Below are 120,663 nucleotides of genomic sequence, written 5' to 3'. Positions count from 1 at the left end.
TCTGTGAATAGTGAACAACGAGGTTAAAACGAATTTCGCTGATATTACAGTATTATATTAGAGTTCGATTACGATATTGAATTCGGCGTTAATCAAGTGTCGGGGAAAACTTATTTTACCGATTGCAAAAAAATGATTCTAGCGTTATTAATTTAATTAAATTGTTAGTAATATCGCTAGTTATTAATTTAAAGTAAATCAGTAAAACTTGACAAGCTCGAAGTATAGAAAGTAATAAAAAAATTTCATAACAATTGAAATGAATTAGATTCCATTCGACAAGTAGATTGCGGCGCAATATTAAATAAATTGTACAGAAATGATTGTATGGGATTTTGTAGAGAAACAAGGTGTTTTAATTAGAGAAAATGATTGTTTTGCTACTGGCGCGAATAAACCATTAGCTGGATTATATTTAGTGTTATTAATTACGGTTCGACTTGAACGATTAAATCGAATCTAATGTTTGACATGAAAGTTCGTTAAATTAAAGTGTATCGATAGATCAATAGGGAAACTAATATTTCTTCTGTGAAATTGTGCAATCGCTATTATAATTAATGGTTTTTGTTAAAATTCTTTTCGTCTATCTTCCGAAAACCCGTTGAATGTCGTCACGAATCTGGAAAATAAGACGGGAATTTATTCTTTGTACGTTAATGTCAGATAAATTAGAGGAAAGAACGCGGACAATTATTATTATAAGACTCGGCTGATAGTGGCATATAAGTCAGGTAAACGTAAATGATCATAGTTCAACGCTCGAGACTGACCGGGGTCGCCAAAGCATTTTCCTTTAGCTCCGCTTGACAGCGATTGGCATCTATAATTCTCGACGGTGCGGTGTGGCAAAAAAGTCGCGGAATGCGTTTGATTTGAACCCGTTTAAACGCGTTTCAGGAAACGTGAGCCAGCCCTTTCCACTCGTCACGATCATATCGAACCGATCGTTTTCCTTTAAGCGATTATAACCGAAGCACGAAAGGTGTATAAATATTAGGAAAGAGAAAAAGGAAATAAATTAATCTAGGCAGGGTTGCGAAAGTATTTGAAGAGTATTTGAAATTTTATAGATTTACGAGAGCGGATTTTTCAGACTTTCAGCAATTCTTTATAAAATATGTATAGATGAAAGTTCAACATTTACCTTGAACTACGTATCTTTTCGTATATGTACAATTTTGTTGGTTTTGTTTATGTAAACAATCGTTGTGCAATCGGTGAAATTGACGATTAGAAATCATTTTATAAAAATACGAGAATCGAGAAGAAACTGGTGCTAAATCGAAAAAATAAAATTATCGAAGAGAACATTTTCTTACATGCGAATATTCAACTGATCGTAATAGACACAATAGAAAACAGAAAATTGATTGTAATAGAAAAATGTCGAGTTTTACAGCATATGAAAAAAATACATTGAGATCGGAGAGAACGGAAAGATTCGACAAATTCATCGACGAATTTACTAAGAGAAAAGTTTCGTGAGAATAACATTTTCAGATTATTTTCAGTGGTTTTCGCGAAGAAGATTATTTATACGTATATGGAAAAAAACTAACGATACAGAATACAATGTAATATAGTTTTTTGAAGGAGTTAATCGTCTGAGCAAATGTAAAAAAATTCACCTGTACATTTTTTAAGCGGAGATGGACGATGAAATACGCGAGTGCGTGGATTTGAATAAATTTTCAATATGCGTTGTGATGTATCGGCGTCAGCTGGTCGGTGGTCGGTGGTCGGTGGTCGATACGAGACAGACTGGAGCAAAAGGACGTTTTCCGTTGCGACAAGATTCCGCGCACACTGTCAGAAACAGGCGTCCAGTTAGCAAGTTTAGAAGCGCTGTAGACGAAAGGTAGAAAATAGGCGTATACGATAAGATGATTACAGACAGCTTTCCGTGGCTAGAACGCGTGTTTGATAGCAACGATCAACTGCTTCCGAGCGATGATCGTCCGTTAACGAGGGTAGACGAAGGCTGTCCTCGCCGTCGAAGAAACTCCCTCCGCTGGAGTACGGTCCGAGAAAGATTCCTCGAGGCCTGTAGCAGTTTTACGATGCGCCCGGCATCGCGCTCAGCAATACGAGTACCACTTGTAACGCGGCAATAATAATAAAACCAGGTCCTTTCCACGGATCGGTGCGATGCGTAACCAAACACTGTTAATGTACCAATTGTGCGTGTATATATCTATATCTATATTGGAATATTACATTTGAAAACATTCGAAACATTAAAAGATTAAACATTAAAACATTAAAATTGCTCTATAATCAAATCCAATTACGTCACAAGGATGAAAAAGAAGAGTGTCATAAAAAAAAAAAAGAGAGGATGTTAAGATACGTCTCCGAGGAAATGAATTTTAACTGTGTTAAAACGCGTTAAACACGATACAATGTACGTGTACATATAATACTACGATTATAAGGGCTCGGCCTTACTTCGTCCTCCTCTGACTCTGACGTATTACGTTAGCGACAGAGAAATATGAGTAAAGTAGTAAAAAGCTTGGATCAAATTCATCGAATACATTTTTATGTTACGACAGATTATGTACATTTGACGCACATAGGCCAACCTAGCTTAATCTTAAACTTATCAACGCGATAATCATTTTTAATATCGTATAAATAAATAAACATAGCGTAGGCTGAACCAGATAAATATGCAGTCGGCAATACGGTTTGCAATAATAATAATTCGACGAGTCCATCTTCGATTCGACAGTCGGTCGACTGTACGACAAATATACATATACCGTCCGAATGAAAAATTACTTACAGAAGAAAAGTTGTTCGATCGGATCGCATAATTAGCAAATTCCTGTTTAAATATGAACGTTTAATAGGTTATCATCTTCCTTTTATTTGCGGTAAATACATACATATAGAAATCGCTAGGCGATTTAACGGCGTACATTTTCTTTAATTATCCTTTTACGTATTAACCGTGGCTCCTATCGTACCTGTTGTAATTATCGGCAGAGGTAATTCGTCACGACAACCATCGAACGAGACCATCGACGTATAAGTTATCTACGAATTGCGTAAAAGTAATCGTAAAACTTGGTACAACTCGCGCGTAGACCTTGGAAAACCTTTGAAAGCGACGAGAATCCTTTGCTCTTTATCGTTCGTTCGCTCGAGTTAATAAGTCGGTAAAATAATTCTCGTAAAGCGGCTAAATTAGATCGCGTATATCATTTTGATTTTTCCAGTTCTCCGTAAAGAGTTCAGCTTTTAAATAACCCTTGATCGAAATTTAAAGCCGAGTAAATACGAATAAGACGAGAAAGGAATAAAAGTAACACGTGGACTGCGGATATTTATGCAGACTCTTCGACTTTGTCGTTAAGATAACGCTTTAACGTTCTAACATTAACAGAATAATCAAACTTGTTGTATGTTACGAGATATAATACCCGTCAAAATACACTGTACGTACTATTTATCATATATACCGATTTACACGAGTCCTTTACACGTACTTTTTACGATCAGATCCAACTATACGTAAAATTTCGTATCATTCTCTTTTCAGTTTCTACTTTTATTTATTATTTATTAGTTATTATTTATTATTTATTACCATCGTGCTAGTACTATCGGGGCATCTTTTTATCCGGTGCCTTGTCTCGTACTAAACATTCTTCTACCTATTATTATCATTGCTATTGTTATTGTTATTATTATTAGTATTATTATTATTATTATATAGGTATAGAGTGATTTTTCGTATTTGCGACAAGAACTTATCAAGATCAACGCTTCTTTCACGAGCAGCGAACGAAATCGCGTCGTAGACGTAATTTCGTAGAAACTGAAACAGCCGATAAGCTTTGTGCTTCTATAGTTTGACGAATAACGACAAATATAGCTATAGTCTGCGAAACTTGAAACGGGACACTCTGTGTAATTATTTCCTCGGATACTACGTCGTTAAAACAAATACGTTCGTATAGGTTTATTTAAAAAACATATTTTTTCGTTGTTTACGTTTATGATATAGAAACCAGTTTGTAGAGTAATTCCTACACTTACGTACGTTTCGTTCTCCGTACGTTGAATCGAATCGATGGACGCTTGTGTGTGCTTGTACGTATCTCGCGAAGCGTGAATTTTGTAGGAACGTGGCTAAATTACAACAAGCGTCGTATCGCTCTCTCCTTGATCGAAACAAGCTATCCGGCATTTTTTCATTTCTCAAGATACGTCGCAATCATATCGTATAGACTGTTTGGAAATTATACTGTATATACGTCTATAATTATAATATATACGACTAGATATTTTAGGCGAAACGAGGAAAAACAAAGATGGCACGTTCTAACTTGCATTTACTTTTGGCATTTGTAATATTTCTGCCTGTCGCTCACTCCTACCCATGCTGCGTATCTCCGCGATTCTAAATCTCTCACAAATGCATAAATATCCGCCGTCCGATACTTTTCCAACTCTTTCTCTAACATTTTTCCAACGCGATAGAAACATAAATTTGATCTGGGTTCGATCAACGTTCGAATAAACGCTAACGCGGACAAAGTCAGGTTCGCATAAAAATTGTAAAACTGTTAATTAAACGGTCTAATTGTAAAAGAAGAGAAAGAAACGGCGCGCGTACGTGTATTTTATCTCGATTGCTCTTTGCAACGGCAGTAAATTCTAGCTACAGATGAAACGCACCGAATCGTGCACGATCCGTCGTCGCTTTTACAATTGGATCGAGGCACGAGCTTCAGGTGATCGCAGTTGCGATCTGTCGGAAGGAAGGTCGTTTATACGTTGTGCGCGAAGCTCGAGTTTAAAGGAAATTTTGTTTCACCCGTCGGCGCTCATGCACTCGCAACCAATCAACGACCATTATTACCAACGACGTTATTAATAAATAGCAGGCACGCTCGATCAACCATGTAACTTTTTGTACTAATAGAAATCACATTTTCGTATTTACGAAGACACGTGCTTTTCCTATCTTGCGTTTTACGCTTTATCGTAACTTAAACGTAAGTTACTAAACGCAGCAAGAACGTAAGACGTAGAGTATTGGAAAAACATCTATCGTTATACAGCTAAGAAACGATTAAGAAACGCGTTAAAAAGAAAATGGCGCATTTTTCATCGGTTAGATATGGAAAAGGTTACGGGATTAACTTAATAAGGAGCGAGTGTCGCTAGCGATCGCTAGCGATCCAGCCTATTTTCTGAGTCGAGGCGGAAGCACGTTGGTCGGCGATGGCGTTGGACTGCTGCTACACGATCTGCTCAACGCTCTGTGAGGCTCAACGCTGAGGAAACTCTTGTCGCTGGTCGGCGGCGCCGAGATGATTTCTGGCTCGGCAGGGCTGGCACAGCGTCGTTGCGAGCACGTTGACAAGCTACTTCTCGATAACGTTTGCAACGGTATTTGGTAGATTCTTATCGGCTTCCAGTCGCCCTGACTGTCTATGGAAAGCAAAAGATAATTATTCTCGATTATATCGATTTCCTACTCGTATCAACGTTAGCTACTATACTATACTATAACGCCAGATATAGTACGTCATGGTTTTCTAGACTTTTCGATTTAGCAAGTTGTTGGCATTGCAATGGCACAGTGTTGGCGCGTAAACGTGTTTATCGCTGCAAGCGTATTTTATATATATATATACCGTATACATATCGTTCTAAATAAATAAATAGATAAATAAATAAATAAATAAATAAAATAAATTATCCTATTAGGATAAATGTAGAATAAGTAGAATAAGTAGAAAATGACGATCGGTTTGGAGAAGACGGACACGTACTTTGCTGATTGGATCGAGACGTAGAAGATTGGGGGAAAGGAGGCGGACTGGAAACCGGTTCTTCCTTGTCCATGGGTTTCGAGTCCAGGCGAATTCTTTCGCATTTTCCAGGCAGAAATTCCGGAGCCGTTGTGGCGAAGAAGATGTCTTGCTTCGAAGTGATTAGATTCAGGTTTGGCATGGCGATCGTGTGCACCAAATTTCCATTGATTATCAATCGTATCTCCATGGTGTCGTTGGTAAAGGCGATCACGTAGGGAAAGGCACAGGCTGAAAGTTTGTATCGGGACACGAAGGATTATCGAAAAATAAAGAACGACGAAACGTAAAGATGCAAAGATACGTTACCTATTGCCGCAGGAACGGAATTCCAGTTGAAATCGAATTCCGTTGCTACGGTATTCTCTTCTAAGAGTTTTTGAAAGTGACACGTATCTGCGGTAAGAAAGGCAGGTAAGCGAGTATCGATCGACCACGTCGTTGTTGCATCGCTGCCACCAATTCTTCCTCCGTTTAACCATAATTCTACCGTTTATTATATTTATTAAATTCTTCGGTTTCCCATTTCGCTTCTTATTCGACTTTTAGCTAGATCGATATACGTAGGCACGACGTATCGTTGAAATCGAACGACGACCTTCTATCTTTAAATTTTGTCTACCTTTAAATTTACATTTTTCACCTTTATTCGGCTGTTTACAATTTTCAACTGTACTTTCGTATTACGTCGCTCTTTCGTCCAGTATACTACAGTAAGTACAACAGGCCAAAGAACCTTTACGTTTTTTACTTTACTTTACGACTTTGATACGTTCGATCGGTTTAACGTATAGCGGTGCGTTTGCTCCAACCTCTATACTATATACATATATAAATACGTACTGTTGTAGCAGAGTAACAATTCGGGTTCTTCGTCTTCGCAGAGATCCAAAGCAGCCACCACGTGTGGTTTCGGTGTTCCCTCGATGTGAAGAATTCTCGTGCTTCCAGAAGCTGAGATCAATTCAAAATGATGTCGGACACCGCAGCAAAGCGTCCATTCGTTGTTCGAATCTGTATTTTCTACTATCGTTACCAACGTCGGAGATTCGCTGGCGTTCAACTTCTTCAAATGCAAAAATCCTTCCACGGTGTCTGTGTCCGTAGCGGAACACCATGCGGTCCACGCGGCGCTATGTTTCCATTGGAAAACTATCAAACGTCGGCCGACCGCTACGCACTAAATAAAATAAAAAACGATATCCGAATTACCAAGGTAATCTGAATTTCTCTATTATCGTCCTATATTTATTCCTATATTTCCTATATTTATAATTCCTATATTTATAATTTACTCGAACAAAACTACTACTAACAAAAATATACATAACTATCGTACGAGTAGTTCAAGTAATTATTAGACAAATGGAAGATTAGATAAATTTGTTTTTTACTCGGTCCGGTAGATTCTAGGGTCTCGATGCCATCGCCATTGATACATCGTACACGCACCTATACTATACTATACTATGTTTAGCGACGCGATCCGAAAATCTTGGAATCCTGATAGAATATATATATATATGTCGGGTTAACATTAGAATTTAAGGCGTGTAACGATTCTTCGTTTGAATTAGCCATCGTTTTATGAAACAGAGATTATATTTACGCGAATATACAAGATTTTACAAAATATTATGAGTATTGAGTTTAATGAATGATAAGATTAACAAATGATAAGTTTAACTAATGATTCCAAACGAATCCACGGTCAACGGGATAACTCTATACTATGCGTAGAATAATTTAAACACAAAAAAAATACGATTGCTGAGGCACTCGGTAAATTGCTCGATGTATCACTTTCCAAGGCGATCACACGAATGAATATCTGATGAAAATCTTTTTCGCTGTACCACTGCATTTTGTTCGTTATATGCTCGCTGGAGGCATCGAGAAGCTTCCAATCGCCGCTGCTAGGCAGACTCTGCCAAGAATTTGTTGTATAGTCTTTGGAAGCATCGAGAAAGATCCAAACGCCGTTGCTAGGCAGTTTCTGTCTGGAGATTGATTCCTCATACAACGTGTGTCCCATTATATCGACATCTCTAAAGTACAATTCTATGTGATTTCTAGGGAGAACAATACAACCGATCCACACCTTCGTCAGGCAAAACGTTTATCCCGTGACCGTGGCTACGTTCAGCGACCAGTTGTCACCTCGAACCCACTTTCGCTTTTCACAAATGTCAAACAATTACAGATGACAATTACTTAATTACAGTTATGATAAGATCTGGGCTAAAGCATTAAAAGGCTTCCTCAAAATTGCATAGGGAAGGCTCCGGTTTTCATTTCATCTCCGACATATATATATATATATATATATCAGATAAATTGGCAGACGATTCGAATTCGATCGGAGTCTGGAATCTTTTAGTATTTTTACGACAATTCCGAGTCCGATGATACGCTGTTTCGACAAAAGCAATGGAAAACACTCGCCTACGAAACACATTTAAACTTTCGCGACTTACTACTCGCCATACGATCCAGATATTTTCAGCTTCGAATCGTGTTCCAAGCGATTTTCAAGCGTTTGCGATCCCAATACGCGTATTACGTTAAAAAACAAAGAAAAACTCATCTTTATACGAACAGCCAAAGCTTCGACAGCAAGATCGTAAATTATCGAGCTTTTAATCAATATATATCGGATATATTTATCGGATATAAATATACGCAGCAGTGTAGCGGATGTAGCTTCCATGTGCAAACAAAGCTTAAATAAGCAAAATTACATAAGAAGAATCGATTCAAGTATAAGCGCTAATTCGAAAATAATTTCTTTAAATATTTCAGCAACGCGAAGCAACGATCGTTTTTCGCGTCTGTTTACACGTTACAAACACGATTGCTTTGCGTCAGCCGATCCACGCGAGTTACATCTGTACAGCGGTTTTTACTCGAGAAATTACGTAAATTGTCAACAACTCGAAAAATTAAGCCGCCACTGACCTTTCCTTGACAGCAACGTTTTTCGTCATCTCGAGTCGATTGTCCAAATACAGTCTATTTTATAAACATACGCGCTACGTACTGCGTACGTTCGGTTAAAACGATAAATCGAAATAAGAGGAAAAATGTATATAAAAGTTGCTCGTACGAAACGATCAACTCTCTCCACTCGACAATTTCAATTCTTGGGAAAAATTGGAAAAGCCACTGTCGTCTATTCTTTTTCTCTCTCCTTTTTCCTTTTCTCTTGTTCGGTACATACCATGCGCAAATGAGAGCCACCAGGCATAGTAACGGTGTATAAATGGCAGCCCCGAGTTCTAGGTAGTCTTCTTTCCTTTATATGCGCTCGTCCTCTAACAGCCAAGGGACGAACACGAACACGAGTACGACGAATCAAGGGCTTAAATTTTGTAGTGGCTCGCGTGAAATTGTCGCAATCGTTTTCTTCGCTTTCGTCGCCGTCGTCGTCCGCATCGTCCTCGTCGCCATTGTCTTCGCACTCTTGATCGTCTTCACGATCGTTTGCAATTTCGGCAGACCTACTCGTCGTGCTATTCTCGAATTCTCTTAGACGAAAAACGTACACGTTGCTATCTTTGCCTTTATCACCGGCTCGAAACAACAATATTCCGTGTTGCTCGACCACGTCTAGCTGTTTAATTTGCACGGACTCGTCGAAGATCAGTCTGTGCGATAAACTGTCTGAAACAGAAAATGCATTGGAAGGTTCTTGCGTTTTGTAATTTCGTAGTTAGGAACAGAGAGAGAGAGAGAGAGAGCATCGGTTTTCTCTGTCCTCGACGAAGGAAAGCGTGCTCTCCTTTTATATATTTTATTATTTCATATATTTCATATTGTTATTTCATACACGCGTCATCTTCTTTCTTTCTTTCCTTTCTTCCTTTATGCTAACGAGGTTTTCGCTTAATAAATAAATCAATTTTCTGATTGTACAGTTTCGCACAATTTGTAAGAGAAGACGTATTTTCGAAAATATTCCCTGTAATGGTAAAATAAGGTTTTGATAATGCTCGATTCACCTTCGATCAGAAAAGTTCCATTCTCGGTAGCCAAGATCAGCTTGTTATCCAGCCAAACGTCGCCGCATACGACTTCGTGCGGGAAATCCGGATAGATACACCTCGGCTCCCACGGTCTAGGCTTCAAAGGACCAGCAGTGGCCAAGGAAGTTGGCGCCAAACCTCTGACGATCGCTTCGAGTTTCAGGGCCTGTCCGACGCGCACCATCTCCACGGCACGGGTCTCCTCGCGACGTCGACCTGGAGCCTCCACGACATCCGACAATGCTCGTCGGTTTAACATACTCTGCGAAAATTTCATCGATTTTCCTTTCTACGGGGAGAGTGTGCCGCCAACAGTTAATACATACAGCTAGTACAGTTTTCGTTGCTCGCCAGGCGACGCGGGCGGTTCGGAAATTCGTGCAAAGGCGGAGAAAAGTGGCAATTTACCGTTTTCACGATCATTTTATCGCTTGTCCGTGCTCCGATCGCGTTCTCCGATAGCGCGTTGTTCGAGACGTCGTCGACGAAATGTCGCAACGCAAAAAACGGCAACGCGCTATTAAAAGAGACGCTTGAAGCCAGAATTCACGTTGTATCATCTTTTACGTACTCGTTATCGTGCGATAGCTTTGGTCGAATAACGCCTACGTACAAGAAAACGCGTCGAAGCTTGTGTAAATATTGTATTTCGAGTAGTTTTATCCGCGTAGACGAACGAATTCGCAATAAATACTCCTGATAAATACTCGCGATTGCAATTACAAACAGCGTACTAATTAAAGGCAGCTGGACCGAATCTTTCAGCATTTTATCCAAAGTATTCTAGTATTTCTTACATGCCTTCTAATTCGGATTTCCCTAATTTGGCTTTCTAGCTACAGGTCGTCTGACGAATTTTCAACACGAAGAATATTATAGATGCGATAACGAACGAATCGAAACGCATTACTCGAACAAATAACAGAAAAACCGTGTTTTATTAATAACAACGAATAATACCGCAAGCACGTATAAATACAGAGATGTTCGATACTGGATAACAACGAGTACACAGGTGCCGATAATACTGTCGGAACTAAGAGCAACTTTATCAAAGAAGGATCTAAAAGCGAGAGGAAATGCATATAAATATGATTGATCGATTAGACTTACGTTGCTCTTGCTCTCCTGCGAGTGTTCTTGATACATATCCCGAAGAAGAGCGTCCAGGGTCCTTTCCCTTTTTTGAGCGAACGTTGGCGTATTGAACGTGGCTTTCTCGCCGTTTATTAACTTGACGAGAAGAAATTCTCGCAGGGTGTACGGGTCCTCGAACACAGGCGGGCATGGAAGGCTCGGGCCAAACAGAGGAACGTTTTCGTCGCAGTAAATGGCCACGCGCCATCCTTTGCCGTTTTCTTCGGCCGATACCACGGCAAACACGTCTGTATTTGTAAATGTATCGCGTGAACGTCGAATTAACGATCTTGTTTATCCTTAGGAAAATATACAAGAAGATGGTGAAAGAAGACGTTGGAAGAAAGAGTTTTCTCCGCAAAAGTGGCGTGTATTTGCGAGAATGGGCCGACACATTGTTCGCAAAGGTGCGAACTCGTCGACCACCAGCTGCAAATTTGCGCCGCGCATCGCCCGTTGTAGCAGAACCGACAAACAGGTCTGCGACTTTGCAGCCGGCCGGTCGGTGGGTCAGGTTATTTACGGTAAAAATGGTATCGTCTACGGTATATCGTTATGTAACCGTCGTTATATTACGGGATTCTTAGGAGCTGCGACCAGGCATTAGCTCGTCAAAATGACAATTACGTCGACTAACGTCTCCCTCGACCTCGAAACCAATCGTTTCGCTCTCGTTCGAAACATTTCTCCACACGATTCGGTTATATCGCGGTTATATCGGTTATATCCGAAAAGATCGCAGCTCTTGCCTACACGGATAGACGTATTTATATTTTTATCTTACTTTGTTCTTTCCTCCTTATCTTACCGATCGATTAAAAATGATATTAGAAACTCAGCCTAGATCGAAAAAATGTAGATAAATGGCGTATCGACTTACGGGTAAATTGACTTTTGATGCAGTTTGGGTTGAAAGTGTCTATGGCGTTCGAGTCATCCGTGTAAATGATGTTAACGATATCGTTACCGATGTGTCGCTTTCTCTCCAATTGTTGCGGGTTGTCCTTCGAATAGGGAAGCATCGTACTCACATGGTACATCACTTCGTGTCCCGCGTACACCGTATAATAACTCTCGTTGCGAGTCATGTCGCCTGCAAACGTTCAGAGAGAGTTCGCACTTTGAAGAAGAAACTCGAAAAAAATACAACACGAAGAAAAAATAACAACGACGACAAACGAACATGAAAAACTAGCGTTTACCTTACCGTCGACCATATGTTCAAACCATAGCTACCACCTACTAACTACATAGAAACGGAAATAAGAACGGTACCTTTTACGTCTAAACCATCTCGATACTTGTCCCAATTCTTCAGTTCTATCCTCTCGCCCACAATTTCCAGGAACTTGTCAAAATCTGGACTACCCTTCTCTGTAAACCGAGCGAACAGATCGCGTATCGAGACGAATTACGAATCAACGTTGGAATTGTATTTTTCTAAAACTTGAAACTCGCTATGAAACGGATACAAGGCGGTGAAAAATTGCTCGCGTAACAGTGCTATAGACTCGCGAGAAGCTACTTTTTCGTACGACGGTTAAAATGCTTGAAACGATCGAAACGGTTAAAACGGTCGTAATAGGTGGAACGTACGCTTTAAGCGAAAGCGACCGCCGTTCTTCCGCATAGTCGTCCAAGTTTCAAGGGTTGGTCGATTCGTCTTGGTTAAATTTCAATCGAAACTTTTCCTCCGCTTACCGTTGGATAGCATTTCGTCGTCGGTCGTTTGCCCTTTCTTCGCGTATATCACGCCAAACTTGAAGTTGACGGAACCCTCTTGCTCTTCCAGCAACAGCAGATCCTGCGATGCAAAAATTTCCAAAAGTTCAACTCCACCGTCTCCTTCTTACGATTTCCTACAGTTTCTCGCAATTTCGTACGGTTTCTGCCGTTTTCCCACACACACACACACACTTGTAGAAATAAAGACGGAAAAGCTGTTTCTTATTAAGTTAATCGCAGGATTGGCCACTTACCTTTTGAAAACCTCGCGCGGAGCCTTATCGAGTTTCTCAAGACCAAAGAAATTGCTGAAATTTTACCAATTAGTTACTTCAACTTGACTTAATTTTAATTTAACCGAAGAAAATTAGCAATCAACGAGCAGTAAGCAAGTCCGTACCTCAAGATCTGCCTGATCGTCATCGTTTTGTTCGCAGAGTATGGCAGCGATATCTTCTGTGCGCCCTAAATTCGTTACTCTTTCATTCATCGATCGCTGTAAACTTTTTTTTGCCTCGCCTTTCTCTTACATAGTGTCTTTTAATACGTAATAACATCCGAAGAAAAAGTGTGGCTATAAAAAGTCACAGTATCGACACTGTTTAGTGATAAAACGGTTCGTTCTACCGTTCACCTACTAATCAATCGATTCTCGAGAGATTCGCAAGAACGTTCGATTCTCTAGCATTTAGCGGTAGACTTTCGTGCGTTTCGTTCTATGAAAATGAAACGCGGAGAACGCGATAAGTAGATAACGGTATCCTTCGTTGCGAGATAAGGCTATGTGCCGATACTTCTTCTATATATAACTATACATGGGTATAGCGTGCAAGTGCGTTGGCATTTTTCACGTAGAAATCTGCTTTTAGAAATTCATTCGTAGCAAGCGTACCGACGCCTAACTTTTTATCGCTTTCGATTTCTGTCCAAGATAATTGCACAAAGGGATCGTCAATTTATTCCGCGATTCGTTCGTTACTCGTCCATCGAATAATCTTTAAAACGACGAAACGCCATCAGCTGTACGCGAAACCCGGTACACGAAAAACATATGGTTCGTCAAAGTACGATGTTGGAAACGGTCAGCTCCGCGGTAAATTTAGTCTTTCTTATTTTCTATAATTTACTTTTATCGTCTTATCGCCGATATTTACGTTTACGTTTTATTTTTTCATTAGTTTCGATCAAATCATCGTTCATTTCGAATAGAAAAGTATCTGACAAGTTGCAGTAGTTGTCGTAGAGGTACGTAGAGGTACAGGCGGATACTCACAGTTTTTCTCCATAAAATAACTCTGTAATGCGGCACGCTTTGATCGCTGACTTCGCTCGTCACCACCGATAGAAACAAGGGATTCCTTTCTTGGTCCGCGGCAACGTAATTTTGATGCACTGTAAACCAATTTTTCATCGAGTGACAAATATTTTCGATATACGTATAAGTAAGTAAGTAAGTAAGTAAAGTAAGAAATTATACGGATAACGAATTTTTTACGATAATAAACGTAAAAGACTGTCGGACGAGAACGGATCGAGCTAAATCCAAAATAAAAGAATAGGATATTGCTTGAAAAACGCTTGAATAGGATATTGTTCATCCGTCGTTCCTCTTATCCTGTACATGTATATCGAATATACGTACACTGATACTCTAAAAGACTCGTATAACATAACAGCATGTTCTTTACTCATGTTTTCCGAGAAAGTATTTGAAGTACCAGCGCGTTTGGTACTCTGGATTTTCCAATATCGGCGTATTCGGTGATCCGAACATCTGCACACGTGCAAAATCAGTTTCGCCACGGACGTAATCAAATTTTCTGTTAAACGAGGGGAAAGAAGCGGCGCAAGTGGAAAGCGGAAAGCAGGAATATCGCGTGTTTCATGCCTAATTTCTACCTTACTAATTAATTATCTAACTGTACAGAATTACATCGCATTACATCGAACGAATTAGGATCGCTAATAAACAAGTGCCTTTTAGAAACCATTTACATAGTCAGTTACAGCGACGAATACCTTTGTCGCGCATCGTCCACGAATAATCAAAGTAAACGCATTCCAGCATCGTTTTATCGAATTATCTGCGAAGCCGGTACTCCCACCGATCTTATCTCAATTCGTTAACGATAACTTATATATGGTTCGTTGAAAAGCACCACGACGATCAGTCGTCCATGGTACGCGGATGGATGGATGGTACTCGCTTCTCGATAAAAAATGAAAATTAAACAATATCCGGTTTCAATATGGCATATCCGGTTTCTGGATATTTACGAGTTTGCTCGTTCTTCGAATATTTCCAACGCGTTAACGAGTATTTTGTACGTCGTTGAAACTAACATGCCGCCGTAACAAAGAAGAAGGAATTTTATCAAGTTGAGAGAACCAGTTAAAAAGCAAACGGATTCGTATAATTACCGATCTCTTACTTCTTCTTTCTCGCCCGGCGAATCACCGTTCTCCACTCGAAATCTTCTTCCATTGTCGGACCCGTCTTGCTCCATTTGTGGCAGCTGAAACGCACCATATCGAGAGACTAAGGTTAGCGAGACCGTGCGAATCTCCTCCGACGACACACGGAAAAAGGAAAAGGAGACGAGAAACAGATAGACCGTCCCCTTTCTCGGCGCTATCGTTGCGCGCGCCTTTCTTCCTTTCGGAACGCGTGCACGAAAAACTATTTTAAAAATAGTCTCGCGTACCATGTCTCGCGTATTACGCGTTACTGCCAAATTCTCTCGGCGCGCACATCTATATCAAGTCGATTTTCAATCGCCCACTCTCCATACAAATGACCACCGCGCTGCTTTCCAAACTCACCATTTCCACGCTGCCGTAATATCGCCTGGAGAGGACACCCCGCCTCGAAATGGCATCCGTGCTGCATCTGAAAATATCATACTGTAATATCGAAAAATAAGGATAGAAAATTTTTTTTCCGATTACTTACAATTTATTAATATTAAATTGAATATACAAATATAAATTGGACAGAGAACGATATTTATTTAACGGAAACTAAATGCAATACTCGTATCTATATCAAATAACTTTACAGTTATTTGATCACTCTCGTCACAACGAATCTAACACACACACTCTCTCTCTCTAACAACTCTATCAATTCTCACGACTCTACTCTTCGACGACTCGAAACCTCTAACGACTCTACTCTTCGACGACTCAATTAGCTCTGATCTTCGCCAATACACTCCTGCCCGGTCGTGCTCGCTCTTGCTCTCGTCCTCTCACACACATACACACTTTTCGGCTCACATACTCTGGCCTCTCGATTGCCACTCCTTGAAATATGAAACCGTACCACTGTTTTGACGCTGCTTATCCTTTCTCGTGTCGCTGTTACTAGGCGCTCTTGGATGTAAACAAACCACGAAAGACGACGTACACGGTGTTTTCTAATTTCAGCCGATCTCCAATCAAAGCTATTCTACGATATTACAATACGCGTTTAACGTTCTACGCGGCCACGACGAAACGAAGAAACGGTCGCGGTCTCTTTTGCCCAGCTTCCTGCCCGTGTTTATTGCTTCTTTCCCAGCAAAAAATCTGGGTTAACGAGGCCCCTAAGAAACGAACCACACGTTTCCCGATGAAATTCTTTCTTTACGGCAGACACTCGGTCGCAATTATTTTTCACCCGAGTTATCCAAATAATTCTGCTGTACGATTTGCCGGTGCTCGTTAAAACTTTCCACGATATCCGAACCATCGAATAATAGTTTCTCTAATAGTGTCGTTGCTCTTGTTTCTAGTCGAATTCAGAGTGGCGAGTGAATCTCTATAGCAAGGTTCATCGATTACCAAAGCGTATAACCGCGATCGGTTGACGATCGTCGAACCAGTAGCAAACTACAACCAGCCCCTAAACACTGCTCTATCCAATACATCCGTCCAATTTTGCGTATCCGTCCGACTTTGTCGCGTTTACGCGTCGATACGATCGTCGTTGACGCGTATCTCTAAAAGAACAAACGATTAAAAATATGGAAACAGGTAACTCGGAGAAATTATTAGGTCCGAAAAGGTAAGGAAAATTCAAAGGATAAACTATAGTATCCGGAGTGGACAATTTTTCAGCCTTTTGCCGTTTGTCCTCGTATCTTCTCGCGGGTATTTTAGGAGTTTTAGACCTAAACTCTGTGTACGATCTTAGCCATAGCGTACGATATGGTATATATATACCTCGATTCTAGCAATGACCTTCGACACAGCGCGAATTACGTTCGTACTCGTATAGCGATACGAGCGATACGCGTCGCCGTCTCATTCGATGCAATAGCGATGCGTAGAATCGCAAGCGATGATAAACGGTTAGCAGAGCAGCGAAGGAAGTTTCCAACGAGAATTTATCCGCAACGAGATTTTCGCCTCGCGTTTTTCCGCTTTCCAATCGTTCTTCGTGTTTTCATGCGTGTTTTCATGCGTGTTTTCATCGAACCGGTTACTTCGAACGCCTCGTAGCGGCAAACCCAATATATCGAATATATAAAATAGCGCGCGTTACTATACGACACGCGTTATAACTGCTATATCGTATCGCAAACTCGCATATCGCTCAGCCGTTTTCCGACACAACGATAATAGACCATGTTTAAAGAAACGTACGCATGATGGCTGGATCGTCGGTGAAGATGCGCGCAACGAGCAGCAGACGACAAGGCAGGCACGCAAACCGATCTCGACCTGTTCCTCTGGATCGTCCGAGAAGCAGGCAACGTCTCTTCGTCGCCGTCGCTTTCCGTCACCGAATTCCCATTTCCAGCGCAACTCTCCCTTCCCCCTTTGCTTCGCTTGCTCGAGAAATTCTTCTTCTCTATGCCGACGGTCGTCGACGAGGTCGAGCTCACCGGCAACGAGACTGCCGACACGTTCGTCGACGAGCCGCTCGTCAACGAGACTCCTCGCAAACGAGACACCAGCTTTATGTCCAAGCACAACATCTTTCCACTCTCTCTTCTCTTTCCTCTTTAATTTCCCCCTTTAAATAGTTTTCCCGCCATCTTTACCGATGCACAGTTTCCGTTTCCGTTTCCACGATCTCGTAATTGCTCGAAACAGCACCTTTCTTCTACTCGAAATGTTCACCTTTAATCCGATCCGGTAAAAAACGTCCGTCTTATTATACGCGAGATATTAACGTGTACAGCGTCATTTTCCTACCAAAGCCACAGTAACGACAGAAAATCGTAGAAAGCACGTCGTACACTTTCGTCGTGTGCGAAAACTTTGCACACTGCAACCTTCCGATAATACGTCGATACCGTAGCTTCCCCCGTAGCTCTGTTACGTTCTTTGCCTCTTTCAAATCGATCGCTGTATTAGATACGTTACAAACGATTACTATGTTCAACGACGAACAATACCAACTTAACCACCGATTTACGCTAAGAAGATCGTAGATTTACCATTTGCAAAGGAAAAAGAACGTTTGTTAATTTCTGAATTCTAGTTTCTTCTTTGCTTCGTCTCGTTTACTAAAATCAGCCAGTCAAGATATTATCTTCGTATCGATGTCGTAGAATGTAAATACTTTTTGTAAGAGCGTACAAAATACCGAGCAGAGGGCAAACGGATAAACGAATACATTGTTCAGAGATGTCGAATCGATCCGATTCGAGGATCGTTTCCGAAATTTCATTATTTAATTAGAAAGAAAGAGAAGGTCGACCGATAACCAGATTCGAATTCCCGCGCCTCGAATCCGTATTTCCAGAAACAGAGTCGGAATTACTCTGTCAACACCTTACCACGGCCAGTATTCCGTTCGCATAATTATAATAATTTCTCGGTTCATCCTCATTAAGAGCTACAACGAATTCCAATACTTGGCCAGCGTAACTGTAGCCACCAACTGTTGCAACGGCTACGAAAAGTATTTGTACGTCCTTCTAAGTATTACAGCATTTACTATTTTATTACTATTTAATTGCGCTCGAATATACAAAGTTTCGTATCTTTACTCGTTTAGTCGTATGTATTTTCATACGACAGCGAGAAATTTATTTTCCAAAAACGAATTCGAACGCTACAAAGCGAGCGTTAGCGAGTTTTACATTTCATTCCGATTTATACGTAGATGCTGAATTTTGTATATACGTAGCTCGAAAATCGCTCGAGGGCGAAAGATGCGACAATTCCGAACAAAAGTAGCAAAGTAGTAGCAAAAGTAGCAAATGTAACAAGAAATCTGGATAACAGTCTAAACGACAGCCTTAAACAGAGATCTCCGAGTATATAACGAACTTGATACCATCGCTAGTTATCCGTTGAAAGCTTCGAGGTTCGTAGCATTGGTGCCAAGTTGCGTGATTTATTACCATCGATAAACCACCTTTTTTAAACATGCTGGCTGTCGGACGCGCGCGGACATCGATATCATTGACCGAGTTTCCCTGTTCCGCAGGTCTCTAACCCTTTTGAAGATCGTGGCTACATAATGGAAAAGAGTACCGACGACACTGACCGAGTCCCTTTGCCTTTGCTTTCCTCTCACTTTTTGCTTAACCAGATCTTTCACGTTGAACGAAGCGGCAGTCGATAGGTTGATTTTAATAATCAGACTTCTCTTCCTCTCTCTCTCTCTCTCCCTTTCACTCAGCTTTGGCACGTTGAAGCTCGGTTATCGCGCCTGGATTGTAAGCGCCCTCCTCCTCCTCCTCCACCTCCACAAAAAAATGCGTCCGATTATTCGATGTAGGAAAGTAAGAGAGATAAAAAAAATGTACTTCTATTATCGATAATTGACAAGAGAGATCTTCTTCTCACAGTCTAAAAGAAATTCGATGCTGAATCGGTTAATATAATTTCTGCCTTTCCACTTCCTCAACCCGATCGAGCGTTCGCTTGACTGTAAAAAATTTCATTTTCAATTCGATTAATTTTATTTATCGATCGTTATCAACGATAGAGTCGTACGCGTGTTTTAAGAACGAACGAAGAAAGAACGTTTTAAGGAACGATATTACTTCGATATTCACGATATCGATATCAATAATTTTCACTTTTCGTTATTAATTTCCCAACTATTTCAAATGACACCGTATAATTCGCAAAAATATCGATCGTCTTGCAACAACAAAGCGTCGATCCCTTCGTTTTTTCTCCCCTTTCTCGTAAAAAAAATCTTCAAAGTATCAAACGGGCATATACTCGTTGGTTAAATACACAAAAATTCAAATCTTTCGTTTACGAATTTCGTAACGTTCTATGCAGTTTCGTTCACACTGCGAAGAGTGCCAAGATCTTCGGGCAATCGTTTTCATTACCTATTTTACGATGCCCTTTTCGTCCCATTGCGACCACCGTCACCATTATTTGATCGTCGAACAACTCTAAAACGAATCGATCTCACATTATCTTCCAATGGAAAGGCTTTCTTACAGCCTCATACCCGTCACATAGCCACCAAACAGTTTCTTTATCGATGATTCTCACGGTCGATCATCGACGATCAACGGTTCGTTCGAGCGTAATAGCTGCACATAGCCACTGTCGTCGAGTTCGTGTCCGGACGACCTTGATCTCGGCCGTCGTCGATTCAGCCTACGTATCGTATCGATGGGAAAAAGAAAAACGAAAAGGCGCGGAGAGAAAACGCGAGTGAAACGATAACACACGGTAGCAGTGACGTTACCGCGTCGGTAAGCACGAAATCGATAAATTGTGACGAATCGATCGAGTATCGGATGGATGAAAAATCGAAGAATTTGCCACGGGTCTCCAACCCCTATTGACAGAGTCAGGACACGACCCTTTCCGAACGAGGATGCAGCGAGTCACGATCAGAGAGCAAGTACTCTTACTAACACGGCGACTCGACGACTGGCGCCACGTCGTCGAGCTCATTGGCTCTCTTTCGTGACCCTCCTCTGACGCCCTCCGCCCCTCTCAACCGAGATCTATCTCGTATGCTTTCAGTCTTATCGCGGTGGCTTCGTTCCTTTCCTGTTCGCGACCTGTACGTGCGTGCTCTCTCTATACATTCGCCTGTCTCCTTCTACCCTACCAACCGACCTACGTGACGCCGAACCGCAACGCGCTCTCTCCCTCGCGTATTATATCAGCCAAACTTTTTATCCTCCTCGAATTCTGCGCTTTGCACATTTTTCCAGCATTACATATAGATTGAATTAAAAAAGTTGCTTAAAAATTATACCGCTACTACTATACAATACTATACTATACTATACTATACTATACTATACTATACTATACTATGCTATGCTATGCTATGCTATGCTATGCTATGCTATGCTATGCTACGCTACGCTACGCTACGCTACGCTACGCTACGCTACGCTACGCTACGCTACGCTACGCTACGCTACGCTACGCTATGCTATGCTATGCTATGCTATGCTATGCTATGCTATGCTATGCTATGCTATGCTATGCTATGCTATGCTATGTGGAAATAACATTTTTAAAAACATCTATTTACTTTGTCAATAATATAATTCGCATAGTATAATTCTTAAGGCATTGTAGCGCGAGATTCTTCTGCACTTACGACAGATCTAAAAGCGAAGCGATCCATAGAACGTATATAATATGCAAAAATATCGAAATTATCCAAAGTATACAAATTATTAGATGAAATAATTTTCTATCTAGATTACATCTTTTTAATTATATTCGGCAAAATATACAATGTTATAAATATTCGATATTGCTTATTTTATTATTAATAAGCCCAATAAGCCGAACGAGCTTGAAACCAACATTTTAACTGTTTTATTATGTTTATTTTTAAAATAACATAGAAACAAACTAACTTTAAGTTATAAGATCAAATAAATTATTTTCGAACAATTTTCCACTTTAGTCGACTGCTTCAAACGAGTTATGATAACGAATAATACGGATATTTTCTTCTGCCCATTTCTTTCATTTTTTCCCTTACTCTAGTTAATTGATACTGTACTTGTTACTGTAATAGCAGGTATTATGGTGTTGTTTTTGCGAATATAGTTCTATGTATTAATTAGCCAATTAATATCGGAGAATAATTGGAGATAACATCGAAATAAGATTGCGCTTCAGGGTATAATTTGTTTAATCTGGAATATAAAAATGTTAGATATATGTATGCATACTTGATTTGCAAGTTGCTATTTTGTTAAACATTTTCGTTGCCAATAACAATACGTATATATTAATAATCAGATACTATGTATATTATTATTACTTACTACTTTAGATGCATGATGAACGATAGTTTGGTTTATTCATTGAGTAAGCTCGGTGGTTTAGTTCATATTCTTTACCTTCGGCGTACACAGTTATTGTTTGCACCGAAGGGTTGCGTTAAATACTCCGTCCTAATCAATCGATCCAAGCGTTCAATGACGGCCATTTGATAAAACAATTCTCTCTGCGGTTAAGATATTTTTGCAAAAGCATTCTAGTTTCCTTTATACCAATCGTAAGATATCGAAAATCATTTATCTCTCCTAATTATTTCCTTACCTACAGTTAAACTAATAATTTATGATAATTACTCTATTCATTTATATCAATTTATTCATAGAATGTATTCATGGAATCAAGGGAGCAAGTGCAATTTAGATCAAAGCCAACCAGTTTTCATCATCCATTGATGCGTGCTACCATTGGTAAGTCGCATGGTTTCGTTTCTTCGACGATAAGTTCAATGTTCAGGTATAATTATTTGGAACAACATGCTGTACCTATTCTAATTGATAAATTTCAATACATACGCCGTGAGACACCGTGGAATGCGTGCGTTTTAGCCTTAATTATTCGTAAGATAGGTTAGTCTATGTTAAGAGCATTGTGAGCTCATCGTGTACAATGATACTTATCCACCTTGCAAGGAAAATTAAAATTCTATTCTCTTTTTCTGCCGAAACACGCGTCCATTGATTCTTCCGAAAGATCGCAAACTCGTTCGTTCGTGCCGTGATTTTTATTTGATTTTCCGATTGATTGCAGTTTCTCTTTGGCTTCTGCCTACTTTTAGGGGCACATACAGCGTCAGTAGCTTCATTTTCTTTCTCTCGTCCCAGGTTAGACAAATGTGTCTTTGATGCCGAATGCAAACCAGTGGGGCTACGAATTATCGTACTGTAATATCGTAGAATAGATTTGAATTAGAGATCGGTTGAAATTAGAAAACACCGTGTACGTCGTCTTTCGTGGTTTGTTTACATCCAAGAGCGCCTAGTAACAGCGACGCGAGAAAGGATAAGCAGTGTCAAAACAGAGGTACGGTTTCATATTTCAAGGAATCGAGAGGCCAAAGTATGTGAGCCGAAAAGTGTGTGTGTGTGAGAGGACGAAAACAAGAGCGAGCACGACCGGGCAGGATTGTATTGGCGAAGAGCAGAGCTAATTGAGTCGTTGAAGAGTAGAGTCGTTAGAGCTTTCGAGTCGTTGAAGAGTAGAGTCGTTAGAGGTTTCGAGTCGTCGAAGAGTAGAGTCGTGAGAATTGATAGAGTTGTAGAGAGAGAGAGTGTGTGTGTTAGATTCGTTGTGACGAGAGTGATCAAATAACTGTAAAGTTATTTGATATAGATACGAGTATTGCATTTAGTTCCGTTAAATAAATATCGTTCTCTGTCCAATTTATATCTGTATATTCAGTTTAATATTAATAAATTGTAAGTAAGCGAAAAAAAATTTCTATCCTTATTTTTCGATCTTACAGTACGATGTTTATAAAGATGGATGTAATCATTGTGTGAGATATAGATATTGCGCGATGTATCCTTTGTTTGAAATTTGGAAAGATTCGTGTAAGATCGTTTTGTGTAGATCGTTTGACTTTCCGTATCTGCTTGTATCTCCGTCATCCTTCCCACTACGCCACTTTGGAAGCTGCTCAGCGAAACTAAGGTGCGACGAGTCCATTCAGTCGTCTTCTTTTCTATCGATAACATGGATCACGTTGCGTCAGGTTTGTAACCTATTCTAACCTATTAGCGGCGTCACTTCTTCATTACTGTCATTACTATATTTTTTACTATCGTTTATATCTCGTTATTAATATCGTTTAATCAATCCACGTTTATTTAACGATTTGTCGAACATTCAGATAATGAAATTAGGTGGTTTTCTGAAATTTTTTGTTTGTATCTCTCTTTAATCGTCTAGTTACAAAATGATACTGTTACCGGTAGCTTGTATCGTAAGCTTTCGTAATAAAATCGTTATTGATCGTTTGATCGTATTTTCATGTAATTATTTTATACATTTCTAGTTTGTTTTTGTGCAGGTTATCGATCGATGGCGGGGATAATATAGAAGTAACAGGAATATTAATATATGGACGCAACGACGATCAACGATCAGTCTGATGAATTTTCATGGAAATCTGGTAACGTTTAATTTATTTTAACTAAGACAGCTGTGTATGAACGGTTCTATTGCCTTTTTATTCGAGCATGGGTAACATTTGATATACAATTTATGTCTACTTTAAAATATACTTGATACATATTTCATAATAGATCGTTTCGTAATTATTTGGAATATTAAAATGAAAGTAAATACGATTAAACAAATCACTTTTTTTCATTCAAATATATGAAATCATTCTCTTATTTCAAACGAACTTGTAACAAATTATTTTATTGTTTCAATGTAATTCATAATGTAGAATCTTTGATAATTTAACGATAGCTTCGTGTAGACAGTTTGAAACATAGAAATCTTAACAATAACAGCTTTAACTATTTCTATAGGTATTGTAACACACTAGGTATTGGTATATCGAATTCAAATTATTTTTCTATATTACGTGAATTTGCTATAGTTTCCGTCATATATTGCAACTTTGTAACTTGTGTCTTTTTCATAGAGGTGGCGCGCAAATAGACTGAAATACTTCAAAGCAAGGCTTCGCGCGCGTTTCTCTAGCATTCTTTAAGCATTCTTTTAGTTGTGAACTTTTGAATTCTTGGAAATATTTTCGGATATTTATAACACGCGACCGTTGTGTGTTAACTATGTTTCGTGTTCTAATAACGAACATTCGTGGTATGATTCTCGCAAATGAAATGATCGATTCCCTATTTCGGTTAGGACAATAGAGGTGGTTATATGAAGTATTACACTGAGATAACGGTTTACAATTCGCACTTTATTCCAACAATTTTGTAGAGAAGATAGTTGAGCTGGTGCGTATAGATAAGTGAAGTAGGTGACTGATCTAAGGGTGGAAACCCGGTCAAGAGATGTCGACTGTTCTAAAGATGGAAAATCAGTAAAGTTCGGTGACGATGCTATTGTCACGTAAAATAACAAAATAAAAAAGGAATTTGAGGTAAAAAAATAAAAAAAGAAAACTTTATTTTTTTTCTAACATCAATACACTTTACAATCTACTTCCGAACTCTAGACGTGACTTTCTAAGACTGACTCTTACGATTTTACTTTCAATCGGATTCGATTACTTTCTTTTGTCATCCCTCAACATCCCTACCGTCCATGCATTTGCTAGGCGTCCGCGATCGTTGCCACGTGCTCTTTCTTCTAGAACCTTCGGTGGAAGGACCGTTGGGATGTTGATGGTTCATTAGGCACTTCAGCGATATACATTGTCGCCGAGTGCCGCCACATCTTTATCTCTATCTCTATCGTCAGTCCGTCGGATTTGAAGTATGCCGGTCGTGACACTATGGCGGAGGAAGGCTAGCGATGGGTGTGTCTAGCGCACGGGACCATCGGATTTGTAGATGACAGTTTTGACTAGGAAAGTGAGGGCAATAGTCATTGCTTCTGATTGGATGAGAAAAAGGTTGGTGGGCAAGGAAATGTTCTAACCGCCCCGGAGAGAAAGTTGCTAGCCGGAGACACCGAACGTGAGAAAAACCAACTTTCCCGTATCATTCCGTAGTAGACAATAAATTTAAGGAACACTTGAAATAAAAGAACTATGAAAATGCCAAGATTTATGGTGGGTCCTGAAGACTATTGAGGGTACGCAGTAACGATGCGTAGACAACTGGCTGTCATGTTGCCCGCGGATTGGGGCCTGGTTTGTGTACAGAGTCACCGGACGTAACATTATGTATTAACGATATAAACGATATCTTATGTTTTGTTGTAGACATATCACAGCTTCAACTTTTCCGTCTTCTTTGGGAATGTTCTAACAGTGGCTCAGAAGCCAAGAACGTAAGTATCTTTACATATCGTACTTTAATTATGTCTATTCTGTATATTTTGTATATTTTGTATATTTTGTATATTTTGTATATTTTGTATATTTTGCTTTGAACGCTATTAATTAGGGAATACAATTTGATTAAAAACTTGGGAGGTTAGGATCTTCTCGGGTTATTCTTCTATTAAAATAAAAAGAGTGTTAGTTAAAGTCTTAATATCGAAGTGTAAAACAAATAACTAACATATTTCAGGAATTATTCTAGATTTTAAACTTTCATATCAGAGTTTCAGTTTTTGTACTTATCTAAGTTTATTAGCATTTCAATCTTTATTATTAGCAAAGTTACAAATTCAATAAACTTGCATTTTTCATTATCTCCAGCTTTCCAAATAATCAGCAGTCATTCATCGTGTTTTGTTCTGCTGGGATAGCACGGCAGTTCGATGGCGTAACGCTTCTGTTCCTCTGTTCCTCCTAACGGTGAGTCGCATGCATTTCTGTTCCTCCGGTCACTCAATCGTGTGATAGGATGGAAAGATGCGAATCGGCGTGGGGTTGTATTACGTAGAACTTTTTGCGAGCATAATGACCGCGGATATTTTTTAAACTCGTGAGTAGTAACATTTTTCTCAAATCTTTATTTATTAGTTCAGGATAGGTCTTCTCGCACATCGCGATTATAATAATTAGTTTTTTAATAGTTAGTTGAAACATGTACATTTGAGAATATACTCGTGGTACTTATAAATATGTATATTAATATTCGGTAGAAATAGACAAGTATCGACACGAATATACCTGTGTCACATAAATATGTCGGAGATGAAAGAACACCGGAGCCTTTGGAATTTTGGATAATCCCGCAACATTGTAACCTAGAGTCTACTATAGCTGTAACTGAACAATTGTAGTTATTCAATCCGATTGTAATTGTTCGAGATTGGTGATAGTGAGCTTGGGCTCGAGGCGACAGTCAGTTGCCGAACGTAGCCGCGGTCACGGGATGAACGCTTTGCCTAACAAAGGTATGGAGTAATTCTATAGCTCTCCTTAAAAGAAATATTCGTGGCGACACGCGACAGTAAACATTCCAACGGTTTCTGTCCCGTGGCTCGCCACACGCAGACCCTATGCTTCGAGTTTTACGTTACGTTTTAGATTATAATGTATATAATATACAAAGGAAATTATAAAAGTGGGGCAAATAACTGGTAATTACACTTAATAAATTAGTTATAGTATACATTAAAAAAATTTTACTTACCAGAAAAACAACATGTCAACTCTAGAAAATAGTTTTTAATTTTCGAAATATCAATGTATATGTTTGACATATCAGATCAATATGGCTCCGAAATATGTTACACGGAATTGTTCATTTTCATTTGTTTGTTCCAATAAAAGCGCTAATATCTGGAGAAAAATCCTATGTATTTAGAAATTAACAGAAATGTTAAGTGAACTGTTATTTTGCCCGCATTGTATTTCTTACATGTAATGCCTGTTACACGTTTTATCTTTAACATAGTAAACTCATTATTTACTCGAGATTTATTCCTAGCGCACCAATATTTTTCAATAGAGCGATGCAAAGTTTTACTGTATCTCGGATCATCACAAGTTAATCAAAATCTTGAGGATTCGATTTCACCGGCTCAAAGTGACTTTTGCAGGCAAAAGAAATTGTTCCTCGGATACTTTAATATTTTTTACTAAATTTCATCAAAAATAGAGTTTTATTTGCTAATAGAAGATAACTATGTTTTGGTACTCCTACAGAACAGTATCACAACATTCGCTAAAATTACAAATATTGTACAGTATATTCACTACAAGGCTAATTAAAATAGCTTGTAATCCAACATATAAGAATGCTACTTGCAAAGTATCTTTGCTAGTAACAGTTTAAAGTAGAGAGATATTCCTAAAAAATCATATATTTTATACATATATGTACGTAGTATATACAGTGGATATAACTATCTTTCTGAATTTATAAAATAACAGTATATAATAATAAATAATAATAATAATATAATATAATAATAATAAAAAAATAATATAATAATAAATAAAAATAACATAATAATAATAAATTTATAGAATAACAATATTCCAATATTTATATTTTTCCTTGTTGCAATTTTGTAAACCGTCAAAGCGTTTACAACAGAAATTCCCAGGAGGAATTGAATGCCAAGTTTTCTGTACCATTTGATTCCTTTTCTAATTGTGGTGGCATAAGAAACCATTTGATCGGAATAATCTATACCACACTTTCCTTCATTATATTCAACGATAGATAGTGGTTTTAATGTTGCGAACAAATGAAACGAAAGATCATTCTTGAGATCACCACTTGAGCGACTCGTATTACTAAAACATCGATGGGGAGCACCTAGCAGAAAACGCTCGGTACTGCTGTACGCGTGGCCTGACGCAGTTTTTTTTGAAAACACGCGTGGCAGTCAATGTGTTAATAAACTATTAAACTACATGTCGTGAAGAAGTATCCCCTTTATGAACATTTATTAATAGCTCTAGAGTTGATAATATTAGCTTGAGGAAGTTCTGTATGTACGTGTAATTGATAGTACTCGCGTACACCTGTGCGTGTAAAACGTTTCAAGTTAATAAAGAGAACATGATACACGTGGAATAGGTATGAATAAAAATTACAAGAAGCCGGAGAATATTCTAAAACATATGCCATGATAAAATATAAATTGTAAAGAGTTATAGATCATGTTATTGTATATTAAAATTATGCTTAACAAGCAGATATTAGCGTAAATATGACGCTGCGTTAATTAAATCCAACAATATTGAGAAAAGAACAAATTGAACAATACCTAGAAATAATTTAGAAAAACAATGTTAGATCAATTTCAAATTGGGTTTTCTTTACTCGATGTCAAACTTAACTCTTATTCGTCTTTTGCATAAACTCTTTTCGTGATATGAAACTTTAGAGTTGACATGCTGCTGGTATTAATTGCACACGCAGAATAAGATTTTCCAAATTGAACCGAAACGATTTAGACAGAAAAATGTAATACTTTCAATATTCATAACAATTATTTATGCATTCCGCATATAAACCTACCGAATATTTATTACTTACTTTTAGCTCAAAAATATTTGATATACTACTACCAAGCAAATATTAGATTGAAGAGGAAATCATACATGAAAGATGTCACTTTTTTTAATAAAAAGTTCGTTCTCATCAAAGTTTCTGGCAATTTATTACATACCTGTATACAAAGTGGATTACTTTGTAACACAACTGGAAAGTAACTTTCTTTAGTAATGATTTGCGTAATAAATTACGCAAAAAGTAAAAAGAAGATTATATTTTAAATCATATTCTAAGAATAACTGTATTTTAAACGTGATTTCAAAAGAATTTTGAATTTAAAAATTCGTCAAAAGTACATACGTACTTACTACTTCGACACGATCTAGGCTAATTATGTGTTCTAATGTTTATACATCTTGATAGTAGCTGTATTCAAAGAGCGCGTCGAATCTTTTTATAGTATTTGCCTTTTGATGTATTAAAAGTATCATTAGAGATATTCTTCTTATTATCGCAAATATGTATTGTTCTGCTCATTGCATCGACAAGTGAACGGATTTTAAGCTTCCTATTCTTTTACATTTTCAATATTTCCAGAGTTATTTGTTTTCAGAATAAAAAAATATTAATTCCTGCCACTTTTGAGAGAAATTGTTTAGAAGTGTATCCTGTTTATCTCGAATCGCTCAAATATATCGGGGAAAAAATGAATGATACAAAAATCGAATGACATCGAAAGGGATATACTATTATATTCGTGTGTATTTACTTTGCGTGTATTGTCTTAACATGAAATCTCTTGCGTGTTAAAATATTTCAGTGGATATCTCCATTTTTTGTTACATAATCACGCAGCTGACGTTCAGACATCTCTAAAATACTAGAAACTTGCGTCTTTCGCACCATCCGCTATCGTAATAGAAACTTTCAAATTCGACAGAGCAATACAAAGCACGCGAAAAGTGACTGACCAAAAAAGAACTGAATGTTTTGACGACATTACGAAACTGCAGCCTTGTATTTCAGCAATATCATACCAGCAATAACAAATTTTGAGAAATATCTTTATGTTCTATTCCTGTGGCGTACTTTGGATAACGCTAATCCCGGCGACACACTAAATTTTGAAATCCATACGACTGATTCTACAGAAGCGGGGATTCTACAGCAGCGATTTCGCTTGCACAGTTGTTCATTTAATTTGTGAATTGTAAGAAACCTCAAGTATGTCAGAGGACATAGTGATATTGCTACAAAAGCGACTAGACAAATAGAGAGCTACATGTGATTTTATCGTATTTTTTTAACCCTTTCGCTTCGGCAATCCAGTCCGCCGAAGTACTGTCACTGAACGGAAACGCGCGCCAGAAATACGCACAGTGTGCGTGGCTACTGTATATACGTTTTCCTAAGTCTTAAATAATAATAATTCTTGTAAGAACCGTATACGAAATATCGTTTCACTGTCAATGGATTTAGTAGATTTTTTAGCACGAAACAATATACGATTTTGATGTTGTTTCAAGAACGAGTAACTTAAAGAAGTGATTAATCCAGTATGTCAATAAAATCAAGGGAAAATGTTCTGTCGATAACGAAAAAATATATTAATGACCACAGATAGCATTTGTATATGCATCATTTTTGTCAAATTTTGTCTTCCAAACACAACTTTTTAATATTCCTATTTTATCTACTTTTGCTAAAATACATTAAACACATTTCAATACTAAACTAAAGATCTTTAAACTTAAAAATGACTTTTGCTTATTCCCATGTCACAAACAATTGGCTTTAATAATTATCGATCAATACTCTCTTATTCGTAAGCACATCAGCATATTCGATCCATGCAAATTCACGTAAAATGTTACTACTTCCTGCCTTTCGTTACATGTATCTTAATAAATTGTATCTTATTAAATCTTAATAAATATGAGTCTTAATAAAAAGAAGTTACTTTTTACGTAGACCAAACCTAGTTCTATTATTAAGCGCGTAAGCAGATAAGATGAAGATCAAATAGAGGCAAAGCTAAAAAATAACGACTATATTGCTCGATGTATCACTTTCCAAGGCGATCACACGAATGAATATCTGATGAAAATCTTTTTCGCTATACGACTGCATTTGTTTGTTATATGCTCGCTGGAGACATCGAGAAGGTTCCAATCGTTGTTGCTAGGCAATTTCTGTCAAAAGTTTGTTCTATACTCTTTGGAAACATCGAGAAAGATCCAAACGCCGATACTAGGCAGACTTTTGCAGGCAAAAGAAATTGTTCCTCGGATACTTTAATATTTTTTACTAAATTTCATCAAAAATAGAATTTTATTTGCTAATAGAAGATAACTATGTTTTGGTACCGCCGCTTCGAGCTTTTTACAATCCACTAGCGATAAAAAGTTCGCGTACAAGGTAACTAGCGGGCAAAAGAACGGTATAAAGCATAGAGTATAGAGTATATTAGCGTATCTCGCTTAGCGTAGCTAAGCATAGAGTATCTCGCGAATTATTACACAACAGTGATAATAAGGCAAATCTAATAAAATTTACTTCTCATTAAAAAGTCGTACCAAAACAATTATTTATTAATTGGTTTATTTATTAATTCTTAAGAAGATACATATAAATACGAAAAAATGGTAAAATTTGATTAGTATAATAAAAGTAATATATGCCTATGATCATTCTAAAGTATAAAAAGTGAAATAGTCTTACGTTCATTGGTATATTTTAAGAACACATACATCTTTTAACGATAGTTGCAATGTAACATCATTTTTATATTACACGCAAGGTATGGCAAGTATTCCTGCTCTAAGGCACAATTTGAAATCAACAACATTCAGTTTAACAAATTATAACTTCTATTCGTTTTCCATCATGGAATAACGCGGTGGTGTCTTCCATATTGCACTGGACGTGCGTTGTAATCTACTCCTATCTATATTTTCAAACATTTCAGTTAAATCTGGTGTGCACATTCTTCTATCAAAGAATTTATAGACTGCTTTCTTCGGAATTTATCGTTGCATTGCAAGTTCATTTTCGCGTATGTACGCTAAAATTGATAAAAATTCCAGTACTCCATGCATTATAATGTTTATTAACTCATTAAGTAAAACAACACTTACATTGCGCCTAATGTGGAATTGTACGACTTGGTCTGGCTTCATCGTCCGATGTGTCGTCGTCAGGTCGTCAGGTGGATCTTACTGTTTGGAGCTATATTTTGGATAAAATATCGAATGAATAATAGCTTGTGTTTTTATAACAGAAGAATACTTTGATACTGTTTGTAATGTTACCTGCAATGTCATCATCCGAGTCTCCTTCTTTTGTTTCGCTAATAAGATTTTTTTTGCTTTTTCGACAGATCTTCGTGCCAGTTTTTGAACAATGGCTTTTTCTGAAATTTTTTCTTTTTCAAAGGCCTCGATTCTCCTTCTTACGGGCACATTTTTCTTCATTTCATTTTGAATGTCCTGTTTCGTCATGTTTCTATTAGACATTTCCCTTTCACGGGATGGCTCATCTTCTGCGAATAATTCTTCGAACTCGGTGAGTCCAATCGCTTGATTCAGCTGCTGAACCTCCTCCTGCAGAGTTATTGGCGACCGTGATGTAAATTTAGGTTCATTATTTTTTCCTGTACTACTAGCCAAGTTTCTATTAATTACTACCGTTTCGTTTGATTTTATTGGTGATAAAGGTTCTACAATTGCGGTAGCGTCCATCATCTTCTGCGTATAAGTAGAATTGATGTCCATCGTGGAATTCATAAGAGGAGTAAATTTCTCAAGTGCATCCTCGCACATTGAAGGATCTTCAATATCATTTCTTGCTGATGGAATTACTGTATCATCAATAATATTAGAATATTTACCCTTCGTGTTTTCACTCCGTGAAAAAGTTCTCTTTATATTACTATCTCTTGTTGTCATTGAAGACTTTAATGGTTCAATCCTTTCTGGCTGTATTGCATCTTCTTTTGAAATTGTTTCGCTTAAAACATTCTTTTTTGTTTTACTATGTTTTGTAGGACCTTTTGTGTTTTTTTCATCTGAACTACTTCTAGCACTTTCCTTTTTTTTAGGTCGGCCTCCACGTTTCCTCTAAAAATTTAGAATATATTTAACAACGTTATAGTAGTATTTATATACACAATGTACATACAATTATATAAGCAATTAGATTTTGACGTATTAATTAACCGATATCAAACATTATTGGGTACTACATATAAGGGTTAGTATTGATTAGTAACATAAGATAAGATAAGATTAGTAACATAAGATTAAAAGTATTAAATTTCATCATAATATGACACAAACATTTACATTACTGTCATCATCAAGAGATAGCCTTCGTAATTTTGTAACAAGTGACGTTGACTGCTGCTTTTTAATATTAATTGCAGCTTTTATTGCAGCCTTTCTTTTTGTTCGGTCAATTGTTGTTTCCAGCACATCCCCAGTTTTTACATCTTTATTTTCTGTTTTATCATGTACTGCTGAATCTGTTACTGTATTATCAGTATTGATAATATCATTTTCTGGGATAGTCTCTTTACGGCGACAACCTTTTTCCTTCAAAACTTTCGGCCTCTTTGTAGTTGAAGGGCCAGGGACTGATTTGGTAATCATTTCATTAATCTCCTTCTTTGATCCAGTATCCATATTTAAAATCTACGAATAAATGATATGTATTTAATATATACATTAAACTATACTTTTTAATAATACATACCATAATTTAATATTATGGTTGAAATTATGACGTATATAGCAATTAATACATACACATGTGTTTAGTTCTATTAACTTAGAAGCACATGTAAATTAAAAAAAAAATATATATATATGAAACAATAATAAAATAATGAAGTAACATTGAGAATAGAATCTAGTTTAATTACACATATATACCCTTTTAACAATTCCGTTCTTATAAATTTTATTAAATTTACAGTGAAGCTTACAATTACACTAATGCCAATGAATATTAACGTATGCGTTTATTATTACACTAAATAAAAATGAAAGTAATGCAATGAAAAATACAATACACTTTAATGGAAATAAAATAAGTAAATAGCAAAGTATTTATTAATATTATTATATAGCATTATATTATATTATTATAATATTTATTAATATTTACTTACGTTTTACGTTTGCACAAAAACTATAAAATTTTAAATATAAAGAGAGATTTATAACAGAGATAAAGCAAGTCACAGAAATTAGTGTCTTTCAATGGCAAAAATGCGTTAAAGAAAGTGAAACGATAATCTCCGTTCGCGTCACAAGCGGAACTGTGCCGGTTTTGCTCCTTGAAAGTACACGCAGCGGTACATGAGCTAGAGAACATTTCAAATCATGTTGTTGTTTTTTTGCTTCGGAGTATCAAGATCGTTAGGACATACATAATATATTAATAAATAAACTCCGGGCAAAACAATGTCGCCGTTACGTTACCGTCGAACCGTCGAACAAAGACGAATTTGAATTCTCCGACTCTCCCCCGACCTGTTTATACTACACCAGTTTAAACGGACGCAATCGTAAAGAGTTCACGAGAGTTATGGATCAGTATCTACGAGTATCTACCGTCTTTGCGAACATTATCTATAATTATTTATTTAATCATTTGAAAATATACTTGAAGGTTTCAACAACGAGCAATCTTGTCTAATAAATCTCACGATCAACCATCCTCTACACACAAGTCCTCTGAAAACATAATCCTCTGCAAACATAATTATTAAATAAAAATCAAATATATCTTATTTAAATTACTATTAAATGCAATTTAATTATTATATTATTAACTAAGCAAATTTAATTTTAATTTAAAAAAAAAATATATATATATAAGCTAAAATTAAGCTTATAGGTTCATACCCTATCGATAAGTTTAAAAAAATTTTTATATAATTAATATATTTAATATACATATATATATACATGATATAATTTTTAATTAAAATTTTATTAAATGTAAATATATTTAAATAAATTATATATATATAATTATATTATATATGTAGTATCGTGGACGAAAGGCCTGGGAAATATCGGGCGAACTATGAACAATGTCGCGAGAGCCGAGGCGCCGTCGGGCCCATCAATGTGTCATCGGTCTTTTCAAGTGCATAGTTTCGTGGAAAAGACCTACGTGACCCTGGCTACGAGCGTCTGCAGAACAAGTGTGCGGTGGGCCTAGGAAAAGGACAACGGAATGCGACAACGGCCAGAGAGTGTCAGTCGAGAAACAGAGCGCGAGTCGAAAAGCAGAGTGCGAGTCGAGAAACAGAGCGCGAGTCGAAAAGCAGAGTGCGAGTCGAGAACGAGAGTGCGAGTCGAGGAGCCGAGTGCGAGTCGAGCGGAGACGGAGGTTGCGAGTGGCGTTGCCGAGAGAGTGTGGATTGCGCTGTTTTCTGTACGTTTGGTGTGAATAGTTCAAGTTAAGCCACAATCGTCTTTTCTGTCTGATTAACATCTCTATTGTCCACTTTTTGTGAACATATTACATCACGATATTACATATATGTATTATTAATAAATATAATATTTATAATATATTAAAATATAATTTTAAAAATAAAAATTTTAATTTTACAAATTAAACATAATTAATATTTTATTAATCTAAATAATCTTATTTCAAATAATAATAATAATAATAATATGATAATTTAAATTATTTATTAAATAATTTTATTAAAATTATATTTATATACATATATATTAAATAAGAATAAATTTTATATCTATTATTAAATATAAATTATTCAAATTTTTATTAAAAAATCTTTTTAAAAATTTATTTTTAATTTATATAATTATTACTAATATTAAATAAATAACAATGTATGTCGCTCTTGTGTGAGTAAGTCTGTGTTCTAAAGCCTAGACCAAGATAAAGCAAAAACTGGGTAGGTCGAGTTTGCCGCCAAGACACAAAAACGCGGGTGCTCGGCAAAAATAAAATAAGCCGATGAGTCACTGGTCAATAAAATAAACTCGATCATTACAAACGACAATTTTCCCTAACAATAAATAATGTCAATGTTTTGTGTGTATTTATTATACAATTACATTATTTATATAAATGTCTCTTATGGTGTACAATTACATATATTTGAATAATGTAGGAAATATTGCTCTTTTTATTTTTACATTCCAACTGTACGAACAGTTTTGTTTTCCACTATACATACATACATGTATCTTAAATGTTATACATACTTTGCATGTATCATATTTGATGTATGATGTGTTCATAAAGATCTTGTTAAGACAGCTTGTTAAAATTGTACTTACAAATCTAATTGTACTCTACAAAATTGTACATACAATCATATCTATTAATCATTCTTACAAATCCTCTAAAAACATAACGACTTTTCAGTTCAATTTGAATCGTTGCGTTCAACGCCATCAGGGTGTCCTGCATAACGCGGGCATCCGACTAGGTGCTGATACCACATACAAGAACAAGTCGAATATGTGAAATAAAGCTTTTTAGCTTAAGGTCCCGTTTTGAAAAAAATACAGTTTGAACATGTTCGGTTGGCAATTGGCTTATTATTTTTCTCTCAAACAATGCGTTGTGTGAAAAAATTGTATTCCATATTTTTTTGTTATCTACTACTTAATTAAAAATTGATTGTAATAATAATTTATTGACGAATTATTTGAAATATGTTATCATGGTGTATATCCTGTGGAATTGACAAAACATACCTTTATGATTTTGTGAATCGATACGAGTAACAATAAATTTAAATTTGACGAATCAAAAAATTAAATATTTTAATTCTTATTTTATTATTCTAAAACAAAGTAGTCTACAGATATTTTTAACACTTCTACCCTTACGTGTCACACGTTATTAAAGTATACCATTGATACTGACACGTATATACGTTCGTTAAAAATATAAATTGGTACAAATCATTAGAAATACAATTTTCCAACTTGGTATCTTTCTTCGAAGATGGAGAATTCCAAATATTTTATTCCCATTTGTATTACTACGTAATTACAATTATATACTAATATATAATACGCGAGATATTGAACAGAAATAATAGAACCTTTCATTTGCAGTCACACAGCCATGTTATGTTTGTCTGACCAAATATGTATTAATCATGTGCAGAAATTACTGACGTCAAACTAATATTTCTATGCTGTTGTGATTCATTAGGTAATCAATTGCTTAGTCGAATCAGTTTGCCAAAGCCAACCATTGGAATAAGTAATTAGTTTTGTTGATTAAGAGCAAATTTAATTCGTATATTTACTCATTTTTGCACCATGTTACTATTTCTATTCACAATATAAAACTGTTATTCTATCGCATTGTTATTGCTACAATGTGGTTTCATCATTTCGTTCTGTTCATATTCATTTGAATAGCGAGAATTTTCAGAGATAAATACAGACGTATAAACAATAACACAGATTACAACGATAAAAATTGAATATCATGGGATTTATGGAAACGAAAGAAATGTTTTCGCATGCGAAATTATATTATTGTATATATGGTAGCTTTTATGTTATCATAAATATGACTGTTCTAGAAATATGAATTCTCTCTTTATTTCTGTCACGACATATGTACAGTGTTTATTTGTGTATTAACTATTCCGATAAATAAAAAGATTTATTACATGATTTTACAAAATTTGTTAAAATTGATTAAGAAGTTACTTTCAAGAAGTAATATTTACATAATTGTAAATTGAACCCTATGTTTAACAAAATTAGGCATTCTTAAGTATTTGTTATTGTAAATTACTATTATGCTTCGCCAAGTGTGATTGGCTATTTCTGGAACACAGCGTCCATCGATGTCTTCAATGAAAGAACATAAGTTTAATAACCTAACTTATCGACGAAATAAATCCCTGGCCCCCGGGTAGCGTGTTAGGAAGCTTCCGTGGTAATTCTTTTAAAAGCAATTAACGAGTGATCTGTTCGCGAATTATTGTATTGTATTATATATTATGTGGCATCATGATATCATAAGGAATACAAGTCACTATGATTTCTTCGTACTATTTCACAGATGGAGTGTGCAAATTTGACTTTACAATGAACAAAGTCAAACGTGACAATGACAAAATTGTATGTGGCAAAACTGGATACCTCAATGTTATACAGTGTGTCAAGAAAGTGTTTGTTGTCATCTTATGTCTTTGGGAGGTAATTCTACACCTTCGGATTTGCGAAGATCTGTTGAAAAAGAGGATCACAAAATTGACCTCGAGCATTCTATTGCACGTATTGCGTGTTTGTGCGCGTATTTATCCATCGAGGTATTGCAAAGAACAGTTTGTCCAATAGGGGTTTCACACGCAGCAGTGGGAAAAATAATACTCTCACCCTGAGAGAATTGACCGGCGAGGGCGCGGCAGAGGCCATGGAAGCGCTTCGGTGAGGTGCGCTAGGTCCGTCGCAAATCTGCCCGGCAGGGGAACCGGATTGTCTGGCACGGCGGCTCCGGCGACGAGGCGCGGTGTAACGTGGCCGCATATCGCTCCATTAGGGGGTGTATTGAGCGCGGAGGGGGTGTATCCCTCACACCAGTTCCCGGGCCCCTCTAGATCGCCGCCGGGACGGTCATCGTGGAGGTTTTAGTCCGTTGGCGTCTGCCACTACCACGCCGCTTTTTCCCAGAAGCGACCTGGTGTCCGTGCGGATTTCCTCCACGTTAATAAAAAAAAAAAAGTGGGAAAAATAATACGCCAAAAAGGTGTACGTTATAAGGTTCGCCGTGTGCGAAATTATGTCGTTTGACGAATATTCGATGGTTAGCCGCAAAGCAAATTATAACGCAATACTTGGAAATATCTTGTTTACGGATGAGAGCGATTCTTCCGATAGCAATATTCTCGATCGTCAGACTGCCAAGATTTAGGCTTGTGAAAGTTCTCACATTATGATACAATGATACAGAGATTCAAGCAGGCTCGAGCAAGTTTGATTTATTATTATATTATTTATATATATATATATACATATATATATGTATATATGTATATATGTATATATATATATACATGTATATATATATATATATATATATATATATATGTATATGTCGGGTTAACATTAGAATTTAAGGCGTGTAACGATTCTTCGTTTGAATTAGCCATCGTTTTATGAAACAGAGATTATATTTACGCGAATATACAAGATTTTACAAAATATTATGAGTATTGAGTTTAATGAATGATAAGATTAACAAATGATAAGTTTAACTAATGATTCCAAACGAATCCACGGTCAACGGGATAACTCTATACTATGCGTAGAATAATTTAAACACAAAAAAAATACGATTGCTGAGGCACTCGGTAAATTGCTCGATGTATCACTTTCCAAGGCGATCACACGAATGAATATCTGATGAAAATCTTTTTCGCTGTACCACTGCATTTTGTTCGTTATATGCTCGCTGGAGGCATCGAGAAGCTTCCAATCGCCGCTGCTAGGCAGACTCTGCCAAGAATTTGTTGTATAGTCTTTGGAAGCATCGAGAAAGATCCAAACGTCGTTGCTAGGCAGCCTCTGTCTGGAGTCTGATTCCTAATACAAGGTGTGTCCCGTTCTATCGACATCTCCAAAGTACAATTCTATGTGATTTCTAGGGAGAACAATACAACCGATCCACACCTTCGTCAGGCAAAACGTTTATCCCGTGACCGCGGCTACGCTCGGCGACCAGCTGCCACCTCGAACCCACCCTCGCCATCACATATATCGAACAATTACAAATGACAACAATTGCTTAATTACAGCTATGACAAAATCCAGGCTAAAGCACCAGAAGACTCTCGCAAAATTGCAAAGGGAAGGCTCCGGTTTTCCTTTCATCTCCGACACGTTCTTTTGTGATCCCGTTGGCCGCGGATTCGTTGTCGGGCCTGAGACCATCGTCACTAGTGTCGCGAGTGCCAATTGTCGTGATCAATTGTCAAGACTGTAATAACTCTATTATTATAATAAACTACACCTGCGTGTACCGTACCAATGGTTAATTCCCGTGAAGATTCATTTGACGCCCACAACCCTACTCCCAGTGCTAATCCGACATACATATTAATATTTTTAAATATTTTTTTTTAATATTAAAAAATTTTTTAAATTTCCCTAATATTTTCAATATTATTCTCTAAATGTATAAGCTATTTAAATTAAACAAGTTCATCTTTCTCTTTATTTAATTTAAATATAAATTAGTAATAATATACATATAAATTAGTAACCCCAACCTAACCCCAACGACCGACACCCTCGAACTATTACAGACGCGACAACGCACGTCCTTCGAACACTAACAACAATATCAGAAACAACCGCCAAGATCGAAGATCGCTACCTCCATCGCAGAATTTTTTGAATTCTACAAGACAAAATATCACGTGTAACTATTGCAAAAAACCCGGGCATCTAGTGAAAGACTGTTACAAATTTAAAGCCCGAGTAGATGCCGGATTAATCGTACCCTATGCTTCGAGACCATCGGGAAACCAAACACGTCCTTCGGGAGAATGGGGCGAGCCACGAAGGAACGATACGCCGAATCGCCCAAGAGTACAGGCGGCAACCAGGCGATCGACTCCACCACCCATAACGAGAGACAGAGCGAACGCAATGCCGACCATAAGATCGAACGAACAACCACTAAATATTGTGGGGGAGTCATCCCACAACCAAACGAGGTCACAGACAGAGAATCCAGAATCTCAAGGCAAAAGGAAAAGAGTGAAGCACAAGCAACCGGCGAAGGAAAATCATCAGGAGTTGAATTCAGATTCGGAAGGCGACCTCTCCGAATTATTTCAATAAAATTTAACGATTCCCCAACGACCCCAACTGCACGAATAGTTTCCCCAGATCTAAAGACTAAGACGAGTTTATTATTAGACTCTGGATCGGAAATCAACATTATCAAGAAACCTGCTATACTCGATTCAGCCATCATCGACGAAAAGGAATCAATCGAAGTGCGAGGAATTACGGCAACGAGCCTGGTCTTCTTAGGGCAGACGGTAATACAGGTTGCGGGCCATCCGGTTGTTTTTCATGTAGTCGATGATTCATTGCTAATCGATCAAGACGGAATCCTAGGATCCGAATTTTTTGCAGGTTGTAAAGCTCGTTTAGATTATGAGGAAAAACATATCAAGTGGGGAAATATTTATATTCCCTTCGATACTAAAGAAAAAATAATTATACCGAAGCGAAGTTCAATAACGTGTTCGATTAATATCGCTAATCCAGAGATAAAAGAGGGATTTATTCCAAGAATCGAGCCGAACAAGGGAATCTATTTTGGTAATGCAGTTGTGAGGAATCATAAAGGAAAAGGTTACATAAGAGTAATAAATACTACTTCGAGAGATTACGTATTTACAACACCAACGATGGTAATTAAAGAATTTGAAAATCCCCCCCCCCCCCCCCCCGCCACCCGCTTCCTAGGACAGCGTGCAATACAGTTCTAAGATCGGAGGAAAGTAGATACGATAAAATAAATGAGTTACTACGACTCGAACATTTGAACGAAGAAGAAAAGGAAAATGCTAAAAAATTGATTCGTAATAATCAAGATAGGTTTCATATTCCAGGAGATACATTGGAAGCAACCGAAGTTCTGGAACATAGGATAATTACAACGGATAATATACCCATCAATACTAAACAGTATCGATATCCACCAATACATCGAGAAGAAATAAATCGACAGGTCCAAGAACTACTAGATACGGACGTAGTGGAACCATCAATATCTCCATATAACTCCCCGTTATGGATTGTGCCCAAAAACCCGATTCGCAAGGAAATAAGCGCTGGAGATTAGTCATCGATTATAGAAAATTGAACGATAAAACGATTGGCGATGCCTTCCCACTACCCAACATTACAGAAATATTGGATCAATTAGGAAGTGCAAAATATTTTTCCACGTTTGACTTGGCATCGGGCTTTCACCAGATCCGTATGTCACAGGAAGATGCCCACAAAACTGCATTTTCGACACCATACGGGCATTTTCAATTCAAAAGAATGCCCTTTGGATTAAAAGATGCCCCAGCAACATTTCAACGTTTGATGAATTCAATATTATCTGGTCTGCAAGGAATAGAACTATTCGTCTATCTGGATGACATAGTGATTTATTCCGCGTCTCTCCAAGAACACGAAATTAAATTTAATAAATTAATGGAAAGACTGAGGAAAGCTAAATTACGATTACAACCTGATAAGTGCGAATTTTTACGACACGAGGTGAATTATTTAGGACATGTAATTAGTGAGGATGGCGTGAAACCCGACCCAAAGAAAGTCGAAGCCGTATCAAAATTTCCACGACCAAAGAGGGCGAAAAATATCAAACAATTTCTGGGACTAGCAGGATATTACAGAAGATTTATACCCCGATTTCCCCAAGGTCGCGAAACCATTGACACAACTATTAAAGAAAGACACTCCCTTTAAATGGACAGAAAATCAAGAAAACGCATTCAATAATTTAAAGACAGCGTTAGTGACGAAACCCATCCTGCAATATCCAGACTTTTCTAAACCCTTTAACCTTACTACAGACGCATCAGGATATGCAATAAGCGGTTTACTGAGTCAAGGGCCAATCGGAAAGGATTTGCCGATTGCGTATGCCTCAAGGCTATTAAATCCCGCCGAACAAAACTACTCTACCATAGAAAAGGAGTGTCTGGCAATTGTTTACAGCGCAATGCACTTCCGACCGTATCTTTACGGAAGAAAGTTTACCATCGTAACCGATCATAAACCTTTAGTGTGGATGCATTCTATCAAAGATCCTACTTCAAGAATTTGGAAATGGAAATTAAAGTTATCGGACTTCGAATTTGATATTATATACAAAGAAGGCAGGGCGAACGCAAACGCAGACGCATTATCTAGGAACCCTCCGGAAGTTTGTTTACCAATCAGAAAGAGAGAGGAAGTCTCACCGATTCGCTATCCTGTCTCAAAAAGATTCGGAATAGATACGTCAATCGAAGACTCTCCCATATCCGAAGCTAAACCACACGTCTTGCCTCAATCCAGTGATTCTAAAAATCAAGGAAAGGGTTTTACCCGAAAACATTTTACAATAGAAGAAACCCCCATAAAATATTTAGACCAAGCATTAGCAGAAATCGATGTAAGTACAGATAGAGAAATAACCAATCGAGAAAAAGAAGGCACGGATACAACAAGCGAAAAAGAGACCTCCACTGTAATTCCAGAACTAATTCAACAACGAGAAAAGGACACGAGACCTACGATAATTGCGGAACTAAGAATTTCAGAAACCCGAGACTCAATTGCGAGAGTAAATGACCATAAAGTAGTATTTATAGATATACATGGCAATCCGATAGATAAAGGAGCCTTAGAAATGAAGAAAACGGGAAAATTACCTCGTTATGAAGATTTAATGTTAGAAAAAGCAAGATTGAATTACGATTCTGGAAAATACATTGTATTCCTACCGATAAAGGAAAATAGAAATATTCCAATAACACCAGAAAATTTATTAAACTCGCTAAGATCTCTATTAGACGCAGTAAATGAAAAACAGTTAACTTCGTTCAGCATTAGCAAAGGAAACTTGGAGGAAATACCCTGGCGATATACAATCAGAAAATTAAAGGAAATATTTATGGAAAAAACCTTAACCATCACCATTTGCACTGGGGAAGTAATTACCCCATCTGTGGAAGCGCGGAACAACATAATACGAGAAAAACATGAATCAAGCGTAGCAGGACACAAAGGAATAGCAAAAACTTATCAAAGAATACGACAACATTACTATTGGGAAAATATGAAAAAGGAAATTCAAGATTACGTAAGAACATGTAAGGAATGTCAATTGAAGAAACTCACAAGAATAAAAGCAAAGCAACCAATGGTACTTACAGACACACCAGGTAAAGCGTTCGATAAGGTTAGTATGGATATTATAGGTCCATTACCAAAAACCCAAAAGGGAAACGAATATATATTAACTATCCAAGACTTATTAACAAAATACTCAATTGGGATTCCACTAGGAGGAATCTCTTCAGCCGAGATAGCGGACGTTTTTGTAAAGCGATTTATTTGTCGTTTCGGGTCACCGAGAGCTATTCTCACTGATCAAGGAACGAACTTTACATCCTCATTAATGAAGAAAGTAGCAAAGAGATTCCGCATCAAACAATATACCACGACGGCATATCATCCACAAAGTAACGGTTCAATCGAAAGATCTCACCACGTGCTGATAGAATATCTCAAATTATACATTGAAAATTCCAAAAATTGGGACGAATGGGTAGAATTAGCTATGTTTTCCTATAATACCTCTGTACACGAAGGAACGAAATTCTCCCCGCACGAATTAGTTTTTGGACATCTAGCCAGAGAACCTACTGGTGAAGTAATAATCGAAGAGAACATGGAACCAACTTACGCAGAATATCTCGAAGATCTGTTCGATAAAATTAACACCGTACAACGAATGGCAAGAGAAAATTTGATAAAATCCAAACTAAGATCAAAAGAATATTACGACCGACGAATCAACCCCCAAGATTTTAAAATAGGAGATTCGATATATTTACTAAAAGAACCCAGTAAAGGAAAATTCTCCGATCAATATACTGGACCATACAAAGTGCTAGAAATCTTGCAGAACCAAAACGTCAAGATCGAAGTAAAAGGGATTCGGCGAACGGTGCATTTAAACAAGTTAAAACTAGCGCATAATCGAAATAAGCAATGAATAAAGCCATTTCAGTGGGCAACGTAGTGCGGTAGTATATGTTATAGTGCTGTTCGTCGAATAATACAGATATCGAACACCTAAAAGGAAAAAGGAAAATTATTATACGTGTTTCAATTATTGCTTAAATATAAAACGTGTTAACTCAATGAACAATTAACTAGTGAAAGTGAAAGTTACCTTGTGAACAAGTGATCAACATACAAGAAAGTGTACGTGCAAGTATAGGTTATGGATCGTTGTTCGTGGAACACAATGTATGACAGCTACCTAAAATAAGTGAATAAATTAGTTTCAATTGTCTCGGTGCAAAATACAAGGTTACTAAATGTTATGACTATATTATGGATAAATCAAAAGGAGGTGTAACACTGTTCGTCGAATAATACAGATAGCGAAAACCTAAAAAGAAAAAGGGAAAATTATTATGTGTACTCCAATTATTGTTTGAATATACAACATGTCGATTCAATAAATAATTAAAAGAGGGGAAGTGAAAGTTACCTTGTAAACAAGTAATCATCATACAAGAAGGTCTACATGCAAAATAGGTTATGGCTCCCTGCTTGCGGAACACCATGTACCAGCTGAAAATAAACGAACGAATTAACTTCAATTGCCTTAATGCAAAGAGCAGCATCGCTAAATGTTATAACGGTGCTGTGGAGGCGTGGCACTGTTTGTCGAATGACACAGATAGCGGAAACTTGGAAAAAGAAAAGAAGTTTATTACGAGTGTTCCAATTACTGTTTGAATGTAAAACGTGTTAGTTCAACGAATAACGAAAACAGTGAAAGTGCAACTTACCTCATGAACAATCAGTCACCATACAAGGAAGTGTACATGCATGGATTTCGCAGATTAACAAGAAGAAATAAAATAGCTGATAAATATAGAAAGTGGTTAGAAAATAATTAAGATAGATTAATTGAGAGTTAGTAATAAATATAACCGAAGTAAAAGGATATTTTATTATGTATTAATCTACGTAGTATTGTTATATTATTATATCTAACATGTAGAAATGGATTTTGTACGCATATATGTATATAATTCCAATCCAAGTAGTATTCATAATATTTATTTTCACTGATAACAAGTACGTAAAACCTAAAATAAAACAAAGGTTTTAACAATAAAAAAAACAAAAAAAAAGAAAAAGGGGAAGAAGAAAAAAAAAGAAGAAAAAAAGGAAAGAAAAAATATAATATATATAAATACAAAATTTTCTTTTTCTATAAAAGGTTATTCCTATTTCTGATAAACTCGAGAAATGAAAACATTATACCATGATACACTGACGCAAAGATACACCACACAGAAGAAACTAATAGAGAACGCCTTAAGCTTGGCAAACTTACCGCCCGACGAATTTGCATACACCATAACCAGAACCCAGGACACATGGCTTTGATTGTTATTTAATAAGGTTTTGGGTTTATAAAATAACGATTCACTTAGATTCGTTTTCTCCAATATATTTCAGTCTTATAACACGTCTTACCACACAGGAATCTCCAAGTCAATAGAACAACGTGGTCGACTTCTAAAACAAAAGAGCGTCGTTAGAAGTCGTACCAACTTAGCTTGTAGTAAGCAGCGATCGTACCAACTTAACATTTCTCAACACTCCCCTTTGATCGCTAGTTTCTACAAGCCCCATAGCTTTGGTAAATTGCTGAGTCTTAATCCTATTTAGGCCTTTGGTGAGAATGTCAGCCACATTGTCAGGACTAGGTACATAAGTATAATCTAGTATCCCCCTCGATACGCAGTTCTTAACGTAAAAGTAACGCACTTGGACGTGCTTAGAACTCTCAGCAACTATTTCGTCCTTTGACCATGAAATAGCTCCGATATTATCGCAGAATATCTTGCAGGGGCGAGGGCAATATGACAGTTGACCCAATTCCTTTAACAGTAAAGAAATCCACACTGTTTCCCTTGCTGCTTCCTGCATTGCCACAAATTCCGCTTCGCACGTCGATTGAGCTATAATCGGTTGTTTTTTGGATAGCCAGGATATCGCACCACCAGCGAGTATGAACACATACCCGCTCCTGGATTTCCTGTCTACCGTACAACCCGCAAAACACCTTCAGAGGTTGCCCGGTCCTTTGGTATACTAACTTCAAGTCTTTGGTCTTTAGTAAATATCTGAATACCCGCTTCACTGCTTTCCAATCGGATACAGTCGGATTCGCGCATCTTTGGCTTAGTTTCCCTATTGCACACGCAACATCAGGACGACTTACAGTAGCTACATACATTATGTGCCCCACAGCTTGTTCATATAATTTACTGTCGAAAGGCTCATCACGTTCAATATCAAAACCAGCCTCACATTCTCTAGCTAGCGGTGTCGACACTCCCACCACCCCAACCTCACGAGTAATGTCAAACAGATCCAGCATTTGACCTATCTGTACAGATTGATCGAATACTACAGTGGTGCTGTTTGGCTTACTCAGGTGGATGGACAGAAATTGAGTGTCTACACCTAGCATTCTAACATCTAATTTGTCCTTAATCCTAGTTTTGAATATCTCAATCCACTCATTCGTCCCAAACACAAGGATGTCGTCCACATACACAGCTACAATAAATTTTTTAGACGCATCCACATACACACATGGACCACTCACGCATGGGTTCAGACTCATACCTCTTAAAATGCTATCGATGTGTCTAAACCACATTCTTCCAGCTTGCTTCAGTCCATACAGGCTCTTTTTGAGCTTACACACAAATTTAGTTCTGTCTTTACCTGGAACTCTAAAGAGTTCTGGTTGCTCCATGTATATATCCTCATCCAGAGGGCTGTTGAGATACGCACATTCCACATCGATGTGCTCGTAAACCCACTCATTTTCCGCACATAGAGCAAGCAGAATTCTTAGAGTTCTGCCTTTTACTATTGGACTAAAGGTTTCTGAATAATCTACTCCAGGCCTCTGCCAGAATCCCCGAGCTACTAGCCTAGCCTTATACCTATCAGGGTCTCTCTTTATCACAAGCACCCACTTACAGTCTATAACGTTTTTATTTAAGGGTCTTTGCACAATGTCCCACACATCTTTACTTTTTAGATTGTCTAGTTCCTTCCTTATTGCATCAGTCCATTTTTGAGCGTCTGGCCCCCTCAGGGCTTCATACACATTCACAGGTACACACACGTTTTGAGCTTTACAAACAGTCGCAGTGTGAGCACAACAATCACATATTCTTGGTTTGTGTAGTCTTGCCGACCTCCTCGGCACAAACGGTACACTCACAGTATTCACTGGATTGTCCTCACACGTTAAACTGTCCATAAAGTAGTCGGTTTCCCCTTCGTCGTTTTCTCCGTCACTCTGTGTCTCGACGTCAGTTTGACCGGCTTCTCCCCTATGTTCAAAGGTTTCTACATCCCATATCCATTCCGAGGACTTATCCTTTATATGGTTCGTTTCCGCCTTAGCGCTCTTGTAGGGAAACGTGTTCTCCTCGAACCTGACATGACAGGATATTATCACCTTTTGGATCTTCGGTAGGTAAATTCTATAACCTTTGACCTGTCTGTCATGTCCCACAAATATCCTCTCATCCGCTCTGCTCTCGAATTTTCCTCCGCTTGGACTCTTTAGATACCAGACTCTGCATCCAAACACTCTCAGTCTGTTTATCTGCCCTTGGAGGTCACATCCCTTACCCTTCCATAATTCCAGTGGGATCTTGTCTCCGATGGCAGCGGATGGGCATAGGTTTCTTATGTGGCATGCCGTGTTCACAGCCTCCCCCCACAGATAGTCAGGGAGTCCAGATTGGATGAGTAAACATCTGGACATCTCGACCAGGGTTCTGTTCGCTCGTTCGGAGACCCCATTTTGTTCAGGGTTTCTAGGAACAGTTTTCCTGTGTAAGATGCCTTTCTCCTTCAGGTAGTTCTCGAAGTTTTCTCCTGTGTACTCACCCCCGTTATCTGTTTGAAGGGCACTTATCTTGGATTGGTGTAAAGCCTCCACCTCCGCCTGGTACTCCTTGAAGCACTTGAGTACTTCATTCTTCCTACTGATGATTCTGACGTGCATGAAACGAGAAAAATCATCTGTGAACGTTACGAAATAATTACCTCCGCCAAGCGACTTGCATTGCGTTCTGCCAGTAATATCGCTGTGAACTATTTCTAAAGGACGTTCACACATGTGGTGGGCTGTCTTCGGAAATGGTACTTTTGTCATTTTCCCTTTCACGCAGACCCCGCATGGTTCCTCATGTATCCTAGAGCCCTCCTTCACGTTCCTCACAGGGATCTTTCTCATCGCGTCCCCATGTAGATGACCTAACCTCTCATGCCATGACACGATACCTTTGTACGCCTTAGCTTCAATAACCTCGGCGTGGTCGTCATCATTTCCAGGTTCTTCTTGATCGTTCTCCATGGAAACGTTTGCTACATGCCTCTCAGGTGGTATTGTCTCTAGGTAGTACACGTTGTCTCCTACCTTTGAGTTAAATACCACATCCCCATCATCATGTGTGCCGACGGCCTCATCCTTCGTACACACTGTGGTGACGCCTTTCACTGCCAATTGCCTGATCGAGATTAGATTTACATCTAATTCAGGCACCCACAGGGCGTTCGACAAGGATAGACTCCACCCGCCACAGGCTTTGGTCATCTTCACGACGATCGTGCCTTTTCCCTTGACTTCCAGGTACCCCTTACCAATCCGGATCTGTTCAGTCGCAGGCACGAAGTCCACGAACCGATACCTATCCGGGGTCATATGGTTTGAGGCTCCCGAGTCAAGATAGCTGATCCTGTCCCTTTCCACGTGGTTGATAGATGATAAAGCCAGTGTGGAGATAAGTCCCTTGGATCTCGGTTTATCTTCCGATCCTTCCTCCACTTTGTTTTCTGGGTCTTTCTCTTCCTCGTCTTCTTTTCCCTCATGGCAGTTGTACGATATGTGGCCTCGTTTTCCACATTTATAGCATTTTTTATCCTTTGGGTTTTTGTGCTTTTTCTTAGCGCCATCTTGATTTTGTTGGGGCTTGGTCTTCGATTGTTTGCAAGCCGCCATTGCACTGTTCTTCTCGGAGGAACCCATGGCCGCTTCCATTCTCCTTTCCTCAAGTAGGAGATCGGATTTCACGACCCTCGAGGTTAGATTCTTATCGAGTCTTACCGTCCTAAGATATGTCGTGTAGTTTGGGTCCGCCACGAGGCCGGCTAAGATGAAACGCGCCATCATGTGGTCTTCGATTCTTAAACCTGCGTTTAATCCTAACTGGATTAATACCGCAATTACAATGCGCGTTCAAAGATAAAATTTTCTTTTTACTTAGTCGCGGCTCTCTTTTCTTGACCGAAAAACTAAAGACACCGAAGCGCAAAATACTATACAAAATTTCTAAAGATAAGCGCAATAACGAACGTAGTAACAATGAACACAAAGAGTGAACAAAATAATTATGAACCGTAATAACGAAGATCGCAATAATAATGAACAAAGAATAATGAACGGTAATAACAATGATCACTATAATAATGAGCGAAGAATAATGAACGTAATAAGAATGTTCACCGGAATAATAATGAGCAATGAACGTAATAAGAATGTTCACCAGAATAATAATGAGCAATGGACGTAATAAGAATGTTCACCGGAATAATAATGAGCCCTGCTCTACGTTGCTTTGCTTATTTATGCCATCCCCCACGGGGTGGTGGTCCGCTGGGGGTACGCTTATGATTGTTTTTGCGATTTTGATGTTTTTCCCTTTCTTGTTGTTTCCCTAGGTTTCAGTGATCGACGTTCGAACAATGTTTGCGGAGGCATTTCCATCAGAGGTTCCTTATTATTATTATTTTTTTCCTTTTAAATGTCTTTTGCTTTTATGTATGATATATATATATATTTTTTAAATGTGATATCTATTTTATGTTTGTTAAATATATGTATTTTTAATTTTATATTTCCCCCTTTTTAATTAATTATATATATATATATATATATATATGTGTCGGGTTTACATTAGAATTAGGGTTAGGGGCGTGAATCATCTTACTCGAAGAATAGGGTCTGCGTGTGGCGAGCCACGGGACAGAAACCGTTGGAATGTTTACTGTCGCGTGTCGCCACGAATATTTCTTTTAAGGAGAGCTATAGAATTACTCCATACCTTTGTTAAACAAAGCGTTCATCCCGTAACGGCGGCTACGTTCGGCGACTGACTGTCGCCTCGAGCCCAAGCTCATTATCACAACTCTCGAACAATTACAATCGGATTGAATAACTACAATTGTTCAATTACAGACTCCGGTGTTCTTTCATCTCCGACATATATATATTTTTTACATTTGTAGTTGCGCACAGATTTTATTAAAGAAAAGTGTTAACAATGTGTTTTCATGATTTATTTCTCGCGACTGACTTCCATTAATCCCTAATATTCCAGTCGCCATACGCGTGTAAATCTAACATGGCTGCTCATAAATGTCATCAGTAAAGTTATAGTGACGGGTCTTTAGTTTTGCTTGATATCGAAGTAATTTTCCGTCTGCCGCTCGTTTTTCATTATTCTACCGCAATTAGAACATTTATTTATTAATATTGTTTTAAAGTGACAAAAGTATTGTTCGTGTGAATATACGTATAAATATATATATATATATATATATATATATTTATTTATTTATGTTGTGTGTCATTTTAATATGGCTAATGTTTTGTAATTCTTCGATTGCGTTATTTATTGTTTTGAGTAGTTTATTTTATAGAGTATTCGATAATATAAAACATACGCGCACACGTACATATATATATATATATATATATATACGTATTCATATGCATATTTCTCCTGGCAGTGTAGTATTCATACGAAATGAAATGTCAATTATTTATTTATCCTTTACCGGAATGTAGGCTAGTTTTAAGTATGTATCTTAGATTATCGATTTGAATCAATAATGTAGAATGCGCATACATTAATAGTAGTTTAGTTTAGAATATAATTTACATATTTATATATAGACATGCATGTTCCGTAATATAGTTCTTATTTTATAATTCTTTACCGGAATGTAGGCTAGTTTAAAGTATGTATCTTAGATTATCGGTTTGATAGAATTCGCACCTATATATATATTTCTGACAATGTAACCTTCATTTCTTTAATAATACAATATTGTATGTTTTATGTATTCGTTAAACTATTAGTTTTTGACTTCATGTATACTTATATTTCATAAATTGATAATATTGTATTTATTGCATAGTATTGGAAGCACTGTCTCTAATATTTACTAGGTTATTACATGTTCGGCATATATGTTTATACTTATATGTAACTCTCCAAATTGATTGATTGAAATATATTTATATATATATATATATTCCTGGCGTTTCAATTATTTTCCCCTTTTGTAGTTATTCTTATTTCCTGGTTTATTTAGAATTGTGTGTATATGTATTTTGTTTATTGGTTGGATCCGTTAATCGCCCTCGTTTTGTTAATCCTTCCTTTCGTTTCGTAGTGCCGTGTGTTCGTTTGTGCATTCAAATTCTTATTCGCGTGTTTTGTATAGAATGGTTTTCTTGTTCTTGTTACGGCGCGTGCGGAGCGCGGACGAGACACCCCCGCCCTTGGAGTTCAAATTTCCAAAGGAAATTTGACTGATGGTATCTCTGAGTTCGCTCAAGGCGGACGTAGATGTCGTTGGTAGTTGAGTAACTACCGGTGTTATCGATATCCCTTGAGGTTGTGCTGTTTGATCATCGATATTTCGTCTTCTTTTGAGGTATAGTAGCGGGTGGGTGACTGAGCCGCATATTGCTCCTAATAGGGCGATTCCGCATTCGTAAGTTTCACGTAACTGGTATCCGTGTGCGGCTATATATATTATTGTCTTGATTAGTTTAAATATTGCCAGTAATCCAAATATTGCTGCACTGACAGTTCCAAATTCCATAAAACCAGTCCATAAGCTTGATACGGTATTTTTCGCTATTGTCGTTAATGTGTTTTGTCCATCATTCCCAGGATGTTTACTGTTCCAGGGACGATTGTTTTTCCTGTTGCTCCTCTGGCCAATGCGTTCAAGACTGCAGATTTTCTGCCGGGAACATGACGTGGTCCCGTAGTGCATCGAGGTCTTTTGGGTATACATTCCGCTCGTGGCCAACGACGATGGTGCTGAATATCGCCACGTTTGGCGCACGTCCGGGCGGAGTTCCTGTGGTGCGATTCCTTTGCCAAACGGGTAGTTCCGAGTAGCATTTTGTTGTATGTCGTACCTTTACTTGTACCGGAATGCATTTGACTATATGGACCGCTTCTCCTGCGATCAATGTTGAGAAATGTTAAGTTGGTATGATCGCTGCTTACTACAAGCTAAGTTGGTACGACTTCTAACGACGCTCTTTTGTCTTAGAAGTCGACCACGTTGTTCTATTGACTTGGAGATTCCTGTGTGGTAAGACGTGTGATAAGACAGAAATATATTGGAGAAAACGAATCTAAGTGAATCGTTACTTTATAAACCCAAAACCTTATTAAATAACAATCAAAGCCATGTGTCCTGGGTTTTGGTTATGGTGTATGCAAATTCGTCGGGCGGTAAGTTTGCCAAGCTTAAGGCGTTCTCTATTAGTTTCTTCTGTGTGGTGTATCTTTGCGTCAGTGTATCATGGTATAATGTTTTCATTTCTCGAGTTTATCAGAAATAGGAATAACCTTTTATAGAAAAAGAAAATTTTGTATTTATATATATTATATTTTTTCTTTCCTTTTTTTCTTCTTTTTTTTTCTTCTTCCCCTTTTTCTTTTTTTTTGTTTTTTTTTATTGTTAAAACCTTTGTTTTATTTTAGGTTTTACGTACTTGTTATCAGTGAAAATAAATATTATGAATACTACTTGGATTGGAATTATATACATATATGCGTACAAAATCCATTTCTACATGTTAGATATAATAATATAACAATACTACGTAGATTAATACATAATAAAATATCCTTTTACTTCGGTTATATTTATTACTAACTCTCAATTAATCTATCTTAATTATTTTCTAACCACTTTCTATATTTATCAGCTATTTTATTTCTTCTTGTTAATCTGCGAAATCCATGCATGTACACTTCCTTGTATGGTGATTGATTGTTCACGAGGTAAGTTGCACTTTCACTGTTTTCGTTATTCGTTGAACTAACACGTTTTACATTCAAACAGTAATTGGAACACTCGTAATAAACTTCTTTTCTTTTTCCAAGTTTCCGCTATCTGTGTCATTCGACAAACAGTGCCATGCCTCCACAGCACCGTTATAACATTTAGCGATGCTGCTCTTTGCATTAAGGCAATTGAAGTTAATTCGTTCGTTTATTTTCAGCTGGTACATGGTGTTCCGCAAGCAGGGAGCCATAACCTATTTTGCATGTAGACCTTCTTGTATGATGATTACTTGTTTACAAGGTAATTTTCACTTCCCCTCTTTTAATTATTTATTGAATCGACATGTTGTATATTCAAACAATAATTGGAGTACACATAATAATTTTCCCTTTTTCTTTTTAGGTTTTCGCTATCTGTATTATTCGACGAACAGTGTTACACCTCCTTTTGATTTATCCATAATATAGTTATAACATTTAGTAACCTTGTATTTTGCACCGAGACAATTGAAACTAATTTATTCACTTATTTTAGGTAGCTGTCATACATTGTGTTCCACGAACAACGATCCATAACCTATACTTGCACGTACACTTTCTTGTATGTTGATCACTTGTTCACAAGGTAACTTTCACTTTCACTAGTTAATTGTTCATTGAGTTAACACGTTTTATATTTAAGCAATAATTGAAACACGTATAATAATTTTCCTTTTTCCTTTTAGGTGTTCGATATCTGTATTATTCGACGAACAGCACTATAACATATACTACCGCACTACGTTGCCCACTGAAATCGCTTTATTCATTGCTTATTTCGATTATGCGCTAGTTTTAACTTGTTTAAATGCACCGTTCGCCGAATCCCTTTTACTTCGATCTTGACGTTTTGGTTCTGCAAGATTTCTAGCACTTTGTATGGTCCAGTATATTGATCGGAGAATTTTCCTTTACTGGGTTCTTTTAGTAAATATATCGAATCTCCTATTTTAAAATCTTGGGGGTTGATTCGTCGGTCGTAATATTCTTTTGATCTTAGTTTGGATTTTATCAAATTTTCTCTTGCCATTCGTTGTACGGTGTTAATTTTATCGAACAGATCTTCGAGATATTCTGCGTAAGTTGGTTCCATGTTCTCTTCGATTATTACTTCACCAGTAGGTTCTCTGGCTAGATGTCCAAAAACTAATTCGTGCGGGGAGAATTTCGTTCCTTCGTGTACAGAGGTATTATAGGAAAACATAGCTAATTCTACCCATTCGTCCCAATTTTTGGAATTTTCAATGTATAATTTGAGATATTCTATCAGCACGTGGTGAGATCTTTCGATTGAACCGTTACTTTGTGGATGATATGCCGTCGTGGTATATTGTTTGATGCGGAATCTCTTTGCTACTTTCTTCATTAATGAGGATGTAAAGTTCGTTCCTTGATCAGTGAGAATAGCTCTCGGTGACCCGAAACGACAAATAAATCGCTTTACAAAAACGTCCGCTATCTCGGCTGAAGAGATTCCTCCTAGTGGAATCCCAATTGAGTATTTTGTTAATAAGTCTTGGATAGTTAATATATATTCGTTTCCCTTTTGGGTTTTTGGTAATGGACCTATAATATCCATACTAACCTTATCGAACGCTTTACCTGGTGTGTCTGTAAGTACCATTGGTTGCTTTGCTTTTATTCTTGTGAGTTTCTTCAATTGACATTCCTTACATGTTCTTACGTAATCTTGAATTTCCTTTTTCATATTTTCCCAATAGTAATGTTGTCGTATTCTTTGATAAGTTTTTGTTATTCCTTTGTGTCCTGCTACGCTTGATTCATGTTTTTCTCGTATTATGTTGTTCCGCGCTTCCACAGATGGGGTAATTACTTCCCCAGTGCAAATGGTGATGGTTAAGGTTTTTTCCATAAATATTTCCTTTAATTTTCTGATTGTATATCGCCAGGGTATTTCCTCCAAGTTTCCTTTGCTAATGCTGAACGAAGTTAACTGTTTTTCATTTACTGCGTCTAATAGAGATCTTAGCGAGTTTAATAAATTTTCTGGTGTTATTGGAATATTTCTATTTTCCTTTATCGGTAGGAATACAATGTATTTTCCAGAATCGTAATTCAATCTTGCTTTTTCTAACATTAAATCTTCATAACGAGGTAATTTTCCCGTTTTCTTCATTTCTAAGGCTCCTTTATCTATCGGATTGCCATGTATATCTATAAATACTACTTTATGGTCATTTACTCTCGCAATTGAGTCTCGGGTTTCTGAAATTCTTAGTTCCGCAATTATCGTAGGTCTCGTGTCCTTTTCTCGTTGTTGAATTAGTTCTGGAATTACAGTGGAGGTCTCTTTTTCGCTTGTTGTATCCATGCCTTCTTTTTCTCGATTGGTTATTTCTCTATCTGTACTTACATCGATTTCTGCTAATGCTTGGTCTAAATATTTTATGGGGGTTTCTTCTATTGTAAAATGTTTTCGGGTAAAACCCTTTTCTTGATTTTTAGAATCACTGTATTGAGGCAAGACGTGTGGTTTAGCTTCGAATATGGGAGAGTCTTCGGTTGACATATCTATTTCGAATCTTTTTGAGACAGGATAGCGAATCGGTGAGACTTCCTCTCTCTTTCTGATTGGTAAACAAACTTCCGGAGGGTTCCTAGATAATGCGTATGCGTTTGCGTTCGCCCTGCCTTCTTTGTATACAATGTCAAATTCGATGTCCGATAACTTTAATTTCCATTTCCAAATTCTTGTAGTAGGATCTTTGATAGAATGCATCCACACTAAAGGTTTATGATCGGTTACGATGGTAAACTTTCTTCCGTAAAGATACGGTCGGAAGTGCATTGCGCTGTAAACAATTGCCAGACACTCCTTTTCTATGGTAGAGTAGTTTTGTTCGGCGGGATTTAATAGCCTTGAGGCATACGCAATCGGCAAATCCTTTCCGATTGGCCCTTGACTCAGTAAACCGCTTATTGCATATCCTGATGCGTCTGTAGTAAGGTTAAAGGGTTTAGAAAAGTCTGGATATTGCAGGATGGGTTTCGTCACTAACGCTGTCTTTAAATTATTGAATGCGTTTTCTTGATTTTCTGTCCATTTAAAGGGAGTGTCTTTCTTTAATAGTTGTGTCAATGGTTTCGCGACCTTGGGGAAATCGGGGTATAAATCTTCTGTAATATCCTGCTAGTCCCAGAAATTGTTTGATATTTTTCGCCCTCTTTGGTCGTGGAAATTTTGATACGGCTTCGACTTTCTTTGGGTCGGGTTTCACGCCATCCTCACTAATTACATGTCCTAAATAATTCACCTCGTGTCGTAAAAATTCGCACTTATCAGGTTGTAATCGTAATTTAGCTTTCCTCAGTCTTTCCATTAATTTATTAAATTTAATTTCGTGTTCTTGGAGAGACGCGGAATAAATCACTATGTCATCCAGATAGACGAATAGTTCTATTCCTTGCAGACCAGATAATATTGAATTCATCAAACGTTGAAATGTTGCTGGGGCATCTTTTAATCCAAAGGGCATTCTTTTGAATTGAAAATGCCCGTATGGTGTCGAAAATGCAGTTTTGTGGGCATCTTCCTGTGACATACGGATCTGGTGAAAGCCCGATGCCAAGTCAAACGTGGAAAAATATTTTGCACTTCCTAATTGATCCAATATTTCTGTAATGTTGGGTAGTGGGAAGGCATCGCCAATCGTTTTATCGTTCAATTTTCTATAATCGATGACTAATCTCCAGCGCTTATTTCCTTGCGAATCGGGTTTTTGGGCACAATCCATAACGGGGAGTTATATGGAGATATTGATGGTTCCACTACGTCCGTATCTAGTAGTTCTTGGACCTGTCGATTTATTTCTTCTCGATGTATTGGTGGATATCGATACTGTTTAGTATTGATGGGTATATTATCCGTTGTAATTATCCTATGTTCCAGAACTTCGGTTGCTTCCAATGTATCTCCTGGAATATGAAACCTATCTTGATTATTACGAATCAATTTTTTAGCATTTTCCTTTTCTTCTTCGTTCAAATGTTCGAGTCGTAGTAACTCATTTATTTTATCGTATCTACTTTCCTCCGATCTTAGAACTGTATTGCACGCTGTCCTAGGAAGCGGGTGGCGGGGGGGGGGGGGGGGGGGATTTTCAAATTCTTTAATTACCATCGTTGGTGTTGTAAATACGTAATCTCTCGAAGTAGTATTTATTACTCTTATGTAACCTTTTCCTTTATGATTCCTCACAACTGCATTACCAAAATAGATTCCCTTGTTCGGCTCGATTCTTGGAATAAATCCCTCTTTTATCTCTGGATTAGCGATATTAATCGAACACGTTATTGAACTTCGCTTCGGTATAATTATTTTTTCTTTAGTATCGAAGGGAATATAAATATTTCCCCACTTGATATGTTTTTCCTCATAATCTAAACGAGCTTTACAACCTGCAAAAAATTCGGATCCTAGGATTCCGTCTTGATCGATTAGCAATGAATCATCGACTACATGAAAAACAACCGGATGGCCCGCAACCTGTATTACCGTCTGCCCTAAGAAGACCAGGCTCGTTGCCGTAATTCCTCGCACTTCGATTGATTCCTTTTCGTCGATGATGGCTGAATCGAGTATAGCAGGTTTCTTGATAATGTTGATTTCCGATCCAGAGTCTAATAATAAACTCGTCTTAGTCTTTAGATCTGGGGAAACTATTCGTGCAGTTGGGGTCGTTGGGGAATCGTTAAATTTTATTGAAATAATTCGGAGAGGTCGCCTTCCGAATCTGAATTCAACTCCTGATGATTTTCCTTCGCCGGTTGCTTGTGCTTCACTCTTTTCCTTTTGCCTTGAGATTCTGGATTCTCTGTCTGTGACCTCGTTTGGTTGTGGGATGACTCCCCCACAATATTTAGTGGTTGTTCGTTCGATCTTATGGTCGGCATTGCGTTCGCTCTGTCTCTCGTTATGGGTGGTGGAGTCGATCTCGCGGGGGTGGCTGTCCTTGTTGTGTTTGTTGCCGTCGGCGCCGGTCGCCTGGTTGCCGCCTGTACTCTTGGGCGATTCGGCGTATCGTTCCTTCGTGGCTCGCCCCATTCTCCCGAAGGACGTGTTTGGTTTCCCGATGGTCTCGAAGCATAGGGTACGATTAATCCGGCATCTACTCGGGCTTTAAATTTGTAACAGTCTTTCACTAGATGCCCGGGTTTTTTGCAATAGTTACACGTGATATTTTGTCTTGTAGAATTCAAAAAATTCTGCGATGGAGGTAGCGATCTTCGATCTTGGTGGTTGTTCCTGATATTGTTGTTAGTGTTCGAAGGATGTGCGTTGTCGCGTCTGTAATAGTTCGAGGGTGTCGGTCGTTGGGGTCGCGTTCTATCGGTTATTTGTTTCAATTCGTGTGTTGCTTTGACGGCTTGACGATACGCATCTTCTAAAGTATGGTACCCTGCTATTTTTATTCGCACATATACCTCGTTCGGAAGTCCTTTAACGAAAGCTTCTTTCGTTTCCCAATCTATAGTATCTTGGATATCGGGGGATATGATGCCGTAGTCGCCTCTTTCTCCGTCCATTATTGCCAATCTAAGATTTCTAACGCGATCCATATAATGTAATATGTCTTCCCCGGGTCGTTGAAATATCGTTCCTAATTCCCCTTTATATTCGTTAAGAGATTTCTTTGGGCCGAATAGATCCTTTAATTTGTTTCCGAAATCGTTTAGACTCATTAATTCTGTGTCTTCGATGTCGAGGTGCGCGTGTCCACGGAGCTTATTTACTAACAATTTTACCAATTGAGGTTCTTGATATCTGGGAACCATATTTCGCGCGCGCTCACAAGCTCTTAAAAAGTGGAATACCGATGGTCGATATCCGTCAAACACTGGCACCGATTCGATCGCATCTTTTAGCTTAATTGGCTGGGTATGTCCACTCGGCTGGACCGTCTCTTGTTGCGTTGTCGGCGGCGATACGGGTGTTTTAGGTTCTTGTTTTAAGTTCGAATAAGCCGCTTTGTAATTCGGCGAGTTTTGCACTCATATCGCGAAAGTTCGCATCCCATGCTTTAAGCTTTTCCGACAATGTCAAAACCATTTCTTCGTCCAACGATTCCACTACACTCGCCATTGTTTCTTAAATATTTGTTAAATATATATATTAATCAAGATAGACTAACTAAATATTAACGACAAGACATGACTGAACTCGGTGCAAAGGAATGAAGTTATGCTACACGAAATAACTGGTAACACAATGCACAAAACATTAACTAAATTAAACGAGACTTACATAAATGCAAGTCACGTATAATCGAAACAATGACTATTGAAATTCGGTAACAATACAATCCATGCTATCGCATTAAAGTAGCACACGGTATTGACACACACAATATCACGAAACACAAAACAATATTACAAAACACTACTAAATAAAATTATAGTGATTAACAATTAATTAGTTATTTCAACAACACGTTACTGTTGACATTAAACCAACGCCATACCAAAGAGACACGCGAGCGACCATGTTGAAAAATTCGTCGCGCGCACATACAAATAACAGCCAATGCAATACAATACAGCATCATAATAGCAATGTTAGGTACTAAAAAAAAAAAAAAAAAACAAGAAAAAGGGGCAGAGAGTTAAGGAAAATATATATAATAAATAACAACTAACATAATTATAACATATTATATATATTATATTATATACAGGGATACAGTATTCGTACAAAGGAACAGATCCAAACGAAAATTATATATATAAAAAAAAATAAATAATATATATATGTAATATTGTGATATAATATATTTACAAGGAATGGATGATACAGATGTTAATCGGACAGAAAAAGACGATTGTTGTTCAACCTGAACTATTCACACCAAACGTACAGAAGATCACGTGGCCAAGATCACGTAGGTCTCCTCTTTCCAAAACTACGCGACCAAAAAACAAACGCCTCGGCTCTCGCGACATTCCACGCGGTTCACCCGCCAACTCCCAGACCTCTCACTCACGATACTACACTCGGCCATCCTGCAATAACATCTGCCCTCAGATGTTGCCTTCTATCTCGCTGTCATCAGATGCGTCACTTTCGGCGTTTATGACCCAAGGTTTCAGAAAATCAGCAGTAGTTGATGACCGTTTTGGCCCCTCATGCTCTCCTACCTTCTCCGCAATGTAGCGATCATTCCGCATTGCTCGCACAATCCGGTACGGACCCAAAAATCTTCCTCCCAGTTTTAATCCTGGGCCAAACTGCGTTCTCTTTATGGCCACCAACTCTCCACTTAGGTACTGTTTCGCACCTTTTCTTCTTTTGTTGTAGTGCCTCCGATTTTCCTCTTGAGTAGCAGCAATTTTCTTTTTCGCGTCCTCACGCAGTTCACGACGTTGCTCTTCGAATTCCACCACCCATTCTTCTTCAACCAATTTTCGGATCTGTGGGTCTTCTTTAGTTTGCATCTCGACCCCGACAAGTAGCTGGAAAGGAGTTTTTCCCGTGCTCCTGTTTAATGTAAAATTCAGGTATTTCTGTACTTGGTCGACATGTTTATACCAATCATCGGGTTTAGGGGCAGTCAGTTTAGTTAGTAAAGGTATGAGTGTCCTGTTTACCCTCTCTACCTGCCCGTTCCCCCTCGGCGCCCCCGTCGTGACTAATAAATGCTTTATATTTTCTTCTTCGCAATACTCTTGGAACGCGTTGGATGTGAACGCTGTTCCCCGATCAGAGATAATTCGTCGTGGGTTCCCAAAAACAGCCGCTTGCTTCTTCAGTCGATCGATAACATCCGCGGTATCAGTAGATCTAGTAGGATAAAGCCACGTAAACTTCGTGAACGCATCCACTACTACAAAGATGTGTGCGTATCTTTTCTTTGTAGCTGTCATAGGGCCCACATGGTCAATATGGTAAGTGTCTAACGGTGTGTCACCTTTGTCTAACGGATTTAGATATCCCTCTTGCTTGCCCAATTTTCGTTCGGCTAGGATACAATCGAGACAGTTAGATACCACATGCTCGACCTTTTCACGTAGCCCCTTAAACCAAAAGTCCTTCTTGACTATAGCTTCTGTTTTGGTGACCCCAAAATGCCCACGCTCGTGCGCCTGCCTGACTACCTGAACCTGCATAGCCTTCGGTACTACTATTAACACATCATCCTTACACTCTTTATACAAAATATTGTTCCGTATTACATACCCATCGACCTGATTGCACGTTGCGGCGTCTAAAATCCTACGGACTTCAACGTCCTTGTTCTGTGCACTTCTCAACCGTGCAATCAGCCCGTCTTCACTTTCCGTTACATCTATAGTGCTCGGCAGGGGGTTTCTACTCAGAGCATCCACATGCTGCATGCTTTTACCTGGCCTATGACACACCTGATACTTAAACTCGTCTAGTAACAAGGCCCATCTGGCTACACGCACACACAAATCTTTCTTTTTCATTGTCATAGCAAACGCTTGGCAATCCGTGACGATAGTAAACGGCATACCTAACAGATATATTCTAAACTTGTTCAACGCTTTTACAATTGCTATTACTTCCAGTTCGTAACTGGTGTACTTTGCCTCGGCGGGAGTTGTTTTTCCGCTGGCAAAGTAGACCGGATGGAATTTTCCATCGTCCAGATCTAGTTGCATTAAAATTGCTCCGTAACCCTCTGCGGACGCGTCTGTATGCAACTCAGTCTCCGCGCCCATTCTATACAACTTTAACACTGGTTCGTTGACAAGCGCTGTTTTCAAGATTTCAAAGGCCTCTACTTCTCGATCGCCGAACTGAAATTTTACCTCCTTTTTCAACAAATCCGTCAAAGGCTTAGCAATCTTCGCGTATCCCCTAATAAATTTTCGAAAGTACCCCGTAAGTCCCAAAAAACTCTGAACCTTTTTAACAGATGTTGGCTTGGGAAAGTTTGCTACTGCCCTAGTTTTATGTGTAGACGGCCTTATGGTATTTTTTGAGACTATATACCCCAAATATTCAATTTCCTGCTGCAGAAAACGACATTTTCCCCAGTTTATAATTAGCCCATACTGCTCAGCTAACTCTATGACCATTTGCAAACGTTCCCACGCCTCCTCTAAATTCTTTGCAAGAATAATAATGTCATCCATATACACGATAACAATACCTTTACCTACTAGTTCCTTAAAGATCATCGAAATATACTTCTGGAACACAATGGGTGAAATCTTTAAACCAAACGGCAACTTCAAAAATTCATATTGCCCCGATGGCGTAACGAAAGATGTATATTTTCGGCTGTCTTTGTCTAAACACACGTGAAAAAAACCATTCTTTAAATCCAACGTTGTGAAAAACTGAGTACCTTGCAATGCATCTAAAATATCATCAATTAAAGGCAATGGGAAATGTGGACACTCAATAAGTTCATTAAGCTCGCGAAAAGCAACACAGACTCTGATAGAACCATCTTTCTTTCTAACTACAACTATGGGACTTGCATATTCTGAGTTTGACGGTTTTATTATGCCTTCATTTGTCCATAATTCCATCAACTCATCCACCTCTTTTTTCTCCGAAGGCGCCAATCTTCGCGGCCTTCGAACCACAGGTTTGTCACTCTTTAAAACGATTTTTGCCGTTATCCCAACGTCCCGCTTTTTCTCCGGCCTATACCCCCTAACGATATCGCGAATCGCTTCACGATAATGCGGTTCCCGTACGTGTGTTAGGTCTGTTTCGTCGGTCTGTTCTACCACGTTAACTCTAAACACATCCGGCACGTCTTTGGTCGTCTGTTCGTCAAGCCGCAAGAAAGTCACTTCGCCTCGTTTAACCCGTAACTCTACCTGATCCAGAAAATCAGTGCCTAACAACAGGCCGTGCTTCGTCAATATTTTGTTTGAAACAACGTGCAAAGTGATTGGCAGTTTACACCCATCAACCGTCATTACCTTGGTGAATTCACCCCAGGTCTCATTGCCAGCGGAACCAACACCGTCGAACTTAAGCGTGCATTTACCTAGCGGTGGTGACCCTAACCTCGCATACTCGCCTGATCGAATGAACGTGAGATCACTACCCGTATCCACTAGTGCCACAAACCTACAATCATCTATCGCCACTTCCTTCACATACTTCCCCTTTTCGGATCTTGACACTACGCAAGTCTCTTTCGGTCGTGCCGTACACCTCGCTGCAATATGTCCAAATCCGCTGCACTCGGAACACCTAACACCTTCTCCCCTCTCCGGACACTTAACACTTAGATGATCCTCACTACCGCAAATGAAGCATCTTCTTTTCTTCATTGCATCTACAGATTGACTGGGCTTCCCGTTCTTCTGGGTTTTAGCCGGCTTCACAATCGACTTTACTCTGCGACTCTTCTGCTCTGCGTACATCACTAACCTCTTCCTCAACTCTTTGATTGACGTAGCGCCGTACAATATAGCCTTATTGTTCTCGTCGTCTATTATTCCATCCACTATGTATTCCACCTTTGCTTCCTCCTCTATGTCCACATGGTTGGCTATTTCGAGCATGCGGTACATGTAAGCCAAACATGCTTCATCACTCTCCTTTTTTGTTTCTTCAAGTTTCTGATGTACTTGCCTACTGTTGACTTTCCTCGAAAATTCTTTCACTAGCCCCCTCTTCAACTCATGCCAAGTCCTGGCATGACACTCGAAGCTCGCAAATATTTTCGCTGATCCCTTCAGCAGCTTCCTCGCGTAGACTGCCTTCTGCCCATCCGACCACATGCACGTATCAGCGACTTCCTCGAACGACTCGAACCATCGTTCGACATTTTCACCTTTGTTGCCACTAAACGAGTCTAATGCATCTTCGACGTCTCTAAAACTCAGTGTCGAACCAACACATGCCCTTCGACAATATTCATCACGGTCCTGATACATCCTTCGCGTACCTCTCTTGTATCCTCTTGCGTTTTTTTTGTCATCTTCATACTCACTTTCGTCGTCGCTTTCTTCTTCCGACGATATGTCATTACCATCCATGGCCGCTTGTAGCCGTGCGCGTAATTCTACTTTTCTTCCCGTCGTTTTTAAACCCAAACTAGCGAGGCACTCCTTCAACTCCTTCGTATTCATTTTCTCAAAATTTTCATCTTCGTTACAATCACGCTCAGCTCTCTGTACATTTCCTAAATCTCGTTGACCGGTTAGCTCTTCACCGCCCGTCGATCCTATAGGATACGATTGTCCAGCCCTACACGCCCGATTCAGCCTTGCAATCAGCACTGACCTCGCACCAGATATAGGGAGGTTCATTCGCGCGAGCTTACTCCTCAGCTACTCCAGCGTCGAACCCTCTTCACCCGACAATCGTTCGTCCCCAACGTTTGCCATTTTTCACACTACACAAACTTAAACAGTCAACGATATCGTCTTTTATCGCACCGCGTACCGGTAAATTCACAACTAGCTCGAATAGCTCTGTTAAACCGTTTCGTTTTCTGTCTTGTCCAATCCCGGACGAGCCCCCAAAAATGTAATATCGTGATATAATATATTTACAAGGAATGGATGATACAGATGTTAATCGGACAGAAAAAGACGATTGTTGTTCAACCCGAACTATTCACACCAATCGTACAGAAAACAGCACAACTAAATAATTAGATAACGACTCGACTTTCACAAAATGCAATCAACACTCTCTCGGCAACGCCACTCGCAAACTCTGTTTGTTGATTCCTTTTTTCCCGTCCCTTGGCAACCGCTCGTGGCCAAGATCACGTAGGTCTCCTCTTTCCAAAACTACGCGATCAAAAACAAACGCCTCGGCTCTCGCGACATTCCACGCGGTTCACCCGCCAACTCCCAGGCCTCTCACTCACGATACTACATATATACATTAACTATTTTTATATGTGTGTACAGAACTGATGGCGAACTCATCAACCATTTTCTGAACGACGGATGGAAGAACATGAATAGCAATCCACACAGTGGAACTGTAAAGTATTTGTACGCCACTCACGAAACCAAATACTGATGCTATCCACCTGTAAACAAACAACATTTATAACTATGCATATAATTTTCACTTATGTTCACCACTATATATATATACACGCATGTTGTAAAGTAGGCGATATTTATAACATTCACTTCCATTGATAATGCAGGTGACTCATAAAAATAAGCCGTCATATTTACCATTGCACGCACATATATATATATATATATATACTCGAAAACAAGGTACATTTGTGATATTTATTCCTATTGATGATATATACTTATATATTTATAACAATGAAACAAATCTCATTTATACTACTTACCAATACGTACGCATATATGTATATAATTACAATCCAAGTAGTATTCATAACATTTATTTTCACTGATAACAAGTACGTAAAACCTAAAATAAAACAAAGGTTTTAACAATAAAAAAAACAAAAAAAAGGAAAAGGGGAAGAAGAAAAAAAAGAAGAAAAAAAAAGGAAAGAAAAAAATATAATATATATAAATATAAAATTTTCTTTTTCTATAAAAGGTTATTCCTATTTCTGATAAACTCGAGAAATGAAAACATTATACCATGATACACTGACGCAAAGATACACCACACAGAAGAAACTAATAGAGAACGCTTTAAGCTTGGCAAACTTACCGCCCGACGAATTTGCATACACCATAACCAAAACCCAGGACACATGGCTTTGATCGCAGGAGAAGCGGTCCATATAGTCAAATGCATTCCGGTACAAGTAAAGGTACGACATACAACAAAATGCTACTCGGAACTACCCGTTTGGCAAAGGAATCGCACCACAGGAACTCCGCCCGGACGTGCGCCAAACGTGGCGATATTCAGCACCATCGTCGTTGGCCACGAGCGGAATGTATACCCAAAAGACCTCGATGCACTACGGGACCACGTCATGTTCCCGGCAGAAAATCTGCAGTCTTGAACGCATTGGCCAGAGGAGCAACAGGAAAAACAATCGTCCCTGGAACAGTAAACATCCTGGGAATGATGGACAAAACACATTAACGACAATAGCGAAAAATACCGTATCAAGCTTATGGACTGGTTTTATGGAATTCGGAACTGTCAGTGCAGCAATATTTGGAATACTCGCAATATTTAAACTAATCAAAACAATAATAGATATAGCCGCACACGGATACCAGTTACGTGAAACTTACGAATGTGGAATCGCCCTATTAGGAGCAATATGCGGCTCAGTCACCCACCCGCTACTATACCTCAAAAGAAGACGAAATATCGATGATCAAACAGCACAACCTCAAGGGATATCGATAACACCGGTAGTTACTCAACTACCAACGACATCTACGTCCGCCTTGAGCGAACTCAGAGATACCATCAGTCAAATTTCCTTTGGAAATTTGAACTCCAAGGGCGGGGGTGTCACGTCCGCGCTCCGCACGCGCCGTAACAAGAACAAGAAAACCATTCTATACAAAACACGCGAATAAGGATTTGAATGCACAAACGAACACACGGCACTACGAAACGAAAGGAAGGATTAACAAAACGAGGGCGATTAACGGATCCAACCAATAAACAAAATACATATACACACAATTCTAAATAAACCAGGAAATAAGAATAACTACAAAAGGGGAAAATAATTGAAACGCCAGGAATATATATATATATATAAATATATTTCAATCAATCAATTTGGAGAGTTACATATAAGTATAAACATATATGCCGAACATGTAATAACCTAGTAAATATTAGAGACAGTGCTTCCAATACTATGCAATAAATACAATATTATCAATTTATGAAATATAAGTATACATGAAGTCAAAAACTAATAGTTTAACGAATACATAAAACATACAATATTGTATTATTAAAGAAATGAAGGTTACATTGTCAGAAATATATATATAGGTGCGAATTCTATCAAACCGATAATCTAAGATACATACTTTAAACTAGCCTACATTCCGGTAAAGAATTATAAAATAAGAACTATATTACGGAACATGCATGTCTATATATAAATATGTAAATTATATTCTAAACTAAACTACTATTAATGTATGCGCATTCTACATTATTGATTCAAATCGATAATCTAAGATACATACTTAAAACTAGCCTACATTCCGGTAAAGGATAAATAAATAATTGACATTTCATTTCGTATGAATACTACACTGCCAGGAGAAATATGCATATGAATACGTATATATATATATATATATATGTACGTGTGCGCGTATGTTTTATATTATCGAATACTCTATAAAATAAACTACTCAAAACAATAAATAACGCAATCGAAGAATTACAAAACATTAGCCATATTAAAATGACACACAACATAAATAAATAAATATATATATATATATATATATATATATATATATATATATATATTTATACGTATATTCACACGAACAATACTTTTGTCACTTTAAAACAATATTAATAAATAAATGTTCTAATTGCGGTAGAATAATGAAAAACGAGCGGCAGACGGAAAATTACTTCGATATCAAGCAAAACTAAAGACCCGTCACCACAACTTTACTGATGACATTTATGAGCAGCCATGTTAGATTTACACGCTTATGGCGACTGGAATATTAGGGATTAATGGAAGTCAGTCGCGAGAAATAAATCATGAAAACACATTGTTAACACTTTTCTTTAATAAAATCTGTGCGCAACTACAAATGTAAAAAATATATGTCGGAGATGAAAGGAAAGCCGAAGCCTTTCCTTGGAAATTTTGGGAACATCCTCTAGTACCTTAGCCTAGATTTTATTATAGTTGTAATTGCTTAAGATTTGTAATAAGCGAGATTGGGTTCCAGGTGACAATCGGTCGCTGAACGTAGCCACGGTCACGGGATGGATGTTTTATCTAACGGAGGTTTGGAGTGGTTGTATGTGTTTTCCGAGAAATGTGGTTGTGGCGGCATGCGGCCTCGAGAGCGGGCCTAGCCACGTGTGATGTTGCCTCGGAGGTGCCGATGCAATGGGACATACATTGTATTAGTAATCAAAACTCCAGGCAGAAACTGCCTAGCAACGGCGTTTGGAACTTTCTCGATGCTTCCAACGAGTGTGCCTAGCAACGGCGTTTGGAACCTTCTCGATGCTTCCAAACGGGTATAGAAAACAAAATGCAATTGTACAGGGAGAAAAATCTCCACGAGGCTGGCATTCTTGCGATTGCCTTGGAGAGTGATACATCGAGCATTTTCGACGATCGCATTTGCGTCTAAGTTAGTTTCGCTTAGTAAGGAGTTATCCCGGTGACCGTGGATTCGTTTGAACTCAAACATTGCTAATAGTATTATTTAATTTAATTATTCGTAGATCGTATTATTCATTAGGCTTAGTGTTTGTTAGACTTATTATTAGTTGTACTTATTATTTGTTGAGCTTAGTGATAGACCTGTATATACGTGTAAATAAAATCTCGGCTTTGTGAAACGATGGCTAGTCCACACGAAGAGTCGTCGCGCGCCCAAAATTCGAATCGTGATCCGACATATATATATGTCGGAGATGAAAGAACACCGGAGTCTGTAATTGAACAATTGTAGTTATTCAATCCGATTGTAATTGTTCGAGAGTTGTGATAATGAGCTTGGGCTCGAGGCGACAGTCAGTCGCCGAACGTAGCCGCCGTTACGGGATGAACGCTTTGTTTAACAAAGGTATGGAGTAATTCTATAGCTCTCCTTAAAAGAAATATTCGTGGCGACACGCGACAGTAAACATTCCAACGGTTTCTGTCCCGTGGCTCGCCACACGCAGACCCTATTCTTCGAGTAAGATGAATGCCAGATGTCGATGCGTCTCCGCAGTACATGTTCGGCTAGCCCGAGGGCCCGTTATAAATCTTAAGGTTTAGTTAACTAAAGCCCTTCAAACAGACAAACAGTCTTTGTCCCAACTACGGGAAGATAGGGGAGACATATTTTTCAACGAGCGGCGTCTCCCACTAGCAACTTTCCCTCGAGGGCGGCTAGCATCTTTTTCTAACCACCGATATGGAGATTGACCAATTAGCAGCAACGCCAATTTGCCTTACTTTCTGAACGAAGGCTTTTCTCGACGAACCCGATGATCTCGTATCCTTAGACACACCCCATTATAGTTTTCCTCTGTGGCATCATCGGGACGGGAAAGGCATTCTCGCTCGCGATCTCATTGATGAAAGGAGTAACTCTTTACGATCAGTGAATATTACGCGTCCGACTTCGATTTTGTGAGTACGTTCATCTATCATCCCGTCGACCACGGATTCGTTATTGAACCTAGGATCATTGTCATTAGTTTCTCGAGTACCTAACTACCACGGTTACTTGTCCGGTTCTGTAATAATCGTATTTGCACTAGTCAATGTCTTCTCTATTGCATAACGACAACGTGTAACCCAAACGAAGATTCGTTTCACGCCCCTAACCCTAATTCTAATGTAAACCCGACATATATAATAATTCTATATTGAAGAAAATATGAAATTAACATGATACATACATTACTACATAAGTTATATATAAAATATGTATATTATACCCTTGCCTACTGACTGATATGAATTTCTTTCGGTCTCGAATGCGTTAAAAGAGAGCGCAAAGAAGTCGAAATTACTTATTGCAATTAGTAAAACGACCTGAGTGGCAGACAGATACAAGAAAGAAGGAATATTATATTAGCGGAATTTTTATAGCAATTATATAGGGTTTCGATCGCATAATTAATCAGTATCAACTTACCAGTCTTTAACGGAAGGACAAAAAGAAGAGCAGACGGCACACAGACCGCAATCATGATCATTTTCAAGTAGAATCTCAAACTGCCGTACATCTTCGAAAACTTCGTTAGTCGTAAAGGATCAAAGGATGATGTCCGCGCTGCGGAAAATAGATGAGAAGCGGCTATTTCAACAACCACCGTGTAGGTACTGCACTAGCCAGAAGTATCTGCGACAGAAATCAGGATACACTCGTTTTCGCATGGTTGGATCAATTTCGCGTGGGACTAACCTGATTGAACCTAACGCGGGATAATTGCTCAACTCACGACTTTAACCAGCCCGCTTGATTCTCTGTAAATGCTTGAAATTGACGCTTGGATTCTTTCCAGATTAACTAGCTTTGCCCCTCCCACCCTTTATCTATTTTCTTAGATCGACTTAGACTGCCACAACATATTATCTTTCTTCTTTTCTTTTCTTTTCTTTCCTTTTGATCTTTTAAAGCCCTAAATCGCTGGCTATTTTGTATACTATATATTTTGTACACTCAATTACTCTGTAAGTCATAAGTACATATGTTTTACAACGTTATTTGTCATATTTCAGTTAAAATCCAGAAAAGCCAGAAATATATTTTCAGCAGATTTTAACGCTCCCCTGGCAAAGATCTCAAAAACGAGTTGCGGCACAATTTAAAGCGACAAATAGCATCGCGTGTCTCGTTGTGGTAACACACGGTTCGCCAGTTTTTTTTTTTTTTTTTTTGATATCGGTGACTGCCATATTCTCTTGAGTTTCTAAATCGTAAAGATTCTTTCCCCATGGATTGGTCAACTGTGTATGTCCGCATGCGACGTAACTTGCTTAACGAACACGAGCCGGTGATATGCAGGCAACGTATAATTGATTATCATTCGCTCTGGAACGCTGAAGTAATGACCAGTGCAATGGTCCAGTGGTCATATTGAATGCCGCTGGATATATCAGCATTTGGCAACCTAACCCAGAGAAGCAGGAAATATGAAGCCACCGAATACCAATTAACTTCGTAGTTGCACGGTTCACATTCCATCATTTCTGAATATGCGAGGACAGTCCTCTTATTGTGCTTTTAATTCTTTTATTTGTTTCATTTTCAGCAAATATACTGGTTTTTTAAATTAAGCTTCTTTTTATACAGAGTTACAGATTATATTAATTTTATATAGAATATATTTAAGAAAGATATTTAATTTTTTGCTAGTTAAGTATTGATCGATTAAGTTACTGTACCTTTGTTCCGATAAATGCGTGCCATTTCCTCGAATCTAATATCATAGCAAATGCCAATACCTATTTTGCAGCCCTTCACATCGAACGTCGTTAGGGAGTCACCAGGACTGAGTGAATCACTCTCTCGAAAAGTAATCTTATTAGGAATGTCGATGTCGAATAGATGTACCTACTAACATAAAAATGTGGTCGCTAATTCTATTACTGCAACTTTTGTAATTTAATATCAAAGTTACCAACTCCTAAACTTTAATTATTTTTTATTTAATAACTGACAGCGTTTTTATCACTTTCTTTTATTAAAAAATCTTATCATTTAATAATGTTTAAAAAGGAGAAAAAATAAGTATTTTCATATGTGAAAAATTTATACAACAACAAACACATTACAACAAAAATGGGCGTTTCCCGTATCATAACGTATTTCATAAACCGTAAATTATAGAATTGGTTATAGTATACGTATGTACATATGTATATTCCTAAATTATTCCTAGATAGAGTCACTTTCTTCACCCCAATATTTTCAAATTCAAAGCCATAAAGGAATATATTACTTACCTTTCGGTGTTTTGCTATCAAAGTTCCATCGGGACCCCAAATAGTACAGGTATTGTACAATTTATCGCCCTCTATTTCAGGCATCGTACCACCAACTACATAGATGTTGTTTTCTTTAGCTGCGTTCGATGAAGCAACGCTCGTTTCACCATCAGGAATACTCTCGGCGTATTTTGGAAAGTACTCTGCATTGCAATATTTCAATTAATGAAAAATAACTGTCTTTTGTTCCAACCATAAATTAAATTGAAATGTTTGTCAGTTTTTTATTTTCTAAATTATCAAAATAACTAAGTTTTATATTTCGACTTAATTAAGTATGCAATTACTTAGCTAATAGTATATATAATAAATTGTTTCTACAGGTTCAAAGTGAAAAATGAATATTTAGAAATATTTAATTACGACAATGCTATTTGTGTTAGCATCAGTGGCTTGTTACTCAACGACTTTGCTAGTACTTTTTGAAACATAAAGTTAGTTTTCAATTAACACTTATACTAGAGGCGGAATTATAAATGCAAAATAATTGATAATACTAATTTATAAGTACCTAATTATTAGTATCTTAAAAAATATATTTATACAAAAATCACGATAATCTTGAAAATGGGGAAATCCTATATCCTCGACTCAATTCACAATTTATTTTGTATATTAATTAGATTTATGACGGATGAAACGAGAGGGAGAGTTGCGCGTTTCGTCCCGGGACTACCGGTGGACTCGTCAGTAAGGCTATGCCCGGTAGTCTCTGCCTTAGACGTAGAGGGAGTCTCGCTAGGTGCGGTATTTATATCAATCGCTCGTATATTCGACCGCTAGCGAGTTAGACAGACAGACTCGTTGTCGTCGTAGCCCTCTAGTGTTGGCGGTTGGTACCCGCGGATCGCCCGGGAGGTGTTGCGCCGCGTTGATGCCTCGACCTGTCGGCGTCCTGTTGATACCGATCCGCCACAGATTCCGCGCTCATCAGTACGTACTCACTGGCGACATCGAGAAAATGTATCGGCAATTCCTCGTACGACCAGAGGATCGGAAATATCAAAGGATATTATGGCGCAGCGCGAGTGGAGAAACAGAAACATATGAGCTTAACACCGTAATACTCTTATCATAGAAATAGAAGCAGTCCTCAATTCCCGCCCGCTAACTCCTATCTCCGCCGATCCAAATGATCTCCTAGCCCTCACTCCCGGACATTTCCTCATTGGCGATTCATTAATGTGCTTACGTGATCGAGATTTCAGGGACATTCCATCGAACCGACTCTCCAAATGGCAGCATATCCAACAGCTTAAACAACATTTTTGGAACCGCTGGCATAAGGAGTATTTGAACGAGCTAACCAACCGCAATAAATGGAGCAAGGGTGGACACAGCATCCAAAAGGGCACAATCGTCATCCTCAGAGAGGACAACGTTCCCTCCATGCATTGGCCTCTGGGCCGAGTTATCAAGGTTCATCCAGGTGCCGATGGTGTTGTCACGTAAAATAACAAAATAAAAAAGGAATTTGAGGTAAAAAAATAAAAAAAGAAAACTTTATTTTTTTTCTAACATCAATACACTTTACAATTTACGTCCGAACTCCAGGCGCGACTTTCTAAGACTGACTCTTATGATTTTACTTTCGATCGGATCCGATTACTTTCTTTTGTCATCCCTCAACATCCCCACCGTCCATGCATTTGCTAGGCGTCCGCGATCGTTGCCACGTGCTCTTTCTTCTAGAACCTTCGGTGGAAGGACCGTTGGGATGTTGATGGTTCATTCATGATGGTTCAGCGATATACATTGTCGCCGAGTGCCGCCACATCTTTATCTCTATCGTCAGTCCGTCGGATTTGAAGTATGCCGGTCGTGACATGCTCTTCGGGCCACACGTTTTATGATACAAGACCAGCAAAATGATCAATGTGTAATTTTACATATCTTACATTTTTTCCAAATGAAATATTGTTTTTATTAAACGTTTAAAACCTCAGGCAACATTTATTTCATCTGATTTCAGTTTTACAAATATATATCTATAATACATATCTGTATAAATTACGGTCTGGTTATATCAAACAGGGACCGACACTCGCTAGGGAAAACTGCCCAAAAATTGAATCGTAAAAACCAATATGAAAGACAACAAATTTCTCGTTCTGCGGAACAAATAGAAATGAGCAGAGTATCTTTATCTTTATCTGAGACATTCAAAGCGTATCACGCATACGCTAAACCTGAAGAAAACTTTCTTGTCTTCCATGTTCATTTTTCCCTTTCCATTTCCGAACGGTTTCTTCTATATTTATTTATATGTTCGTGATTGATGCTATTGACAACATACAACTAAGGGGAAATACGAATAGTAATAGATAGATGTATAATTCATTATGCAATTTTATAGAATTAAATCTTATTTATCTTCAGATATAAAAACTATATTTACCAGCTGAAACACTAACGCATATGCAGTATAATATAATCTACTTAACAATCTCGTTTTAGTTATAATATGTGATTAATTCTTTTGCTATTTCGCTATAAACAGTTTCTTGTGCATACAATATTTTTTTATAGTATTCTAATATATTGTTAGATATTGTAAAGAAAGTAAAATACAGTTATTGAAGTTTGGGAACATTCAATGTTAACCTTGCTTCAAAAAATAATCTTTCGAATGAATGGGGAATAGATTTTTAGTATTATAGTTGGCATAATGTCATCATTGTTTACAATGTGTTAGAGTTAAAGAAATGAGACAAATTAATATTTCAGAAGCAAATTCAATATTTAAATGATGTTATTTTAAAATGGCAGATGATATGAATGTTCTTTTTATACGAGGAAATGGAAACGTATGTATGGTAATGGAAACGTAATGGTTTTAACATTTTTTTAGTACAAGATTTTGGCATAATCGTAATTAACAGTATCCACTACCTTTTAGTCAATTTTTGAAAAATGACATATATGATAATTTGCAATAGTTTGATAATAAAATACTTGTATCAATATTAATAACGTATAATTTGCTATCTCAAAAGGATACAGACACAGCCAATGATAATGTTTGGGATGATAGTGCATTAATAGAAGCATATGATAAAGCAATAAATTTAGCAAAAGAAGAAGTTATCAAGCGAATGGGAATGGATGTTGGAAATTCTCAACCGAAAGAAGACCTACAAAATCTTAAGCAGCCTAAACACGCAAGTAAATTACACAAGGTTGTGATTTTGATAGAATATTACAAATTTGATACAGAATATTATTAAATATATTGATTAAGAAGCAAATTATTTTATTTTGCTATTTACTTATATTTATTTGTATACACATCTTTTCTCTATAGAAATGGATCATAGGAGCACCTTATCGTGCAATATACTCAGAGGATGGAGAAATTTATGAAGCTATAATATCAAAAATTTACGAAAACAATGGCACGTGTGTTGTAAAATTTGTAGGTAATACCTTTAGCATGATGGTTATGTCAATTAAGAAATGTACTAAAAATACATATATATATATGAAGTAAAGGCTTTCGCATAGTCTATCGCAGTGTCATTCAGCAGGTCCTTAACTGGGCAGGAGTACCTGTCAATGTCTATGGGGAGACCCGTGGGATATAGGGTCATGAACCATAAACATGCATGTTACTTATTGTTCATTATTAGCTGCTTGGAATATAATTCTCCTCATTAGACGAGTGATTATTACTACATATATCAAGGCAAACATTTATACATATACATTTATGCATGGGAAATTCTAATACATTGCCTGTAAGGACAGTAACTGAATGGCATTCAGTAATTCTATTAAATGACAAAAATTTTTTTTACTCTGTGTTTAGGCTATGGTAATACAGAGAAAGTCGAGTTGAGTTCTCTTTTAGAATCAGAAGGTTTGCAAAGTCAAATAGCACAACGAAAGAAAGCTTTGGAAGAGAAATTCAATGAAGAGAACGATGAGACTTGTGAGACTAATTTTTCTACAAATGTAAATTCGAAAAAATATAATGTAGAAAAAATGGATTGTGACTCTGAAGAAGCAAATGCGTATAAACATCACTTCATACCGGGACCATCTTTCAATTCGATGACTGATATAATGCCACCTGCACCTCCTTTACCACCACAATTAATGGCCAAGTAAGTACAATTTAAAAATTCTAATGGAATGCTGAATACTTCTAATATTAATAAGTAATTTGGAATAAGTTTAACATTTTATTTGGAAAAAAAATACGAAATTTTAATAAAATGTACTAGATTACCAGATAATGATACAGACGCACTTTCAAGTATGTTGATGTCATGGTATATTAGTGGTTATATGGTATATTACACAGGTAATTATTTCATATAAGTATTTTATTGTATATTAAATTTTCAATGGACTATGTTATTTCTTTTGTAGGTTATTATCATGGTTTGAAACAAGCAAGAAACAATCAAGAGAACAGGAAGAACTGTTGATTATATCAATTTTTTCAATAACAATATAACAATAATATAAGATATAATAAAATATAAAACTCATTGTATTTATTTACTTCAATTATTTGAAATAAAGAACAGCTTTATTTTCATATAAGACTTTAAGACTTTTTTAAAAATAATTACTAAGATAAGAAAACATAAAAAACATATTTTTGATAAAATACACTCACATATATATGTCGGGTTATCATTAGCATTTAAGGCGCGTAATGATCCTTCGTTTGAATTAGCCATTGTTTTACGAAACAGAGAATATATTTACGCGAATAAACAAGATTTTACAAAATATTATGAATAATGAGTTTAATAAATAATAAGATTAACAAACGATAAGTTTAACTAATAATTAGATTAAAGATTAATAAGTTTAACGAACAATAAGAGGAACGAATAATATGTCTTACGAATAATGAATTTAACGTATAATGAGATTAACGATTGATAGGTTTCACGAATAATGAATTTAATTAACGCTATTAACAATGTTCCGGGGTTCAAACGAATCCACGGTCAACGGGATAACTCTTTACTATGTGTAGAATAATTTTAAACACAAAATACAATTGCTGAGACACTCGGTAAATTGCTCGATGTATCACTTTCCAAGGCGATCACACGAATGAATATCTGATGAAAATCTTTTTCGCTATACGACTGCATTTGTTTGTTATATGCTCGCTGGAAACATCGAGAAGGTTCCAATCGTTGTTGCTAGGCAATTTCTGTCAAAAGTTTGTTGTATACTCTTTGGAAACATCGAGAAAGATTCAAACGCCGTTACTAGGCAGTTTCTGTCTGGAGATTGATTCCTAATACAACGTGTGTCCCATTATATCGACATCTCTAAAGTACAATTCTATGTGATTTCTAGGGAGAACAATACAACCGATCCACACCTTCGTCAGGCAAAACGTTTATCCCGTGACCGTGGCTACGTTCGGCGACCAGTTGTCACCTCGAACCCACTTTCGCTTTCACAAATATCAAACAATTACAAATGACAATTGCTTAATTACAGTTATGATAAAATCTAGGCTAAAGCATTAGAAGGCTTCCTCAAAATTGCAAAGGGAAGGCTCCGGTTTTCCTTTCATCTCCGACATATATAATACAAGGATATAATACAACCGAATATTTTAAACTTAGCCTATAGCGCGTGCGCGCACACACACGCACACACATGACACACATGACACACATGCGCGCACACACATGCGCGCACACACATGCGCGCACACACATGCGCGCATACACACATGCACACACATGCGAATGATTTCTCGAACGATAATCCATTTATTTATATTTTTCAATATCTGTCCTTACGATTGCGTATTTATTTGTTCCACGTATCATATTTATCTATTTGCATAACTGTAGGTGACATTTTTTTAAACAATTTTGCTAATATTTCATAACTTTTTAATTCATATTTCAAAGTGGTAACAGGTGTTTCTTTCTTTTCAAGTCTCCTCCATATCGGGCTTATTTCTAGTAGCCACGCTTGCTTACAAAGCAATTTTATATCTGCACAAGAATATCTTTCAGTACATTTTACTATGTGGTTTACAATGTCTGTATTTTCTAATAAGTGGTTGCTAAGGTATAATTTGAATATACCAAGTCGAGCAACTTCATTGGGTAATGATACGTATATTTGCTTTTCGAGACGCCTGAGTAAAGCTGCATCAATGTCCCTAATAACATATTTACAATAAATATTATCGTTCTATTATACTAATAATAATGAAGGAATACTTCAAACAACACAATAACATATTTGGAATTTGGAGAAATATTACGATATTTTCTACTTAGAAAACATTGAAATAACGTGATATACGTACCAAGGGGAATTAGTTGTAGCCAGAAGAACTACATTAGAATTCTCATTAGACACTAATCCATCCAATCTAGAAAGAAGTTCTGATCTGAATCTCTTTGCAGGTTCAGACAATATACAGTCTCCTTTATTTGTGGCGATCCAGTCAATCTCGTCGATAAAAATAATTGTAGGCGAATGACTATAGGCAAGTTCAAATAAAACCTGTTCAGTTTAACAAATGTATTATTCATTAAATATTATATTCGAAATTCCTTAAATTCATTGCCTCATCACGAATATGATATCATTTCGTTTTCCAAACAACTATTCTATTTATATATAAATGACGAAAAATAAAATCAAATCTTTTTATACCTAGAATCTCTCCTTCATAGACAAAGGAACAAAGAAACTTACAGAGACAAAGCAACTTTCACGTATATACTTCTCGGAATCGCCTCTCCATTTGCTGACCAATGAGCTGGCAGTTATGTTAAAAAAGGTGCAATGGCATTCTGTCGCGACTGCCTTCGCTAACATCGTTTTCCCTGTTTTGTATATTTCTTGTAAACACGTACAGAAATGAGAAGAATGCGAGTATCTTTCCTGTACCAGGTGGGCCATACAGCAAAATACCTTTCCAGGGGGAAAACGGGCCATCAAAAAAGATAGGATACTTAAGGGCATACACAACGGCCTCCTTAACAGCGGTTTTACATTCTTCTAGGCCTATAACGTCATCCCAATGTACATTTAATTTGTTTACTATGATCTCCTGTGACGATACAAAGATAAAATGGCGTCTTCTCTATATTAAGTAAGTGTTACGTAATTTGGTATTTGAAGCGTTACTGAAATCACGTCATCGTCGATATACGTTGAATGGTTTATCGACGGGAATTTTATCGTTTAAAAGCTTTACGATACGTATATTAATCGAAAATAACTTACGCATGAGATGTCCTCAGCAATCTTTCGTAATTCCGGATTATCTGAATAAAGCTTTTCAATGCATTTCAATATCTTCGATTGCATGGATTGTTCCATTGGGACGTTAAATAGCTCTTCTGATGAACGTCCATCACTCTCATTGGGAAATATCGACGTCACTGTCATTCCGAGATTAATATGATTCGTATTGTCATCAGTTATCTTCTGCTGTAGATTCGTCTCTTTCACAGGCTCACTTCTCGCTTGTTTACTAACAGATTTGGCTTTTGTCTCAATACTTCTACAAACACTGGATCATATTGTAATACGATACGTTGAATACGATACGTTGAATACGATACGTTGAATACGATACGTTGAATACGATACGTTGAATACCGTTTAATATCGTTAAATAATTTAAATTCTTACGTTTTGCTTGCATTTGTCACTTCCCTCGTCATTTCCCTTCCAGTTATTTTCTTACACAATATGGGATATTTTTGAAATTTCATCTTGTAATAATTTTCATACTCTGCAACGATAATTTCCAAATCGATGTTGTCGCAGACCCGATGTTCGGGAGATAGACGAGCTTCCCGGAATAATACATCGCTAATGTCTATATACCTAAAGAAATGTAGTTTTTAATTAATTATAGTTTTTAACCGATTAAAAATATTTTTCGCAATGACTGAACACTATAAGATCACCATCAAACAACTGTTTTATCTCTAGGTAATACAGGCAAAAGAATGTATTTACTATATAAATCCTCGAAGATAATTTCTTGTCTTCTGCTCTTTAATTTCCAATTTTTAGATGGATAAGAATAATTTGAATTTATATTTCATATATTTGTTTATAACTAGTTAATCTACATTATCGATTGAGTTATTCTTAACTACTGAATTACCGATGTCGAATTTTCAAATTTGGTTTCGCCTTCTCTTTCCACGATGTCCACTGATTTCTATTTCGATTGGTCACTGACACTATTCAAGAGAATTGGAACTAGGAATATATTTTAATTATAATATACTCACCCATTGTGTTCCAAATAATAACATACAAGGTATAATATGTTCCGATGACGTTCCGAAATACGACTCTCCTCCTAATATAATTATTTTTTCATTACAATAATATAAGTTTTTTCATGTAATTTTTTGTTACATTTGCGAATTCAACGAGTTACACATGATTTTTCATGAAACACGAACGTTAAAAATATTTGATACAGCCTAATTATAAAAATTGTTAGAAGCAAAAGTCATAGATACTATGTGCGAGTATCGCATGAAACGAACAGCTATTAAGAGAACTGCAGCAATATTACAAATCAAATAACAAAACACACTCGTCTGTGACGTGGAAATTCTAAAATCTAAAATCTAAAATCTAGAATATTCCTTACCTTTTTTCGCAGATTATAAAATATCTTATTCATACTACCTTGCATCGATAAATCACCGTTCATAGTGACACTTTCAAATCGCCTATCGTTTCTCAATGGATACGAGAATTTCCGTTTATTACTTTAAAAACAACCCGTCCATTACGTTTCTCTTAAAAAATTCTTTCAACTCCGTTGAAAACCGAGCATCAAACAAGAGACAAACGATTTGTTGCCATGGAAATGTTTGGTTCACACATAAGCAACGCACAAATATAATGATAGAATAGCTGAGTGTGTGTACTGTATAATAAGATGGATGCAACATGGAAATAGAAAGAGAACACCATGTATAGATACTTCCTGTCCTTGTTTAATCAGGCATGCACACTAGTGGACACTGACGCTGCTCGTATACCCCTGTTACATATTTCCTGTACAAGTGCGCGTCATTAGACAAGGACGGAACATCCTCTCTCTACTTCTCTATCGCGTTTTTAGTTCGCTCACGCGCTCTGTACTTATATCTATTACATTTCCACCATAAGCAGCGGCCGTGCAGTGACTTACAAAAGTTCCGAACGGTTCCATCCTGGGCGGACGGTTAATTGCGTTCGGTACTTCGAGGCAGGAAGGTGAGTACAGAATCGCTCCTCTTAGTACTCTTATTAGAAGTGTTATCATCGAATATAAGTTTTTTCAATAAATTCTTATCGTTTTACAATCTTTCTAGAATACAATGACGTCACCAATCGATCATTTTCGCGAATTTATTGTAAATTAATTGGGGGAATATCTGGAGTTCTTTATCGGTTTCGACTGTAAAATCAGCAACTATTCGCATTTTTCATTCATAATTGTGACGTTTTCGACTCTTCCGTTGCCAAGACCCTCTTGAGAGATTTTTGGCACGTTCCATCACCCTTGTTAAACGAGTGCACATTGGTGGATATATTGATTTTAAAAACCAATACGTGAACGAGGTTTATTATCTCACTGGGACAAAGAAATCCGTTTTATTCGCGAATTTTCCGTGTTCCTTCTTAATTTTCGTGAGTGTCTGGCGCGGAGCATTATTTGAATGAACTTTTCATCGTTCAGATTATATTTCGTTTAAAAAGATTGAAATTGATGTCGAGAAGAAATGAAACAAGGTGCTCGGGCATTCCATCGTTTCCCGGGGAAAGAGAAATATGAAAAAAACGGTCGTTCTTCCTTCTGCCATTTTCGTCCATTACCAAAATGGTATGACCCAAATGTCCCGGGTCGTGAATCAATCAAGCGAATTTTGAATAATTTTTGAATAATATTCAGTTAATAATTTGTGAAACAAATTAATTTCATTTTATCGTTGGAAACAAATTAGTTGGATTTTTCTTTCTTTAGCAGTTTTCGCCGGAGTTGACCTGACGTGCTACTTCAGTTTCCATCTTCGCTTCTCGAAACTTCCAACGTCCTTGGTGTTGGAGTCTCCTTGCCCAGGTGAGTACATAGCTTCTAGATACTCGTCGCTGTTCATCCTTACGAGCCTCTCGAGCTTTAGTTGTCAATTGTTATCGTTAAAGGAAGAGAAGCTCGCGACAGATGTTATCGAACAAATCGTTTATTCTCGAAAAGTTCGAACTTGTTCGTTGCGTTTGAATATATATGGACGGACTCCATTTTTCATGACATCTTCATGATTTGTCATGTCGTGAGTATAGCTTCTGACTACCATATGTTTGTGATTTATGTGAAATTTGACCACTATACCGTGATAGAAAAATATTCCCAATGAATTATAAATATTTTACATTGTGAATTATAAATATTTGTTACAAATTATATCGTACTTGAGGTGAAAATGAACCATATATCTGCTTATGGAATACGAGGTAGTAAATCATTCGAAACATAATAACGATTAATTAAGCACATATACAATAACGTTTACGAATGAATATTGCGAATTATTGTATGGCTTTAATGCGGTATTTAATGTTTTGATTGCGGTCTTTGAAATGGTATCATAGGTGCTGATATAATATCGCGCGAAAAAGGAAAGACCAGTGGTTAATATTGCAGGTGCACCAGTGCGTTGCGCTCGTCGGGGGTGGTTTTGACGCCGGTGCCGAGGAGAGACGCAGAACGTGTTCGATCGACCCGCAAACGTAGCCCGTGCTCATACTGCGACAGAGTTCGTTTCAGTTAGGCTCAGTCGCTGTTTGTCCGTCGACAGCGTATAGTCGCGTCGGCCTACGATTCCTTTTTTCTTCTTGTTTCTTGCGAACTCTCTCGCAACAGCCGTTCTATACGTACGCCGCCAGTATATCGCGTGATCATCGTTCCCGTTGCTTCCCTTACCCTCTCACGTCCTTCGAAGAAGACCTTCCTTTGGTTTTTCCTTGTTTGGAGGGAATTCATCGCTCGGACACATGGACTGCGAAGCACGAGGGTTGATCGAGGCATCAGCGTGATGTACTTTTCAGGTTTCATATTTTCTCTATGATACTTTCTAAGGAGAATTTGGAAGATATACATTTTTAGGAAATAAAGGTTTTTATGGAGTCATCGATAGGTTAGAATTTAATTAACTCTCTTATAACAGGTATTCCAATTTTTTAATATATAAATTTAGTTTCCTCTATGGTGTTAGAGAACATAATGCGGGCATTTTATGATATAACGAATATATTCGTATATATTTTAGTTTATTCATTCGTCAAATTTCCCTAGTAGGCCGGCCTGCAGCTCACATGCAGCACTTAGTAAAAATTTGTTTTGTTAGAGGTTGGCCATTCTTCTTGCTATAAAAATATCGTGAAGTCATATCATATGATAAAGCACCTTCTGAAAGCTAGATGCTCGATAACGAGCCTAATGATTCTCGGTAGTTTGTAATGTCAAGCTTTGAATTGGCGAGATCGCTCTGCTGTCAAACCGCCGTCCAGCGGCGACCATTCTTTAACCACGTTCAAGGGGTATATCACGCTACAGAAACCATCAAAGGGTTTGCAAGTTAGTTGCCTTTTAGAAGTGGGGCAGTTGGTTATTACATGTAATCCGTAGTTGCTGGCTGTTCTCCTTAGTCACCATACATCATAGAGACGACAGTTATAGTCGCCAGTTGTCCTTGCTAATGGTTGCTTGTTGTCGCTAGTTAGTTCTCGTTATCGTTATGTATTCCATCAATCACGCGAAATTTAACGTATGGGAATTTATTCTTCTTTATTCTTTCTGTAGGGAGATTTTTTAAGACGAGGAAAATATAGAATATTTTAAGACGACGGTAAGGTTTGAATTTAAGTAACTGTTTTATGATACAACAAAGTGGAAAGACGATTTAATTTTATAAAGTTTAAGGTAATTTTTTAAAAAACTTCGAATTTAAAAGATTCAAATAGATATCTTAAACGTAATTAAACCCTCCATATCGTAAGAAATTAAATGAAACTGCGCAACAAAGTTAATACATTTAATGTATTATTTTAAACATTTATTTAAAAACATTTATTTAAAATTGAAGTGTAGGCGTTGACGCGCGCGCGCCATTCGAAGCATTTGTCAGTTCGTTACATCTGCGATAAAAGTTGTAACTACGAAGAAGCTTAACATATGGTGCTTCTGAAGACGACAGTAAAAAGTATTAAGAGATTTTTCGAGATTTTTTCTTTTAAGTTTCCAAGTACTTTTTTTATTTAACTTCTTTTTTTTGCATTTTCTAACAATATTCGATAAATAGAGACGAAATATGACAGTTCTTAGTTCGGGGATTTATTGGTTCGAAAGTTACTTCAAAAGTGTTTCTGGAGTTCGTGCGGTTAATACTTTTAAACTACTGAGTACGACTTATTCCGTATGGCTGGACAAATCTTTGTTGATACTGTAAGCGTAACTGGTCCGGATATTGTCTTGTGGAGATAGAAAAATACACGAAGTATTGATTGAACTACATATTCTTTTAATTCTTTTTTAATTCTTTTAGTTCTTCATATATTGATAATAGAACGATATTCCGCTACATTGAGCACAATATAGTAATGTTTAAATAAATAATAAAATTTACGCATTTCGTCTTCATGCGTCGATAAGAAAATGCAAAAAAAGTTAAAGAAAGATGATGCGCAGACGCGAAGTTTAGTCAGCAATAATATTTAAAACCTCTAAAATATATTGTACACATTTATTTGCAAATAAGCTCAATGAAATTAAACTGTAACTGTGTTTCCAATAATGTCTTCGATGTATTGCTCGCCATTATGTCGGATTAACAACTCTAAGTGATCGACCTTAATCACTAAATGGCGGCCGTGATTCAGTGGTATAGCTTTACATATGACGGACATCGCAGGCGCTTATAAGACGTCTATTGTGAAACGTTTCCAATAGCACCGTTTATGTGATGGTGAAATCTGAATATATATATATATATCGCTGAAATATATATCGCTTATCACTTGAGTCTGACACGATCGTTTTTAAATAGAATCACAATTTTTTATTCTTTACAAAATCAGTCTATAAAGATTATGTGCAAATAAAATAGATAAATAGATAAATGGTTGTACAAACTTATAAAACAGATATTACAAGTATATCTAAATAAATGATATATTTATAAATTGTAATATTTGATCTAAAGTTTAAATAAATAAAAGAGATACTCGTGACTTACAATAAAAGTATCTTTTTTTCAATTTTTAAACAAAGCAAAAGTGGATAACAATTTTTCAAAATGTAAAAATCAACACAATGGTTGGTTTCTTTAATTAATCAATAACGTTTAAAGTTAATTAATGTCCAGAGTGGTTTGTACATTTTGTATTTCGCCGTATTTCAACGTTCGATGTGTAAATAAAACTTGATGCCTGAAATATCGAAAAAATAATTAAATCCGATCGTTCCGTCGAATTTGCAAATTGTATACTCGTGTAAAATCGAGTGCGCTTGTGTATGCTGATACAAAAAGTGGTAGTATATTTTTCTTTTTTCGATTATCGTTATCACTTTTTGTGTGGAAAAATTAATTCCGTGAAATGGAAGTGCAATCAATACGGCTTATCACGAAATAATAGCACAACGACGGTACATATTGGTATTGACGTCAGCTTCACAAAATTTCTCGAGTATCTCGGTCGACTATTTGGGTTAAGAATTCATTTTCAAGGTCCTACAAGCACGAGTATCTTATGGATATGAAATTTTCAGTGTACATTTTAATAACCATATTTCATATTGCATGCTGCGGTCCAAGAAAAATTCGCAGTTAATATTCTGCTAATCCCTGCTGCTTTTAAAGACCATAAGTAAGGTCCGTAAGGTCGTCCGTAAAGTTTAAAAGATTTCGAGTAGATTTGTATTACGTATTTTATCTTCTAATTTTTAAAGAGAGGGTCGTGTTTAATTAATTGAAAATGACGAAACTGTAATGGGACATTATTATCAAATATTAAACGTGGTTCCATTGGGTACTTTTATGGTCTTTGCGAGATATATATGCATTATACGTTGCTATTAGCAACGCGTAGCGATGAACGATGGAGAGCAGTACCTTCGTTATCTCGTCTCGGTTGTGTACATATCAGTAATGCACAGTACTCGTACTAAATATCTTACAAATTCCATACAGATTTTCAGATTAGTTTCGAATAATACCAACACGACCATGATAGTCACAGTACAGTATTAAATAGTGCCACTATGCATAATACACTCCTAAAATGTTTCTACAAATATATTTGTCCGAATATTTTTGTCAGCTACTATATCCTAACCACGATTTATTAAACAATATATAGATTTAAAAAAGAATATATAACGACATTACTTGTTTAGGCTAGATTGGTTTAACTTGTATAGTTTTAATAACTGTGTAAGATCAAACAAGAACTTATCGTTAGTTTGGCGAGATTTGATTACACGAAGCAACATAATTGCTTTGAAACTCAGGACAGAAAACAATGTCAACCGGTAGACGCGTTTGTCTGGTGAACGTGTAACGCGTGAATAATAGATAGCGACAATCACGCGAACGCTAGTTACAGCTGACTTGGCTTACATTGTAGCATTCAAACTAGAGTATACGAGCCGTAAGCGCTATTGAAAGTTCAAAGGCCGACTAGTGAGCTTCATCCTATCTCATTTTTTAATCAGGCGATGGATCGACGAATCGTATTGATTTCGAGGATTATTATAGTTCTGTGGGAATTTTAAAGCGTGGTTTGTCTAATCTTGTCTCGTTAGCTACAGACTCTTTGGCGAGCAGTCTGAAACTTGATCCAGTTTCGAGAAAATGAAAAATTCGTTTCTTCTCTTTGCTTCCCTGTTCCTTCTTTCCTCCTTTTTCCCTTTTTACATCGCTTTGTTTTACATCGCAATTTACATTTATTTGTAAAGTTTGAATCTCCTCGATATTGAAGATGTTGAAGCTGCAAGTATGTATTTCATTTTAATCCATTCGAGACCGAGATTTAATTGTAAGACGATACCTAGGTGTCGGTACGATCTGAATGTTTAGTTGGAATGATTCTGTGTTTTACTCTCTCCAGGGTATCCTTTTCATACTTTGATTTTAAATCGATGACAATCTTAAATAGTATGCCTCATATTTTTAAAATATAAAATTATATACTATGTTATTCTATAATGTATTATGTACATATATTATGTAATGTATTATGTATATATATATATATATATATATATATATATATATATATATAATAATTCTATATTGAAGAAAATATGAAATTAACATGATATATACGTTACTACATATGTAATTTCGACCAATTGCGGGGAGACGTAATCGCGAGGAGAGACGTCAACGGGGGTCGTAAATCCCCGTTACGACTGTAGCAGTCGACACCACGAATTGATCGATCCCCTGATTTCCGTTGAGATAATAAGGGGTGATTGAGTTTGTATAACCCTGTGATTCACAGAGTTATAAATTATATATGTCCAACACTTAGACTACACTGATGCCGAAATAAATAGTTAACAACTTGTCGCACGACGATGCGATAGATATGTGCGCTAGAGCAGGGCTCTTATACTGGAAATTAGTGTATTAATGGACTTAGCACTATGATGTATTTAGGAGAGAAGATGTATGTTCGACCACACCGAGAACCGACAAAGATTTGCGGGAAGTATGCGACTCTCGCGCTATGTGCAGACTGCCGCGTTAGGCGTTAGTTTTTAGACTGACTGTCGCTCTTTTTTTAATACGGAAGAAAAGTTCGGCGTGGGTGTGCCCCTGTGCCTAAAGAACGCGGATTCGTTGTTCCCAATTTCGTTAGGAAAAGTGAGGGTAACGAACCGAGGTGTCGATTGGTCATGACCTGCATTACTGCTCGAAGGGATGAGTAGGGAGTCTCCTACCATCGTGGTGGATAGATGACTGTGTGCGTGAGAAAACCTAGCTTGTTCTATTACAGGGCTATTCGGATTTTCCTCATGGGTGCATACCCGCTTTCTCCGTGTTTTAAGTGCGACTAATAAACCCAAGGACCTCTCTAAAAAACCAGATGTGCGTCGAAAATACTTTTAGGCTTAAGAAATTCTTCAGGACAAACGGATTGACGACACATGGCGAAACAATACAGGAAAGTGAAAGTTATGGTGGGCCCTTAGGTTTATTGAGGGTCGAAGTGACGTTACGCAGGTCGGTTGTTGTCCGGTCGCGCGGGCTGGCGTGCAGATGTTTTAGGCGGCGTAACAACATAAGTTATATATAAAATATGTATATTATACCCTTGCCTACTGACTGATATGAATTTCTTTCGGTCTCGAATGCGTTAAAAGAGAGCGCAAAGAAGTCGAAATTACTTATTGTAATTAGTAAAACGACCTGAGAGGCAGACAGATACAAGAAAGAAGGAATATTATATTAGCGGCATTATCATGTTTTTGCTCTCTTTAAGTCTTTCATCGAGACAGACAATCTACAGGTATTAATCGACCAATTTCTCCAAGCTGATAACTTCGAATTGATGTTTATATATAAGAAGTGTTATGTGTTAATCTGTCTAAATGTTTAAAAGGTGTTATAAATTAAATGTTGTTAAACGATACGTAATTGCCTTTTGATCGCAAATTTTACTATCAAGGGGTCTTTTATGTATGCGTAATCATTGTGAATTATAACAATTTATGTGATCGATATTAAAGGTGTTTAAAAGCATGTGTGTTTTTCTATATTATTATTTTCCTATATTATTATCCTATATTATTATAGCATTCCTATATTATTATAATATCCAATTACATGTTGATACACAAGATATACAGATTATTATTTATAACGTTTTGGTTTTCTTAATTGAGTCATTCATTTAGTACAAATGATAAGAAATTAGTAATAATTCACAAAAAAAGGATATGGTAGTAGAAATATTATAAAAAAACATTTTCTGTTTTAGTGTAGAGTTACTCCTTCTTACAGACAGTGTCGTACAAATCTGTACGTCTCTGAGAAAATGTAGGTATCTGAGCCCTTACTTCCTCAACAACTTTTACATCTGATAGAAAAAAGAAACATACGAAGTAATAAGTAATGCTTACTAATAAATTCAACAAATACAGAGGAAGATGGCTAAATCGATAAATTAACGAGACTACAAATTAATTACATCATGGATCTCTCGCTTTTAATTTTAAGCTGTAAATTACCGATATCGGTGACTGCCATATTCTCTTGAGTTTCCAAATCGTAAAGAATCTTTCCCCAGGGATTGGTCAACTGTGTATGTCCCCATGCGACGTAACTTGCTTAAGGAACACGAGCCGGTGATATGCAGGCAACGTATAATTGATTATCATTCGCTCTGAAACGCTGAAGTAATGACCAGTGCAGTGGTCCAGTGGTCATATTGAATGCCGCTGGATATATCAGCATTTGGCAACCTAACCCGGAGAAGCAGGAAATATGAAGCCACCGAATACCAATTAACTTCGTAGTTGCACGGTTCACATTCCATCATTTCTGAATATGCGAGGACAGTCCTCTTATTGTGCTTTTAATTCTTTTATTTGTTTCATTTTCAGCAAATATACTGGTTTTTTAAATTAAGCTTCTTTTTATACAGAGTTACAGATTATATTAATTTTATGTAGAATATATTTAAGAAAGATATTTAATTTTTTGCTAGTTAAGTATTGATCGATTAAGTTACTGTACCTTTGTTCCGATAAATGCGTGCCATTTCCTCGAATCTAATATCATAGCAAATGCCAATACCTATTTTGCAGCCCTTCACATCGAACGTCGTTAGGGAGTTACCAGGACTGAGTGAATCACTCTCTCGAAAAGTAATCTTATTAGGAATGTCGATGTCGAATAGCTGTACCTAATAACATAAAAATGTAGTCGCTAATTCTATTGCTGCAACTTTTGTAATTTAATATCAAAGTTACCAACTCCTAAACTTCAATTACTTTTTATTTAATAACTGACAGCGTTTTTATCACTTTCTTTTATTAAAAAATCTTATCATTTAATAATGTTTAAAAAGGAGAAAAAATAAGTATAATAATATTTTAAGTATGTGAAAAATTTATACAACAACAAACACATTACAACAAAAATGGGCGTTTCCCGTATCATAACGTATTTTATAAACCGTAAATTATAGAATTGGTTATAGTATACGTATGTACATATGTATATTCCTAAATTATTCCTAGATAGAGTCACTTTCTTCACCCCAATATTTTCAAATTCAAAGCCATAAAGGAATATATTACTTACCTTTCGGTGTCTTGCTATCAAAGTTCCATCGGGACCCCAAATAGTACAGGTATTGTACAATTTATCGCCCTCTATTTCAGGCATCGTACCACCAACTACATAGATGTTGTTTTCTTTAGCTGCGTTCGATGAAGCAACGCTCGTTTCACCACCAGGAATACTCTCGGCGTATTTTGGAAAGTACTCTGCATTGCAATATTTCAATTAATGAAAAATAACTGTCTTTTGTTCCAACCATAAATTAAATTGAAATGTTTGTCAGTTTTTTATTTTTTAAATTATTAAAATAACTAAGTTTTATATTTCGACTTAATTAAATATGCAATTACTTAGCTAATAGTATATATAATAAATTGTTTCTACAGGTTCAAAATGAAAAATGAATATTTAGAAATATTTAATTACGACAATGCTATTTGTGTTAGCATCAGTGGCTTGTTACTCAACGACTTTGCTAGTACTTTTTGAAACATAAAGTTAGTTTTCAATTAACACTTATACTAGAGGCGGAATTATAAATGCAAAATAATTGATAATACTAATTTATAAGTACCTAATTATTAGTATGTTAAAAAATATATTTATACAAAAATTACGATAATCATGAAAATGGGGAAATCCTATATTCTCGAATCAATTCACAATTTATTTTGTATATTAATTAGATTCCGCGCTCATCAGTACGTACTCACTGGCGACATCGAGAAAATGTATCGGCAATTCCTCGTACGACCAGAGGATCGGAAATATCAAAGGATATTATGGCGCAGCGCGAGTGGAGAAACAGAAACATATGAGCTTAACACCGTAATATTCTTATCATAGAAATAGAAGCAGTCCTCAATTCCCGCCCGCTAACTCCTATCTCCACCGATCCAGATGATCTCCTAGCCCTCACTCATTTTAAATTAAATTATTATTATTAAATTATAATTAAATTATTAATATAACAATTAAAATTTTATATTTTCACGTGAGTTTCTTTAGATAATTATTATCAACATGATGACTAACTCTTACGGATTAATACGTGTCTGTAGGGCAATCCGGTGGACTTGATCGGCTTTTTACTTCGAAAGTTGAGTAATCGGTGTCACTTTCTTACGCATCTTTGAACTGTATAAATGTTTTAAAATTGTTTGATCCAGCATGTACCACACCGGACAATCAAGAAGGCAGGTGCCTTGACTACAGAAAATGTAAACCTCTGCAAGAAATATGGCAGATACAGTACCGTACAGCCACCGATTTTTATAGACGATCAGTGTGCAGATACCAGGGCAATGTTACGATCGTTTGCTGTCCGAACGATCCAAACAAAGAGAAGAGAGAAATTTTAATAAAAACTGTGTATAAGTATAAGGCTTTGCGACCACCATACTGTGGTTTTAGCAACGTCTCTCATACCAGGGTGGTCGATGGTAAACCAGCTGAACTTGGTACGTTTTATGTCTTTCTTTCCGATTAATAATAAGCCATTTACTGCAAAGAATGAACTTTAAAGGCATTAAACAGCACATCAATGTACATTTCAATTAGACTAAATAATAATGCTATGATTTTATCGGTAGTAACTTTACTTATTAACTTGAATTATTTCTTTCTTTTACTTCATGTTAGGAAGAGTATCTTTTTGCTTGAAATAAAAAATTGATATAGGAGTAATAATATGGATAGAGATCAAAAACTGTTAGGGCAGAAATTACACGTTTGAACTTTATAGTTCGGTATAGTTCAAATAGAAATTATATAGAATTATTTAATAATTTGTATTCCACTGGAATAAAAATTTAATTTCTGTCTTTATCAAATCTCTATTTCAGAGTATTTGTACGTATGTACTTATCATCTGCTGTATGATCGAATATCGAATAGGTAATAATCGTTGTTACTCATTATGTGAGAAAAAATTATGTATATTCACAACTGACTATTGCATTTTAGGCGCTTGGCCATGGATCGCTGCATTAGGTTTTCGTAATCCCCGAAACCCAGACAAACCACTATGGAAGTGCGGAGGTTCCCTGATATCGGCTAGGCATGTTTTGACCGCAGCACATTGTGCACATATGGATGGAATAGAAAACATACACAATCATAATATTGCCATTCTTAGATTGGTGGAGGAGGTGCCATTTTCGAGTAAGTCCTCAAATATATATATATATATATATATATATATATATATATATATATATATATATATGCTATTGAGTATTACTGAAGTATCATATCCTGAAATTTCTTACTGTACACATATATTGTGTCATAAAGCGTGTACAATTCTTTCTTATACTTTTGGTCATTCGTTTCCTGCATTTTCATTTATTTTTTTATTTTTCAGGGTACGTATATCCCATTTGTACAAAGGAGCCCCTACGAAAGAGCAACTTCGTCGGCTATAACCCCCTTGTTGCTGGATGAGGAGCATTAAGATATAGTAAGTGATATCAATTTTATAATAAAATTAAACAGTTCCAGTCTTAAATATCTTTCTTATTTTCTTCGTAGGACGACCACGACGTAATGCATTAATGGAAGTACAAATGCCAGTGATTAAGAATGCCGAATGCAAAATAGCTTATTCCAAATTTCCTAATGCACCTGATATCACTGAGGGTATAATATGCGCCGAACATGCTCAGGGTAGAGAGGATTCTTGTACGGTAATTAAGTTACAGAGTTACTACAAACTATACGGTATCTGAAGACACGTCAATTCGAATTAACATCAAATCGACGTCTTAAACATTAGAAATAATAGATAAACACAATTCAATAGTTTTGCCCACTTCTCACACCTCATTATGGTATTTAATCTAATTTCCTTCTAATCTTAGTTTTGCTCAAAATACATATAACATGTACATTATAAATTGGAGTATTTCAATACACAAATCAATAGAAGATTATTACTGTATATAAGTATAATTTCAATACAATTCGATCGATATATTTCAGTATCTTTGATTAAAAATTTAACGATCCTTTCAGGCTGACCGCGGCGGACCACTGCTGATACAACATGAATGAACCTCGTATTTAATAGGTATTGTGTCTTATGCTTATAAGTGCGACACAGCTGGGTATCCCAGCGTTTACACTAGGGTCACATCGTACCTTGACTTCATTCTCCAAGCGATGCAATAATATGATATTACTGTTCCATAAACATCATTGTGTAAAAAACGTAAAGTTGGATTTTCTTATTGAGGAGATAAGAAACAGCTCAAATTTACATTGTTTTGTACGTTACAAATTATAGGCTTAAAATGTACGAAATGTAACTTTGAAACGACACTAATTTTTTACGCACGATAAACCTCCACGACTTAGGTATGTAAAGATGATAAACGTATATTAATTCTATTAATTTGGTAATAATAAACCAACTTTCTGAGAAGTTCTGTAAATTTCGTTTCTGTTGTATCAAGAGAATAATGGAATATTCCACTTAGATCGTATACTTCTTGTATGTACATACAAAATTTTCCGGCTAATCTAAAACACGTCATAAGATAGAGAGCTTCTGGAAATTCGGACACAGAGAGTACATGAAATACAAGATAAGTCTCGTGTCTTTCAAAATTATTTTTTATTCGCTAAAAACGTCCTGTGTACTCATGCAATCACATGCAACCTCGAAACTTCACTTATTTTTTATCACTTTCCAATTCAATACACTGTTTCTGCATTTTTGACTATATGTAAGAGAAATTTCCATTCAGCCAAAGGTGTACTTACAGATTATAGATTCCTATACGACTCTCGGTAAAAATTTATCCGCACTCCAGATAGTTAAAACTTCTATCCACCGTATTGATACATCTGCACTCTTCGTATGACGTCAATATCTGTTCATTGCTGCTGCGTAGGTTTCATTGTGTCACGTCAATTCGTTTGTGACCGTTGCGCGAGTAATGGCGCTTTGCAATGGTGATTTGCAGGAAAACAGTGCAGGATGCTGTGATTCGTTTCTTGTGGTCGGAGGTTATGTTTGATGCCTATATTTATCAAAGATTTAATGCACATTATGGAGAAAGTGTTTTGTCACGAAGTGTGTTTGAATGGGTACAAAAGTTCAAAGAAGATCGCAGAAGTGTTATGAAAAAACAGCTGGAAACCCGTCCACATCCATGATGACAACATTGAACGTGCTCATGAACTTATGCTCTATGGAATAGACGAGTGAAGCTGGATAATGTGGCAAATCATTTGCAAATCAGCCACGGCTCTGCTTATGCAATAGTGCACGACAGATTTGGGTTTTAAAAAGTTTGTGCGAGATGGATGCCGAAAAAGCTGATGAAAAGGTGAAGACGACGATGCATTCGTGGTTCGCAGCTCAGCCCAAAACATTTTTTAATGAGAAAATACGAAGGTCTTTCAGCAAATGGACAAAGTGTATACAGAAATTGAGTGATTATGTCAAAAAATGATGTATGTCTTTTTTGACAATTGCTTAAAATAAATTCTACACCGACAGAGCGGGTAACTTTTTACTCACCCTCGTAAGACACTTAAATTTCCAATCTATTATGATGAATAAAAGAGCTTATACTATTAAATCTAATTGTATTTTGTTGCATGAGAGTACAAGTGTATGTGATGTACATTACCTTTATATCCCCTTGAACGCTTCAATATTGCGCGTATATACTATATTTTGTACAGCTTCTATAAAATTTTGTATGTTTGTTTAGGCTGTTAATCTAGAGGCTGGAGTACAAAGAAGTGGCACAATGATGTGGGCTGATGACATTTATAATTATCAAGGAATCACCCCTACATTCGCTCAGGTATATATCGTTGACTATAATGTATTTAACATATATGATTGTTAGAATATTAATAATTAATTTTTAATTCTATCAGAATTTTAATGAAACTGTCCCTTGGGAAGGAAGAACTGATACCTTGATATCACGGTTTGTACATCCTATATGTACGACAAATTTTAGAACATTATATAACGAAGAACCAGATCGTCGTGGCCATGTGATGTGAATAAAAGGACTTGAATTTGATGATATTTTTATAATGTTAGATAACATAACTAAGTATCTTCACAGTAAGATAGGATGACATGGTTTACATGATCTTAATGTTGTTCACTTGAGTGATGATATTATAAGGAAAAGTGTAATATCACAGGTAGGATGATTCATAATTTAGAACTACTAACTCATGTATGTATTAAAAATTAAAGAAATATATTAAATTTTATAGGATATTTATGTTTACTAACCAGTAATTCAGAGATTGGTATTCATGGTTACTATAACGAGGCTGTAGAAACGCACCCTTTCTTCTTTGCAAATGGTCCTGTATTTATGTCTAAGCCGAAACTGGAACCTCTGAATAATTTAGATTTATTCTTGTCATTTTCTAAAATACTTATCTACAGTATACCATAAGGAATGATACCGTATCACACCTAATCAAGTGCCTTAAGAAACATCAACAGGATATCACAGTAATCCCTTATCGACTGATATGTAAGTAAAAGTTATGTGTCATTGTTATACACAGTTATGTGTTAGTGTTATACACAGTTATTTATCATTTTCTATTAATTCAGTTGTAGCCACTACAATATCTATGACACTGGTAGTAATTATAAGAACAATAATGATGTTCTATAAGAGGAAATGATGATTAGGAGCAAAAAGTTACAGGTAAGTCAAAGTATATGTTATTTGCCATTTGAAAAGAAAGTTACTAACTTAGAATTTTTTGATAAATAATAATTGTGCAAAATATATTGGATTTCAAATTTGTCAAAAATTGAAATTTAAGAAGCATTGTAATAATATAACATTAATATTTTGATTTTTCAGGAGATATCATGCGGTGGATGGATAATATGTAAAAAATATTAAGCAGTATATGAATTTTCATATTGCGTAGAGATAACAAAATGAATTTTAAAAAATGTCGACATGGTAATAAGAAATAGCATCATGACAAAGAATATATAACCACAGTTTCATTTTTTATAAATAAAAATTTGTTGTTCCAGATTTTGAAATATAGTGAAACGTTTAATTAGTATCTTAATATCTTCAAATAATTATTATTTTAGAATCAATTGTAATTGTATCATACGTACTTTTGAATTCGTGCAAGAACATATGTAATTTTGAAGTAGTTATTATTAGGAAATTGTTAGACGCGAACAGTATGCGAAAAGTTAGTATGCAGTGTAATAATTATCAATCAAAACACAAGAATTAAATTCTTGAGGAAAAAATTTCCGGAATTTCTTATTTACATGATTATAAAGAAATCCATAATAAAAAGGAGCTGCTTTCTAATACTTCTCTTCCTTATAATGCCTACGTTAATAATAACGAGGTTCGACTTTTTGTTTTTAGAGGGATACTGGAAAATTTGAAAGTACAGTACCATTGGGAAGAAAATCACGATATTGAAAACGATATTTGCAAGTAAATTTCCAAAAAATCTGTTTTCAAATTTTCGCTTTCTATTTCACATTAAAAGAAAGGGCTGCCTTCTTTTTCTGCAAGACAAAACAAACATTCTGAATCTCGTATCAATGAATGATGTCAATAAGTTATTTTTCTTTTCAGATTGAACAATATTCCAGATTTATTCATAATTTCATACTACGCGAAGAATAGACTTTCATAGGTATATAAAGGAAATATTAAGTATAGGAAAACTCTTTTTCGTTGTAGGTGACATATGCTTCACGGTTGAACACATGTATTTTTGAACACACATAAATGAAAAAGTACTCTTATGGAGAGAAAGAATTGATACCTTCGATTGACATTAGATAATGTATATAAACTTATGAACAATCACTATCAGTTTGTATTTTAGGTGCACACGCAGATTTGTTGGAGTTCTTATAAAATGTACTTCCTGTACGAACGTTTTATTCTTTCAAATTTTACGATACTATGTCTCATATAATAACTATATGGATTAAACGTAATATAAATGATCCGAAAATAGACTCGAACGACATTAATTGTCTTTCTATTTATACCAATATCGAAAATACAAGTAAAGCTGGAGCAATAGTATGCAAGAATGGACTATTTATTATTTTAAACCAAATCATAGCATATTCAGAATGCACAGTATTATCATGAAATGTAAATGAATCAGTTGTAAACGAACGATTTTACTGTAAAATCATTGCCTCCTTTTTTTCATCTGAAATATAGCAGCAATGAGTACATTCTTTTAATATATAATAAAACGAGATATCTTTATAAAGTTACATATGTCATCACTGGTAACTGTTATCTCGTATGACACCAAATATACCGTTAGTATGGAATGATATTTTTATGAAGATATACTTTAATGATAGATTTTATGAATGAAACGTTATATAAGAAAAATTATCTCTTGTTATTCTATGAAGTGTAGTAGCTAATGAAGATTAATTTTACGAAGTATTAGAGCAAAAGAGAATTAAAAAATTAAAAAGATCTAAATAAGATTGTTCGTGTGGCTTAATTATCTCAATTCTGGTACACCACTTGTTACATTCTAACTAATTAGCGCTAAACAATAACTTGCAAATATTAAAGATATTAACACCTTAATATTAACACCTAAAGGTTTTCAGGAAATTTTATAATATTTGATTATTGTATATCTAGTCATTGATTGATAAAATTTCTTGTATAAGCATAGATCGAGGTTGACGTCATACGCAGATTGCATATCATTGACAGGTATCGTTTTAATTTATTTTATGGCTAGAATCATTTGAATATTATACGAATAATTATTTGCATTCGAACGATTAATAAATCACGTACCTATAAAAGATATATTATGAAAAAGACGTGACGAAACAAAAAAATATTGGAAATTCCGTTGTCATTAGATCAATTATTTTTGCAATGATTTTTATTTCCATGTAATGACATATGAAATGGGTAATTCATTAACATCTCCTCGAATCGAATATAATTCGTTACACTTCACAACAATTCAAATAATGGACGGGAAATATATAATAACTTTCCTGTCCTTGCGTTAAAATAGTACTGTACAAATCAGACGATACAGGAAATACCCAAAAAACCCAATTACATCCACATTGCATGACAGCACACTTGCAATGGATTTTTGTGATTTCAATGTCACAAACAATGACACAACTAATCAGAACACGTTCGAGGCTATAGACATTGAAATTACCGCGTGTTTAATACGTTTAAAGCATAAATCTAAATTTCACGCGATTATTTCTTTGTACATTGTGAAACTCTTAAATTATCTTAATCGAATAAATAATCCTAATGTAATAAAACATCTTGAAATAGACCTAGATATCTGAAACAGAAACTCGAAGGATAAGAAATCCTAAAAGGTACTAATCCTAAAATAACAAACTCCTAAATAATAAACAAGTGATAAAACCTGTTATAAATAATAAAGCTTACCTGGAATAATCAAATCCTAACTAATCGAAAATAAAATAAGGCAAGCAATTCTTAATCTTTCAAGTAATTTTTCCGAAAACACAGAAAGATAGAGAAATTAAAAAGACGCAGCACAAATTGCAGCACAATGAAAGTTTCAGAGCGATGAATACGATCGTATTAAACTAAATAATTTTCAAAAGTGAAATTACACTGAAACGTATATCGATGATATTTGTCATTTCTACGATCTGTTTCGCTTGATCGTGCTTCTTTTCTGATGTAAATTCAATTTATAATACGAACTAAGTTTCCTTTATTATTATTAGTCCTGCGTCTTTTTAATTCGTCACTTCTTTTATTTCAGAACAATGACGGGCTCCAAGATGCTGTTCGGATGTTTGGCGTTAATTGCTTTTCTGCATCCATTAGTTCACGTTTGTACTTCGAGTAGTACAGCTCAAGGTTTGTACTTCGAGTTGTCTTTTTCCATGCACTTCAAATTCCAATACGATCTGGTCACGTGGCCTTCGTACAATTTCGAAATTTTACCTGTTTGGTAATCGTCAATGAAAAAAGAAGTTATGCGTGACCTCAACACATTGAAACAATTTTTATGATTTTTTATTTGCCGGTTGGTCAGCAAGTTAATGGAAAAATTTCACTTAACTATTCGCGTTAATTTCTTCGGTTTAACTTTTGGGAAATGCTTCGTTAGCTTCGGGAATATTCCAACGATTCGTTTTACGTACAAAATAAGCATGATAAATATTACATCACGGTAATGAAAACTATTGGCGTGATACCTAAGAGAAAGATGCAGAGACATTCTTAGAATTTCTAATGACACCTTTATAGATTTCTCGTTTAATATCGCTACTACATTTGAATCACTTTTACCTAACGGTGTCACATAGTCTCGTTGGAAATTTGTCAAATTCCTTAAAATGATCACTGAAAATTTTCCTAAATTTCCAAGAATTTATTTATCACGAGGTAAAGAAAATGTGTATTAGAAAGATGAGATCGAAGGTTTACCATTTTTTCAATTATGGCGAACGCAATATGTAATCAATGAAAATTTTATATTTTCACGTTGAAAGTTTCTTCAGATAATTATTATCCAGATGATGACTAACTCTTACGAATTAATGCGTGTCTGTAGGATAATCCGGTAGACTTGATCCGCTTTTTATATCGAAAGTTGAGCAATCGGTGACGCGTTCTTATACACCGAACCGCGAAAAGCAAAATTTCATATGATCTCACCAATTTCGGATGTCAGTCAAATCAGTCAAATAATAAGTTCGCGTTAATATACACGTTCGATTTTTGAAAAGCTTGTTCAATTTAATAAGAGTCTTGGTAACAGGCTTATGTTTTTAGACCTAATTGGTTGTTTTCATTTACAAGTACCTCGTGTTAAAGTACTCATAAAATGACATTAAAATCAGAAAACTAATAACTGAAAGATTATCATTTTTCCTCTGTGGTAGTTTACATATAACATAATGCAACTAACATGTCACGATTAATGCAAAATAAATAAATTACTAATATAGACATTTTTTTAGTAATTTGTATAATCGTGAAACGAATTGAACTTTCTAAAGGCAAATATTAAAGGAAACATGGAATTGATGCCAAATCTATCACAAATATTATTTATACTACTTATTTGCGCAGTTTGAAGCGAATCAAATTGATGAAGGTTTCTTTGTTACATGTTAATTTACATTTTAAAAGACATAACAGGCACGCTAATTAGTTTGCTTAAGATACTTTCGAGATACCAAGTTAGACGCGTTTCCATGAAATCATATCAATTTTACGATGATATTTTTCTATCAAGCATGCAATTATAACCGTATCGTTGATTAGTGCATACAATTATCCATGTACATTCGTCTTTCCGAGTACCGCGCTTCAATATTGCTAATTTCAAATTCGTACATTAATGTTCGTAAATGCTTGAAAATGCTATATAACTGTATCAGCTTCTGTTAAAAACATTTTATAGTAAAATCTCTATAAATTTGTAATATTTTTTAGACAATTTGAATTCATTATATTATACATCATACATTCTAGTCATTTCTAATTAAGTTACTTTTGCGATGTTTAATTACATTTTATGTATATTCTTATAACTCTCTCTGTTACGGCGCGTACGATGGTCCGTGCGCCGTCTGAAACTTTATACTATATACTGATCTACTACATACTATATCCTATAAACTGAATCCTTTGACGTAATCTTAATAGCTTGAAGGAATCTCTAACCCTGTAAGTGTTTTCGGTTTATGGATGGTCCTTAGAACAATGCTTAGGTTTATTGCGCACTCTTACAAATAACGGAGAAAGCGGGTAGTTATTTTTCCAATAAACAATGTCACCCACGAGCCACGTTGGTAGGAGGCTTCCTCCTCCTATCTTCATTCATTAACGTTGGCTATAATCAATGGGCACCCTCACTTTCCTAACGAAAAGTGTGAACAACGAATCCGCGTTCTTCGTTCAGAAAGCACACCCACACTGAGATTTCCTCTCGTGGCGGCACACGAGAACGCAAATCTCACCACTCGAAACCAACTAGTGTCGGACGACGGCAGCGCAGTGGTTAGCGCCATAGAGTACAAACGTTCGGATCCCGGGTTCAAATCCCGACGCCTCGTACTCTTCCAAAGTCCGATTTTTCTTCCACGACATCTAAATAAGAAGGAAATACAGCAGTACTACACCCCGGCAAGCGACATCTACAGCCAGCAGGCTACAATTATCACGGATATATGAAGGAAGACGGAGAAAAAGAAGAAAAAAAGTGTGTTTCGTCCAGAGCCTGCTAGTGGACTCATCAGTAAGGCTTACCTAGCAGGCTCATGCCTTAGATACAATGGAAGGAGGGGGAAACAAAGCTATGTACATGGCAGAGACATTGAAGACGGATTCCTCCCTCCCACGGCCGGACACTGTATCCAAGGCCGGTCGGATCTCCTACCCTCTCTTGCGACGTATCCCAGTGGAGCGGCCCCACTCTTAATCTAGTTTGGTGGGAAAGGTTCGCGTACACACCGTGTGTAAGAACTATTAAAAACCACACAGTGTATCGCGACTACCTTTTTACTACTTAACCCAAGTCCTATATTATCAGTCTTAGGTCCGAGGCGGCTCCTGTCACGTAAAGTTGGTACTTGGGTGGTAGTAAGAAGGCTGAGTCGTAACCCAACTACTTATTTTCCTTTATAAAACTTTATTATAAACACTTACAAAATAACACCGAACCGGAGAATAAGGGTTGTATGAGTACAGCAACTAGAAGAGGAACAAGAACTGCCCGAGCTGGGTGAAGTCTCGGTTTATATACGTTTTGGTTTTAGGATGTTGAGGGGATAGGTGTAGGTTATGATGTAGAAAAGTGTCCGAAGGTCGGGGGTCCATATCCTATCTCTGATGTGGACTTTGGTGCATCACAGCCTTGGTGTATGCTATGATGATAAGGTGGTGATGTATCCAAAAGTGTCCAAAGGTCGGGGGTCCATATCCTATCTCTGATGTGGACTAAGGTGCCTCACAGTCTTGGTGTATGCTATGATGATAAGGTGGTGATGTGTCCAAAAGTGTCCGAAGGTCGGGTGTCGATGTATTATCACTGATGTAGGTTGAGATGTGATTGATGTCACATACCTCCCTCTTTAGATTGATTTTGGTCCTCCAAAATCTTAGTGTTTCCTCAGTATGGAGCGATGGAATTGGACTCTGACTGGCTCGACTTGTACTTGTTCTTCTTCGTCGTGGTATATGCTTTTGCTATTTCAACCTGTGAAGGTTGTTGGCTGGTTAAATTTCGACTACGATTAATAGGGATAATTTGCTAAGTTTGACGAAATGCCGCAGTATCACGTGTTGAATCTTTTGTAGACTTTCTAACAGCCTGTGATATAGAATGAGTTAGTGGTCTTTGAGTAATGGTTTTATACTATCTTGTTGTTTCTTTATAGTTTGATTGTTATCCAGTTGTTCCTTTGATACTTGCATTTCTTTGTTTTGTCTAGCAACTTCTAAAACCTTTTCAGCATCTACAACTGGTTCTTTTTCCATGCATGTAATTTCTTCGTCAACCAGTACAACTGTGCTTTCCTCTATAGTTCGTGTTTTTGTGTCATTTAGTAAACTTTTCAATTCAATTTCCACAGTATCTGGAGCTTTAGATACCGACTGACTGTCATCTGCATTTTCAATGCCCCAATCATCAAAGATATCCTGAATGACACTTCTTTTGTTAGTTATGCGCACTTTATCTGCTTCACTTATAGATTTATTCCTTCCTTCTGTATTAGCAACATGTATAAGTACGACAATTTTATTATGAATAATTTTCTTTTCTACATTAATTTTATGTGAACTATCAAAAGATCAATCTTGCCATTTCCATTTGTTGTTTCTTGTTATTCTTTTCTTTAATATCAATGTCATCTGCAGTTTCTAGATCACTAATTACTCCTGAGGTAATAGGAGTTATAGAATCGTTTCTTGTCTTTGTATGATTTAATATGTCATAATTGTATTTCTGGCTACAATTTTCAGAAACTTCTTGAGCCACAATTTCTGTTGAAATTACTTCTATAATTGTTCCATCACTTTTTCGTGCTTAACCTATCGAATTAAATTCTTCATTTACAATTTCAGCGTTCTTCATTCGTCTTTGTTCTGCAGAAACATTTTTTTTTCTTCATTGGAATTTACAACAGCATCCTTTTCATGTACAGTTAAAACAATATTTTCTTCTGTACTTTCATTCATATCATTAATATATAATAGTTTCTACAGTCAGTACCATTACTTCTGAACTACTATCAACTAGTTTAGACAAATCTGTGTCTGTATCCGTGAGATGCAATGTTTGGGCTTTATCATCAAAAGTTTCACCAAGTGTTTTAATTAATGCTTGACACTGAGCATTAGTAACACTAACTGTATCTATATTTAACACTGTACAAACGTTGTGTTTCTCAATGTTTTGTTCACCCTCATTTGTATTAAATATTTCAACATCGTTCGTACTTTCTTTATCTAAAGATGTGTCACCTGCATATCTTGAATGATCTCCAATCTCAGTTGTATTCTCTGCTTGCTCTTCTTGAAATTTCTCATCTTTTTTCTTTTTTATATTGATCATCAATTTGTGGGTCCTTATTTATTATTTTTTGTTCTACTTCATTAATCGCAGCGTTCTTTATGCTCTCTGTCTCACTACTTTCCTTATGTAAAAAATTTTTTTTTGTTTTTATTTAAATCTGTTACATCACATTTATTTACTACTAAACCATCTTGAATTGTATTATTTGTACATTCCTGTGACTTTTTTTTTTTTTTTTTGATCATCTGGAATATCATGCGCATTCTTTATAATATCAGTCGTTGATTCTGATATTAATGAAGAAGATACATCTACTTTTATCGATGATTCTACTTTATTAATGTCACTGTGCACTTCATCTAGTTGTTCCATAGTAAAACATCAAGATTGTTACAATTACTTAAGAAGTCATGGATTGTTATTTAAATATTTACTGCACTTTTCCATCAATGTAACCCTTTATGGCAGTTTGACATTCTACAGAACACCAATGCTGTATCAGTTTATATTTTTCTTCATCATGAAGTTTTATTATATCACCTAATTCTTCCTGATGTTTTTTTTCTTTTTTTTCAATTTTCAAATAAGAGTGTGTTTTCTATGTGAATCTTTTAATTCTTGGTTCGCCTCGAGTAAGCGATTATTAACATCTTTGGAAAGTTTTTGGACGTTTTCCAGTTCTTTTCTAAGAAAATTATTTTGTTCGTTCATATCTTTTACTTTACCCTCAATTTCTACCCTACGCAATATTTCAAATTTATTTTCATTGACAAGGATCATTTTTCTTATTTTTCAAAATCCAGTTTCAATTTATTAGTTTCTTCTTCATATTTATATCCAAAATCACCCACTTTTTCATATTCACCCTTTAGTTCGTCTAGTTCATATTGAAGGGCAGATTATTTGTCCTTGTGGTTCAAGAACTACATTTTATCTCTTTTGCATCTTTAGCTCCAGCTTCACGTTCCTCCATTGAATTACTAACACATGAATTAAGTTTGGCCTTTTTTTTTTGTTCCAGCAAGTCAACTTCATATTTGTGACTTATGTTATTTCTTCTAATTTTATTGTTAGTTCTTCAATTTGTATTCCAAAAGATTGAACTCTTTTTACGTGCGTGTGTGTGTGTGTGTTTTTTTTTTGTAACTCGTCGAGTTGCAATTCTAATTTTTGCACTTCCTCCTTCATGTCCTCTATGTGCTTCTCGAAATCTTGTGTCGTCCTGTTTTTGTCGGAACATTCTACTTGAAGATCAGCGAGTTGATGCTCGGGATCGTAATTCAATTTTTGGTCGTTAGCAGTAATAAGCTCACGTAACTTCACTTTTGAACTTGATCTTGTTTGGTCTTGATTGTGTTTTCGTGGTGCTTGTGGTGTTCTAAAAGTAATCGTCACGTTGCTTGCATTTTTAGTGCACATTGATACACTGCACTCTGCACAGGCAATGCTTTTGTTGTCATGAAATCTCTCTAACTTTTCAGTAACAAAACCTTTTATTTTATTATTTAATTTTGGATCATGCGCCCCTGGTGAAGATACATTATGTGTTCTCTTTACCTTTATTATGCACACGTTTTCCTTTTACTCTCAATTTTTCGATCATCTTGTGCTGTTCTATATATTGTGTTCTTATGTTCTTCGCATATAAATCCTGTCGATTGATTTTATCTTTCAGTTGAGGTACATGTTTAATTCTTTACCTGTGATTATGATGAACAACCTCAGCGTATTTCCTTTCTCTCTTTTTTTTTTTATGGATTTCTTGATAATCTTTTAGAAGTTGCTCGTTATATTTGGAAAGCTTTCTCACTTCGTCTTCAGCTGTTTCCTAACGGGATTTTTCTTCTTCAAGTTTTTCTGTAATCATTTTTTCTAAATTTCTCCATTTATTCTGTTCTTCTTCGAGTAATTCATTACGTTTCGGTATCTGGCTATCTTTTCCTTTAAAACATTTAATTTTATCAGAGAGTTCTCCTATTTTCAAACTTGCTTCATTTAAGGTAACTTTATGAATCTCCGATTGATGCTTTAACATTTGATGTAAGTCTTCTATTGCTGTTTCACGTTCTTTCAACTGTTCATTAAATTCGTTGTTTAGCATATCCACTCGAGAAATTTCGAGTTCTTGAGCATCGTTTCTTCTTTTAGAAATTTGGCTTATTTTCTCTCGCCTGCTGCTACATGTTGCTGTCATTTTATCAACTTCTTTCTTCTTTTTTTTTCTTTTTTTTTTTTGAACTTAAAATCTTGATTTAAGGTTTGTGTTTCACTATATGATTTATTATTATTAACTAGTTCAACATTATTCTCAGTAGATTTTTTTTCGCGTGATTTTTATACTTATTTAAATAGTTTAACATGAGCAAATGCATCGTACGTCAGATATACCATTTTTAATAAATTGTCGCCTTTACAACTCGAGTTACCTCTGAACGAGTCGCATGATTGATCAATAAGCCATGAGTAATTATGCAAATTCAGTTTTTTTTTCATCTATCTATCTGAATATTATAACAAAGACTTTACATTGAATATTTTATTAAAATTGTAAGTTTTTCATAAACGCTTCAAAATCCACAGTCTATTGATCAACTCTTCTATCCTTTCTCTTTCTCCTCACTAAAATAGATAAATTCCTAATGTAGTTTGTGGATAATATTTTTTTTTTTTCTAAAGCAAATCACATTTATCATCTGATATATTTTTTGAAATAATTTCTGTCTGTACATTTTCTTCTTTTTCCTTACTCCTCTTTCTCTCTCTAATGAATTCTTTTTATTCCGTAAAATAGTTTTTGTATATTCAATTTTGTTAAGTGCAATCCTTATTTCTGATAACTTAGTTTTATTAGATAATTCTTGTGAATCTTCTACTACATCTTCCATATCATTTTGAGTGCGGCTTCTACCTTCAGTAAATTTAATATCTTGAACCGTATCATTAATTTCAATAGCTCTTTCGGTATCAAGTAAATCGCACTTATTATTTAATATACAGTCAATTTGAATTGACTTCTGTCTCTGCAGTTTCTTCTTTTGTATCTTCTTCGAGTTTTCTTTGTTCTTCTAATCCACACTTCTCATTTTGTAGGATCTTCCTTGTATCTTCATCTTTTTTAACTTCGACTTTATCCGATCTCCTAGGTCTGCCTCTATGTTTCGCTTCATCAGTTGCTATTACACCCGTTGCTGCATTATCATTTTCTACAGATTTATACCTATCGCTATCACTAGCTGTGTTCGTTAAAAGAACTTCCCTTCGTTGACGAGTATCAGTTGTTTCGTTTTCACTATCTGAAATTGATTTTTGTTTAACACCTCTTTTTTCTTCTTTGGCAAATTTATTTTCTACATTTTCCGATGCCTTTTGTTTATTAATTATTTCAGACTTGTCTTCGATTAATTTCGTCTTTAAAGCGCTTCGCAAAATTTTATTTGTGTTTGATTGTCTGGTTTGATTATAAACAATTTCTTCAAATTTTGGCGAAGTAGCAGGCTTTGCAGCAACATTATAACGACTGCTCCGTTTACTACTATCTAACATAGATGGAGATGGATTCTTGTCATCTTTATTCTCTAAAGACTTCTCTTGTGTATTAGCATCTAAATTTCTCGACATAAGATCTGCTGAAGTTTTTGATTCTGTAGTGTCACACGCATTTTTCGCTGTCATCATTTGGTCTTCTTCTATAAGCAAATGTTCATTATTGTAAGCATTATCTCTTGCTTTTTGTATGGATTCTAATGATATATTTTGTTCAACGTTGTCTATTGATTTTGTATCATTTTCAGCAATTGATTTACTAACTGCTTCTAATTCCTTCGTTTCAATTTGGTTTTCTTTATTTGTATCGCCGTCCAAAATATTTCTCATTGAAATATTATCCTTCTTGTTATGATCTTTTTCTGCTTCTCCTAAACTTTTACTTTTTTTGTCAAACCATTCTTGTAAATTTTGAGTATCTTGTGACGAAGATGGTGACAAATCATTATACAATACTGCAATATCTTCTTTCCTTCGTTTCACAGACTCTTTCTGGTATTCTGTCGAGCTATTGACATCAAAAATTAAGTCTGTTTTAATGAAAATATAATCCTGTGAAGCGGTGTCAATTGATACTTTCTTTTCATAAGAATTTTCTACATTAGACTGCAATTCTTTTGAAAATTCTTTCAAAACCATTTCTTCATTTCCTACAGTAACGTCTGTTTTCTCCAAGCTTTTGTTCAAATTATTAGAAACTAAACTACCCTGATAACTCCGACTAGTAGCTTCTTTAATAGTCTCCTTTAACAGTTTTCTTAACTTGATTTCGTTCTGCTTCTGCATAGCGTCTAGTATGGCCCGAATACTTGGATTCACACCAGTAGCCATAGGGCTAACAGAAGATGTGTCTTCTGATTTTTTGCTCATAGTGGTTATTGTACTGTTGTTGGAGTCTGTACTAGCGAAGCTATTGCGACGAGTACGATAATATTTAAAAGAATCCAGTTCTTTACCTGAATATTCTTCTTTTCGTGACCAGTTTCAGTTTTGGTGATGACCGTAGTCCGCTTTCCGTAGAAGTCGTTTTCACGCAAAGTGAGCTGATCTGCAGTCGATCGCATCCGAAATGCGTAATTTCGTTTTCTTGAAGTTGATGGATCCTGGCACGGATCGCCAAAATGTCACGTAAAATGGATACTTGGGTTGCGAGAGAAAAGAAAGCTGAGTCGTAGCCCAACTATTAATTCTCTTTTATCGAACTTTATTATGACTTTGGCACTTACAGTAGAATAACGTTGAACAGAGAAAGGGGTGTTGTACAAGAACAGCAACTAGAACGAGAACTCCCCGGGTTGGGTGAAGTCTCGGCTTATATACACCCTGGCTTGGGGATGTTGGGGGGTTTGGTGTGGATTCCAAGGAGTCCGAAAGTCGGGGTTGGGGCCTTATCTCTGATGGGGACTAAGATGCGTCGCGGCGTCGGCGTCCGACAGTCGGGAGTCGATGTCTTTTCTCTGAGAGGTAATTGGTGTCACACGGTCAACGGGACGAACTCTCCATCTAACAAAGGCATTAAGTAATCCTATAGCTCTCCTTAAAAGAAAGATTTGTAGCGGCACATGGCAGTAAACATTCAAACGGTTTCTGCCCCGTAGCTCGCCACACGCAGATCCTATTCTCCGGGCAGGATGTTTACCAGATGTCGACGCGTCTCCACAGTACGTGATCGGCTAGCCCGAGGACCGTCATAAACACTAATATCTAGTTACCTAAAATCCTTCAACAGATACACAGTCTTTGTCCCAGTTACGGGAAGACAGGAGAGACCTATTTTTCCACGAACGACGTCTCCCACTAGCAACCCTCCCTCAAGGGCGGCTAGCATCCTTTTCTAACTACCGATATGGAGATTGGCCAATTAGCAGCAACGTCAATTTCCCTTACTTTCCGAACGTAGGATGTCCCCGACGAATCCGATGATCTCGTGTCCTTAGACACACCCCGTCATATTTTTCCTCTGGGGTATCACCGGGTCGGAAAGTCTCTCTCTCTTGCAGTCTCATCGACAAAAAAGGATTAACTCCTTACGGTCAGCGAATATTAACACAGAATCCGACTTAGATTTTTTGCGAGTGCGTACGACTACCGTCCCGTTGCCCGCGGATTCGTTATTGAACCTAGGATCATTGTCATTAGTCTCTCGAGTATCTAATAACCACGGTTACTTGTCCGGTTCTATGGTAATCGTATTTGCACTAGTCAATGTCTTCTCTATTGCATAACGACAACGTGTAACCCAAACGAAGATTCGTTTCACGCCCCTAACCCTAATTCTAATGTAAACCCGACGTATATATATATATATAAATAAATAAATAATTATAAATTAATATTACCTATTATTAATAATAATTTAATTATATATCTCAAGATAATAAAATATTTATAATTTATATTAATTTTTATATATAAATACTTAATTATATATAATGAATTTTTTCAATTTAAAGTTAAAATATTTATATTTATATTTTAATTTTTTTATAAAATTAAATATATGTATAAAGATTTTAAAATTAATATATTTAAAACTAATAATTATATATTAATATATACTTATATACAAGATAATTCAATTTTTATCAATTTTATTAAAAAATTTTATTTTATTACGTTAAATATTTATAAATTATTTTAATTTAATTATCTAATTAAATTATTATTAATTAATTATAATAGCAATATTTATAATAGTATTGTTAATTTTTTATTTTTATATTTTAAAATATATATATAATGTACGTATCCATTATGTATTTCCAATGTACGTACAGCAGATACTCACAGGAAAAACCAACGAGACTAATAATAAAATCAATGAATTAGAAAAAAAGAGCTATAGACAAATATCTTATAATATACCGTGGCATAATCTGCAATTTATTATAAAATAATTGATCCGAGCAGTATCAATTATAAAAGAAGATGGCTGAATATGATAGACACTGTCGAATACTAATCAAATATAATCATTTAGTTAATCTTTAAGATTTAAGTTAAGATACATCATTGAGGAATCAATAAGTCTTTCGCTAATAGCCTAATAGATCTCTTGATAGATTAAACGAAGAAATACCTAACCGCGATTACAGCCAATTGGTACATATTATTCGATACATAATTAATATTTGTATCACGTACAGCGATGCAAGTGGTATTGAAGAAAATAGCCATTTTATGTTACAACTATAACAAGTAAATTTACTCGTTTAACTTGAGAGGAATTAAAAAGGTACCTGACTTTTAAATAAGCATTAAATAAGAAATTTAAATATCGCAGACGGTGATGTAGGTGTTATTCAAGAAAAGAGAACATTTTATTTTGTAATTAGCACGAGTAAATGAACGAATATCGATAATATAATATAATGATTAATATGAATTTTATCTGGCTGATTATTTAAATACCATAACATATTTCACAGTAACGTCATCGACTGCCGTTAGGCTCTTTTCCCTTTTTGTTCAAACTAATTGATAGTCGAAAACTAGTATCAAGGAGGTGTGAATTTAGTCTTAGTTTGTAGAAACTATTAAAATGATAAAAATGGATACCGTATTAAATCGTCGAAGGCGCCAATTTACGATAAAAATTAAGAAATTGTTCAATTTGATTTTGTTATAATGGAAAACCCGTCCTTTGCTATGTCAAGAGATCGTTAACGTTTGATTGACATCTCGACACCTTGTCAAGATATATAAGGAACGCGGAAGTCGCGCGCGAGCTCTTTCGTGCCTGAAATTCCGGACAGTGAACATCCAAGAAGAATTTAAATATAAGGTAAATAAAAAAAAATATCAAATAACAACATTGTAACTAGTAATTTATAACGTCTAAGCCATTAATTTACAATACTTGAGAAATTAATTTATAATATTTAAGCTATTAATTTATAACATTTAAGCCATTAATATATAACATATAAGCAATTAATTTATAACGTCTAAACTATTAATTTATAACATTTGTTGAGATATATATAATTTTCTGTGTTGGACTGGGTTAAATGTGTAGTAGAGATACTTGTATGTGAATATCAGCGTGTGGATGTATGTGTGTGCGCGGCGTCTTGAAAACAGATGAATGTAAACTGTTCAGTCGGTTAACAGTCGGGTATAGAAGAAAGTGCTGAGACGCGTGCAAGTGTGTATCGATGAATATATAAGAAATCGTCCATGAAATAAATATATTACTATTTTAAAATTAATCCTCAGTATAAATTTAGTGTTCTTATAACATTATTTCGACTTCAAAGATCCACAATTCTCAACAACATTTGTGCTATTAATTTATAACATTTAAGTTATTAATTTACAACATCTAAGCCATTAATTTACAACATTTGAACTGTTATTTTATACATTTAAGTTATTAATTTATAACATTTAGGCTATTAATTTACAACATCTTAGCCATTAATTTACAATATTTGAACTATTATTTTATACATTTAAGCCATTAATTTATAACATTTGAACTATTCATTTATAACATTTAAGCCATTAATTTATAACATTTAAGCTATTAATTTTCAACATCTAAGCCAATAATGTACAACATTTAAACTGTTATTTTATACATTTAAACTATTAATTTATAACATTTAAGCTATTCATTTATACCTTCTAAGCCATTAATTTATAACATTTAAGCCATTAATCTAAAACAATTACATCATTAATTCTTAACAGTTATACCAATAATTTATAACAACATTTTCCCATTAATTCAATGTAATTATGCTCTTAATTTATAACAGTTGTACCCTTAATCGGAAGTAACTCTACATTCATTGATTTTAATCATTACCATAAATTCGTAGTGAGTGAATTAAAGATTTATTTTGCTTTATTTTATTAACGAAATCTATCAAGTCTTTGAAGTGCTATTTCATTTCCATATAGCATTATATTTTAACTCTGAATACAGTATTCAATTTCCAATTTCACTATTTCGTATAAAATCTGTGGTAACACAGAGTGTCGATGTATGTGTCACGTAAAATAACAAAATAAAAAAGGAATTTGAGGTAAAAAATAAAAAAAGAAAACTATTTTTTTTCTAACATCAATACACTTTACAATCTACTTCCGAACTCTAGGCGTGACTTTCTAAGACTGACTCTTATGATTTTACTTTCGATCGGATCCGATTACTTTCTTTTGTCATCCCTCAACATCCCCACCGTCCATGCATTTGCAAGGCGTCCGCGATCGTTGCCACGTGCTCTTTCTTCTAGAACCTTCGGTGGAAGGACCGTTGGGATGTTGATGGTTCATTAGGCACTTCAGCGATATACATTGTCGCCGAGTGCTTTATCTCTATCGCCAGTCCGTCGGATTTGAAGTATGCCGGTCGTGACATATGTAACGATATATGGTATAACGTTATAACGTATTACTTTACATGATATAACTTTATAACGTATTACGTTATATGGTATGACGTTATAACGTATTACGTTATATGAGATGACGTTATAACGTATTACGTTATATGTTATAACGTTATAACGCATTACGTTATATGTTATAACGTTATAACGTAATACGTTATATGGTATGACGTTATAAAGTATTACGTTATATGGGATGACGTTATATCGTAATACATTATATGGTATGCCGTTATAACGTATTAGGTTAAATGGTATGACGTTATAACGTAATACGTTATATGGTATGACGGTATAACGTATTACGTTATATGGGACGACTTGTTTCTGTCTGGAGATTGATTCCTAATACAACGTGTGTCCCATTATATCAGTATCTCTAAAGTACAATTCTATGTGATTTCTAGGGAGAACAATACAACCGATCCACACCTTCGTCAGGCAAAACGTTTATCCCGTGACCGTGGCTACGTTCGGCGACCAGTTGTCACCTCGAACCCACTTTCGCTTTCACAAATGTCAAACAATTACAAATGACAATTGCTTAATTACAGTTATGATAAAATCTAGGCTAAAGCATTAGAAGGCTTCCTCAAAATTGCAAAGGGAAGGCTCCGGTTTTCCTTTCATCTCCGACATATATAATAATCTGTTAATAGCAGCGTTCTCTTCATGTTAACTACCCTCATTATCCCAAAAGAAATAAGGGATTGAACGATTCGTGGCGTCGATTAGTCAATCGTAACGGGAATTTACGATTCCCGTTGGCGCACTTCCTCGAGATCGCGTCTCCCCACGAACGTGCGAATTTACATATTTAACAATATATATATGGCGGGTTAATGTTGAAATTTTGGGTGTTTGGGCGTTAATTTTAGTTTCTTTACATTTTTTTCCTTTAGGAATACCTGCACTTTATCATTTATGGAAGTTTTGTTAACAGAAACGAAAAATTTAGAAAAGATATGTATAATCAAGGAACCTCAGGATAGCACACTTAGACTGCAGATTTTTCTGTATGCAAAAGTAAGTCAAAGGAAGAGGATGAAGTTTTCTTGTATAAGGCTTTGTTTCTGCTTGAGCTAGCTTACAATCAAATACATTCAGTGTGACAGAGTATCGACAACTATTTCAAACTTTAGCTTTAAATACAAAAAGTTTACGCGCAAAAATAAGCTGAAGAAAAGAAAAATGTTTTTTTTCTTGTTTGACGTCTTATCCTGTCTGGCGGTATGGAATTATTCTGGAAAAGCCTGTATATGTACAGAGTATATAAAAAATACACTTATTTGACCGGACCATCCTAATTCTACAACTCTGGATGATACAGTTTTACAAACGTCTACTCATCGCGAGGACCAACTTGCCAACTTTTCAAAATAAGCTATGAGTCGCAATTGAACCGTTTTCTGGAGAAATGACGTTGAAATTTCATTGGGTCTTACATCGAGATTATTCGCAACAAGTTTATATTTCGCAGTCAGGTAGAAAGTAAGCAATGTGACATCAACGAGAAAACAACAAGTTTTCGTTAGCAGGTGGGATAGCCCGTGATAAACAGAATGGAGCAATCAGCGTGATTTCACATTATTACAGAATTATCTACTGCGTGAAAAAAGACTTTCAAACAAAGATTCTGATTTTATTAGCTTTCTTTTAGAATAAATAGAAACTAAAATTTGTAAATAACAATTAATCTCATTATTTTAAATAATATATCTAAACTTGTTGAAATTGCAAATAATTTATTTCTGTCTTTTAACATTTAAACAATTATTTAAATGAAAATTTATTTAATAGTGCCCAGTATTGCGCGCAACACATTTTTGGAACAACGAACAATTCGATAGTCGGTAATAGAGATAGATGGCAAAATAATTGGATTTATTGATAAAATGAGGATTAAATTGATTAAAAAAAGTAAATTGATTAAAATGTATAGAAATCCTACATATACAAGAATAATATCTTGCACGTCATGGTATCCAAATATACTTTCCCAGTAAAGTTCCATTTGATCCTCGTGCTAAGTAGCATACGGTGCCAGCAAACGTCAATTTTTACAAAATTTTGCATGAATCAATCGATCCAGAGGCTCCGATCCTCCGAAATCACGCTAGTGGACACTTATACGCCCTGACACTTTTTATACATGCTGTACATAAAAATATATGTATCGAAACTGTTGTTATTTCTATACTCAGAGGTAAGATCAGAGTAGTTATTATTTTATTGAATGGATAAATCTATTACACCGTTCTGAGCCAAAAAAAGCCTTTATTGCACACGCTTACAAAAACTAGGGATAAAAACAAAAAAGCATCTTAAGCCTATCGATTAAATCTATCGATTGTAACTAGCATCATCCTCTAGTTACTATTTCTTATCACTAACGCATCTGCATATGGATGGCGAGCACGAACTCACGTTGTCATTTTCAACAGAAACTTTGATACAAAGTACGCAGATTTGTGTATAAATACATTACGGTTGAAAAATTGTTGAATATTTACTACTGTATCTGTTATACTTGATCGTTAACACCTATTTTTTTCGCCTGCCTAACTTACTATCCTCAAAACGTTATCAGATTATACATTTTGTTCGGCTGATAAAATGGAATTTCTTGGAATTTAGAGCTCCCTTTACATTCACTTGTTATTGTACGAGTATTTTGCTCGTTCACCAGCCGTTCACTCATTTTATTTCGCAATCGTGACAATTTGATGCTGCTTCTCCACTCTGTATAACGTGTTACCTACAAACACCGATATGTATATAATCTGATGCATTAATTACTATACGATACACCATGAGAACGTTAATACACGCAAAACGAAATAGATAAACAGTATCTGCTAAAATTATAGCTATAATATATAATATAATATATAATATAATATAATATAATATATTTTTGTTACAGTCGACTTCTCCAAAAGTCAAAAGCTTGTCTTGTTATTGGCACGTACCGTAAACACTCGACTAATTGCGTATTTCTTAAAGCTATATTTCTCCTCTTTACAACTTTTTTACGAGATTAGTTTGAAATCAGCCCAATTGATAAACCATTTCAATTTTCAATCTCCTATATTCAAAATTTATTATAATCAATTCTATTTTAGTTTTTGCTATCAAAGGAACATAAATTGGAAGTTGAAACAAAAAACATGGGTTCTAATTAAATATTACTATCTGCTTCTATTCTTAATCGTTACGAATTATTTATACATTATTACCAATTATCAGTTGTTTATTATACATTGCTCGTTGCATTCACCCTATTACCCCTACACTTCCGTATCATCAACCATATTGCTATCTTCGAATAATTTTCCTCAAACGCAAAATCTCCCACGTACCTAACCTTTTAATTTCAAAGCTAATTAATTCACGGACATCTTCGATCTTTAACAAGCGTGTATCCTACCAATGATTAGCAGTTACTCTTCATTAATTCATTAATTCATTGATTCAATCTGTAACGTTTCGAGTATGTACATCGCATGTCGTATCATTGTATCGGTATTGTATCTGTTGATTCGAAAGATAGCTGGTTACTCAGGTGGCTAAATTGATCTCGCCATAGACGAAACTTATTTGTGTATCCATCTATGTATATATAAAAGATATACACAAGCAAACAGATAAGGCAATCGAGAATCAATGGATTCAATAGCCGGTAAATATTTACAAAAAAAGGAGATACCGCCGATTTTGACATTTTTTAAATATTTTGTTAATGTTATCAGTTTGAGTAAGATTTTATTCGAGGATTGCCGTTCATTAAAAAGTTAATATCAAAAAAGTTCAATGAGTCATTTGCATTTAAGAGAGTGTACTTAGTCAGATTCTTAGTAAACACTTATCCAACAGCCGATCGTTTAGTAATTTTCGATTCGATTATTCGTGTTCGTTTTTTCGTGTTCGATAACGTTTTGCAGAAGAAGATTCGATTCAATGTTTGTAATATGTCGTGTATACAATTTTAATAATTACATTCGATAATTGCACAAAAATCGGGACTGAAACGTTACAATTATGGAGACGTAGGAACGACTCTATTCCTCAAAATTGACAACGCGAATGAAAGAGAAAGAGAGCCTCGTTAAAGACTGGCGATAAGTTGAAAGATTCTTATTTGCGATTTTTGATCAATGAAATTTTTGCTAATATGTTTCTCGCGTTTTACTGGTTAAAATGACACCAAACACGATAAAATTTGGAACATATTTGCTTACTTAATAATTGATAATTAAATATTATTCATATTATATCATGTTTGATCTTATTTTAGTCGGGGAAATCCTACAAATGCGTTAGTGGAAATTTAATTTTAAAAAGCCTAAAATAAGGCAATTTTCAGTTTTGAATGATTACTCGGATACATTGTCTCAACGATAACTGATAATATTGGATCATGTTACACTGCTCGATCGCAATGGACCGCCAAATTTCCGCGATACCTCAGGGAAATCTGTCCTTCTCAAAGTGGACACGACGGCTGTGTAACTACGTAGAGGACTTTTTCGTGCAATTATCGAATGTTTGTACTAACCGTTTAATTTTTTGTTCCAAAATTCTTATTCTTTATATTAGATGAATAATTCAAATATCTCACTGTGAAGTACCTGTGTTATTATTGATTGGTGTTTTATAATTATATTAAACAACGAATACTGAATAACGAAGTATTTTTCGGTTAAGGATTTCTTTCGTTATTCATAATTAATAATTATTATACATAGCAATTTCGACAAAGTAACGAAGATGTAGAGTCGAATTCGAGTACGATAAGTAGTCACAGAAAATTTATCTTTTCTCCAATTGATTGCGTCTCCTAGTTTAATGGTGTTTTATAAACGGGCCGCTTATCTTGAAAATGGTAAATCCATTTTCCTTTGTTTCGGAATATTGAAACATTACGTTCGATTGGACTATTTTACTACGTTTTATGACCTTGAGTGACCTTAAATGACCGCGATATTTAAATCCGTCTTCAAAAGAGCAACAATGGGACAAATAGGTATTCAAAACTACACGGCTACACTTAAAAGAAAAAACGAAGCCTATTAAAGTGTTCTTTAAAACTCGTAAACGCGTCCATCTGAGAAAAACTTTTTCCATCGCGTAATAGCCTCCTCGAAACCAAACAACTTTTGTTTCAAACATTTCCCTGCGTCTCAAAAAATTGAAAGAATTATTCAGGTGGTTTGCTGTTGAAGACTCAGCCTGTATATCCCCAAAATTCCATGTAGTTCTGATTGTTAGGCAAACTGATATTGTAATCTAACACGAGTCAACCTCATCAAGGGGCGAGAGGGAGGGGGTGTCAATAGACTAAACACAGAAGTATTCGCCTCTATATGTACCTCTATTCGCTATTTTGAACATGAACAGAAAGATAACAGTACGGAGTGGGTGAGAAAAGCATTAAGAATTTTGATCCAGCATTTTTTAATCTCTTTATTGTGACATGAAAACTACGGAAAAAGTAATTTAAAAAAGCGACCAGATATCAATGACCTACGAAAAAGATAAAATTCATCCGGACAGAAAGAAGGAAGAAAACTATTTAACGTTTCATCAGAGAAAAAGAATCGAGGAAAAGGCTTGGTTATTGATCTTGTGAGACAGGAACGTCATAAATGCTAGTATAGGTAATCTTGCAGAAGTTGTTAAGAATCTTTATCGTAGTTTGGTATGAAAAATATCGAATAATTTGGATTTCGAATCACATACAAATTAAGATGCAGGGGAGAGTCGCACGGTACCTTGTGCTAGAGTTGATAAAAGTGAGAATTTACAAAGTGACTTTATAGCACAAATGGAACTTGATAAAAGTAGGAAAATTAATTTTATGAAATTCAATAATACGAATTGAGGAATTAACAATGTGCAAGAATAGTAATGTCGGAATTTGTAGGAAACGAAAAATTGTCGTCCAGTACCGATCAATTATTTAATTATTTGATCTTTTGCTCTAAATGGTTAATAATGTTTTAAAAAGTCCTCTAGATGTCAGTATACATATTCTTATTCAAATTTGATTATTATGTATATCGTATGGAAAATACTTAATATTTTCTTGATCTGCGCATTCGACGTGTGCCCAGACTTCACATTCGTCGTTTTTGAAACATTGAAAGCTTCAGTGACCTGTCTTTGGGCCATTTTATTTTTGAAGAGTAGCTTCGAAGCCCCATTCATGTTCTCCTCTGACCATTTCTCTCTTTTCTGTTTTGGACTTTCAAACATTTTTCTATGGGAAAAGGTAGAAGAAAAATTAAACGGACACCTTCTAATTTAGTCTCAGTTGCCAAAATATTGAACTTACAGGTAAAAGAAATTCGGTCTATGACTAAATCATCGGTATTGGACGACAAATACGTTGAACAAATACGTTTTAGATTATAATGTATATAATATACAAAGGAAATTATAAAAGTGGGGCAAATAACTAGTAATTACACTTAATAAATTAGATATAGTATACATTAAAAAACATTTTACTTACCTGAAAAACAACATGTCAACTCTAGAAAATAATTTTTAATTTTCGAAATATCAATGTATATGTTTGACATATCAGATCAATATGGCTCCGAAATATGTTACACGGAATTGTTCATTTTCATTTGTTTGTTCCAATAAAAGCGCTAATATCTGGTGAAAAATCCTATGTATTTAGAAATTAACAGAAGTGTTAAGTGAGCTGTTATTTTGCCCGCATTGTATTTCTTACATGTAATGCCTGTTACAGGTTTTATCTTTAAAATAGCAAACTCATTATTTACTCGAGATTTATTCCTAGCGCACGAATATTTTTCAATAGAGCGATGCAAAGTTTTACTGTATCTCGGATCATCACAAGTTAATCAAAATCTTGAGGATTCGATTTCACCTGCTCAAAGTGACTTTTGCAGGCAAAAGAAATTGTTCCTCGGATACTTTAATATTTTTTACTAAATTTCATCAAAAATAGAATTTTATTTGCTAATAGAAGATAACTATGTTTTGGTACTCCTACAGAACAATATCACGACATTCGCTAAAATTACAAATATTGTACAGTATATTCACTACAAGGCTAATTGAAATAGCTTGTAATCCAACATATAAGAATGCTACTTGCAAAGTATTTTTGCTAGTAACAGTTTAAAGTAGAGAGATATTCCTAAAAAATCATATATTTTATACATATATGTACGTAGTATATACAGTGGATATAACTATGTTTCTGAATTTATAAAATA

The 120,663-nt window shown here is 36.2% G+C and overlaps 6 protein-coding genes, 2 long non-coding RNA genes and 2 pseudogenes across 26 annotated transcripts; 4 read left to right on the top strand and 6 right to left on the bottom strand.

Moving 5' to 3' along the window:
- Positions 1-2,836: 2,836 nt before the first annotated feature.
- On the bottom strand, positions 2,837-18,219 carry LOC143305133 (GTPase-activating Rap/Ran-GAP domain-like protein 3; annotated as a pseudogene). Its single transcript, XR_013061825.1, has 17 exons — positions 17,351-18,219; positions 15,545-15,611; positions 15,154-15,237; positions 14,396-14,495; positions 13,995-14,113; positions 13,122-13,186; positions 12,972-13,029; positions 12,698-12,800; positions 12,272-12,370; positions 11,877-12,089; positions 10,973-11,244; positions 9,836-10,121; positions 9,055-9,497; positions 6,678-7,014; positions 6,144-6,230; positions 5,796-6,065; positions 2,837-5,451 (listed from the first exon to the last, which is right to left on the bottom strand). The product of XR_013061825.1 is annotated as a GTPase-activating Rap/Ran-GAP domain-like protein 3 (transcript).
- A 3,852-nt stretch (positions 18,220-22,071) lies between these two features.
- On the top strand, positions 22,072-26,639 carry LOC143304365 (uncharacterized). Of its 6 annotated transcripts, none has more exons than XR_013061073.1 (6): positions 22,072-22,169; positions 22,275-22,359; positions 23,522-23,663; positions 23,982-25,031; positions 25,245-25,885; positions 26,259-26,639. XR_013061073.1 is itself a non-coding variant. In XM_076626833.1 (6 exons), the coding sequence occupies exons 4-6, from the start codon at positions 24,063-24,065 to the stop codon at positions 26,353-26,355; spliced, it is 186 nt and encodes a 61-aa protein (XP_076482948.1). In that variant the 5' UTR covers positions 22,072-22,169; positions 22,275-22,359; positions 23,522-23,663; positions 23,982-24,062; the 3' UTR covers positions 26,356-26,639. The 6 variants fall into 6 exon arrangements, 5 of the variants coding, with proteins under 5 accessions (XP_076482948.1, XP_076482940.1, XP_076482956.1 ...); XM_076626833.1 differs by having other exon boundaries at positions 23,982-24,083; positions 25,818-25,885; XM_076626825.1 differs by having other exon boundaries at positions 23,982-25,745; positions 25,818-25,885.
- A 4,998-nt stretch (positions 26,640-31,637) lies between these two features.
- Positions 31,638-33,698, bottom strand: LOC143305127 (uncharacterized). Its single transcript, XM_076627727.1, has 5 exons — positions 33,303-33,698; positions 32,646-33,077; positions 32,271-32,561; positions 32,097-32,187; positions 31,638-32,023 (listed from the first exon to the last, which is right to left on the bottom strand). Exons 1-4 carry the CDS (start codon positions 33,639-33,641, stop codon positions 32,164-32,166), a joined length of 1,086 nt encoding a protein of 361 aa, XP_076483842.1. The 5' UTR covers positions 33,642-33,698; the 3' UTR covers positions 31,638-32,023; positions 32,097-32,163.
- A 7,784-nt stretch (positions 33,699-41,482) lies between these two features.
- On the bottom strand, positions 41,483-46,994 carry LOC143305134 (uncharacterized). Its single transcript, XR_013061826.1, has 4 exons — positions 46,147-46,994; positions 45,289-45,371; positions 44,965-45,054; positions 41,483-44,864 (listed from the first exon to the last, which is right to left on the bottom strand). It is a non-coding gene; the product is annotated as an uncharacterized LOC143305134 (long non-coding RNA).
- Positions 46,995-70,529: 23,535 nt separating this feature from the next.
- LOC143305131 (omega-amidase NIT2-A-like) lies at positions 70,530-72,717 on the bottom strand. Its single transcript, XM_076627740.1, has 3 exons — positions 72,532-72,717; positions 71,971-72,139; positions 70,530-70,924 (listed from the first exon to the last, which is right to left on the bottom strand). The coding sequence occupies exons 1-3, from the start codon at positions 72,613-72,615 to the stop codon at positions 70,911-70,913; spliced, it is 267 nt and encodes an 88-aa protein (XP_076483855.1). The 5' UTR covers positions 72,616-72,717; the 3' UTR covers positions 70,530-70,910.
- A 1,690-nt stretch (positions 72,718-74,407) lies between these two features.
- Positions 74,408-77,063, top strand: LOC143305128 (survival motor neuron protein-like). Of its 6 annotated transcripts, none has more exons than XM_076627730.1 (6): positions 74,408-74,452; positions 75,570-75,752; positions 75,878-75,992; positions 76,382-76,679; positions 76,800-76,879; positions 76,948-77,063. In XM_076627730.1, the coding sequence occupies exons 1-6, from the start codon at positions 74,423-74,425 to the stop codon at positions 77,004-77,006; spliced, it is 765 nt and encodes a 254-aa protein (XP_076483845.1). In that variant the 5' UTR covers positions 74,408-74,422; the 3' UTR covers positions 77,007-77,063. The 6 variants fall into 6 exon arrangements, with proteins under 6 accessions (XP_076483845.1, XP_076483847.1, XP_076483848.1 ...); XM_076627732.1 differs by lacking the exon at positions 74,408-74,452 and adding an exon at positions 74,464-74,890; XM_076627733.1 differs by lacking the exon at positions 74,408-74,452 and adding an exon at positions 74,464-74,903.
- Positions 77,064-77,472: 409 nt separating this feature from the next.
- LOC143305132 (uncharacterized) lies at positions 77,473-80,894 on the bottom strand. The gene is made up of 6 exons (XM_076627741.1): positions 80,832-80,894; positions 80,218-80,415; positions 79,807-80,095; positions 79,273-79,630; positions 78,878-79,077; positions 77,473-78,727 (listed from the first exon to the last, which is right to left on the bottom strand). The coding sequence occupies exons 2-4, from the start codon at positions 80,298-80,300 to the stop codon at positions 79,349-79,351; spliced, it is 654 nt and encodes a 217-aa protein (XP_076483856.1). The 5' UTR covers positions 80,301-80,415; positions 80,832-80,894; the 3' UTR covers positions 77,473-78,727; positions 78,878-79,077; positions 79,273-79,348.
- A 618-nt stretch (positions 80,895-81,512) lies between these two features.
- Positions 81,513-87,819, top strand: LOC143305135 (uncharacterized). Of its 2 annotated transcripts, none has more exons than XR_013061828.1 (3): positions 81,513-81,816; positions 82,568-82,663; positions 83,246-87,819. It is a non-coding gene; the product is annotated as an uncharacterized LOC143305135 (long non-coding RNA). The 2 variants fall into 2 exon arrangements; XR_013061827.1 differs by having other exon boundaries at positions 81,515-81,816; positions 82,571-82,663.
- A 1,424-nt stretch (positions 87,820-89,243) lies between these two features.
- Positions 89,244-91,152, bottom strand: LOC143304399 (omega-amidase NIT2-like; annotated as a pseudogene). The gene is made up of 5 exons (XR_013061090.1): positions 91,134-91,152; positions 90,915-91,099; positions 90,345-90,513; positions 89,837-90,070; positions 89,244-89,685 (listed from the first exon to the last, which is right to left on the bottom strand). The product of XR_013061090.1 is annotated as an omega-amidase NIT2-like (transcript).
- An 897-nt stretch (positions 91,153-92,049) lies between these two features.
- Positions 92,050-97,231, top strand: LOC143305129 (venom serine protease Bi-VSP-like). 6 transcript variants are annotated; one of them, XM_076627739.1, is made up of 8 exons: positions 92,050-92,353; positions 92,738-92,789; positions 92,859-93,056; positions 93,259-95,713; positions 95,790-96,068; positions 96,144-96,412; positions 96,496-96,592; positions 96,755-97,231. In XM_076627739.1, the coding sequence occupies exons 1-4, from the start codon at positions 92,333-92,335 to the stop codon at positions 93,336-93,338; spliced, it is 351 nt and encodes a 116-aa protein (XP_076483854.1). In that variant the 5' UTR covers positions 92,050-92,332; the 3' UTR covers positions 93,339-95,713; positions 95,790-96,068; positions 96,144-96,412; positions 96,496-96,592; positions 96,755-97,231. The 6 variants fall into 6 exon arrangements, with proteins under 6 accessions (XP_076483854.1, XP_076483850.1, XP_076483851.1 ...); XM_076627735.1 differs by having other exon boundaries at positions 92,738-93,056; positions 93,259-93,354; positions 93,426-95,713; XM_076627736.1 differs by having other exon boundaries at positions 92,738-93,056; positions 93,259-93,580; positions 93,909-95,713.
- Positions 97,232-120,663: the final 23,432 nt, after the last annotated feature.

The sequence above is a fragment of the Bombus vancouverensis genome, chromosome 2 (assembly GCF_051014615.1).
Source record: "Bombus vancouverensis nearcticus chromosome 2, iyBomVanc1_principal, whole genome shotgun sequence".
In the NCBI taxonomy this organism is placed as follows: Eukaryota; Metazoa; Arthropoda; class Insecta; order Hymenoptera; family Apidae; genus Bombus; species Bombus vancouverensis.
This window is presented reverse-complemented; position numbering and strand designations above follow the sequence as displayed.

Excerpts from the sequence above, each read along its gene's own strand:
- LOC143304365 (XM_076626824.1), top strand. The coding sequence starts at position 23,469 with ATGTATCCTTTGTTTGAAATTTGGAAAGATTCGTGTAAGATCGTTTTG. Across the intron at positions 23,664-25,817 it reads CATGGATCACGTTGCGTCAG|ACATATCACAGCTTCAACTT; the intron begins GTTTGTAACCTA and ends GTTTTGTTGTAG. Across the intron at positions 25,886-26,258 it reads GTGGCTCAGAAGCCAAGAAC|CTTTCCAAATAATCAGCAGT; the intron begins GTAAGTATCTTT and ends CATTATCTCCAG.
- LOC143305127 (XM_076627727.1), bottom strand. The coding sequence starts at position 33,641 with ATGGATACTGGATCAAAGAAGGAGATTAATGAAATGATTACCAAATCA. Across the intron at positions 33,078-33,302 it reads CTCTTGATGATGACAGTAAT|AGGAAACGTGGAGGCCGACC; the intron begins GTAAATGTTTGT and ends CTAAATTTTTAG. Across the intron at positions 32,562-32,645 it reads CAATAAAATCAAACGAAACG|GAGGAGGTTCAGCAGCTGAA; the intron begins GTAGTAATTAAT and ends ATAACTCTGCAG.
- LOC143305131 (XM_076627740.1), bottom strand. The coding sequence starts at position 72,615 with ATGCCTGAAATAGAGGGCGATAAATTGTACAATACCTGTACTATTTGG. Across the intron at positions 72,140-72,531 it reads TGATAGCAAAACACCGAAAG|GTACATCTATTCGACATCGA; the intron begins GTAAGTAATATA and ends TTATGTTAGTAG.
- LOC143305128 (XM_076627728.1), top strand. The coding sequence starts at position 75,336 with ATGGCAGATGATATGAATGTTCTTTTTATACGAGGAAATGGAAACGTA. Across the intron at positions 75,390-75,569 it reads GAAATGGAAACGTATGTATG|GATACAGACACAGCCAATGA; the intron begins GTAATGGAAACG and ends CTATCTCAAAAG. Across the intron at positions 76,680-76,799 it reads CCACCACAATTAATGGCCAA|ATTACCAGATAATGATACAG; the intron begins GTAAGTACAATT and ends AAAATGTACTAG.
- LOC143305132 (XM_076627741.1), bottom strand. The coding sequence starts at position 80,300 with ATGAAATTTCAAAAATATCCCATATTGTGTAAGAAAATAACTGGAAGG. Across the intron at positions 80,096-80,217 it reads GTGACAAATGCAAGCAAAAC|TGTTTGTAGAAGTATTGAGA; the intron begins GTAAGAATTTAA and ends AATATGATCCAG. Across the intron at positions 79,631-79,806 it reads TTGCTGAGGACATCTCATGC|GAGATCATAGTAAACAAATT; the intron begins GTAAGTTATTTT and ends GTATCGTCACAG.
- LOC143305129 (XM_076627735.1), top strand. The coding sequence starts at position 92,333 with ATGGTAAACCAGCTGAACTTG. Across the intron at positions 92,354-92,737 it reads TGGTAAACCAGCTGAACTTG|AGTATTTGTACGTATGTACT; the intron begins GTACGTTTTATG and ends TCTCTATTTCAG. Across the intron at positions 93,057-93,258 it reads GGAGGAGGTGCCATTTTCGA|GGTACGTATATCCCATTTGT; the intron begins GTAAGTCCTCAA and ends TTTATTTTTCAG.